This window comes from Crinia signifera, chromosome 7 (assembly GCF_055691185.1).
Source record: "Crinia signifera chromosome 7, ASM5569118v1, whole genome shotgun sequence".
Taxonomy (NCBI): domain Eukaryota; kingdom Metazoa; phylum Chordata; class Amphibia; order Anura; family Myobatrachidae; genus Crinia; species Crinia signifera.
This window is the reverse complement of record NC_139223.1, coordinates 130,440,362-130,564,616: the sequence shown is the minus strand read 5'-3', so window position 1 is coordinate 130,564,616 and position 124,255 is coordinate 130,440,362. Positions and strand designations below refer to the sequence as shown.

At 45.9% G+C, this 124,255-nt stretch overlaps 1 protein-coding gene across 1 annotated transcript; it reads right to left on the bottom strand.

The window, feature by feature from the left end:
- Positions 1–6,729: 6,729 nt before the first annotated feature.
- On the bottom strand, positions 6,730–100,816 carry ACMSD (aminocarboxymuconate semialdehyde decarboxylase). The gene is made up of 10 exons (XM_083153817.1): positions 100,662–100,816; positions 78,331–78,375; positions 73,214–73,310; positions 69,588–69,637; positions 67,024–67,260; positions 59,759–59,852; positions 46,324–46,419; positions 40,807–40,979; positions 10,020–10,118; positions 6,730–8,663 (listed from the first exon to the last, which is right to left on the bottom strand). Exons 1-10 carry the CDS (start codon positions 100,716–100,718, stop codon positions 8,601–8,603), a joined length of 1,011 nt encoding a protein of 336 aa, XP_083009943.1. The 5' UTR covers positions 100,719–100,816; the 3' UTR covers positions 6,730–8,600.
- Between the last annotated feature and the right edge of the window lie 23,439 nt (positions 100,817–124,255).

Sequence of the window (124,255 nt, the reverse complement as noted above, 5' to 3'; positions counted from 1 at the left end):
AAACACAGTAGATAATTGAATATTGAATACGTTGGGTTTGCCCCCTTATATATCTCAGGGTCTCTTCCTGTGGGGCTACCGGTCTCTGTACTACTACTACAATTAGCCTGTAGCCCCTCCCCTTGAATATCTCCCCAATAGGCCCTCTCATCCGAGCCGGGCAGTGCGATGTGTAGGCATAGACTACAATGGGCTATCGCCATCTCAGAATGGCGGTAGCCCAGGGGTGCGAAGCCGGACTGCCCGATGTTGGTACATCGGGCAGCTTCGCATCCCCCATAGAAACCTATGGGGATGCGGCCGGCGGCGCTGAAAGGGGGATCGCAGCAGGGATCGGAGATTCCTGCAGCGGTTCCCCGATGATACATTTAGTAGAGTACTAGAGTAGAAGATACCATGTCTCTGGTACATGTACAGCTGCTAGCCAGGGAGTACACGGAGGGTGTCAGAAGGAGAAGAGGAGCTTACAGCGGGATGCGGCTCCTTAAAGCGTTCTGTATATTGCACATTTTAGAGAAATGTAATGACATAATCTCCAAGCGCCAGGCCCGCGGTGATCCCCGCCGGGACCACTGATCGCCGTGCTGGGGACAGCCCAGCACCAAGGTAAGCTGCTGGGCTGCCCCCAGCCCCCGTGCACCCCTCCAGCCATAGACCTGGAGGTGAATGGATGCCTCACACCGGCATCCATTCACCTCCTCCGCTGCTGTCTGCTGAATATAGCAGACAGCAGCGCAGGCTGTCTGTGCCCCCCTGTCCAACCTGCGGATGCTGCGGTCCCCCATTGATGTAAATGGGAGCCGGGTCAGATGACCCAGTGTACCCATTTACACCGACTGCCCTCTACCCAGGTCATAGTCATGTTCTACCATGGTCAGGACCTGGGGAAACAGTCATTTGGTCGACTGAACTAGGTCGACATTAGGTCGACATGCTGAAAGGTCGACATGGTTTTAGGTCGACGTGGTTTTAGGTCGACATGGAACAAGGTCGACGTGGTTAGTAGTAGTAGTACGTTTATTTATAAAAAACAAATGACAAGGTAACATACAGGGTGTGTTGAAAAAGTCGGCGTGGTTACAGGTCGACGTGGTTTTACGTCGACATGAAACAAGGTCTACATGGTTATAGGTCAACATGAGGAAGGTCGACAGGTCATAAGGTCGACATGGGGATTTTCACTGTTTTTTGAGCCGACATGTGCCGACAGGCGGTATTTCATGCCCTACCATCCACTAGGGCATGAGTGAGATTATAATAGTGTGGCAAGCGAAGTGAGCCACTGTGCCCGAAGCATTATGAGCGATGCGAGGGTCCGATTTCACTTCCAACTGTGTTGACATTCGGGTCAAAAAACAGCGAAAACCCCATGTCGACCTTATGACCTTTCGACCTTCCTCATGTCACCCTAACGTCCATGTCGACCTAAAACCACGTCGACCGTTCCATGTCGACCTCTTCCCATGTCGACCTTTCTGCATGTCGACCTAGTGACTGTCTGACCAACGCTTGTCTGACGAACAATCCAGTTCCCAGGACCTGGGTAGAAGTCCCGTGTAAAGGAACACGGCGTGTCCCATTTACACTGCCGCTGACCGGAGTCTGACCCGCTGAAGACCCGGGGTTTTGCGGCGGTGTAAAAGGGGTATTAATTTTGCTCGTTGCCAAGGGGGATTAAATTTGTTCATTGCCAAGGGGGACTAAATTTGCTCATTCCCAAGCCCCCCCCCCCCCCCCCCCTCCAAATGAAAGTTAAAAGAAGGCCCCCTTCCCCTCCAAATTAAAGTTAAAAGTACTACACAGCCCAGCAAACTCAGATCTAGTAAAAAAAAACATGTGCACTGCCTAACTAAAGTCTGTGTGTCTGTGAGAATGTGTGTTCATACTTCTACACACCTTTCTGTGATACTGTACTAGTAGAAGATGGTGAAGCAATCTTGCAATGCCTCTGCTGAGTCTGCTGTTGGGCTCCTTCAGGGCTTCAAAAAGAATCTAGATCTGCACATGACACAGCAGCAGCAACAGCACAAGCAGGCTTGTTTTTCTATTCACTCAGTCTCCAATTAGAAGAAAATATCTCAGCTGCCAAAGGTGGCAGTGCTGAGCTCAAGCAATGCATTGTATTGTATGCAATGTAAAACGTAACTGATCCGGATCACCATTTTGGGATCGGCGGATCCCTCGTTCTTTGGGAGGAACCGTTCAAATGAACCGGATCGTTCACGAACGACCCATCTCTACCAAGTTCCCAACATGACCCATCCATTACATTCCGGGACACAATGTTCTGCTCCTGGACTTTCCTCTTAATGTATGATTGCCATCACCTGTTTTAAACAGGTAAATTGATAAGAAAGGTATTTCACCACAGGTGATGGTAAACATACATTAAGAGGAAAGTCAAGGAACAGAGCACCCTGTCCCTCCAGGAGTTGTTGGGAGGTACAGATGGAGCGCCTCTCATTCAGCACCGTGGATCGCCAAAATGTCCCCGGTGGCAATTGCCGGCAGAGAGGTGCTACACCTGACTGAGGCGCAGGAGCGTCTAACACGCACGCACGCCCCAGCTTTTCGGTGATGGGGAATGGAAAAACCTGCCCGTCTCTGCCTCAGGGAGACGGGCAGGGTTAGGGGAGGGGGGTGTGGAGGAGATAGACGAGGATGTGTCGGGGACCGACAGGAAGCTCCATCGGAAGGGGACGTGCAAGCGTCTAATGTGTGCGTGTCCCTTTCTGACTGGTTGGGGATCCGACCACAAGACCCCCAGTAGATGAGGCAGGCTCCATCTGTATGTAATCGCATACCTCCCAACCTTGATCTTTATCAAGGTCTTGATAAAGCTGACATTGTGTTTTGTGAAATGCATTGGTGCTACCAGTATTTCCCTGCTTTGAGGACTAGACCGGGTAGACCCACCTGCTCATTCATCCGAACTGGAGTGCTGCCATCTTGGAAGTCACCTGCCATTTCTTCTTTGGATCAATACCGCACAATCGTTGAGACTTTCTGGATTTGGTCTCAATTTGCCAAAAACCACCAGGATAACATCTCCAGTGGCATCCAAGAACTATTAATTGCCCTAAAGCATGGGTCTTCAACCTGTGGCCCTCCAGATGTTGTGAAACTACATGTTCCAACATGCATTGCCACATTTTTTCCTATGAGAGCATGCCAAAACTGTCAGGGCATGATGGGACATGTAGTTCTACAGCATCTGGAGGGCCACAGGTTGAAGACATGTGCCCTAAAGTATTTCAAACAAGGGACCCACGCCTGGTTCAGTGCAGGTTGCTATACCTATGAGGTCTAAATTCCTCAATTTTCCATATTATATGTGTTTTTAAATGTATTTTTATTGTGCCATTAAAATTGCTATATTATTGGAGCCGTGGAATCTCACTCCAATGGGCTTCTTCAGCGATAGACTATTTGGGCATTCACCTCCCTAAAAAAAGTCTGACTTTTATAAACTCAACATTGCAACAGCTATGCAGGACACGCAAAGAGAGCTTGATGGATGGAAACATCTGAAGCTTTCTTATCTAGGTCGAGCTCATTTGATCAAAATGGTAACCTTTCCCAGATTATTATACCAGCTTCAGGCCATTCCCCTTCTTTAGACGCAGAGAGAACTAAAAGCATTGAATGGTTACTTTACGAAATTTATTTGGGGCCCTAAACGACCCAGAATTGGATTATACAAACTCCAACAGCCTTACATTAACGGAGATATTAACTTTCCGAACCTTTTATATTATAATCATGCTTCTGTTCTACGATTTTTGATAGATTGGATCTGTGGTGAGGATGTATATGCAAATACTTCTGTGGAGAAAGAATTTTTAGTAAATTGTAGTCTAACCGCCTTCCTGCATATTCCGGAGGCTGATATAAAAGATACGGAGCGTGCTAATCCACTGTTGTGGTCCACTAGACATCTTTGGCATATCCTCCGCCACAGGACTAACATTAATGCCTACAATTCTATATTTCTTCCCTTCTTGGAAAATCCTGGTTTTCAGGGAGGTTTGGCTTCACAGCCATTCCAACAGTTGAGAAGGGAGGGCCTGAGGAGAGTGAGGGACCTCTTAGATATGAATTCAAAGATTGCCATTATCATTCACTCAAGCATCTCAGAGCTTTCCTACTTTAGGCCGGTTCCCTATCGCGTATATTCAGGCCAAGCACTATGCTGTTTCTGTGATCCGGGGGTTCACGGAAAGGGATTGGCATAATGATTTTGACAATATGCTATTGCAAAAACAAATGGAGAAAAAGGCTATTTCTATCCATTACTTGTTTTTAAGGCCCACACTTAATCATGAACAACAACGAACGGGCATGAGTGCATGGATTAAGACTATGCCTTCTTTTACACATGATAAAATATTACGCTCTTTACAGACATCTAGGAAGCTAATGCCGGCTATGCAGTATCAGGAGATGTTTTTGAATATATGTCACAAGGCCTACTTCTCCCCCAAACGTCAATACCTAGCAGGAATGATAGACTCAGCCACATGCCCAAGATGTCATGCAGCAGTGACAGACCTCTATCACTATTTCTTTGGTTGCCCTTTGATTAAAGCATTTTGGTTAAAGGTCAGAACATTTAGTTCCAATCATTTAGTGAATTACGTCCTATTGGGGACACTTGAGCTATATTTGGCATGCTTCCGGAAGGGCAAAGGGTGAATAGAGGCTGTAAAAAACAGCTTTTCATAATTAGCGCTGTGGCCAGAAAATCCATATTGCAGGCATGGATAGATGCGAATCCCCTGACTTTACAACAAGGAGAAATTGCTCCCATGTTTTCGCAATGGAGTGGGTGGAGTGCTTACTGGAGAGGGAGAGACGCTCAGAACAATTCTTCAGTGTTTGGGAGGGTTATATTTCTTTACTGTCTCTATCATTGAGAATAAAAATACATAATTTGCTGAGGAATACCCAGTGGTATTCACTACGGGAACTGTCTGGTGATCCACCTGTGAATATTGTTGATTAGCTATGTTCATTGTTGTTTCCTACTGGACAATATTTATCAATCTTAATTTCTCCTTCCTTACCTGCAAAGATTGACCGGATCTCAAATGGATTGCAAATGTATTGACATTACAGTTCATATATGTTGAATTTTACTTATTACTCAAATGTACATTGTATATGTCTTTTGTACAATGGTTTTTAATAAAATTTATTTAAAAAAAATTGCTATATTATTGATTAATTTGATATAGTAATTTTGTACTTAGCGCTTCTCATCACCTTTTTCTTGTTTTCTATTCAGGGAGCTGACCACTCCCTTTCAGCAGAAGCTTCTTGGGGGGACAACAGACGACTAGCGCTTCCATATTAACCTAGTGTTCATTCCTTGCTTTCCAATATTTATCATGAACCTGATTTAAAGTTGAGCACTAATTAGAGAATTTCCAAACTGAGTGATTATTGAACTACTGCACAGGCTGAAATAGCAATTGAAAATGTATATGGATGGGAAATGTAATCTCATAGTTTGACAGGAAGCTGAAGTTTATTGGTGATAACCTGACATTTTCCCAGGCGTTGAGGAGGGTCTGTGACACCACTTCCAGCCTGTCTCAGTCGCAGATTAGTGGAAGCCTCAGACTTACTTTCATTTGTACAGATGGCAAAAACTGTTCCAGGGTCCGTGAATTGCATATGGATTTGCGAGTGAATGTCCATTCGTGACCCATACGCAATTCCCCTGCAATTTAGAAAGTGACATCTTCTCTTTCTGTCTGGATGGCGGGTTTCTCCTCGCAGTCTACTGCAAATTTGCAAATTCTCACATTAGGGGTCAAGTCTTAATCAGGCCCTATGTTCGGTAATTATCTACCATATGTTTGAGTCTTTCCTACCTGTGCCTATCATCTCACTTGACATTTTATTGATGGATGTATCTTTTTGACATGCTTCAGATTTAATAAAACCATTCTGAACAAAATATATATTAAGCTCCATCATTGTCTTGTTTTTCAGTTTGGTTGACCAATGATCAATAGCGTTACTGAAGATGTCAAAGAAATGTATCTGGCAAATGCCAGAAGGGCCAATGTCCTGATGGGCCGGTCCAGCCACGCAGAGAGAGAGAGAGAATGAGGCTGGTTCAAAACACTGCTGGGCTCACACAGACAGGGGCTTGCTGAGCCTCTCTGCCTCCCAGAATTCTGCTTAGCCATCCAACATACAATGACACTGGGGTATGCAGCCCAGGTCCCCGTAACACGTGGCACCACTGTCAACCGTAACCATAGCCCTTTTTCATGCACACTGCAATGTCAGTCTCAGTATGTCCCGGATCATGGGTGTCTATCTATCGATCTACCCATATATATAGCTAACTACTTCTCACCCAAATGAGGAAAAGTACCGCCACTGACCACTAGAGGCCACTCCATGGACCAAATTACTCCTTTTTGTGCTAAAAGATGTCATAACAGAAAGTGAAAGCAATTTTTGCAGGGACACTGATCTGTTTCTCATTTGCTGGATATGGAGAGAGGGAGCTGTGAAGACAGAGATTGGCGGTAGGAGCAGATTGGGGTTGGGGGGGGGGGGTTTGGGGTGGGAGAGTTTGTAGGCTAAAATCTATCATAGTTTAAAGTGAGAGTACATTGCAGGAGTCATACTTTTGACAGGCTATTACTTAGTATGATAATCATTTAGCATTTGTCATTCTATTATGTGCCAAAACCAATAGGTAAATAATGTTATTAAACAGGTGTTTATTTAAACAACATTGCTGAAATTAGAATGGGCCATTTAAGCTTTTTAGGACAAAATTAGTTGATAGAGGACTAAGGGCCAGATTTACTAAGCCTTAGAAAGTGATAAAATAGAAAGTGATAAACCACCAAACAATCAGCTCTGACCTGTTATTTTCCAAACACAGCCTGTAGCATGAGAGTAAGAAGCTGATTGGCTGGTATTTTATAAATCTCCATTTTATCACTTTTGATGGTTAGTAAAATCTCACCCTAAACATTTAGGGACACACTCACACATTAGGTGGTAGTTGGTAAATATTTGCTGTTGTAAAATGATATATATTACTATAAAGTCCAGAAACAATGATTTACATAAACAACATAAAGCCCTCTGTAGTGGAGAAACCTGGGCACATTACATAACAGACACACTTTGTCATGCACAGGGTGGTGTCATTGTAGACACATTCAACTTACAATAGTGCACCTGATTGAGTCTCATATATTGGTGAGGTTCATGTAGTTATTATTTACAAATGCGCAAAAATGTCTGCAAACCCTTCAGCGCATGCATTACACAGACCTGCTCGCTGGGCTGCGAGAGTTCAGAGCCCAGTGAGCAGGTAAACGCCACCCTGCCAAGCTCCCCCAGCTCCTGTGCACGGCATGTGTTCATAGCCATGCACAGGGGGAATCAGGGGCCCTGCCTCCAATGGCCAGGGAACACCTGCATTTCGAGCACTACCACTTGTGTATGCCCCTTTAGATTTGGGGGAGTTATTTTGTTTCTGTGCAGTGTAAATATTGACTGCTTTATTCTTACACTGCACTTTAGATTTCAGTTTGAACACACCACACCCAAATCTAACTCTCTTCACATGTTACATTTGGTCTGAAATTGAATAAGGCCCTATATTCTTACTATAATGTGTGTCGCATCTGTTCTGCATCATGGCTCTCCCTAGTGATATCCATCCTGCATTTACCGATGATGGACAACATTGCTAACGACCTTCGGGAGCGCACACTAATGATATAGTGCATACACTCAAGACGATATGCACAAAAATATAATAGTCATTATTATGCACATGGTTTACTATATCGTCTAGTGTGTAGTGTGTACAAGCTTGATGACCTGTATTTATAGCTGCGTTAAGAAGTACAGTATAACAGACAGAATTAAAGCTAGTAGGTACAGTCTGTGTTTTTAAACCAGTGTTTCCCAAACTGTGTGCCTGGGATGCTGCAAGGCTAGGTTGATGCTCCTGGACCATTTGAAATTATTATGATTAAAGTGATATGCAAAACCAGCGCTAGTGGCAGCCAATCGTAAATCATGTGAACATCAGGAGCACAACCTTGTACATTATCACCTAACTGAACCCAATGATGACAGGTATGCAGGCAGTTTACTTAAACTTGGAAAAAAAGTGTCAATAAAAAAAAATAACATTATCCGAGGGGTGCTGTGTTATCTTAGGTAAAAAAAATACTGAACATCTAGAGCACCATGATTTAAGAAAGTTTGGACCATAGCTTTCAACAATTCAGAGAAATTCATCTCAAGTTAACCACTAATGTTACTATTGTTCATCTAAGTTTCACTACTATTGTTCATATACGTTTCACACACACAAACACAAACACACAGTGCGTTTTACAAACAAGTGTGTACATTATTAATACCTGGGAGGAATAATTAAGCACGGAGCCCCTCAGGCTTATCCCAGCAGTATCCTAAATTCACACCCATTTATACATACCAGCAAGGCACACATTTAATAAACAAACAGTATTTAAAATATACTGTATATGGAAGTAGGGGAGAACTACTGTATAGGATATAAATGTATTTATGAAATTCTGCCATCATTCAAAGTTTCTTCTATCAAGTCCAAGAAAATCCAAAGCATTTACAGCCAGTAGCTTGTCCTGTAAAATATAATATTGTTTTACAACTGTGATTTAACAGTACTTTCTATATATGTTAAATTGAAGGCATTAAGAGCAAACTTAAGCTGGGTACACACTATGGGGTATATTCAATGCGGGGGGCGAGCCACTGGTGGCGAGCTATACGGCGAGCATCATTGATAGCTTGTGGTCAGTATTCAACTCACCCCAGTGGCGTAACTATAGCACCGCAGCTCCCACCACCGGGGGGGGGGGGGGGGGGGATGGGGCGCTGTGCATGTGGGGGCGCCGGGGGCTGCGGTGCTATAGTTACACCCCCCCAATCCCCCGCAGACTTACCTATCTCACTGGTCCCGGCGGCTCCGTTCTTCTGCTGAGGACCACCACAAAATGGCCGCCCCTATATAGCACACAGTTCTCTGAGACCAGCGCGATAGGTAAGGCTGCAGGGGATTGGGGGGGGGGGGGTTTGCATGGGCGGCGGGGGATTGGGGGTGCTTGGCGGGGCAGCGGCGGCGGGGGGGGGGGGCCCTAATGGCGGGGGGGGGGGGGGGGGCGCCAAAACTTAGTTACGCCACTGACTCACCCCCTTCACTCACCGTTTCCACCTCGCTGGTTCTTTTCAGATGTGCCCGTCAAAATGGCGAGGCTCGCTGCATCTGCCGTGAACCTCACCGTTTAAGGGAATACTTGCTGTCTCCTGACGGCAAAGATTTCCCCGGAACATAGAATACAATGAGTGGGCGGCGAGGGGGCTGGATGGCGAGGATGGCTTCTCCTCACCAGAAAAAAAAGGCATCCTCACCGTACAAACCCCCCTTGCCGCCGTTCGCCGAGGGCATTGAATCATTATTAACAGTTTCTTATATAGTGCGCACACATATTCTGCAGCGCTTTACAGAGAATATTTGAACATTCACATCAGTCCCTGCCCCAGTGGAGATTACAATCTATATTCCCTACCACATGTACACGCAAACATTCTTCTAGGGTTAACTTTTGTTGTTGGAACCAATTAGCCTACCAGTATATTTTTGGATTGTGTGAAGAAACCAGAGTACCCGGAGTAAACCCATGCAAGCATGACGAGAATATACAAACTCCACACAGTTAGGGCCATAGTGGGAATTGAACCCATGTTCTCAGTGCTGTGAGGCAGTAATGCTAACCATTACACCATCCATACTGCCCTTGTATATGTTCTCTGTGTTGGCATTTGCATCTGCTAGTCTTTCAGTCTAAAGATATATATTCCATGTGCATGATGAACTGTTTCCTTAATGATATACACTACTACTTCTACTACTACTACTACTACTACTACTAATAATAATAAAATAATAATAATAATAAAATAATAATATTAAATCATACTTTTAGTTTTTCGTCAAAATCTTCCATTGATTCAATAAGATGTCCAGGGGTGTGCTCTCCGAGTGGGAAGGGGTAATCAGTCCCCAAAAGCACTTTGTCCTGAGAATTAAAAAAAAAAAAAAAAAAATTTTTCAGGCAACCTACAGTACAGCCTTTGCCGGTTAACTGTAATGTTGGTCGCACAGTACACGCTGCAATAGTAGGACCAATCCCTCACTGCTGATAATGAAGCTTGTGGCCTGAGCTAACTGTGATGACTGGAATGAAAAGTCCTTATACAGCATGATGTCATACGCAGTTATAGGGGGTGTGGTATAACACACCGACAGTCAGGATTCTGACAGTCATTAACCCAACGTCGGAATCACGACTGCACAGCGGGGGGAGCTCAACGAAGCCCCTTGCAGGTTGGCTGCGCTTGCCACGCTGCGGGCACAGTGGTTTGCTGCGCTTGCCACCTATTTTATTCTCCCTCTGTGGGGGTCGTGGACCCCAACGAGGGAGCAGTCTGGATTCCGACGTCGGGGTAATGACTGTCAGAATCCCGACTGTCGGTGAGTCATCCGGCACCCGTTATAGGCATAGTTGCCTACCCTCCTGCATTCTGCAGGAGACTCCCTGAAATAGCAGCACTCTCCTTCGTGTCACCTAGCCCACATTACACTGTTATATTTTTTTTGGGGAAAAAAGGGAATGAGCAGGGCCGGCGCAACCACTAGGCAGGTCTAGGCATTTGCCTAGGGCGCCGGCCACTGGAGGGCGGCAGTTCGCCCCTCGCCCCCCGTGCAAAGGGGGTCCCTGCCGGCTTCTGACAGAAGCCTGCAGTTGTGTCCTTGCCACGCGGGTACCTCCTGCGGCGCTGAGTATAAAGCTTAAGCTGGCGGCGGTGGGGGGTCCCTTCAGTGAATAAGAAATGAAGAAATCACTAGCGCTATGCGGCGGCGCGGGAAGCGCTTCTGTTTTGAAAACACTGGCCGCACGGCGCACGCTGATTGGCTGAGATTCGGTGCCGATTTCTTATTCACTAAAGGAACCAGCTTTATCCTCAGCGCCGCAGGAGGTACCCGCGTGGCAAGGACACCACTGCAGGGCTGGCTCCTGTCAGACGCCAGCCTGGACCCCCCTGCCCGCTCCCCAGACGGCGCACCAGGTACCCCGGCACCGGGGCGCCCCCACCGCGACTCGCCTGGGGCGCTCCGGTGCCTTGCACCGGCCCTGGGAATGAGCGATAGATACCTTTACATTGAGTCATCAGCACCATTTCCAAGCACTTTACCAAGTATAGTAGCTCTTACTAACTGCTTTGGGGCTCATCTACATTTGTATATAAGTAATTTTACAAGATTCCTCTCAGATGTAGCAGTACACACCCACGCTTCTAGGTGCCACGTTCTCTTTTCCTAATCTCTCTATATATGGAATTAGACACACCCTTTAGGGGGAGCATGACACGCCCCCTCAATGGGGCGCTGTGCAAAAGTCTACTACCAACTATAATCCCCCTGAAACTAGTTTTCAAAAGTAGGCAAGTATTGTTATAGGGGAGCGAGCATCACTCCTATTAGTCTACATGTCTGTGTTTGTAAGAGCAGTTGATATGATATCTTGGCATTGAAAATCCTGACAGTCAGGATGCCAACAGTGGCGTTCCAACAGTCAAAAACCAGGGTAAGTAATTTAGGGTCTGATTGAGATGTTAGTATAGGTCCAAATTCAGCCCTGTCTTCAATGGTGGGAGTCTGCGCAATAATTCAAATGTGCAAACCCCCTTAGCAAGCACCTTCAGCAAATTTTTAATTAGCCATGGCACACACAGCCTGAGTGATAGGCAGGGGGCGTTGGCTTAAGTCCACCCATCGTTTTATGGGCATGCCAACAATAATGGTGGGCACACCTATAGAAAACTGCACAGACCCCAGCGAACGCAGACGTGCCCCTGCGTGCCTGAGGCAGGTGGATGACGTCACATGACGTCAGTGCCCGCCCTCAATTTGCGGGAAAGTGTCCATCTGAAAAGGAAGTCTGGGCTTAATTTTCATAACGAACAGAGGAAAAATCATTGTGTGTGGGCGCATGTGAGCAGATGTGTAAGCGTACAGCATACCGAGCGGATCTGGCTGGTGGGGGGGGGGGGGGGGGGTGTTCATCTGGTCGGTGTTTACCTGCTTGCTAGGCAGCAAATATATGCAGCCTAGTGAGCAGGTCTGAATTACCCCTTTAATCCTATCCCAATCCCTAACCCATCTATCACGCTGCCTAACTCTGGACCCAAATCAGACCTGCTCGCTCATCTGTGAACGCTGGCCCCCTGCCATCCAAGCCCATAAGCAGAGTACACATCCTTTTGCTAGCACCATCATAGGATTTCTTGTCCTCTGGCCGGTGTTTGCAGCCGCCGAGTGACTCCCGCTTGTATGGACGCGAAATTGGAGGGGGCGCCAACGTCATGTGCCTGCCTCGAGCAAGCAGGGGAATGCCTGCGTTCGGGTGGCCTGCCCAACATTTCTAAGGGTTCGCTCACAGATTTTGTAGGCACACCCATGAAATGCTAGGGGTCCACCCCGGAATGCCCCCTGCCTGTCAGACAGGTTGCGAGCAGTCTGAGATAGTTAGGAATTGGATGAAACGCGTTGGTCATGGCCATATGACACTAACAGATTCTGGACAACCAGCAGACACCCGTGTTTGCTGTGTATAGACACCCGGCGCGGAGGAGAGCCACTTCCAACATCTGTTCCATCTGTGTTTCGGCCGTGCCTGCTATAATATCATCAGGCTGATTCAGGTTCACTGTACCCTGTGACCTAACCATGTGAACTTCTAGCCTTCATAGTCTTCTGTCGACTTTATCAATATTGACAAAGTGAATGTCGACATCATGGCCTCACACCCCTGATGTCTGTTCTGGGTAGTGCCAGTCTTAGTTGGCACCAGCAAATCCAGATTATTACTGTGAAACGGGACATATAGTTATTGCGGAGAGTCTATAAAATTATGACAACAATTGAACATAAATGATCAACCCTGACTGCAACTGACAAAAGTTGAGGCAAACATTGTTGACAGTAAGCCTTGGACTAGAATAAAAGCCCTTGTTCCATCCAAACATGCGAGACACCGTACAAAGCCGAAGCCTTGAAAGGTTCTGTAACATACTTCCCATCTATACGGCTGATTATGTAGTAGAATAAAATAATCACAGATATGGCAGCAGCCTTGGCACAATGATTTATCTATTCAGGGCATGTGCCCGTAGGAGGGAGATATTCTGGGACACTTCTGCTGAGGATACAGCATCTAAGTTATTGTTACCACTGAAGTTCTCTACACTAAAACAATCATGACTCCGGTTAATAAGATAATTAGTAAAATATTATTATTTTAAATTTTTTTGGCAAACTAGTTTTTATTGGTTATTAAAGCATCAATGAGTATACAAGAATGTAACAGTGGTTACACCATATCGTACAAATCTGAGATAATACTTATTTTCTTTGGTGCAGCAACCAAACACAAGTATAGTAGGAAATGCAGTTAGAGTTTAATGAGTAAGGAGAGGGAGAACATAGAGGACAACGAGGGGAGTATTTGAATGGTGAGGGAGAAGGGAGGGGGGGAGGGGGGTCCGTCATCGTAGTACTAGTGTGTCAAGTTCTGTGTCATATAGGATTTGTAGAGTGGAGATTCTTTGAAGGTGAGCCATGTCGGCCAGGTAGTGGTGAACTTCGAGGGTGATGTCTGCAGAGTATAAGTGAGGTCTTCCATGCTCATATAGAAGTCTACTCTCTGTATCCAACGGGATATAGGCAGTTGCGTGGGCGTCCTCCAAATGCAGGGGATAGTGGCCCTTGCTGCATTTACCCAGGTGCCGCAATAATGAGTTTTTATATTGAGAAAGTGGCATGTCCATCAAGCTGAGGAGCCAAAATTCGGGAGTTTTTGGGACTGGGTACCCAGTAAGGTCCCGGGTGATTTTGTGAACATTCTGCAAAAAAACAGTCAGCACACTGCATTGCCAACATATATCAGGGGGGGTGCCTGGTGATTGTTTGTATCTCCAGCATAAGGCCGAAACAGATGGAAACATTCTGTGCACTTGTTCAGGGCAGCGATACAATCTTGATATTATTTTGTATTGGGTTTCTAAGACCTGGATGAAGGGTGAACTGGAAAAAAGTGTATCGAAATATGCAAGATCACTGGTCCTCTGTAAGTTCATGCTGTAGATCTCTATGCCAGTCGTTGATAAAAATGGGGGCCGGTAGGGGAAGACTGGCCAAACAGAGTTGGTATAAATGTGAAATTAGGTGTCTGGGTATTGAATCAGTGAGGCATACCTTTTTAAAGGGGGTGGGTGTCCATCCTATGCACCATAGGATGGACACCCACCCCCTTTGAAAAGGTATGCCGTGTGGGCACGAGGAGGTAATGAGGTTTCTTATTTGTAAGTATGCGCAAAAGCAGCTGCAGGGTAGGTCATTATTCTGAATCAGTTCAGTAACGGATCGGAGTACTGTGGGACCATATGCAAATCCAGGGGGTGGGCCGGGGGTGCACAGGACTGCCCATTTTGAAGCTGAGGGATGGGGTTTTCCAATGAGCCCAGCCGCGTGTTTCTAGCCCCCTGGAAACCGGAGATACTGCCAGGCAAAGCTGGAACATTTTCCCTATAGGATAACATGGAACCTGCTAATTCCGGCCCCCCACCCAGTTCAACGGCTGCCAGTTCCCCCTTAGGCATCACTGAAGCTCGAGGTTGATCTCAGTCGAACCCAAATCGCTGTGCCTTCAATCTGATACCAGGCTGGATCCATATGGGTTAAATGGGGCCAGGGATATTGAGGTTAAAACGTTTTTTTCATTTCTTAAATGTAATTTCATGACTGTTCATGTTCTTTGAGGGCAGATTTCTCTGGAACCAAACAGCCCAGTTTCACGGGACCAAAATCATTCGAAGCAAACTCAATAGTTCTTCAATATGATACTGGTCTCATGTAAATGGGTCAGTTGGTTCCGAAGATATAGCTGGTTGGTTAAATGGGGGTAGGGAGAGGGGAGTGGTTGTCTCTCCCCCTCACACCAGAAAATGCAGGGACTATGCTGGTGTATAAGGGGTCAGCCTGGGAATGTCCCTGCATGATCCTGGGACCATATTCCCTGGTAAATCCCTGCATTTTCTGTTGTGAAAGGGGTATTATTTCAAACAGTCGTGACCTGCAGTTCTCTGAATACAGCCCCCTGCTCTCTGCCCAGCTGTCAATGACTGTCACCCCTGCAGCTTCTGCTCCAATTCTTCTCCCCGCTTTCACCTCAGCCCGCCCCCCCCTTTAATCATGTGGTGCCGGCGCCCGGCGTGCTCGCCCGATGTCACGCACAACAACAGCGCGCACAATATTTCAAATGTCCTATCGGCTAGAGGGGACAACAGGAGGGGAGTGGGAGCGTGCTCGGCACTGCGCTCTGCTCCTCTCCCCATAGAAGCAAGCAGCAGCACCGCTCTCCATCTCTCCCTGCAGCAGCAGTGAAAGCTCATATAAAAATTTACAGTAAGTGCCACTTTTGGGGGCATTGCTTAAGGGACGCTACAAGTGGCAGTATGTGGGGGCATTATGCATAATGTGTGGCATAATGTGTAAGGGGCATTACGATGTGCAGCATCATGTGTAAGGGGCATTATGTGTGCAGCATCATGTGTAAGGGGCATTATGTGTGCAGCATCATGTGTAAGGGACATAGGGCCTTATTCTGATCGGAGCGGCCAAACGTGCGTACGTTCACAATTACCGCACGCTAGCCGTACGCGGCCGTTGGGGTTAAGTCCACCCACAAATCAGCCGCTTGCGTACGGGCAGAAATAACGTAGAAGGGGAGTGGTGTACAAATGAGCGTACGGCAACGTACGCGGACGGGCCAGCCCTTGCACTCCGACAACAGGCGTACAACTGAACGTATGGTGCCGTCTACGGCCGTCTTTCCTCCGTCTCCCCACCGCCTTCTTGCGGCGATCTGAGCGTACGCCAGCTTGCACGGACGGGTCCCTATTGTTTTCAATGGAAAACTCAGCTTATGTCACCGCTCGTGAGAGTGAGCGTACGTCCGTGCACGCTGGCATACCCTTCACATATATGGACCTGCAAATCTTGCCTCTCAACTACTAATCTGACAATTGATTAATTAATCTATTTGTTATTCACTTATTGTTTTCTATTAACTCAATTGTCTACCTTAATAAAGACCTAATAAAACTACATTTTAAACCACATTACATGTATATTTGTTATGTTCTAATGTGGCATTTTAATCACTATCTATGTGTCCCCATATTGCTGTTACTTTTAAATCAAGTTATGTTGGTGTTTCTGTATATGTACTAAATTATGTCCATAATTAGTTTGTCCAAAATGTGTAACATGTATACCTACCCTGATGTTATGTGTGATGTTTTAATCGAAAAACATTAAACATTCATGCATTTTCACTATGTGTTATTTTACTCAAAAACACACACATTTACACATCAATCATTACCCCTCACCTCAAATTACTAATATAACTTACATTACACATCTGTATGTACCTACCCTTACAAGCCCTCTAACATATTTATTATTAAAAACACAGGCAATTTATAACTGAATCGAAACTTTTATTTCTAACAAACATAATAAGGGGGGGGGGGGGGTAAAAATAAATTAAATGAGGGCCTCCAGTTGGCCAAAAAGAATACATAAATAGAGGAGGGTCAGGAACATTTCCCTCATAATTCTGGCGACCTCCTCCTGGTGCTGTTCAGTGTCTGTAGTGAAGGGATAAAAAAAAAAAATTAATATATAACATACACAAATGTTTGTTGTATTTGTACATAATAAAAAGTTCAGAGTTATGTGTGAAGGCCACATACATTTAGAAACTACATTGAAGATGGGTCTGCTGTAAACACAGTACTACAAAATAATATGTTAACACGCACATACTGTACATAGTAAATAACATTAATTAATTAATAACATTAATTCAATTACTCCTTCATCAATGAATGTATGCTGTATCCCAATTGGTACTTTGTTTTTGGGGGACTGTCCTCTAACCTCACAATTAGCCTGTGCTATTTAAGGGTTATGACATTGTTGTGGCTTAAGCACTCCTTACTATTTTAAATTTAGGACATTGCTGTACAAATTATAGGCCTACAGCTATGTTTGTAAAGCATGCATCCGCATGGCCTCACACACTATTACCAAAACAATCTCTACATTTAAGTTGCACCAGTGGCAGATTAAGCCTTTGGGGGGCCCGGGGTACTTTAGAGCGGGGGGCCCCCTTGCACTTGTCATTACTGGCCGCACACTGCATGGGCGAATATTATACTGTCAAAACATAGAGTAAAGGCAGAATAAACTTGGTCAATGGTTACCTGCAGGGGATATATATATATATATATATATATATATATATATATATATATATATAGACAGGGGGTTGGCGGCACTCGGAATAATAATAGACACCATATATATATATATACACACACCACATGAAAAGCCTGTGTTTGTCCCTCTGCCCCTTACTCTGGAGGAGACCTCACAGTCCTAGTGCTGCCTCTGATTAAAAACCCTCCTATGACTAAGCTGCTGCTGCTGTTCTCCATGGACCTGAGAAGTATGTAATGAGCTCCACCAATCAGAGCTCAGCACAAACTTCTCAGCCTCTGTCCTCTGGTGCAAAGTGTCATGGGACTTAGTCAACTCTCAGAAATGCACTGCACACTTGTGCAATCAGTGTGCCTTGCCTCCCGATGCTCAGCACCATAAATCATTGTCACATTGGCAGATAGGTGAAGCTGCAGCACTACCCCACCCATGCACAAAACATTTAGCTAAAAAAAAAAAAAAAAACTTAAACATTGTCTTTTTAAAAAAAAAATGACAACCACAGGGGGCCCCTAGCTAGAGGGGGTCCCAGGGGCACTGACCCCTTGCGCCTCCATTATAATCTGGCCCTGTGTTGCACATCATGCTGGGAACTGGAGTTACCCAACACCTGGAGCCACATAACTACCACACCACTAATGTCGGATATCTCATTGGATGTACTGTTATGTCAATTATTCAAGGGGTGAGGCATGGCCACACTCAAAAAAGCCACCAAGGGGACCCTTGTTCCTGGAGAAGGACAGGACACACCTCATGGTCGCCCTGCAGTGATATGTTGCAACTAATGTTGATGTTGGATACACATATGTGGTTGTTGTGATTGTTTATGTGTAGAAATGTGTAGGTCAACATTAGACACATTATTTACTTACGGCTACTTGAGCCATCCTGGGCGCCGCTGGTTGGCTGTGGAGTGGTTGGGGAAGGCAGGAGCAAGGAGGATGGTCCTGGTGTTTGGCCCGAGGTACTGGGTGTTACTGGGGAGTGGAGAGGTTTGGGGGTGGGTGGTGGAGAGGTGTAGGGGGGTTGGAAATGGGGTGGGGAGGGGGGGGGGGGGTGGGGGTTGTGGAGGGGGTGGGGGTTGTGGAGGGGGGGGGGGGGGTTGTGGAGGGGGTGGGGGTTGTGGAGGGGGTGGGGATTGTGGAGGGGGTGGGGGATGGGGAAATTGTGTGGGTGAAAACTGCACCCTGGGTCTCCTCTTCTTCCTCCTCCTCTTCTTCCTCCTCCTCTTCTTCCTCCTCCTCCTCTTCCTCCTCCTCCTCTTCCTCCTCCTCTTTCTTCTTCTTCTCCTCCTCCTCCTCTTCCTCCTCCTCCTCTTCCTCTTCCTCTTCTTCCTCCTCCTCTTCCTCCTCCTCCTCGGCTGCCTGGTCCCGGGCTGCCTGGTCCCGGGCTGCCTGCTCCCGGGCTTCAATGCGTGCCCTTGCCCGTGCTGAAATGTTCATGTTGATGGCATAGAAATCGAAGATTGGGTTTCATAAAAAAGGGGGAAAGAAAAATTCACATTAGTCATGCTCATAACCTTCAAAATTATCATTGCTGTGAAATTTCAGACATTTATCATGCAAACTATTTGATATCCTACACCCAAAAACTGATCAACTACTTAAACCCCCCCTTTACACCCCCATATACACCCCCTATACACCCATATACACCCCCATATACACCCATATACACCCCCATATACACCCATATACACCCCCTATACACCCCCATATACACCCATATACACCCCCATATACACCCATATACACCCCCATATACACCCATATACACCCCCTATACACCCCCATATACACCCATATACACCCCCATATACACCCCCTATACACCCCCATATACACCCATATACACCCCCATATACACCCCCATATACACCCATATACACCCCCATATACACCCCCATATACACCCATATACACCCCCATATACACCCATATACACCCCCATATACACCCACATACTCAGGGACACATTTATAAAAAGTACAGAAAACATTTGCTAAATAACGCAGGCATACTAGTAAATAAAAACTTACATCGGGCAATATGGCGGCGAAGTGTGCTGAGCAACACTGGCTGCCGCCGGCGCAGGTCGGACCAGCGCCGCTCTACTTGCCCCAGGCTCCTGCGGACGCCGGTCGTCGAGTATATTAGGCGGCGGGCTGCAGTATACGCCCGCCGCTTGTCCATGTTGCTGACATATGGGCCCCTGGGCCCCAGGTGACGGTCCATTACATCAACCAGGGCCAACAGCTCCTGGGTCGTAAACGGCCTAGCCCTGGTAGTAGTCATAGTGCCAATGGCGCAGTTAATAATTGCAGGTACATATATCACTTTTGGTGCTTGCTGATTGGTGTAAAAAATTGTTTGTTTGGTATTAACTTTATTAATCCTTCTTACATTAACAAACTGGATGCGAATAGAAACTTACGCGGACCGTTCCGATATACACACCACAACCAACAGCATGCATTCAATGAAGAGAGAAGTACTGTATTTACAGTGTGCGGAAAATAATACACGCACCCCGTCTACTCCTAACTACGCTGCTTAAAGGGGGCTCAATACACCGATTGCCATGAAGAGAAGTACTGTATATATAGTATGCGGAAATTAATACACGCAACCGTCTACTTATAACTACGCTGCTTAAAGGGGGCACGATACAGCGATATGCATGGGGAGGAGTACTGTATATACAGTAGGCGGAAAATAATACACGCAACCCTCTACTTAGAACTACGCTGCCTAAAGGGCCACAATGCAACATGTTGCTGTATGACAATTTCATACACATTACATATGTAAGGAAAGCATTATAACGTGATGTTTTGAAATGTGACTCACAAAGCATACACGAACTCCAACAGATACCAGCTGACAACACTCATCATTGGAATGACAGGTGCACACATTTCACGATGTAGCCCACAATGCTCCACAACCTGTGTATATACATATACAGGTGATTGATCAGGTGCATTGAGACCTGCGTAATTTAAGCGGGACTTATCGGCGGGAAATATCGGCGTAAATTTGCATCTACCTTGCGGGGAAAAATATACGCCCCCTTGTTCGTGGCGGGAGATTAACATATAAATATTCAGTCAGATGCAGCCCACAATTGCTGCAAACATGTCTGACTCTGACGATTCAGCAGCAGAGGACGCTCTGCAGAGAGCACAAGCCGAATCCCTGCTTCAAGCATTACAGAAGAGGGAAGAGGAGCGGAGAAGGAGGGCCCAAGAGAGGAGTCGCCTGCAAGATCAAGCGGGCCCCTCAGTAACAGGCCCTGGTGAACCTCCACCAGCTCCACAAGGGCCAAGCAACCAGCCAGAACAAGAGGTTGCATCTCTCCAAACAGGTGTGACCCAGCAGGTGCATGGTGAGAGAGCTGGGGCCACCAGAAAATGTGCTGCAACATCTAGGGTGATGACTGAGCAGGATACCACCACCAGAAGGAGAAACCCTGCATTTGTAGAGGCCGAAATGCGAATTCTCGTGCCCAGGGCACGCGAATGGATTGAATTGGCAACCAGGAAGCCAGGTGCCAGTGCAAGGAGAAACCTTTGGGACAAGATCACAGAGGAAGTGAACCAGGTGGCACCAGTGGTCAGAACTTGGGACGCGGTGAAGAAAAGGTTAGTGTGTTTGTGAGGGCAATTTTTCAGCAGTCTCCAGCAGGAACTGAGGCCCTTATTCTAGTTCACTCTTTCTGGCCAAATATTTCTTAGATGGACAAAACCATGTGCACTGCAGGTGAGGCAGGTGTTACTTGTGCAGAGATAATCAGATTTGGGTGGGGTTTTACACCTGCCTCACCTGCAGTGCACATGGTTTTGTCCATCAAAGAATTATTTGGCCACACATGGCAAAAAAACATAAGATCACCCACACTAGGAAATGTCACGTAGCTAGGGGTACCACCTAGTCCCTTTAATTCCGGACACATATTAATTACACAGGTTCTGTGGCTGGCTGACTTCAAGACTCCACTTCACCTAATTTTAAACTGCCACAGAACCTGTGTAAGTAACATGTGTCCGGAATTAAAGGGACTAGGTGGTAACCCTACACGTAGCACAGTGGTGCACATATCTCATGGTGATATTTGTATTTTTAAACTTGTAGGTGGACTGACTTCAAAAGTGCCCTGAAGAGGAAGATGACTGACCGGTACAACCACAGCATGTCCACCGGGAGCGGTCCTATGCCTGACCATTTGGAGTTTACCCCCCTGGAGCTGGACTCCTGTGACGTGATCGATGTGGGGGAGATCAGGGGGATCTCCAATATGGACAGTGAGCTCCCGGTGGAGGTCTTTGCTGCTGCTTTTGATGGTAAGTCACAGTAATGCATTGTATTTAGAAAGATATTTTTTATTGCGTATGTGATGGTGACATTGTTTTCAATTCTTATCCTAGCAGAAGCAGAAAGTCAGGATGTACCGGCAGCATCGGCCTCTGCAGAGCCACAGGTGGAGCAGGTGGTCCAGCCTCCACCAAGACGTCGCCCCCAGCCCCAGCCTCAGGAGACATTGAGTGAGAGCCTGTTGGTGACGCTGGAGAGGATCGAGCAGCAAGGGGTGGATGCTGCGATCCGTCAGCAGCAGGTGGGGGATTTTCTGGCGGAGTGGAAGGCCACAAACCAGCTGCAGGTTGAGGCGTTGAACCGCATTAATGAAACTCTGGCGGCTGGCATGCTAAGCATTGGCCAACACCTCAGCCGCCAGAATGAACTTATTGCGGAGCAGCTGTCCACCGCCAGGTCCCTAAGGGACAATCCCCCATCTGCTGCCCCACCCCAAGCTGCTCCCCAACCTTCCACCTCGGCTGACCCTCCTGTGGCGACTAGGGGAAGACGCCGAAAGCCAGCTGACCCAAAGGCCCCTGTCCCCAAGGCCCCATCTAAAAGGGGCAAAAAAGGGCCCAAATGAGACCTGGTTCACTTCCTCTGTGGTTGGAGGCCAAAGGTTTAAATTGCACTGGACATCCGCTTCCTGAGTTGCCCATCGATCCATTTGCGTGCCATGGGCATGAAAGTTCGTATTTTGACCTCTACAAATGCAGGATATTTTTTTTGGTGGTGTGTATCTTGCTTAGTATTCACCCTGGTTGTTGCAGTACGTATTCTGGTGTCCCCATTTCTTTCACCATTGCATTTGCAGGGTAACACATGTTTGGAGATATGCAACCTCTTGTTCTGGCTGTTTTATTATTTGTGTGTCTATTTTATTTGTTTTTTTTATTTCTCACATTAAAGTGTCAAGCTGTGATGCTGAACAGCAAATAAATTTATTTTACAAATTAAATCAAAATTGTGGTATGTGTCATTTCTTGTGTGAAACAAATACTAGATTTATGTGTACTTACTGACCAGGGTATTTTTGAACATTTGTTGAAGTGTGGTGGAAGTTTCCCATGTGTAACCCTCTCCATGGCCATTCCCATGTTCCTATCCAACCTTTCCCTGCTAATTAGTTTGTGTCAGCACATGTGCAGAGCAACTTAATAGGTGAGAAAGCAGTTTGTGTGCAGGTGAGGTAGCTCCTACAGTAGTAGGTAAAAGCAGGTCCAGAACAATGCTTTCCTCATGGAGTGGGTGAGGCAGACAAACAAGGGTGAAAAGGTACATTTGTGTAGGAATTCATATGTGTCCTCCCTAAAAAAAGATGTGTGAATGGGCCAAACATGATAAATTAGCTTGTGAACAAACATGCATAACTTTTAAAATATATATGATTTGACAGTGTCATAAGCAGATGTAGGAATCCTTTGTTAAAGAGATGAGAGTGCAATAATGTGATTGGTGGCATCTTACATCCAGAGTGTAGTGAAATCCAAATCATAGCAGATGAGATAGTGGTACAGGTCATAATTTGGGGTACTATACAAAGATTGTGTGGAAAATAGTGGTCATGGGCTTCAAACATTGCAGAAACATCGTTTGTAGGTGTTAGATGTGGTTTATGTTAGTGTATCCTAAATACAAAACCTATGTTAGTATTAGAGTGAAGCCGTTGACACATGTCGACTTGTGTAGATTGAGTGTGCTACTGCGTAAAGTCTATGAAAGCAGGTAGTGAATGTGTCTGTTTATCAAACACCTACCTTAGCGTATAAAAAGATTCTTACCTTAAATTAAACAAACCTTTAAATGTGGAGAAGTATAGAAACATAAGCTTCCAATGTGTTTGCGTGCTGCATGTGTGGCTTGCAGGCAGTGAAATCATGGTTTGTAGTTAATAGACTGCAGCATTGCTTAATACATTCAGGTGTATGTGTTTGAGTAGTAATCAGCGTTAATTAGCCAACTCAGACGCACGCTGGCAAGCGGTATCTGTAGGGGTGGTTTTAGCTGGCGGTTGGCGGCCGCCTGTTTGGCGTCCGAAACGAACGGTGCCTTAGTCGATCGTGCGGTAGTAGCACCGCTCATTTTGGGTGCACACCCCCGTATACGCCCATATTTAAGCCCATTTTCCCTCATTATTTCGGCCGCTCCCATCAACACGCCCCTATGCCGCCCCATTACCCGTACGCTCGCGTACAGGTTTTTTCGCACGTTGAGAGCCCGGCCGTAAGCGTTGTGGAGTGTTCGCGCCGGCGCATTAGCGTATCTGCACATGCGCAGATCGTAAAAAACCCCGGGACGTACGCGTACGGCCCGGACGCTCCAAGCAGAATAAGGCCCATTATGTGTGTACTATGGTGCGCGGCACCATGTGTAATGGGTACTATGGTGTGCGGCATCATGTGTAATGGGTACTATGGTGTGCGGCATCATGTGTAATGGGTACTATGGTGCCATCAAGCAAGAACCCCCTAGCAATGAGCACGTAGGTAAGCAGCACTTATGTGGCAAATATGTAATGGGCATTACGGTTTGTTATATAGTATGTAATGGGCATCATGATGTGTGGCACAATGTGTAATGGGCATTATGGTGTGTGGCCTTATGTGTAATTGACATTACGGCGTGTGGCTTGATGTGTAATGGGTATTACGGAGTTTGCTAAAATGTGTAATGGGCATTACTATGTATGGTCTAAAGTGTAATACCACACCCCTTTTTGTGATGCCAGGCCTCATTCCCATAAGGCCACAACTTCTTTACGCCGCGCAAAGGTCCCCCTACTATTATGTCTAGATCTGGGACCCTCCATTAGCATAATTCTAGATTCGCCTATGTGTGGGGCAATCTAGAGATGCCGGCCTTGGCCCAAATAGAGAGGGATGTTATGGACAGTGAGTTGTGGTATTACAGTAAGTCTGGGTGATTTTGTAAAGGCATGGGGAGAGAGTATTTTGGGCTGAAGGTTGATGTATGTCTATACCTTTTCCAGCAACTCAGAGTTGGGTCTAAGGTTGGGTGTTTAAGACGTGGGATATTTAGGAGCCATGGGAGTATATGTGAGTGGGTATTGGTGGTAGCACCGGCTATCTGTGGCCACTGTTTATCAGCGGGGTGACGTGTCATTTCAACAATTCTTGCAAGGTAACTTGCATGGTAGTAGCTGATGAAGTGTGGGAGTTGTAAACCCCCTCTTCTGGTCATCTAATTAGGATTGATTTAGCCAGTCTATGGACCTTATTCTGGTTCAGGCGGCCAAACGTACGTACATTCCGTATCAGCGTACATTTCCCGTACGCGGACGGTGAGCGAAAGTCCACCCACAAAACATCCGCATACGGAGGGCCACAAACACCGACAAAGGGGAATGGCATACACTTGAGCGTACGCCACCGTACACGGACGGATCTCCTCCTAGACACCGATAACTGGCGTACAACAGAGCGTACGCCACCGTATACGGACGGCTTTCGTCCGTTTTCACACCGACATCTTACGGCTATCTGAGCGTTAGCCACCTTGTACGGACGGGTCTCGCCTGTTTTCAATGGAAAACTCAGCGTGTGTCACCGTTCGTGAGAGTTAGCGTACGTCCGTGCACGCTGGCATACCCTTCACTTATATGGCCCTCATAATCTAGCCTTTCAACTATGATTAAGACAATTAAATGATATATTGTAATTTTTATTCAATTATTGTTTTCTATTACCTCAATTGTCTACCTTTATGAACACCCTAATAAAAATACATTTTAACCCTCCTTACATGTATATTTATTATGTTCTAATGTTGCATTTTATTCACTATCTATTGGGCGGTATTCAATGAGGCTGATTCGCCAGGTTTTTATGGCGATTTTGTGCTGTAAGGCGAATTTCTGACTAAAACGGTGAATCACCCTATTCAATGACCAGATGGCGAATACATTTCAAGGTTTTTTTCGCCATGATTCACCGAGTAGCAATCGCTATCTTTTTATGGTGAAGTGGAATGTGAACTTTTAAAATAAAGTGTTTTGTTTTTTACAATTGGTGTCAAAAAATCTGGAATTTTATTCTGAGGAGGGGCATGCTATTTTTATTCATGTGCTGTAAGCACATGAATATATATTTAATAAAAAAAAAATATATATATATATATTTTTTTTTACACAGAGCAGCCAGCAGGGGGCCGGAGCCGAGCCGCTCATTAGATATTCATATATTCACTTCACTCGATTATTACATATTCATGATCGGGTGTAGTGAATATACGCGGTCCCCTGCTGGCACCCACGGGGGGCAGCCTGTGCTGCCTGGCACCCGGGGAGCCCACCTCCCCCCCACAAACGTTCTGGGGCAGGCAGGGAGACTTCCATCTCCCTGCCTGCCACCGTCCTCAGGCTCCCTGCGGCGTTCGCCGCAGGAGCTCAAATTCGCCGGTCAGGGGCAGCGAGCCCCTGACTCGTTGGCTCAGGAACGCAGCGACCAGTGGCGAATGTGCAGCGAATCCTAAACAGGATTCGCTGCACATCGCCAAAATCCACATTGAATACCACCCTATGGGTGACGTTCTATGGGATGCGCTAAATGCGCATGTTTTATTCGCGCACCACATCGCCGCAAATCGCACTTTTACAAATCGCACTTTTCAGTCAAAATGCGCATATTTAATGTGATGCGCATTGGAGGCTGAAAAGTGCGAAGAGGGGCGATTTGCGGCGAAGTGGTGCGCTGTATTTAGTCCTGAAAATGTGCAATTTTCATGTCTGAAAATCGCACATTTGCAGGACAGCGCAAAGTTTAAAAAAAAAAACGAGCGCGGGGTCCCTGAGCCGGTGCTGGTGACATAAAATCAGGGTCCCCGATAAATAGGGGTCCCCTTGATTTCATGAAACCAGCACCAGGCTCAAGGTCCGGCGCTGGTTCCCAAAATACGGGGGACAAAGTGACTAGGGGTCCCCCGTATTTTAAGAACCAGCACCGGACACAACCAGCCAGCAGGGTAATGCCACAGCCGGGGGAAACTTATTATATAAGCTCCCGTGGCCAAAGCATTAACCCCCTGGCTGGTCAGCATGGGCAGGGGTCCTGGGGAAGTGGGGACCCCCCCAATGAAGGGGTCCCCCCCTCCAGGACTTACCAGCCCATGCTGATAGTCCGGGGCTGTCCCCGATGCCCCTGGGCGGTGGGCATCGGGCTGATGGCTTGTGTAAAAAAAAGAAGTACAACTATTATTTTATACTGGCGAACTATGAGTCCCAGCAAGCCTACCCCGCATGCTGGGACTTGGAGAACCACAAGTCCCAGCATGCGGGGCATTAAAGGGCCTGCTGGCACTTGTAGTTCTGCAGTACAAAAAATAGTTAACAAAATCACACTGACACACTGTAAAATAAAAGTTTAATACTTACAAAACACACACACACTGATACTTACCTACCTTGAGCCCGTAGGTCGGTCCCTGGATCCTGGGTCCGTCCTCCGGGGCTCCAGGGCAGAAGAGTCCGGTTCCGGGGCCTTGGTCCTGGTTCCGGGGCTGGTCCTGGGGTTCCGGGGCTCCTGGGCTGCAGAATCCGGGGTCCGGGATCCGAGGTAGTCCCCAGGGGTACCTAAGGAACCAAATCCAACTCACCTGGTCCCCGGCGACGACCTCGGAATCCTCTCCGGTGACAGCGCTGCTCCCATCTGGTAGCCGGCTCGCAGGACTTTGACAGGCGCAGAGATGTTTCCTCCTCGGCGTCTCTGCACAGAATGATTTCTTGGCCAATCAGGAGCCGAGAAAGTCGGCTCCTGATTGGCCAGAAATCATTCTAACTAGAGACGCCGAGGAGGAAACATCTCTGCTCTAGATGCGCTGAGATGTTACTTCCTCTGCGTCTGTATTCAGAATGATTTCTGGCCAATCAGGAGCCGACTTTCTCGGCTCCTGATTGGCCAAGAAATCATTCTGTGCAGAGACGCCGAGGAGGAAACATCTCTGCGCCTGTCAAAGTCCTGCGAGCCGGGTACCAGATGGGAGCAGCGCTGTCACCGGAGAGGATTCCGAGGTCGTCGCCGGGGACCAGGTGAGTTGGATTTGCTTCCTTAGGTACCCCTGGGGACTACCTCGGATCCCGGACCCCGGATTCTGCAGCCAAGGAGCCCCGGAACCCCAGGACCGGCCCCGGAACCAGGACCAAGGCCCCGGAACCAGACTCTTCTGCCCTGGAGCCCCGGAGCCCGAACCCAGGGACCGACCTACGGGCTCAAGGTAGGTAAGTATCAGTGTGTGTGTGTTTTGTGTGTATTAAACTTTTATTTTACAGTGTGTCAGTGTGTTTTTGTTAACTATTTTTTGTACTGCTGAACTACAAGTGCCAGCGGGCCCTTTAATGCCCCGCATGCTGGGACTTGTGGTTCTCCAAGTCCCAGCATGCGGGGTAGGCTTGCTGGGACTCATAGTTCGCCAGTATAACACAATAGTTTTAATTCTTTTTTTTACACAAGCCATCAGCCCGATGCCCACCGCCCAGGGGCATCGGGGACAGCCCCGGACTATCAGCATGGGCTGGTAAGTCCTGGAGGGGGGGACCCCTTCATTTGGGGGGGTCCCAATTTCCCCAGGACCCCTGCCCATGCTGACCAGCCAGGGGGTTAATGCTTTGGCCGCGGGAGCTTATATAATAAGTTTCCCCCGGCTGTGGCATTACCCTGCTGGCTGGTTGTGTCCGGTGCTGGTTCTTAAAATACGGGGGACCCCTAGTCACTTTGTCCCCCGTATTTTGGGAACCAGCGCCGGACCTTGAGCCTGGTGCTGGTTTCATGAAATCAAGGGGACCCCTATTTGTCGGGGACCCTGATTTTATGTCACCAGCACCGGCTCAGTAAGCCTGGGGCTGGTTATGCTCTGGCGGGGGACCCCGCGCTCGTTTTTTTTTGGTTACTTTGCGCTGTCCTGCAAACGTGCGATTTTCAGACATGAAAATCGCACATTTTCAGGACTAAAGACAGCGCACCACTTCGCCGAAAATCGCCCCTCTTCGCACTTTTCAGCCTCCAATGCGCATCACATTAAATATGCGCATTTTGACTGAAAAGTGCGAATTGAAAAAAGGCGAGTTGCGGCGATGTGGTGAGCGAAAAAAACATGCGCATTTAGCGCAAAGCATAGAATGTCACCCTATGTGTTTGAGTAATAATCAGCGTTAATTAGCAGACCCAGGCGTCCGCTCTCATGCGTTATCTGTAGGGGTGGTATGGAGGTGGCGATGGCGGCCGCCTGTTTTGTGTCCGAAATGCACGGTGCTTTCGCCGATCGAGCGGTAGTAGCACCGTACATTTTTTGTGCACACTCCCGTGTACGCCCATGTTTACGCCCAGTTTCCCTCATTATATCGGCCGCTCCCCTCAACACGCCCGTACTCTTGCGGACAGGTTTTTTCGCACGGAAAGACCCGTCTGTGAGCGTTGTGGAGTCGTCGCACCTGCGCATTGCGGAAGGTACGCATGCGCAGATCAAAAAAAAATCCAGGAACATACGCTTATGGCCCAGCGCCCGAACCAGAATAACCCCCTATGTCCCTTCATACCCCATATAAATCGGCCTACTGCAGCTTGAAGCTCCCTGAAGAAGGCTGCCGGTATGGCAATGGGCAGAGCCTGCAGGAGGTACAGGACCTTCGGTAGTACATTCATTTTAACAGTATTATCTCTGCCCAACCAGGACAGATTAAGGGTTGACCACTTGATAAGATCAGTCTTAAGTTTAAGTCTATAAAGGTCTGCTATGTCGCGTGTCAGAAGAACCCCTAGGTACTTAAAGTGTGTAGGGTGCCAGGTGAATGTAAAGGATCCATGAATCCCTTCTATGACATGAGGCGGGGTGGATATGTTTAACGCAATAGATTTTGTGTAATTAATTTTGAAGTTTAAAAGGGTGCTGAATTTAGTGAATTCGGACATAAGCGCTGGGAGAGAGGTGACAGGGTCTGAGATAGTGCCAACAGATCGTCGGCGTACAAAGCTAGTTTGTAGTTGTGAGCCCCTACTTTTATGCCATGGATATTTTGGTTGGCTCTAATTGCTCTGACCAGGGCATCCATGCAAAGCACAAAAATGAGTGGGAAAGAGGGCAGCCTTGTCTTCAGTGGCGTAACTACTGAATGTACGCCCCCCCGCCGCAAATTTTTCGACCCATACTGCAGACAGTTTTTAAGGATGCTCGAGGAGGCCGCTTCCTCCTCTAGCATCTTCAAAAACTGTCTGCAGTATGGGGGCAGTCATTTTCTAAGTGTCCCTTTTCATTATAGCAGCAGGAGCCGGCACCGGGAGAGACGGGACCGTGACCGCAGACCAGCGGTGTAGCTAGGCGCCACGGTGCCCGGAGCAAGGGCATGTTTTGTGCCCCCCCCCCCCGTAGGTTCTCGCATGGCCACCACCACCCTAGTGTGAGGGGTCCGCTACATCCTCCCACACTACGGCACACTGACACACACACATATACTGGGGGGCACACTAACACATACAAATGTTGTACAGAGACGGTAGACCAGGGGGCACACTTATACACACATGTTGTACAGGCAACCTTTACACAGTCATACATGCATGTGCTCCCTGCACACCGCACATGTCGGCCGCACATCCTCACTCCCAGTCCCTGCATGTTGCCATAGTGATGAAACATATGTTTTGTTAGTTTCATCACTATAGTGATACCCGGGGGCTGGGTGACGTGAGGATGTGGTGATGCCATGACATTGTGTGGCTGACATGTGCGGTGTGCAGGAAGCACTTGCATGTATGTCTATGTAAAGGTAGGATGTTTTGTACTACTGAATAGTGCTTTCTATGGCTGTGTTTATAATATATATATATATATATATATATATATATATATATATATATATATATATATTAGATCTATTTACAGTATATAGATCTATATATATATATATAGAGCTATATATATATATATATATATATATATATATATATATATATATATATAGATATGTATATATTCTATATTATACTGTTAGCACAGATGCCTGTTCAAGACACTATGGGCAGTATTCAATGAGAATACTGACGACGTGCAGCGAATCCTGTTTAGGATTCGCTGCACATTCGCCACTGCTCGCTGCGTTCCGGAGCCTCGCCGGCTCCAGTATTCAACGAGTCAGGGGCTCACTGCACCTTACTGGCGAATTTTAACTCCTGCGGCGATGCCGCAGGGAGCCCGAGGACGGCGGCAGGCAGGGAGATGGAAGTCTCCCTGCCTGCCCCAGAACGTTTGTGGGGGAGAGGTGGGCTCCCCGGGTGCCAGGCAGCACAGGCTGCCCCCCGGGGGTGCCAGCAGGGGACCGGGTATATTCACTACACCCGATCATACATATGTAATGATCGGGTGCAGTGAATATATGAATATCTAATGAGCGGCTCGGCTCCGGCCCCCTGCTGGCTGCTCTGTGTAAAAAAAAAAATATATATATATATATATATATATTTTTTAAATTAAATATATATTTATGTGCTTACAGCACATGAATACAAATAGCATGGCCCTCCTCAGAATAAAATTCCTGATTTTTTTACACCAAATGTAAAAAACAAAACACTTTATTTTAAAAGTTCACATTCCACTTCACCATAAAAAGATAGCGATTGCTACTCGGTGAATCATGGCGAAAAAAACCTTGAAATGTATTCGCCATCTGGTCATTGAATAGGGTGATTCACCGTTTTAGTCAAAAATTCACCTTACAGCACAAAATCGCCATAAAAACATGGCGAATCAGCCTCATTGAATACTGCCCTATATGTTATTTAAAAAAAAAACGCTTACTTTTTGCTGGGGCAGCAGGGTAGGGAGGTAACTGACACAGACTTCATGGAGTCAGACTCCTCAAGTCCCTCAATGGTCCATGGGAGGAGGAGCTGCTGCTTCTGGACATGCTCAGCAGCAATCCTCAGGGACCAGCAGCCATCTTTAACAGTGGCAGTCATTTCGGGCAGTCTCTCCCCGCCCGCCCACACACTGGCTGGGTATGTTAAATATGGCACAGCGTGTGTCATCCCCCGAAGCCGCAGCGACGCTCTCAGCAGCAAGCGGCCACACAATCAGAGCCGCTCTGAGCTGCCAGCTATCCCTCTGCACTTGGGAGGCTATGGGCAGCAGTACACTCCTCTCTCTCTTTCTCCCTGCTGCCGCCGCCAGCACAGAGCAGCAGCAGGTCCACTTCTGCCGCTGCTTTCCCCTAGTTACAGGCTTACTGCACACAGGGAGGGCAGGGATGCCATTGTGGTGCACGGCTCCGGCGCCATATGATTTATCTGCGCCTGGAGCTTGTGCTCCACCGGCTTCGCCCCCCCTACGCCTCTGCCGCAGACAGATGTGGCAGGCCAGGTACCGGCAGACAGCAGTGGGTAACTATAGCCCCGCAGACCCCCCGGTGCCCACACTTTCTCTGCGCCTCCCCGCCACCTCGGGGGCAGCAGAGCTATAGTTACGCTACTGCTTGTCTTGGTAGAAGGTAGTCAAATATTATTAATCAATTTCCTTATCTCTTCTGGAGTACGATGCCCAGTGAAGTTTAGATTACTTTAATTTGGGTTATATATATTGTATATCTTTCGGGACAATCCTATGGCCATCTGGGCAGGCTGGACATCTCAACTCTGCTGTTCTTGCTCCCGGCTGACAGTGGCTGTCCCACAATAGGATTTACAGCCTTTATGTCATTGCTGTGCCATTGCTTGTCATATTTTATATGACGGGCAGCACAGCAGCAGCAGAAATCCTGTACAACCTATTGCTGATCATACAGTTCCTGCTGCTTCCTTCAGTGTGAAATAAGGTCATGTCAGCGTAATTCACAGCAGACAGCATGGTGGAGGAGAGAAGTAGAGTGAAAACGGTAAAGGTAATCAAATTATGACAGCTTGTTAAAGGATAGGTTGGGGATTGGATTGCTGGAGACACACAAGGTGGAGCGGGAGGGTTGATTGCTGAAGACACCCAAGGGAGAGAGAATTGATTGTTGGAGACACACATGGGGGGATAATTGTTTGCTGGAGACCCCAGGGCCACCACTAGGCAGCTTTAGGCATTTGCCTAGGGCGCCGGACACTGGAGGGCGGAAATTCGGAGCAGCCAGGTCCGTCCGCCCCCCCCCCCAGATGGAGGTGAGCGGAGGTGAACTCCTCCCCGCTACTGTATATGATGCTGCAGGGGGGTCTGTCAGAGGGGTCCCAGTGGTGCTATCCGGCGGGGTGGGTTATATGCAGCAGGGGGGGTCTGCGCGGTCTGAGGGGTGCCTGCGGCGCCCCCAGCAACTTACAGAGCCCCGTCGGGTGCCGTTGTCCAGGACCAGAAGAGAGGGAGCCGCCCGGAGAGAGAGAGCCAGGAGAGAGGGATCCGCCCGTTGTACCGCCCAGCCGGAGTGAAGTGCTGCCCGCTGCCGTCCAACATCATCCGCCGGGCGGTGGCGCGGAAAGCACTTCTGGGTTTGAAAACACTGTCTGCACGCTGATTGGCTGAGATTCAGCCAATCAGCGTGTGGCCAGTGTTTTCAAAATCAGAAGCGCTTCCCGCGCCGCCGCCCGGCGGTTGATGATGGATGGAAGCGGGCAGTAATTCACTCCGGCTGGGCGGTACAACGGGTGGATCCCTCTCTCCTGGCCAGACGATGGCACCCGACGGGGCTCTGTAAGTTGCTGGGGAGGTACCCCTCAGACCGTGCGGACACCTCCCCCATGTAGCGGGTGGGCACTGGGGTGCCCCCATCCCCCCTCGCCTGGGGCGCTCCGGTGCCTTGCACTGGCCCTGGGAGACCCACAAACAGGAGGGATTTGATGGCTCTGTCATGCAAAAGGGAGAGATGTTTGGAGGCACACCAAGGGGTGAGACTTGATGGCTGGAGACACAAGAAGTGTGAAAGACTTGATAGCTGGAGACAAGGGGGAGACTTGAAGAGACACAAGTGGAAGATATTTTAAGGCTGAAGACACACAAGGGAAGGCATCCCAAAAAAAAACACGCCCTGTCCACCCCACACCGGCCGCCCGCAGGTTTACTTACATGGGTGGGCAGCTGGGAGTGGGGCAGAGAGGAGCACTGCGGGGTGCCTGGTGCCTCCGGACGGGTGGCTGCAGCATCAGCTGGGTGGGAGGTGAGGCCAGCAGTGGAGCTGTTATAGTGCGGCCGGGAGCGGTGATATGACGGTGCGGCCTGCGCAGCCTGACAGTCAGAGATTACACTGCGCAGACTGCACGCCGGGGTCAGGAACAGCCGGCAGCGTTTTAACGGGTGCCAGGCATTAGACTGCACATTGGCCCTTTTTCAGATCTGATCGCAGTACAAATTTGTTCTCAAAATGGGAAAAAGCATGTGCACTGCAGGTGGGGTAGATGTAACATGTGCAGAGAGAGTTAAATATGGGTGGGGTGTGTTGAAACTGAAATCTAAATTGCAGTGTAAAAATAATGCTGCCAGTATTTACCTTACAAACAAACAAAATAACTCACACAAATCTCTGCACATGTTACATCTGCCCCACCTGCAGTACATATGGTGTTGCCCATTTTGAGAACAAATTTGTACTACGATCAGATCTCCCGAGACTGAAATCCAGGACATTTTGGGGCCAAATTCCCAGGATTGGCCACCCTACACAAGGGGGAGAAATTTGCTGGCTGAAAACATGCAAGGGGTAGAGATTTGATAGATGGAGATATAATGGGGTAAATTTACTAAAATAGGAATTCTATTGAAGGGGATGTACCCATGGATTCGGCATGAAAAGCCGGCGGTCGGGATCCCGGCGTTCAAAATCCCGACGCTGGAATCCCGACGCCGAAATCCCGACAAGGGGGGGACGTGGATCGCCCCACCTTGCGGGCCCGCTGCGCTCGCCACGCAGTGGGCCCGGTGCCTCGCTACGCTCGGCACACTAATTTATTCTCCCTTCGAGAGTGTCGTGGACACCCACGGGGGGGGGGAGAGAAAGTGTCAGGATTCCGGCATTCGGGATTCCGGCGTCGGGATTTTGAACGCCGGGATCCCGACCGCCGGGATTTAAACTGCATCCCGTACCCATAGCAATCAATCAGATTATATCTATTCTATTATATAGAATTCCCATGTTAATAAACTTACCCCAAGGTGCAGAGAGCCTTGAGAACTGGAAACACCCACAGGGGAGACTTGCTGAGTGCAGACACACAAGGGGGAGAGATTTGATGATGGAGACTAGTGGCGTAAGTTCATCTATGTCGCCCGGAGGCAAGATAAAAGTTGGTGCCCCCGATAGATAGATAGATAGATAGATAGATAGATAGATAGATAGAGGGAGAATGATAAAAAGGGGGAGCAAGGGAGGGAGAGAGAGAGATAGGGAATCATGGAGAAAGAGAGAAACAAGAGTGTCAGAGAGAAAGAAAGAATGCCAGGGGGAGAGGGGTGCATCAGGGAATGTAAGGAAATTAGAGGGGAGAGCAAGAGAGTGTCAGGGATAGAGAGAAGGGGGTTAGATGATTTAAGGGTAAGAGAGAGAGGGGTCAGGTACAAAGAGAGCGGCAGTGAGAGGGGAGGTCAGGTAGAGAGAGGGGGGTTACGCGAGAGAGAGGGGGAGAGTGGGGTCAGGCAGAGCGAGCGATGGGGTGAGAGGGGGGTTAGGCAGAGAGTGAGAAAGGGGGGGTCAGGCAAAGAGAGATGGATAACAGTGGGGCATGGCAGAGAGGGATTGGGTGGGAGGGGGTTTAGGCAGAGAGAGAGAGTGTTGTCAAGCAAAGAGAGATGGGTGTGCATGGGGTCAGGCAGAGAGAGGGATAGGGTGAAAGGGAGGTCAGGCAAAGGTACCTTCCATGTACTTGGGCTTGTTGAGCTACTGCTCCCCGTGATTCTCCTGACGGTGGTGCATGTTTCTGGGTTCAGCCTGCAGGGCCTCGATCAGTCCTGCACACTGCATGCAGGCTTAGATTTGGGCTGTGGTAGCGGCCTCGGCATGGCCTGCGCAGCAGCTGCAGCCTGGCCCTTTTCCGTAGGTGGTGACGGATGAGCTGCTGGAGAGCGGAGGGGAGCCGGCAGTAGGGATATTTGCGCACTTTGGATGCCTGTCACAGTGTGGCTGCTTCTCCCTGGGGGCCCTCAATGGCTGCTGGTGACACCCGGCTGCTGATACCCGGCCGCTGACACTTGCTGCGCGGGGATGGATCTGGCCACTCCGGGCTGCCGGAGCTCAGGGACGGATCTATAGTTTTTGTAGAGTCTCCTGCCCAGCTCAGCTTCTCGTCACTGTGTTGTCTGGCTCTCCACTTGATCAGGCTGCTGTCAGTGAGTACAGCAGCAGCCAATCAAGTGGCAGGTAGGGGGGCACCACTGCATACAAAAGGGTACTACCCGGCAGCACCTCTAAAATGATCGGAACATCAGGGGCAATGGAGCCAGTGTCCCCCTTTAAGCCTGGTGCTCGGCGGCAGATGAGTCCATTGCCTCCAGGAGTTCCGCCACTGGTGGAGACTCTGACATCCTCAACCTCACCAGTTAACCATTGTCACAAAATATGCTCATTCGGTAACTCCATGCCTTTGGCACATTCACAGGGTCCTACGCTTGGGGGAGGGGTTGGTACCAATCAGAATCTTGCCTAGGGCATCAAATTGGTCAGTGCAATCTCTGCTGTAAATACAGCTAAACGACAACTATTATAGATGACTGACCTGATTCCCAGGTTTGGTGATCTGCTCAACCTGATTCCCAGGTTTGGTGATCTGGGCGAGCAGCAGTATTGCAGAGGACATTACAAACAATCTGTGCTAAACAGTTAGGACTTTTAGGAGATTATTTATCACCCTGAGAAAAGCATTATTAATGTAAAGTATCACCACTGTCACTGGCAGCATTCCCTGCTGGAGAAAAGATTCACTGGGTGTTGTAGGCAAAAGCTTATTTAACAAGAATCTTCTAACTATAACTAATGTATAAAGTGTTCTCAGTGGCGGAACTATAAATTTTGCTCCCCCCTGCCAAAAAGTTTGTGGCGCCCCCCACCCCACCCCTACTGCATATATGGGAAACTATATATATATATATATATATATATATATATATATATATATATATATATAAATATATATACATACACACATATACACACACACACACACACACATACATACACATACATACATATAGACTGTGAGTTTTATGGAATATATATATATATATCTGGAATGGAAGATGGGAGGAAGCGCTTCATAGTGCAAGTATTGCTTTTTATTCAAAGGTAACAATCACTTTGTAAAATTCAATTAAAATGTGCAACTCGTACCCTGTTCTACATCAGCGTGGGCTAGAACTACCATGTGGTTTTATTGTATATTACCGCATCCACCGCCAATCTCTCCTCAGTGCGATCGGGTTAGGGCTGCCACGTCCTGTGTCTAGCTGACACGCTGGGATTGCTGGCGCATTTTTCCCCTCTCCGCTCTCCTAGCTGGTGGCCGGCAAACAGTTTGCGTTTGATAGGACACGCCCAGACGCGTTTCGTCGATTACAGTGGTCAAAGTGGAAATTGTGAAGTGGGGGGCACCTTTGGTGCGCGCGCTCCGGAGAAAAGGGCATGACCACGTAAAATGGGCATGGTCATGCAAACAGGGGGGTTCCTTAAGTGTTTAAGTGTAATGTACCACAACATAAACAAGGAATGTTGCATAATTCCCACAGAATTAACCAAAATTCACATTATTATTAGTGACAGTGGGCGTGGAGAAAGGGAGTGCGATGACAGAGGGTGTGAAGACAGGGGGGTGAGAGGAAGTGGGGCGAAGTGACAGGTAGAGAGAGGGGGGTGAGGTGACAGGGGGCATGGTGAGCTAAGGTGATATGGGATAAGATGACAGGGGGTGAAATGAGAGGTGGTGCAGTAACATTGTTCTCACCAGAAATCGGTCCTGGGCCACTGATGCTGTAGAGAAGGGTCTTTATGCCGGCAGCTGCTGGATCCCTGCTCCCTGTGGTTAGGGTTATAGGGTGCGTGTGGTTAGGATTATAGGGTGTGTGTGGTTAGGGTTATAGGCAGTGTTCCCTCTAAGCTGTGCGCATGTGCGCTCGTACACAACTCGCCGAGCCCACGCACAGACATTATAACTGAGCGCACAAAGGTAAAATCTTGTTTAGTGTGCCAGGAGTTTAATAAGGTTGAAAATCACTGCTATAGCCTATATGTGTGGTGTGTGAAGTCTGTAAACATTCACATTGTTTTATTAACTCAACAGAACTCGAAACCTAGGCCTTTATACGTTATGTGACGCGCAAAACTTTTAATTTCCTTCCAAAGTTGCACAGCCAATATCTTTTGCCGCACACAGCCTTCGTAAAATTAGAGGGAACACTGGTTATACGGTGCGTGGGTGTGTGGTTTGGTTTATAGGCTGTGTGTGTGTGTCTGGGGGGGAAGGGGTCCCGTCCTGATGATGACCCTGCAGGTTTTAGCCAAACTTATTTTTTTTTTTAGTCCACCCAACTTCTGTCCAACTGATGTCACAGAAGTGGGTGAGCAGTGTCTGCCTGGTTTGAACATATTTAAAAAAATAAAAAAATGTCTGTTTATTTCAGTAAACTGGAGCCTTTCTTCCAAACAATTGTCTTTTTTTGGGGTTAACTACAGTTCCAAACATGGTTGGCCTTCCTAGGAAAGTTTGTTCTTGTAGATCCATGAATAAAAGCTTGACATGGTACCTGTATTGATTTTTTTTATTTTTTTATTTATTGTTAACGTGGTAAGTGACAGTGTAATGTTTTATTGATTTTACACACACAGATGTACATGTAGGCTATACATTGGTCGGTTGTGGGTGATACATGCTACATTGGTGGGCAGGGGGTGCATGCTACAAATATTGGTGTTAGCGGCCTATGAATCATGCATGCATGCTAAAATATTGGCGAGGAGAACAAACTGTTAACACATTGGTGGTCAGGGGGAAAAAAACGTATTAAATCATCGGTGGCCAATGGCCGGAGCTCACCCTACAACTGTGTGGAGCACCGGCGTCAGTGCTTGGCTGTGCTGCTGCTCAGGGGCTGGCAACTTTTAGCCTAGGGGGCAAGTCCAGAGCACCGGCCCATACCCCCCCAACTCTCTGTAAGACGGAAGGCGTGCTCAAAAATTAGGCGTGTGGCCTATCATAAGGGGGCGTGGCCTGTATAAGGGGGAGTGGCCATGATTGTATTGTGTACCTGCAGATTGCACATTGTGGTGCTAATTACACATTATGCCGTACACCTTGATGCCCATTACACCCCATACTGTAATGGCAATTACCCAATGCTCCCCACACTGTAATAACTCAGCAGCTAAATGCACAGCGGTGGAGAGGGGATGGCGATGCAGGCTCACCTGGACCCGGCTGGAGGCTGCAGAGGTAAAGTAGTTGGACACTGCTGGGTAGTGTCTGCCTACTTATCGGACAGTTGTGGGGACAGTTTCCCCACACATCAGGACAATCAGCTGGAAAAATTAAACAGGTATGTTAGAGCAGCAGGAGTCAGGAGGGGGCTGAGTGGATTAGAACTGGCTGATAGCACACAATGTGCAAATGAGTCAGAGGTAGGGAAGAAGAGTTAAAATAGTGGCAGCTACAGCATATAAAACCCGTGGCCACTGCATCAGATGATATGGGCTGGAAGCTGGTTGGGAGACAATGGAGGAGAGGTTGGAGCCCAGCAGCAACTGACTTCATTGTTTCCAGCAGTTGCGCCAATGGTAAAAAGCATTGGAGAAGGATAAAATGACACTGCAGAATGGCAATTAAATAAATAAATAAATCAGTCATTTGGAGGTAAAAAAATGGGTGTGGATCGTATTGTCGACCCGACTTAGGTCGACAGTCATTAGTCGGACACTGTTGGGTCGACAGGCAGCAAGGAGTCGACATGGACACAGTTGGATGTCAACCGTAGTGACAATGATACAATATATGTTTAAACATCATAGGCGGTATGCTCTAAAGTAAAAATGCGGTAATACCCCCATTTTTTGTATGCAGTAAGACCCACACCGCCGTAGAGGGGGGAGGGGGTGTATCTCCAGCAAAAGCTGACTATACCCCATAGAAGCCTATGGGCTTCTCTTCGCACCCCCGCACCCTGTGCCGTTCCCCCCAGACTCCTGCTGTTCTGCCCGGAACAATGACCTTCTCCTCCCTAGCACGTCCTGGTGCAGGAAGGAGGAGGCGGAGCACTTCAGTCCCTGCAACCGTCTGAGCAGCAGGCTTAAGGGCACACAGGGAGGGGTAGAGCTGTGGGGACACGCTTACCCCCTGCCGTCTGCTTCGTAAGGGCAGCTCTTATAGCAAGAGCTGCCCTTTGCGTTACTAATTGCATATGTGATTAGTATCGATGCGGTAAGAGGCGGATGGGGGTGGAAAGAGGCGGCGGATGTAAGAGCATCCCGCCCAATGGCATTGTGAGGCTGAGGGAGCTCTGCGTGGGATACATGGTCTCCAGATCTACTGCACAGGTCATTTTGAACAGATTATTTATTAAGAAAAAAGATGTTAATCTGTTTATTCTGGAAATACTTAGAATTCTTCAACTCTAATATTACTTATATGCCTTTCATATCACAATACCAAGTCAGACCCGGGATCTGGATCCTGGCTCCGACCCGGCACCGACCTGGGTGCGATGCTTTCGCAATTTCGAATTTTGCAGCCTTGCGAGTCCACCAAACGCTGCACGCACGGCTGCTCGCCCCTCCCCCCCACCCTCAAACGCTGCAATCCCGGGCAACTGACATCCACCGATATTAGCTGCCTGCCCTCCCGCACCTGCGTCATCGCCGAATTTACATGGGGACATCCACCATTTTAATGGGAATTCTCATGAAAAGCTGGGCGTGACCGCACGCTGCCCCATGCTGTATGCGAGCGGCCGGCAATTAATCACTTCCCTTTGCAAACACGCAGGGGAGTGAATCAACCAGAATAGGGGCCTTTATCAGAAGACACAGTATATGCCATGGGTTCAGCAGCTTACCTGTCCAATTACGTCTACAAGAAGCTTTAAGGCTCGGGGATCATGAACCAGGGAATCGGTGTAGAATAAACCCAGGTATTTTTGTGGTGGCTCTGCATTGTCAACAGCACAGAGATCAGGACGCACATTAAAACCATGATTAATGCGACCGACTGTGAAAGGGAAGGCTCCTCCTGCAAAATACAAACAAATCAGTTATCCACACTATGGTATATGTGAGAAATATATCAGAACATTTTTATTATGTATCTCTTCTCATCATATTCCTAATGAGTTATCAGGGTTTTTACCGCATTTCTGTATGCTCTAAACCCCCCCCCCTGCGGTGTCAGCGCTGGCGATACCCTATGGGCTTCTTACCGCATTGCTGTGTGAGGGATCCATCATGGATCCCTCCCTGCGTTTCATGGGCATCCCCATGCAATGGCTGGGCGTTCCCATGGTATTTTGCCTGTGCGTGGGGTGCCGGGAGCGGGCAGCTGACGTTGCCAGAGAGTGACTTAGATGTGCAAATGCCTTAGAAATCATTTGATGGTCAGCAACTATCAAAGGATTTCATCTACGCATGCAAGCTGCGAATAGATGTTTATGCAAAACACTCATTTGCATGCGTGCAGGCGACATCGACAGGTGGGCGTTCATGCGGGAAGTTTTTAGTTGACTCGCAAAGCTTTTGTATAGGGTTACCACCTCATCCCCTTAATTCCGGACACATATTAATTACACAGTTTCTGTGGCTAATTAAAACCAGATGAAATGGAGTCTTGAAGTCAGCCAGCCACAGAACCTGTGTAATTAATATGTGTCCAAAATAAAAGGGATGAGGTGGTACCCAGGGCCGGTGCAAGGGTTCTTGACATCCTAGGCGTAAATATGCCTACTGCGCCCCCACCCCCATGATATATACGCATGTCTATTTCATTATTTAAAGTTTGTCTTACTTTTTGCTGTGGTGCCCACTGGCCTCTACCAGGACCTTACTGCAATACTGTAAGGAGGCCAGATTGCTCTGTCCTGTCACAGCGATGCGGCTACAGATCTGTGGATCAGCGCTGAATACCATCAGCAAGCATAGCAGCAGTGGTGGCCGCACCTGTGTGTCTCCCACAGCCAGCAGTGTACCTACAGAGCATGGCTGCGGGTGACCGTGTCTGCGAATGGGCGAGCGTGTCTGCGGGCGGGCAGGCAAGCGTGTCTGCGGGTGGGCAGGCAGGCGAGCGTGTCTGCGGGTGGGCAGGCAGACGTGTCTGCGGGCGGGCAGGCAGGCGAGTGTGACGGCGGGCAGCTGAGTGTGACGGCGGGCGGGCTTCCCACAGGCGCGGCCACCACTGCTGCTATGCTTGCTGATGGTATTCAGCTCTAATCCACAGATCTGCAGTGCTGTGACAGGACAGCACAGTTATGAACTGGCCAGCCAGTCTGACTTGCATGCTTTTAAGCTCAACCGAGCTATCGGGGACGGGGAGTAATAAAACTAAAATTAATCTGCAGCGTGCGCTGCCGCCCTCTAGTGGCCGGCGCCCTAGGCAATTGCCTAAGGCTGCCTAGTGGTGGCGCCGGCCCTGCTCATCCGTACATGACTGTCTGTAAATACCCAGTTTGTTTAATTATTATCTGCTAAGTAAAGCACAACAGAATATACTGTTGATAAATAAATAAAGCTGCAAATTTCACAGGTTTGCGAGTTTACCAGAATGACCTCCCTAATATGTTTTGTCCTAGAATACAAAGGAGGTGGAAATGTAAATGCAAGGATGTAGGAAACACCCATTTATTCGTAAGAACACCAGGTAATATCACTGAAAGGAAAGGGTGTTTCCTACTGAGGACCTGACTAATAAGGCTGATGTAATTAGCCTGCAGCTGGGACTGAGATTCTTATTTAAAGGTAGGCTATTAGCAGGCAGTCTCTGTATCACTATTGGATCAAAGAAGATGCTAATTGGGAGCACTGGCTATAAAATAAACGAACAGCTGATATCAAACACCCAAAGCCCAGCACATACAATGCTAAGTGGATCTACAGTGAAAAAGGCCTGGTCTTATGTATGTATGTACGGAAATGATTATTATTATTTATTATCAGTTTCTTATATCCGCACACATATTCTGCAGCGCTTTACAAATAATATTTGAACATTCACATCAGTCCCTGCCCCAGTGGAGCTTAAAATCTGTATTCCCTACCACATGTACATGCACACACATTCACTCTTGAGTTATTTTTTTGTTGTTGTTAGAAGCCAATGAACCTACCAGTAAACCCACGCAAGCACGGTGAGAATATACAAACTCTGCACAGTTGGTGGGAATCAAACCCATGACCTCAGTGCTGTGCTAACCATTGCACCACCCGTGCTACCCAAATTTAAAAAAAAGGGGATTTTCTCTTAGCCGCTGGGTTCTGCAAGTCAATTACAGGACTAAAAATGGGACAATGTGATTTCTATAGTTGCGTTTTTTTTTTCATACCCCTCCAGAGCAAGTTTGACTATTCCAAAAATCATTAATTGTAGAAAAAACACCACTGGGACCCAGGATTTACTTAAATTTTTTTTTAAATAATTTCTTTAAACCTACTGCAATTCTAGATAAAACCAGTGGCTACATAGTCTATTATTTTCTGAAATAAGCGATCAACAGTGTTTGAGATCATTCAATCTACAGTAAAAATGCTATGTATAAATGGAAACCGATCATGACAAGTGCTGATTTCAGTAGGCTTCCCAACAAATTCTGTCAACACTGTAAATGTTACGATTCATGAGTCTGCACATGGAACGAGTATGGCTTTCATGGATAGGTAGGCAGGAGAAAGCCTACATTACCTCTTCTTTATACCAGAGTAATCTAGGGGGAAATGTGAGGCCATCTGTCAGACAACAGAAGCTTGGCTATATTGGATCATTCAGCTGGACAATGATCCTGAGCACACCAGTGCATCTTCAAAGGAAAACAATTAAGATTCTGGAATGGCCTGTGTTGGGGCCTGAGAAGATGCTGTGTGCAAAGAATAGCCCTCAAACATCAATGAACTAAAACACTGTTGTAAGGCAGAGTGGACCTAAAGTTACATGTGTCTATCTATCTATCTATCTATCTATCTATCTATCTATCTATCCCTTTCTCCCCACAGCCTAACCCTAAATTCCCTCTAGTGCCTAAACCTAACCTCCCTTCCCTGGTCTGACCCTAACCCACAGTGTACTTACATACATCATCCTGGCAGTCGGAATTCCGGCACTGGCATAGTTACCATGCATAATACTATACAGTATATCACCAATGTATCAATTATCAGTGCTTACGAGTGAAAGTACTGAGATATCTTAATTTTAACATGAATGATGGGTTAGTGCTTAAATGAGCAGGAGCAAGTTATAAACTCCTAGGAAGAGTGAGATTGGGGAAGCTGCACATTAGGGGGCTTTAGAGTTAACAGGCTTAGCAGTGTAGCCAATTGGGTTGATGGGGGTGTGTTTTAGGGCAGAGTTGGAGACATTGTTGTTTAGGGTCTGTATCTTATTCCCTGGATTCCCCACCCACCCTCCCTCATTCAGATCGTAAGACATTATTTCTCTTTTCTTTCGCCTGTTGGGATTTGTTCCTCCCCGTGGCAGGAAAGATCATCAGTCCAAAGGCTACTGCACAGCTTTATGGAGGGGCGCTCTATGTCCAATACACTGATCTAGTATGACCCACCCTGCTCGGGGTCAGGGGCACTCATGGTGTTTTGGGGAAAGAGTTGGGGCCCTCATAGTTTATTGCCATGGCCAATTGGATTAATTAAAGGCATGTCTTGAACATGAAATAAGCTTCATGCTATAATGTCACTGGATAGACTGGTCATTCTTTCTTTCTGCCACCATACTTATTTCAGTTGTAAAATAAATAAGGTTGACCTATTTTATGGGCATTTCAGTTGTTTGTGTTATTATTTTTAGATAATTTAAATGATTCATTAGATAAGAAGAGTTCAATTGTGGAGTAAAGGCCCATACACACCAAACAATATTGGTCACAATATCGTTCAGAAAGGGATTCTGTACGATATTGTGAACAATATCGTCCAGTCTGTACACTGTGCATCTTTAACGATGGGCGCTCCTGCGCACCATTAACAACCCCCTCCCTCATCCAAGCATGTTCAGATGAGGGAGAACATTGACAACAATAGCCATGCTGCAGATGCCGCGGTCGCCCATGTGCAGCATCGGCAAGTGTATATGTACTTGCCGATGATGGTCCCCCTGGCCGGGTCCCGCCACCGCCAATATCGGTGTATGGGGCTTTACACACATTCGCACATATACTGCTAGAAATGTTTGACTCCTTCATGGCCAACAGGATTATGCGAATAGTGAAAAGAGATTCTGTAAGACCAATGTGTCCTGTTTATTTGTCACAATATGCAGTGTGAATGCAGGCATTCGCCTGGCACCTCCAGCTGGCCATCAACAAAGTGTACAAGAAGATTTGTCGGTACTTATGTAGTATCTGGGCGTCCGATTTAGAAATCGGATCGGATCGCATCGCATCGCATCGCATGCGACCAAATCGTATGCGATGCGATGGTCAAGATTTTTCCATAGGATTCAATGTTAAAATGGTCTGAGTCCATTTTAACATAGAATTCAATGGGAAAAAGGGGTCCTTTTCCTTTCCCCACTATCCAAGTGGGCATGGAGTTGGATATAAACCTGTGGCGAGCGTAGCGAGCCACCGAGCCCGAAGCGTGGCGAGCGTAGCGAGCCCCGCGAGGGGACACAGAATACTTTTTAAGAAATATGCGTCCCCTCGCGGGGCTCGCTTCGCTTGCCACGCTTCGGGCTCGGTGGCTCGCTGCGCTCGCCACGCTATATAAAATCAACTCTATGCCCACTTGGATAGTGGGGAAATGAACAGGACCTTCTTAACATTGAATCCTATGCAAAATCGCATTGCATCGCATCGCATCGCATCTGATTGTATGCCTTAAGGTAAGGCATACAATCACAAAATCGGACGCCCAGATACTACATAAGTACCGATTTGTCTCACTAACATCTAAAAATCCTGTCTTTCATTGAGCACAGCAGGACGCCTCATCCTTTGTCTGCTTCCTTGCTGAAAGATAGTCTACGATTAATTGGCCATCACATACAAATAAAAAGCAGAACTATATCTTCCCTTTTAAATCACTAAAATTCAAGGGAGCACCTGAACATTATTTCATATTAATACTATAAATAACACTTGTTTATATTACACAAACAAATTCTGAAGTACTTTAGGATATAAAATATTTTCCAGATACCATGCTGGAAAATCCCCTTCCCCTGAATGTTTAGAACATCCATGATGTTGTGGCCCAGAAGTACAGTGCACGATGTCAAGACTTTGTGACATCTCATCACAGCTAACCATCCTCTTTACTTTTCTAGAGGCTCTTTGACTCCTAGATACATTACTGGAAGTAAGATAGTAAAAACGTGTTATTTCACCAGACAGCTTGTTAGCAATGAATGAATACCCTACCTCCATGGGCAAAGCATACTTTCAGTTTTGGGAACTTTTCGAATATGCCACCCATAATCATACAGCATATGGCCGTAGTTGTCTCTGCTGGCATTCCTGCAAGAGAGTGACAGCATAGGGTTAGATATCTATACATATAAAAAACTGGCTACTCTTTACTTAGAAGGGCGCCCATGATCTCCATCGCGGCCGTCGTGGGTAAAAAAATCGCGGTGATCGCGGGCATCGCGGGCAGTACATTAACGGCCGCGACGCGATGCCCGCGATCACCGCGATTTCCCATAGGGTTCAATGTTAAATTTAGTGGTGCCCGCGATTTTACATTCAATGCTTCAATGGCCGCGATTTGGCCATAGGAATCAATGTTAAATGGGCTACAGAGCCCAAATAGGCACAATTAACACTGAAATGTCCCCCCAAATTTGCCACGCCAACCCGAAGCGTGGCGAGCGCAGCGAGCCCGTGAGGGGCGGCGGTACGCGTCCTCCGACCTTTTCATGCCCTACTATCCACGTCGGCGTGGAGTTGAGAATAGAATAGTGTGGCGAGCGCAGCGAGCCACCGAGCCCGAAGCATGGCGAGCGCAGCGGATACCTTCACAGGTAAACGCGTCCCTTCGCGGGCTTCACAGGTGTCCACGTCGCCACGGACACCTGTGAAGCCCGTGAGGGGACGCGTATAACTGTGAAGGTATCCGCGTCCCCTCGCGGGGCTCGCTGCGCTCGCCACGCTTCGGGCCTCGGTGGCTGGCTGCGCTCGCCACACTATTCTATTCTCAACTCCACGCCGACGTGGATAGTAGGGCATGAAAAGGTCGGAGGACGCGTACCGCCGCCCCTCGCGGGCTCGCTGCGCTCGCCACGCTTCGGGTTGGCGTGGATCGTGGGGTGGCGTTACAAATTTGGGGGGACATTTAAGTGTTAATTGTGCCTATTTGGGCTCTGTAGCCCATTTAACATTGATTCCTATGGCCAAATCGCGGCCATTGAAGCATTGAATGTAAAATCGCGGCCAGCACTAAATTTAACATTGAACCCTATGGGAAATCGCGGTGATCGCGGGCATCGCGTCGCGGCCGTTAATGTACTGCCCGCGATGCCCGCGATCACCGCGATGGGCGCCCTTCTAAGTAAAGAGTACCAAAAACTGTAAGGGTTGTGTAATTAACAATCAATAATAGTAATATACTAAATTTTTGTCTGTTCGTTCTGGTATCTTGTGAAAACTACTAAATTAATTTCTGTTGTGTTTTCAGTATAACTTAGGGGGTTATTCTAGTTCATTCTTTCTGACAAAATCCTTCTTAGATGGACAAAACCATGTACACTGCAGGGGGGGCAGATGTAACATGTGCAGAGAGAATTAGATTTGGGTGGGGGTTTTTCTTCAAAGTGAGATCTATATTGCAGTGTAAAATCATGCAGTCAGTATTTTCCCTGCACAGGAACAAAAAAACTCACCGAAATCTAATTCTCTCTGCACAAGTTACATCTGCCCCCCCTGCAGTGCACATGGTTTTGTCCATCTAAGAAGGATTTTGTCAGAAAGAATGAACTAGAATAAACCCCTTAGTGACCTAGAAAGAAGTGGAGGTATATATTATGTTGGTGTGACGTCAAGGAGAACCGCATTAGTTCTTCTGAGCAATAACAGACATCCCTGTGATCGAAGCCGCAGGCAAATGCTAGTACAATATAATTGAAAAGGTTGTTAATAAACATTGGTCCATCATAGCGAAGGAAGCTTTTTTGTGCCCCTTCAAAGCCAAATGTATTCAAAAAGTAATGCACACAATGTAAAAAATAAGTTATTAGAAAGTGCTCTAGAACCAGAGGTGGGAGAAGAATCCTGGCTTTATGCAGATGTCGATTCCATGCTTAATTGTTTTGCTGGTATATGATAGCAGATGGGAGAATGCGTGAGAAGGGGAATACCAATCAATACTTACTCTGATTACATAAAGTTCTTGCCACTATATGGAGGTCTTTTTACTTGGGGCTTGCAAGACGAGAATATGGGCCCCATGGCAGGGAATTGCTGGGACAGTGACCTTTCAACACTACGTCAATTGGGGAATTTGACATGAAGTACAATATCATGTTGAGGATTATATGAAGGAGTATTAGGCTTATGAGCCTGTCCTAGGAGTAATGGGTAGGTTGCAGCAATAGTTTCATAAATAATCATAACGCACAAAGCCATTTCTGAAGTCAGAGAACGATTGGTTCACAACTTCTTACAGCCCACACACACACTACAGCGATTTGGGTAGATTCCACCTGTTTCTGGTGGATCGGGCCAAGAAATCATCCCAAATCGGATGCCTTTGATGTCCCCTCCAGTCAGATGCGCGGTCTCATGCGCATCGGACCTGAGTCAGAGATTAGAACCTCCTCCCGACAGCATGGAATAGAGGTCGCATGCGAAAGAACCACATTTATCACATGCGATCCGGCCGCCCGGTAATGTCCCGGGCAGCTTGTGTGGCTGGCCATACAGTAAAGTGTAAAATGTATGGCCACCTTTAGAATGTACAGATCTGTTTTATTTTCCAATGCTGCTATTCAGAAAAAGAAAACGAATCCTGCCTATAGTACAGAGGAAATATTCCTGAACAGCATTAACTCGCTGTAAGCTTGGAGTAAATTGGAGAAGTACAGTGAATCAAGAGCGACAACAGCACATTCAGAGGAATCGTCCAAGATTGGAGGCGTAACTCTGGGAGGCAATGGAGTCATCTGCCGCTGGGTTTCTGCTTCCAAGGGGGCACCTCTCTTTCCCTGCAAGTTTGAATCAGTTAATTGAAACCCATTGATATCGCTTCTGTAGCTGCCTCCCCCCTCCTAGCAGGACCATAGATGTCACAATCTTTATTCTAAACATAATTTTTGCCAAATGTCACACCCTGTATTAGAACCCATGACCCGTCCACTAGAAGCAGATATTTAACATACATACATACACACATGTATACAAATATATATATATATATATATATATATATATATATATATACTATAATCTTTAGACTATAATCGTTATATCGACGATATTTTAATCTTTTGGCGGGGGGCACCCCAAGACATGGTAGCATTGATTGAGTCTCATAACCTAGGAGATAGTCCAATCAAATTTACCTTTTCTTACAGCAGAGAAGTGATACATTTTTTGGATGTTTGCATAACTATTAAAGGAGGTGAAATCTCCACCAGTCTATATTCTAAACCCACAGATAAAAATAATCTGTTGGCCTTTAATAGCTGTCATCCTAGACCTACCATTAGGAGCCTCCCTTACTCCCAGTTACTGAGGGTTAGGAGGATAGTGTCTGATCCCATAATGACCAACATCCAAATGGATGAGATGATAGGCCGGTTCTCAGAACGGGGTTATCCACTTGCAGAATTACAAGCAACTAAGGAGAGGGTGCTGTCCACTAGTCGCAGTGACTTACTGCATCCCAAACAAGAGGGACCTGATGTTGAAAAGCGTCTACCATGGGTAACCACATATACCCATCATAGTCCTGAAACAGTCAAAATAGTGCGTCAACACTGGCCATTGCTCCAGGCTGATACACAATTGGGACTTAAAGAGACATCCCTGCTACCTAGCTTTAAACGGTCTAAGAATATTAGAGATATTCTAGTGAAATCTGATGCTTCACCTAAAAATGTAAAGAAACCATCTACCAGACTGGGCTGTATACGATGTACTTGCACTACGTGCAGTTTTATGATTCCAGGAGCCTCGTTTAACCATCCTCAAACGGGGAGACCGATACCCATCCCACATCTGTTGACTTGCAATACCACATACACGGTATACCAAATTATTTGTCCCTGCGGTCTTTCCTATATAGAGAAAACCGAGAGACCCTTTAAGGAAAGAATGACAGCACACCGATCATCGATACGCATTGCATTGAACAAAGGGTCAAGTGACCAGCCGGTCCCCCGCCATTTTATTGAGGCGAAACATAATCTATCTTCTCTAAAATATAGAATGATAGACCACATTCCGGCCTCACTTCGAGGTGGGAATAGGGGTCTATCACTGTTAAAGTGTGAGGCACGCTGGATAGCCAGATTGGGTACGGTATCCCCACGGGGACTTAACGAATATTCAGGTATTAATGTCCTTTTATAAACAAATGATCAAGTTATTTTTCTTCAAAAAAAACTTTTTTATTATACAATAATTAAACATTTAATGACTTGACGGCAGGTAGCCATAGGGTTAAACAGTATCTTTCTATTTTTGTTTTTTATTAGGTTTTAGGTTCTTTTTATGTATAGTCTTATATGTATCTTTTTTCTTCTTTATATTCACATCTATCCGTTGAGGTTGTAGATATCACCAATATCACGACTTGTTCATCACACTTCTTTGGATGATATTTTTATGTCTGTATTTTTTCACATATATATATGTCTCCTTTTTGTTTTTTTTTCACATCTAAATAATTGTCAGATATTCCGTGGTGGATAGAGATATTTTTTCTGACATCTTTTGATATGCTTTAAAAATAATATGTACTTTTGCTATATATTATTTATTTACTATTTTTTTTCTTGATATATTGTTTTGTCACTGATTGCTTGTATGACACCTTCAGGTGAGATCCCATGTCAATCTGTCTGCCGTATTGAGGCGGGGGAAGGGGTGGAGTCTCACCTGCACGTTGCTGCGCCAGTGGGTGGCCCCACTGACGCCGGATACACCTGTTTACTATAAATATGGTTTGAGTCACTTGTGTGTTAAGCCTGAAGAAAATACCCACGTATTGAAACGTTGCTTGATAATAAAGTCTTTTTGCACCGATTGTATGGTCTGGAGTGCCGCGTCATTTCGAAGTCTATATATATATATATATATATATATATATATATATATATATATATATATATATAAAGACTTGCAAAAGGTGATCCGGAACTCCAATAGCCTTATATGCAAAAGCGGGTGCCACAGCCAAACGAAACTATACTTCACAGATGGGACCAAAGGTTCCCCATGCCTGGCACTCCCCAGCAGCTCAATAAAGAGACCTACAGACGGTCTAATCGACCATAGATTAGACCGTCTGTAGGTCTCTTTATTGAGCTGCTGGGGAGTGCCAGGCATGGGGAACCTTTGGTCCCATCTGTGAAGTATATATATATATATATATATATATATATATATATATATATATATGGTGGTGTGTGTGGGAGTGTGGAGGGACACACACACACACACACACACCAATATTTATCTTGTTTCTGGGCAACTGGGACGAATTTATGCCACTGTCCAAGATATTACCTTCAGAACTGAATTCATCAATAGTGGTAATATTATTCTTAGCAAAGAAACAGGAGCATGGTGATGAGATATAAATAGCCATCAGGAAATCCAGGAAAAAGTGAGGTTTTTGCACATGTAAACTGAGAAGGTGAAGTGATCATATAGTGGGGCAGATGTATTAAGCCTGGAGAAGAGATAAACTGGAGATAAGGTAAAAGGAAATAAAGCACCAGCCAATCAACTCCCAACTGTCATTTTAAAACACAGTTCATTGGCTAGTGCATCCTTTCACTTTATCTCCACTTTATCTCCAATTTATCTCTTATCCAGGCTTAATACACCTGATTTCCCCTGCAGCTCCCCGGGAGGGGGACACACGATTAGACACTTTATGTGCCAAGTTTTGCATGCGATGTATCCTTTGCAACTCCCAGGGAGCTGCAAGGTGGAGGGAGCAGGGGAGCGGCGGACATCGCGGTGGCGGGCGGGGGACACTGCTAGTAGGGCAGAGGCAGCGGGAAGGGGACGCTGTGGGGGACAGTGACACAGAGGCTGCAGTAACGGAGAGCCGGGCAGGGGGAGCCAGGAGCTGTGAGTACTGAAAAAAAAGCGCATACAATGAATGAGCAGCCTGTGATTGGCTGACCAATTTCTGACTGGCTGAGAGAGCGCTCAGCCAATCACAGGCTGCCCATTCATTGTATGGGCTTTTTTCCCCAGTGCTGACAGCTCCCGGCTCCCCCTTCCCGGCTCTCCGTTACTGCCGCCTCTGTGTCCCCCGCAGTGTCCGCTGCCTCTGCCCTACTAGCAACATCCCCCGCCAGCCGCCTCGCAACGTCCCACGCCCCCCTGCTCCCTCCACCTGCCCGGAGCACAGCTCCCTGCTCCAGCTCGCCAGCCACCTCACAAAGTCCCCTGCCTGGCTGCACATAAGATTTAGCAAATCTTATGTGAAGCCGGTCTGACCTCCCGACTCCGATCCGATGCGCATGGGACTGCGCATCGGGTTGTACTGGGTGTCTAAACATGCGATTTGGCCCGATTTCACTGCCCGATCCATCTGAATGGGGTGAAATCGGGACCAAATTGCATAGTGTATGGGGGCCTTTACACTATAGTTGGCCATACTCTAGGCGATATACATACAATTTAAAATATGCAAATTGCATGCAGCAGGTCCGATAAATGGTCCCGCGCGCACCATGCCCTCGATTGATGGTCCATGTCCAATTCAAATTATTTATGGGCAGTGTAATAGGCAAAAAGTGGATAAACAGAAGTGAATCCTGTCCTTTTCCACATAACTTATCCCAAGGATTACATATAAACACAATTTTTACATAACTTAATATCTTTTTTTATGAGTTTGTCAATGAGAAACTTTTGGCCAAAGGGGTGCTGTGAAAAAATCCTGATACTCTGTTGTACCCTGATTATTAAAAAAAAAAAATTGGGAACCACTGCCCTAGTGTAAAGGGGCCATAATAGTTCAGGAGAAATATACTTATACTAAGATGAGCAAAATATCTGGTACCTCTCAGAAATAACATAATACAGGAGCTCCCTCTAATGGCAAAGAGAGAGAATTACCCAGCATTGTGATATGGAGACACTACAGAGATACTGTACAATAGATGGAATGGACTTTTCTTCCAAACGATATTGTATGTGCAAAATGACGATCACAAGGAACGGCCTGAAACCAGGATCAGTAGTGATTAGAGAGTCTTATATGTACAGGATGTCCCAGAGCAGAGACTTTATTGAGCAATAGGCACCAAGTGACACAAAATGAGTCCTTTACAGGTAGGCAAGGATGGGCCAAGTCTCCACGAATCAGGGATAAATGGCCAGGCAAGGCTGCTCTGACACTTCTCAATGCAGCTCTGGCAGTTGACCACGGTAAAGCAGGGCCGTAACTAGGGGGGGGGGGGGGGCTGAGGGTTCATGTGCACCAGGCGCTGGAGGGGGGCGCAATACTGTCACTGACCGTGCAGGGTACAAAAACGGTCACAGATTTTTTTTACTCATCTCCGCCGGGTTCCTCCTCCTTGTGATGCTGTGCGGGTGACGTCATCACGCATGCACCGCCCACACGTACATCATAATAGGAGGCCAAGCGCAGACTGTGTGGAGGAGCAGCGGCAGCCCCTGGGCAGAGAGCCGGGAATACAGCGCGTGCCGCAGGACTAGCCAGCGCGCCATCAGGCCTCTCCCCCTCACCACTCCCCAGCCACATTCGAGCAGGGCGCATTGATTGACTGCGCAGAGACTGTCTGAAGGGGCAGCCCTGGCTGAGCCAGCAAGTGACAGCGGGTGCCAAAAGTTATTTCTCTAAAAACTAAGGTAATATACACAGACAGCTGCACAGTATTGGGGACCTGGGGGAGAAATTGGGGGTCCGGGTTATATTCTGAAATGAAATATATATTTATAAATTATCCCTCAGTCATTGACTCTCTCTAAAGCTAAATTATTATTAACCAACTGCTGACTGAGTCAATCCTCAGTCAGCAACTGGTTAATAATTTACCTTCAGAGAGAGTCAATGACTGAGGGATAATTTATAAATATATATTTCATTTCAGAATACAGTGTATATGTAATAATATGAGCATATAAGTGTGGGGCATATGTATAATGGGCAGGGGCGGATCCAGGATAAAATGACAGGGGGGGCACCATGACAAAAGAGGGTTTAGGTGGGGGAGGGGCGGTGTTAGTGGTGCCAGTGTATATGCTAAGAGAGTGGCAGAGAGAGGGTGGGAATGGGATTAAAAATAGGCCCTGGCATTTAAAGTGCGCAGGCCCACCATGGCGACAAAAGTGAAGGATGCAGTTGTGCGCGTGCCGAAGGCGCGCTCTGGAAAAAGGGGGTGTGGTCGCTCAACAGGGGGCGTGTCCTTGAGTGTAGTGTACAACTTTACACATTATACAACAAAATACTAGACCCCATTATACTTGCAATATACATGATGCCAAATGGAATGAGCCAAAATTCACATAATGCCAAATGAATTGAGCCAAAATTCACATAATGCCACACGGATTGAGCCAAAATTCACATAATGCCACATGGATTGAGCCAGAATTCACATAATGCCACACAGATTAAGCCAAAATTCACAATACGCTTCATAAACAGGGACATTGTCCACCAAAGGCGCGCATTAAACATTTACACCATAATGTCCATTACACGTTAAGTTACACGCCATTATGTCCATTATGTATTATGCCAAACACTATAACGCCTATTAAAAATTCCATGCTGATTGCCAGAGGTTCCATGCTCGTTGCCATGTGGGATTACATGCTCATTGCCAAGGGGGAATACATGCTTGCGGTAAATGGGGGACAGCCGCCGCCAGGCAGAAGTGATAGCCACTGAAAGTGGCAGAGCCTGGCTGTATTCAGAGCACTGCAGGTCCCTGCTATTTGAAATAAAACCCCTTTCACACCATAAAATGCATTCCCAGGATGGCCCCTTTTACACCAGCCTAGTCCCTGCATTTTCTGGTGTGAGGGGGAGAGAAAACCACCCCTCCCCCCCTTTAACCAGTTATCTCATTTAACCGGCAATATCTTCGGAACCAACTGACCCATTTACATGAGACAAGTAGCATTTTGAAGAACTTTTGAGTGGGCTTTGAATGATTTTGGTCCAGTTAAACTGAAACGTTTGGTTCCAGAGTAATCTGCCCTCAAAGAACATGAACAGCCATGAAATTACATTTCAAAAATAAAAAAAATCGGTTTACATGCAATATCTCTGGAACCGATTGACTGATATGGACCAGCCTGGTATCATATTGAAGGGCCCAGTGATTTGGTATTGAATAAGATCAACCACAAGCTTCTGTGATGGGGGAGCTGGCAGCCATTGGAACCCGGTGGGGGTCGGAATTGACGGGTCCCATATTATCCTATGGGCAAAAAACATTACAACTTTGCCAGGCGATATCTCCGGTACCCGGGGGGCTAGAGACACGGGGCTGGGCTTGTTGGAAAGCCCTGGTCCTCAGCTACAAATTAAATGACAGGGGGGCACGTGCCCGGGTGCCCCCCCTAAATCTGCCACTGATAATGGGCAACATGTGTGTGGCATAAGTTTAATGGAGCATCACGGTGTGTGTCATATGTATAATGGGCATCACAGTGGGCATCATATGTATAATGGGCATCACGGTGTGTGGCATATGTATAATGGAGCATCACGTTGTGGGGCATATGTATAATGGACATCATGTGTGTGGCATATGTATAATGAGCATCCAGGTGTGTGGCATATGTATAGTGAGCATCCAGGTGTGGGGCATATGTATAATGGAGCATCACGGTGCGGATCATATTTATAATGGGCATTACAGTATGCGGCATAGGTATAATGGGCATCACGGACTGCACTTTTGTGGTCATCTGTATCTGGCACTGCACTATTGGGGGCATATGTGTATCACACCTCCATTTTCCATGGCCGCACCCCATGTGGCTACAGCTCTTAGAGAGCTGACCATGCCCTCATAGCGGAAAAAATTGGGGATGTAGCCTCGCAGGAGTTCCACGGTAGTAGGTGAACCCTCTAATTTTGGGCGCGTGTCTCATCTCCTCTGCCTCCAGTGTTGGGAGGTATGTTTGTGACATATTGGACATTGCAGTGTGTGGCATATTGTGTATCATTCAGGATCAGTGTTCTATCCAGTGGCAGCAGCAATTACTATTGCTTATAATGTGTACTGGGGGGGCATAACGGTGTGTGGTATAATGTGTACTGGGCATTACGGTTTGTGGTGTAATGTGCTCTGGGCATTACGGTGTGTGCTGGAATGTGTACTGGGCATAACGGTGTGTGCTGGAATGTGTACTGGGCATTACGGTGTGTGCTATAATGTGAATTGATACTACTATGTGACCACACCACTTCTCCCCCCCCCCCTGCCCCCCCCAAAAAAAACATGCGCGCCAATGCCTTGGGCGCGTACTGTCCCTGGGGCATCAGGTATTCTGCAGGGTCCATGATTTTAAAGAAAATTCACTTCTGAGTTGGGTGAACTCTGGAACAGACCATAGGGTGGAAGATCTTATATATTATTATAAAATCTGTACCCAATATGAAACGAGTACTGTGTAGTAGAAGGGGCTTCTTTGTTGAGCATAAGCCATCGACTCCCATTAGCTGTTCACAGAAGGCCCCTAGTTATGGGCGTTCCTATAATGCAGGGGTGTCAAACTCAAATTCATCGGGGGCCGCATCAGCAGTTTGGTCACCCTCAAAGAGCCGGTTGTATCTGTAGGACTATGTGTCCACTCTTTATTATCATAAATTATTGTCACTGCATTCAATTATTGTATACTCAGCAGTAGCATTTCCCTCCTGCTATTGCTGTGAACTGCAGTGCATTAGGGCACATGCTGCCTGCACAGGGGGGGTCTTAGGGCATATGTCCTGCTTATTATCATGGGACACAGCAATTAATGATGGGCTGCAATGTGCCAGTGCACACACACACACATAGGCAGAGAGTTTGACACTTACCCGCTCTGATGCGTCCACTCCAGTCTGAGCTGCTCCACCACCAAGGACACAGCTGCGCTCTCACACAGGCGCATTTTCCCCTCCCTCGAGTGGCGCTCCTCGCACCATCTATCCAGGAGTGGGGGGGCAGCGTGCTCCCGGTCACTGTGCAGTGCACACTCAGCAGTAAGTAACCTGGAGCGCACAGCAGCAGCAGCAGCACCATTCACCACGACGGACCTGCTCTTTCCTCTCTCTGGCTCCTATACAGCAGGTGGGAGCGGAGGATGGGTTGACGACCGGCGGGACTGCGCTAGAGGGCAGACGTTTCTGGCTTGTAGGCTGCCGCGCATGCACTGAAGAGGCGGCTTTCTTGTTTAAAAAAAAAAAAACAAGAATAAAAAGGTGAAGGCTGGCGGCGGCTGCTCGGGCCACATGAAGAGGTCTGGCGGGCCAGATTTGACCCGCGGGCCTTGTGTTTGACACCCCTGCTATAATGGGTGCAATGTGCACGGAGCACATGGGCCCCTGAGCCCACAGTGGCAGACCCGGAACACACTGCTCTCATATTTTAATACTCACTTCCCTGGAGACCCGTACCTGGAGCTGAGATTGTGGCATAAATTGCCTACAAAATGGCCACTGCGCATGCGTACTACTGAATTTAGTCTCTGGAACATGGTGGGCACCATGTTTCCAGGGACTTGTGCATACAAAGTAGACTTGACAGTACAGCGGAGAGGAAGGGGCCCAGCTAGATTCTGCACCTCTCCTCTGTTAAAGCGCCCCTGCCCCTAGGTGTTGCCTAGCAATAGCAGTGGAATTTGGATATCCTAAAAGATAGGAGACTTCTAATGCTGGGCACACACTGGCTGATATATCAGCCATTCTATCGAACAGCCAATATATCATGCTAAATGCCCACCCAGTTTTGATGTCAGGCATAACACTTCAGGCCAATGATTGGTAAGAGTGTTTGCCCTTACCAATCATCAAATAGGTCAGCAGATGAGCCTATCTATTTAGGAGAAGGTCAGCCCCTCAGTAGATAGCTCTGAAGAGCAGTAGAATACTGGACTGATTTAATCATTTGTAGCAACCACAGACGTTGTAGATGCATGCCGTGCATCTTGGGAGATGTAGTCTCATTGTAGGACTCACTTCCGGTTACAGGGGTCTGGCGGGCAGTCGGTGTTTGCCAGAGACTGAATGAAGATGCACTTACTTCAAGTTGCACAGGTGTCTCTGAGCTGATTGATACACACATCTACAGACGTGGTTCATATAACCACATTAGTAGGAGCTGCAGATAGAGCTCAGACATGGGGCAACTGCCATCTTTGGTTACAAAACACAATCCTCTGAGGTGTTCTCAACATCAGGTCTCATGTACCACCAACAAGTTAGGTTTTCTGGATTTATTTACTCATTCATGAGTGAGTTTTTCTGTTTTACTGGATAAGTAGTTATCCCACCTGCTTCCACAGACAGAAATCCTCAAACCATGAATTTTTGGAAAACTTGAGGGTTGTGCTTCAGAACCACGCCTTAGATGAAGATATTACAAGTCATCTATTTATGTGGATGTTCAAAGGGGAAGATAAAGATAGGGACACAGTTGTAAACAGTCTGGGTGAAGTGAGGAATTTTGAAGATAAAGGAAACCAGTTTCCTTTATCAACTTTAACAACTTTAGTTGTTTGTAGGAAGAAGGGATGATACAGAAAGTGAGAGGGGTATGGTCAAAGGGCCGACAGAACTCATGTCAATAGTCATTAGGTTGACCACTATAGGTTGACAGTCACTAGGTCGACATATAAAATATGTCGACATGGATTAGGTTGACATAGTCATTAGGTTGATATGAGCTTTAGGTTGATACAAGTATTGGGGAGAAGGTAGACTATTAATTGGCAGTTGAAGATTGCATTTGGAAAGAGTCAGAGAGCACTTGTGAATAAGTGAAGACTGGGAAGGAAAATGCTAACTGACAATATTATGGTCTGTAAGAGGAAGCTGGGAAGTCAGAGAAGTCGCAGCTGAGTGTAAACACGAGAACAAGAGAGTGAACACTGAAGTGAAAAGTAAAAGAGACAAAGGGCCAGATGTATCAAGCTTCAGCAAGTGATAAAATGGATAGTGATAAACAACCAGCCAATAAGCTCCTATGTCATTTTTCAAACCCAGTCTGTGATGTGGCAGTTAGGAGCAGATTAACTGGTTTTTTATCACTCTGTTTTATCACTTTTGTGAAACTTGATACATCTGGCCCAAAAAAAGAAGGATAAAAGTTTAGAGGGAGCTGCATCTGTGAGATGGTCAATATGGATGTTTTATATAGCCCCAAGGATAAGGAACTATAGGTCACAGAGGAGAAAGTGGAGAAGCAAGGTGGCAAATGTATCTAGGGAGTGGGGCCATTGCGATGTTAGATTACTATCACTCAGAGGTGTTCATGGTAGAATCCGTAGGTAAAATAGACCTCAAAGAAGAGAAGGGTCAGATCTTTTGTCTTTGAATCACAACAATCCCTTGTATCTCACCCAACAAAATGTTGTGCCATTCGTCATCTTTCTTCTAATAGAAATCATTCCCTTCCACAATCCATGTGATAAACGAATAATTACTAACCTACCAGCCAGGGCAGCCAGTATTTTGACATCCTTCTGTCCATGGTCATGTCCCAGGGGTGCACAAAAATAGCGCAATTTAATTCCTCTGCTGCCTGAAAAGGGGTTATAGACATGTATTACAGATTTTAGGCAACAATGGAGTATCTTTTTTACTATATATATGGCAGTTATTCATAGAAAGAACAGATTCCTACCTGTTAATATGATTTCCTCTACTCCACCATGGCAGCTACCAATGGGTTAAGTCCTGCAGGGTAGTAATCTGGAAAGGAAACAGAAAGAACACTCGCCCCTATATAAGCTCCTCCCTCAGAGGACTCAGTGTCTTGTTATACAGCTTATCATACATATATACATACGCATAAAAGAGGGAAGGGATAAATGCTGCCATGGTGGAGTAGAGGAAAGCATATTAACAGGTAGGAATCTGTTCTTTCCTCTACCTCCCCATGGCAGCTACCAATGGGTTATACCCCAGCAGTCAGAATGGGAGGGATACATAAGTATATTAGATACAGGTTACCTCACCTTGTTTCTTGAATGAAATTAAACTAATATATATATTTATATATCATTCTTTTTTTACACCACAGCACTCAATACTTTTCTGCCAAATTTTGCATCGGCTGATGAAGCTACATCTACCCTATAGTAAATGTGTGCACAGATGACCAGCATGCGGCCTTGCAGAGTTCTTCCACCGATGCGGTCTCTTTTTCTGCCCAGGAGGCAGATACCGCTCTTGTCGAGTGGGCTTTGAGCCCTATCAGAGGCTGTTGACCTCTTAACTTATATGCCTCTATTATGCAAGTTTTTATCCATCTGGAAATGGTCATTTTACTGGCTCCCTGGCCCTTATTTTTTCCTTCTGTTAGTATGAAAAGTCTCTTGGAACTCCTAAACTCCGAAGTTCTATCTACGTATATTCTCAGTGCTCTCACCACGTCCAGTCTATGCAGCCTCTCCTCTTTACTGTTAGTTGGATTCATGCAAAATGAAGGTAACGCAATTTCTTGGTTTATGTGAAAAGCCGAAACCACTTTAGGCAGAAATTGAGGATTGGTCCTTAACACCACTTTGTCTTTGAAGAAGTTCATAAATGGTTGCTCCGCCCACAGCGCCTGAAGCTCCGATACTCTCCTGGCTGATGTAATCGCCACTAGAAACACTGTTTTAACGGTTATCCATTTTAACGATACCTCTTCTAATGGTTCAAAGGGAGATTCTACTAGCGCATTAAGCACTAGGTTAAGATCCCAGGGAGACAGTGGAGAATGAAAACTCGGTCTAATTCTTTTGGCCGCTGTATATACTTGTCCTCTGCTAACTTGATATCCAGCATGGCTGAGAGTGCTGAGATTTGGACCTTGATAGAGCTAGTGGATAAGTTCCTATCTAACCCTGTCTGAAGGGTGTCTAGAACGGTAGCCGTCTGCGATACCACCTTCCCTGTTGTTTTGCAGAAGTTCACATACTTCTTCCATACTTGATGGTATGTCCTCGAAGTAGATCTCTTCCTAGCTCTCAGTAATGTTTTTATCACTTTACTCGAGAATCCTCTGTCTCTTAGGGTACGGGTTTCAGCAGCCATGCCGTCAACTTCCAGTCTGGTGGCTGCGCCCGCCACAGATTGTTCTGACCTATTAGATTGTTCTGGTTGGGTATCGTCCATGGTTCGTCTATAGACGAACCATGGTCTCCTCGGCCAGTATGGAATTACTGCAATGACCGTGGCTTTCTCTTTTTGCACCTTTCTGAGTAGCCTGGCTATAATCGGGAATGGTGGGAACACGTAAACCAGCTCTGCGTCCCACACTGCTATCAACACGTCTGATTGTTCCGCCTCGGGCTCCCAATGTCTGGAGAAGAATCTCTCGACCTTGGCATTCTTTGATGTGGCCATCAGGTCTATCTGGGGCTTGCCCCACATGCTCACCAAGGTTTGGAATGTCTCTGGTGACAATTCCCACTCCCCTGGTCTTATCTGATGTCTGCTGAGGCTGTCGGCTTGCAGATTTTGGCTTCCTGCTACAAACACTGCCGACAGACTGTTTACCCCATGCTCTGCCCATCTGATAATTTTCGCTACTTCTGACATCAGAGCCCGACTCCTTGTCCCCCCTTGTTTGTTCACGTATGCCACCACCGTCTGATTGTCGGACCTCACTACAACATCTTTTCCTCTCAGGCAGTCCTGTAGGTGGACACATGACATCAGAACCACTCTCATCTCTCTGACGTTGGAGTGACTTCTGCTCATCTTCTGATCCCAAACTCCTTGGGCTATGGGATGCCCACATATCGCCCCCCAGCCAGTTTGACTGGCATCGGTCGTTATCACGACCTGACTGGACGCTAGGAATTCCCCCCCCCCCCCCTTCCAGTCTCCCTTCTTGGGCCCACCATTCGAGGTCCTGATGCGCCCCTTTTGATAATCTGATGGTCTGATTTTTGTTTTTCCCGTCTCCATTCCATTGGGTCAGGAAACAATTTTGCAGTGTCCTCATGTGGAATCTTCCCCAGGGTACTGCATCCAAGGCTATGACCATCGTGCATGTTCCCGAGGATGTTACCCTCTTGCCTTTCAGGTTGAGAACCTCCTTTCTCAATTTTACCTGTCTTTCTTCTGTTAGTTTTATCTTCATTGTCCTGGTGTCTATGACCACCCCTAGATATTTTACCGAGTATGCTGGTACCAGATGGCTCTTTGCCACGTTTATAATCCATCCATGTTCTTCCAAGTACTCTTTTACCCTTCTTGTGTGATCTGTTGCCTCTGACCTTGTTCTTGCCATAACAAGCAGATCGTCTAAGTATGGCCATAGGGTGATCCCTTGCATCCTGAGGTTGGCAACTAACACTATAAGCACCTTTGTAAAAGTGCGAGGGGAGGTGGACAGGCCGAAAGGCAGGGCGACAAACTGATAGGTGACATCTTTTATTTTGAACCTCAAAAACTTGAGGTGACCTGGAAATATAGGTATGTGCAGGTACGCATCTTGCAAGTCTATTGTTGACAGGAATGCATTTTGTTTGATATCGGGAAGGATTGATCTGAGTGATTCCATCTTGAATTTCTTTGTCTGGACGAAAGAGTTCAGCCGCCTTAAATCCAGAATTGTCCGGAATCCTCCGGATGCCTTTTCCACTACAAAGAACCTTGAAAACCATCCTTCGCCTTCTTGTTCTTTGGGTACCTTGACTACTACTTTCTGGGTAATCATTTTCTCCAGACTGGCAAATAGTGCTGTTCTTTTCGCGAGGTTTTGTGGAATAGGGGAATCTATCTTCCATGCGCCTGGGTGCTTTATGAACTCGATCTTGTATCCAGTCGTTAATATTTCCATTACCCACTTGTTTTTGACAGACCGGGACCAGACATGCCTGTACTCTAGCAGCTTGCCTCCGACTGTCTGCTTGGCATCATTGGTAGTTTTGTTTAGAGAAGAATCTCCCCTCTCTGCCCCTTTGGCCACGAAAAAAACTCCGGTTGGCTGACCACGACCTTCTGAAACTTCTACCTGGTCTGTACGTTCTGGCTTCTTTGAACTCAGATGATGGGAAACAGAAAGATCTATTAAATGCACCTCTCTTCATCTTATCTTGAGGTAACCAGACCGATTCCCCCCCCCCCCCGATATCTTTGTGATGAGGTCGTCCAGCTTGCTTCCGAAAAGGTATTGCCCTTGAAAGGGTAATGAGATCAGTTTTTGCTTAGATTGTGTATCGGATGCCTATGGTTTTAGCCATAAGGCCCGTCTGGCCACTGTTGTGGTTGCATTTGTTCTGGCCGCTAACTTGACAACATCTAAAGAAGCATTACATAAGAATTCGATTGCAATCTGTATGTTCTGCATGAGTTTAATCAGCTCTGATCTCTTTATCCCGTCTAGGGTGTCTGACTCTAAGTCCTGACACCAGGACCTTAATACACGAGCAGTAACTGCCATTGCTGTGGATGCTTTGATAGTGGCCCCTGAGGTTACATGTTGTTTCTTAAGGCTGACCTCTATCTTCCTCTCCATTGCATCCTTAAAGATGTTGGTGTCCTCCAGGGGCAAGGTAGTTTTCTTGGAAATTCGTGCTATTGCCGCATCCACTCTTGGGCTTTCTTCCCAATTACGTACTTGATCTGCCTCGAAGGGGTACATTTTCGAAACCCTGAGTGGGACAGCCACTTTTTTATCCGGGTGTTTCCACTCTTCCTCCACAACCTCCTTAAGAGTTTTTGAAAGAGGAAACACCTTTGCCCTTTTTTTCTTATCTCGAAAAAGGAGATCTTGAAGCTTCTCTTCCTCTTTAGACTCCTCTATATTCAGAGACTTATGTATGAGCTACAATAAGTTCTCAAGTAACACCGGATTAAACTCCGTCTCACTTTTATCCAGAGTGACTTCACCTTCCTCTGCTTCTGCTTCTTTCACAGAAGGTCCTTCCTCAGAATCTGCATCATCATCCGATATTACTGGTCTGCTCCTTTTAGCTGATGTTTTATTCATATCATCTTTGGTAACAAATGTGTCTGCCAGTGCGACTTTCAGCATAGCTACCAACTCTGACATATGTTGGGTCCCGCCCTGCTGAAGGACCTTACATTGATCACACATAGTCCCCACACATTTGTCTGATAGGGCCTTATCACACATAGTGCACTTAGCAGCATGGTGTTTCTTATGCTTGACTTTAGAATCCGGTTTATCTTTACTGGAATCAGACCTAGGTAAAACCAATATCACTGTCACTGTTGCATATTCTAACATTTACACAAACCACTCCTTATTGCCTGGCTTACCCCGATTTCTTTTGCTGCTTTTTCTCTTCCTCCATTATGGCTGCTAGTTGCTTTAACAGCTTTCAGCTATAAGCAATGATGACATGATATTACCCACAGCACATAATACATGCTCCGTCAGTATTACTGTAAGGAGTCTTACCCTGTCTGCTGAGCTCGTTCTTCCAATACCTGGGAGTCTCCACACGAACCCCTTGTTTGAAGTGCGGCACTGATCACAGCTTGCACCCGGCAAACACTGCCTAGTGCTCCCTTTATGTGCACGCTACTTCCTGATTCTGCCGCATCTATCTGCCGTGCCCCTTCTGACGCGTGTCTGTGACACGCTCCGTCGCGCCTCTGACTCATTCTGTTCTCGCGCCTTTTGATGACACGTGCCGCTGACTTTCCGAGTACCTTCTCGCCCGGAGGGCGCCGGCTTCCTTCTTGCCTCGGCTCCTTGCTTCGTATTGCTCAGCAGACCTCAGGTACCCCTTACTGCTCTAGGCAGCGGAGACCCGCTCTCATTTTTTCCCGGCCTCAACCCCATCTACTCTGGGTAGTGGAGGGGGCAGCAGCGTCAGGGTTAGCCATGCTCCTACTACCCTGGAAAGGAAAAAAAAGACACTGAGGCCTCTGAGGGAGGAGCTTATATAGGGGCGAGTGTTCTTTCGGTTTCCTTTCCAGATTACTACCCTGCAGGACTTAACCCATTGGTAGCTGCCATGGGGAGATAGAGGAAAACCAGATCAATCATGACTCCCGCGGGTTTAAAGAAGGTAACGCATTGCCCTTTCTTCAACAGGAATTATTAGGAATACATTTTATGGTTAGTTGCTGTATCACTTCATAATGGACAGGACTGTAGCCATAGGATGACTGGTGGTGGGGATGCCGGTGTTCAGAATAACAACGCTGACATCCCGATGGAGAGAAACCAGACAGTGACAGGGGTCAGTTAAGTATTTTAATAATAATAATTTAAAGTTAGCACATTGCTCGGCTTTTGAGCTAAGCCTTTGACGGCACATGGGTAAACAGATGACTTATTCGAACGCTGTGTAACAGCAAAGTTTCTGGATGAGAGGGAAGAAACTTGCAAAAACATTTTGGGATAGCCCAAAGTGAGTATTCCCCCAATCCCTTTTAACTCACATAGGACCCAATCCTGGTTGTCTCTGTAAGCTGCGAACATCACAGCTTACCGAGCACATGAGACGCTGCCCTGCTGAATCCACGGCAAATCCCCTCGTTAACATGCAAGGGGATGTGTAACGAAGACACATGCCCTCGCATGCCGCCGCTGTATGAGAAATCATTCGATGGTCGACCATGGAATGATTTCTTCTAGCGCTGGGACAAAGACAGACAACGTCCCGCCCATGTATCCATGGGAACGCCCAGGATTTTCATGTGGATGCCCATAAAATGCTGGGCGTTCCCATAGGCGATTCCCATCTTCGCCGCCAGCCGTCCCTCCCTCCACACTGCGAATGGCCCAGCGAGTGTGTAACGTGCCACGTTCGCTTGCTGTCGGGGTGTGCACTTGCGCAGAAATGCGCATCAGCAAACCTGGACCATCGGGGCAGGAGCCGAATTCGGATCACTACGTGTGTTCCAGGATCGGCTCCCTAGTGTTTTTTTTTGTTTTTTTCAAATATAGGGGGTTATTCTGATTGATTTGCAAGGCTGCAAATTCACAGCCTTGAAGTCCACCAAACCCCGCATTGTGAATGGTTGGCTGGCGCCACCCATCGCTTGCACAATTTGCACACAGGGCATGCGAATGGATGTTATACAGTAACATCCATTCGCAGGCCAGGGTGAACCTCCCACATCTTTTGATGTGGAAGGTGCATGGACATGTGAGGTTGCTCTGAGCAACCTTACATATGCCTGCGTGTTCAGGGAGAAGTGGGCAGGTAGCTGACATCCAGTGATATCAGCTGCCCACCCCTCGCCTGTCCGTCATGCCTGCATTAGCATGAGAATGCCCTGCGTTCTCATGGGAATGCCCATAAAACGCTGGGTGTTCCCATATGCTTATGGGGCTGTCCGGCGCCCCATGCTCCTCTCTGCCCCACACCTGCTGTGTTGGGTGCGTGCACTCGGCGAACAGAATGTTCGCCATGGGTGCACACACCCTGCATATACACATGCGCACAAAATAAAACATCGTTCCCCGTGCGAACACAGGCAAAACTGCGAACGGACCAGAATAAGGCCCATAGTCTTATTATTTAGTAGCCACACTTCCTATACTGTATTGTTACGTAAAACAATTTATTGTTACTAATATTATTCAGACATGGAAGGTAAATACGGTGACGCGTACTGTTTCTGAATGCCTGTCAACTACTTGGCGCTCTCGTTTTGTTTTCCAGTGCTTACGAGGTGAATGAAGATATGTGAGCAGCTAAAAAAGCAAAGGACCATGTTATGTGACCCAATAACCGCGTTAATCCTTGTCAGGTAACACTGACTGTACTTACTGCGTAAAATGGATAGAGTTCGGGTGAGTTGAGGTCCCACTGGTTAATATGAGTGCCAATCTGTACCCCTGGGAATCCAAGTTCTTTCACACAGCGTTTCATCTCTTGCACTGCCAGCTCTGGACACTGCATGGGGAGTGTTCCCAGACCAACAAATCTCTTGGGATACCGACTCACCAAGGCTGCTAGGTCATCATTGAGGAAGCTGGAAAGGTCCAACGTGTCTTGGGGCTTGGCCTGGTTATAGAAATTACAGACGTTACTAGTAATTAAGATGCCTTTGCACAAGCATTATATGATGGCTAGCCAAATCTACCAAATAAACAAATAATACTAAACAGTGCTAAACTGTTAACAATGAGCATAAGATAAGAATGGTATAATGAATTATACTGACTTGCCTATACCTTTACCTAACTCTTAATTGCCTAGAAATAACTCACACAGACATCTTATTCTACAAATAACGACATGGACAACAACTACATAAGTTTATAATGGTCATATATATTTATTGAAAATAGTATGACCCTTATTTGTCTAAGGGATGGCAAAGAAAACACTTGAGACCAGCCCCAGTCAAGGGTGTTAATCGTGGCAGCGACTGAAATGCCCCAATCTAATAAACACCCCCTATCGTAAGGTACAGCTCACACTGTGACGGACACACCACCCCTTCTATGGCATGGCGAGGACACTTCCAACATCCCCCTGCTGAGTCGGGACTCACCAGCCGTCCTGGCAAAGGGGGGGGGGGGGGGCAATACTGCCTACCACTCAGTACCTGAGCTTTTCCTGGGCAATCTGACCTTCTTCAATAACTTTATTTAAACAATTATTAAATTCACAGGCTCTTAAATACACTTGAGCCTATGCAGCCCTCGTTCTATCTAATATTAGGAATACGTACAGATGACTGGCGATGAAATTAATATGAGTCGATGGGTGGTCCTGGTTAAGACAAGTTTCGGGGTGGTTTGCAGCGGCTGCTTGACATCACACACAGTCGCTGTGAGCCAGAAAATGGCGGCCCAGTACTTGCGTTCACAGCTATACTGCACAGGCAGGGGGCTACCATAGTTATGCATGTGTGTCATATTTCTGTGAAGTGCTTGCATTTCTGCAATGTGATTGGGCGGCCCTCAGCATGTCAGAGACAGCAGTTGTAGTTTTGCATTTTTTTCTGAAACTACAACCGAAGCTGAAACTTGGTGATGTTTGGACGGGACAGTTGTCTGAATATGCATAAAGCTTTGTCAGATGCATGTTTGAGAACTGCAGACAGAGGAGACAAGATTGGATCTCATGAGTCCAAAAGTAGTAAAAAATGGAGATGATTTGGTGGAGTTGTGGTAATGGTTGTTATGGGCAAACTCGTCCAAGGCAATCGTTCTGACCAGTCATCTTTAGAGAAGGACACAAAAAGAGGCAAGAAGGTTTCCAAATCTTGATTAATGCACTCTGTTTGGACATTAGTTTGGGATGATAGGAGGAGGAAAATTCTTTAGTTGACTTTACTAAGCAAGGAGAGTGCCAAAACTTCACTACAAATTCCACAACCATGGAGACAAAATATTAATTTTACAGTTCAGCTAGTACTGGTTATTTCAGTGGAACAAAATGATCCATTTTATAAAATAAGGTCTAGATTTGTTTGTGTTCCCAGACTGGAGTCTAAAGCTGGCCATATACTACTGTGATGTATCACAGCAGTGTATGGTCCTCCTATGCGGTCCTTTCACATGTGATGTATTGCATGTGACCCCATTCCTTGCTGCCGGGAGGGGGGTCCGAGTCAGAGGTCCAACCTCTGGTTCCCACCCTATGCGCATGGGACCACTCATCGGATCAAATACATCCAATTTGGGACAATTTCTCTGCCCAATCCAGGGTCAAATTGTCCCAAATCAGACTAGTGTATCCCTATAAGGGTGGAGCTGGATTGGAGTCTTCAGACATTTGGGTGGTTATGAAGTTTCGGAGCATGGAAGAATCAGTTAAAGAGGCTGTCTCTAGGGATTTGTAGTAAGAATAGAAGTAACCAGATACTGGGGTCTGCTATGGCTAGAGATACTAGGGATAACTTGGCTGGAACTTTGGCATATGCTCAAGCATTATCATGCAACCTTGATATATTCCACCCTAAAGGGGACTGACCGACAGTCGGGATTCCGACAATCATTGCACTGATGTCGGAATCCCAACTGTTAAAACCCAGAGAGTTGGGATCCTGACGGACAGTGGCTATTCTCCCTCATGTGAGAATAGTATAGGTGGCGAGTGGAGCGAGCCACTGTGCCCGCAAGGGGCTTCGTTGTGCTCGCCCCGCTGTCTGAGTCCCGCCAGCCGGGATTCCGACGTCGGGCTAATGACTGTCGGAATCCCGACTGTCGGTGTGTTATACCACACCCAAAGGGTCTATGTTGTAAGGCAATTATGGGGGAAAAGTATATAAAAAAGTCATCCCCCCCCCAAAAAAAAGAGGAACAAAACAAACAAACAAATGTTACGTCTAAAGACAAAAGATTAATTCTGGAATATTTTGTAGTAATGTAAGAACTTACCCAGTAACTGAACATTACAGGAACAGTAGAAAGAACTTGTACGGTTACACCTGGACAGGAGAAAATACGTATCTTTATATCCATAAAACAGGAAATGTGTTGTTAACATAAAAATGCATTTCTTCAATTGCAATGTCAGACTCATGATCATTATATTTTTACAGTTGCCATTTATTATTAAAGAGCAACAATTCTTTAAATACTTCAGGAGGTGTGTGTGCAAAAACAGACCCACCTTACACACACAACAAAACAGCACCTGACTGGGGTGTGTGGGTGTATCATTAGATAGACATTGTCTAGATAGACAGTCAATAGGTCGACTTCAAAAGGTCGACATGCAATAGGTTGACAGGGTTAAAAGATAGACAGGGTCTTAAGGTCAACATTGGAAAGGTCAACGTGATCAAAAGGTTGACATGAAAAGGTCGGCATGAGTTTTTCTAATATTTGGTTGTCAATGTTGGGATGCGGTCATTTGGTCTACTGCATTATGGTCGACAGTCATTAGGTCGAATCCATTAGGTCGACATGCTAAAAGGTCGACATGACTCTAGGTCGACATGGGAAAAGGTCGACATGATTCTAGTTTGAAAGGTCATTAGTTCGACAGGTCATTAGTTCGACAAGGTCATTAGTTCGACATTGTCTATGTCGACATTCACAAGGTCGACATGGAGTTTTTCACTGTTTTTTGAGCCAACATGTGCCGACAGGCGGTATTTCATGCCCTACCATCCACTAGGGCGTGGTGGGAGAATAAAATAGTGTGCCGAGCGTAGCGAGGCACCGTGCCCGACGCATTGCGAGCGCAGCGAGCGATGCGAGGGGATGCAGTGCACTTTAAACTGTGTCCATGTCGACTGTGTTGACATTCAGGTAAAAAAACAGTGAAAAACCCCATGTCGACCTTGTGAATGTCGACATAGACAATGTCGAACTAATGACCTTGTCGAACTAATGACCTGTCGAACTAATGACCTTTCGACCTAGAATCATGTTGACCTTTTCCCATGTCGACCTAGAATCATGTCGACCTTTTAGCATGTCGACCTAATGGATTCGACCTAATGACTTTCTACCATAATGCAATAGACCAAATGATCCCAACCCGTCAATGTTAACAACGGATTATATGGACCCCAATTGGTGTAACACATACCCTCACATGGCTTGCTTTGCTCACCAAGCTCATAGGAGTAGCTAGATGACATGGTACACAGAACAAGGATATGTTTTGTCACCCTCCTCCCCAGCCTCTCATACATTATGCAACACAAACTGGATTGCCCATTTCACATTATGCCACACACCATAATTCCCTTTCCACATTGAAACACACTGTAATGCCTATTACAAGCTATGCCACACACTGCAATGCCTGTTGTATATTATGCCACACACCATAATGCCCATTCCACATTATAATACACACCGCAATGCCCATTATACATTATGCTACACACCCTAATGCCCATTACACATTATGCCATGCAACATAATTCCCATTGTGCCCACACCATAATGCTTAATTGCCTCTTACACACATAATGCCCCCTGAAGTGCTGCTTACCTACATGCTCATTGCCAGGGGGTTACTTGCTCATTGCCTGGGGATTACTTGCTCAATACCAGGGGTTTCTTGCTCATCACTATGGGTTTTATGCTTCTTATCAGGGGTTATATGCTTGTTGTCAGGGGGTTACCTACTATTGCCTGGGGGGATACATGCTCATTGCTAGGGGGATTACATGTTCATTGCTAGGGGGGTTACATGCTTGTTGCCAGGAGTTACATGGTCGTTGCTAGGGGGTTACATGCTCTTAGCCAGCATGGGTTACATGCTCGTAGCCAGGGGTTGCAGGGCCACAGCATGCTGTGCTCCCAAAATCTGCACTTCCGAGTAGCACTGGGTGCACTGCACTCTCCTGACAGATGCAAGAGGTGCAGGGGCACCTCTAGCTGTCTCCTTTAAGGTGTTGCCCATTTTTGGAGAGGCGTAGGGTCGGTCTGCATTTGGATGGAGACTCTGCACACCTGCAGTGCTGCATCCCCAGACAGCGTCTCCTGGGACAGCGGAGGAGGGAGGAAATGGGGCTGGTTATGCATACTCTTTCCTCCTCTACTACTGGAGCTTAAGCTCCTCCAGGTCCACCCTCTCTACACCTCTGGCTGTGCTTTGGGCTCAGTGCCTCACTATGCACACTATTATTATTGAAACTTATAGATGAGCTGCAATATTTATTGTTATTGGCTATTGTTATCAGCATTGCATAACTGTAGTAAAAGGTGAACTAGGATTGGATGAGGGTATCATACATTGGGCCAGATGTAAACCACCAACCAATCAGCTGCTAACTGTTATGTTACAGTCCGTGTTTGAAAAATATCAGGTAGGAGCTTATTGGCTGGTGGTTTATCACTCTCCATATTTTAATTTTCAAGGTGGTACTTGTTTCCTAGCACGGCGCCTATCGCATACCATACTTAGTGGTGTGCGATGCGATGCACTACTCATATTAATTTAACAGGAGTGCTTGTACAATGAAATATCGCATAGCATTGTATGCCAGCAAATGGCATGCGATACGATGCAATGCGATTTTTAATTGTACAAGCACCCTAATGGGTGCTTTCAATGTTAAATGCACCCCCATTGGCAACGCCACCTACACTATCAACGCCAACCCGAAGCGTGGCGAGTGCAGTGAGCCCGCGAGGGGCAGCGGTACGCGTCTTCCATCCTTTTCATACCCCCACTATCCACATCGGCGTGGAGTTGATTTTAGATAGTGTGGCGAGCGTAGCGAGCCACCGATCCCAGGGGCCGCAGAATACATGTAAGGTAATCTGTGTCGGCTCGCCACACTTCCGGGCTAGGTGGCTCGCTGCGCTTGCCACACTATCTAAAATCAACTCCACGCCGACGTGGATAGTGGGGTATGAAAAGGTCGGAGGACACGAACAGCCGCCGCTCGCCATGCTTCGGGTTGGCATTGATAGTTGGGGTGGCGTTGCCAATGGGGGTGCATTTACCATTGAAAGCACCCATCAGGGTGCTTGTACAATTAAAAATCGAATCGCATCGCATCGCATGCATCGCATGCTGCTATATTGCATGCAATGCGATGCAATTGTATAAGATGTACTGTGATCAAAATATTGGGCGCTGTGCTAGGAAACAAGTACCTTCAAGGCTTAGTACATCTCGCCCATTGGCTCACATCCATTGTGGGCAGGTATTTCACACAGGTCCGGGTCATGGTGCAAATCACTGCAAATATTGCAATGCAGACAGGTGTTTTTATTCTCTTTCTTTGGGAAGTGCAGAATACTTAACTAGCTGGAAAGAGTCATGTTGGAGTCTCTGGTTCATTTATTCAGTCCAGGTAAATGCATTTGAGAATAAATACAGAACCAACAGAATATTATGGGCCAGATGTATCAAGCTTCAAAAAGTGATAAAAAGCCCGCCAAATTTTCAAACCCAGCCTGTAGCATAGCAGGTAGGAGCTGATTGGCTGGCTGTTTATCACTCTCCACTTTATCACTTTTTGAAGCTTGATACATCTGGCCCCCTGTCTGAAGGTTGACGGGTATAAAACGCCCTGCTTCAGTTTACTTACCTGACTGATCCATTTCTTTTAATCTGACTTCAGGATCCCAGCAGTTGGACTGAATGACACGAAAAACATTTCCATCTTTCATCATTTTTGCCTGTCCCTGGGAAAAGGGAAATGTATGTGTATATAATATATATAAAAGCCTTATAGCATACCTCCCAACTGTCCCGCTTTTCGCAGGAACACCCCAGTGTCCCGCGGCTGGGGGGAGCACACACACTGTTGGGAGTCCCCCCCCCTTCCCCCTTGAATAAACGCTGTGCACATGCACACAGCATCTATTCCTCACAGAGCTGCTGGGCATGCCCCCATAACAGCTAAAACAGGGTGTGGCATAGTAGTAGTATCAGGAGTACAGACCATGCCCCTTCCTGATAAACCACACCCCCAAATTTTGCACTCTCCCTCAAATGTTGAGGGTAATTTATAGATAGGTAAATATTAATAGAACACAATGGGGGTTATTCTAGTTCATTCTTTCTGACAAAATCCTTCTTAGATGGACAAAACCATGTGCACTGCGGGTGGGGCAGATGTAACTTGTGCAGAGAGAATTAGATTTGGGTGGGGTTTTTCTTCAAAGTGAGATCTATATTGCAGTGTAAAATCATGCAGTCAGTATTTTCCCTGCACAGAAACAAAAAAACTCACCCAAATCTAATTCTCTCTGCACATGTTACATCTGCCCCCCTGCAGTGCACATGGTTTTGTCCATCTAAGAAGGATTTTGTCAGAAAGAATGAACTAGAATAAACCCCAATGTTCTGTTATTCCAGACCATGAGTATATACAGTATATCACTGATATTGATATAGTATTGATGGATGGATTTTCCCTCCTATGAAAGAAGTTAAGAATTCCTTCAGGTTAAAAGTGGTTTCTGCCTTATGTGAGACTTAGCAAGGAGTTGATAAAAAATACATTTTCAAAATCAAAAGCTCAAATCAAAAGCTGAGAGAAATGTTTTAACACTGCCCAATCAAAGCATACCAGAGACCTATATATAGTATTCCCTCTGACCCAGTTTTACTGAGATCTACCATTAGAGTACATTACCTGTCCTGTGTATGACAGGAAAGACACCTCTGCTATTCTAATATATGCACTTGACTTATAAACCTTATACCTTAGATCAAAGAGACATTGGGCCGTTAATAAGACATAATATAAAAAAAATATATAAAAGTAAGTGAAAATATTTAATTGCTAAATTAGATGTGAGGAGATGTGGTATCTGGTATGATGTTCATGTCGACATAGACACAAAAATGTGGAAAACACTTGTCGATTTCTTGGATGTCGAACATGTCCATGTCGAGATTAAGCTTGTGTCGAACTTCTGCCAATGTCGAACTATGTTTTGTCAACCATTTTAAGGTGTCGACCTAGTCACTATCGACCAAATGAATGTTGACCTAGACATTGTCGACCCCCTATACCGTAACCCCTGACACAGTTTCGGAGCCAGAAATACAGTCATACAAGTCTTTGGGGGCAACTCAGCAACTCCTGGGGATGCTCCATATTCTCGCAAAGTAAGGGGAACAAGGTCGGACCATGGTTTCCGCAATGCCATAGATCAGGGATGGGGGACCTTCGGCCCTCCAGCTGTTGTTGAACTGCACATCCCAGCATGCACTGCAACAATTTTGCTATTTGGCCATACTAAAACTGTTGCAGGGCATGCTGGAATGTGTAGTTCAACAACAGCTGGAGGGCCGAAGATTCCCCATCCCTGCCATTAATTGTTATTTTATGCTGGAGTTTTTGCATCCAAGCTTTGTGTTCTTCAAGGCAGCTCCCTGATCTTTCTATGCTTTGTCCCAGACAAAAAAGGGGGGATGCACTGGGTGGTTGCAAGGTATAGGGAGGGAATTTTTTTTTTGTGATCTCTTTCAGGCAACCCCCTAAATAGATTTATTAGAAAATTAGATTTCCAAAGTTTCTGCTTGTGTCAGATAATGTTAAGACCTGCCTCATCAACCCTAAAGTTATGAAAGTTATAAAAATAACCATTTTTGCTTAAAGAAAAATTGATTTAGCTTTTTTTTAATGACAATTTAGACAAAATAAGTCAAAATAAATATGGCATTAAAACCACAGATGATGAGGTTCCGGACGAATTCATTGGCAGGATAAAAAAAGCTGAAAACAATGTGGTAGCAGCTCAATTTTGTTTGGATAAAAAGGTAGACTTATTTCACCTCAAACATTGAACTTTTTCAAGAGATTCAATATCTCAACAGAGTGTATTTATATTGATCCAGATGTTTGGTTTGATAATGAAGATTTCTTGAAGGGGCAGAAAATAGTCAAGGGTTTCAAGGAGCCCATACACGCTCCGATCCCAGCAGTGCAATGTGTGCTTTGAGGTGCGCGCTCCCGCGGCACCTCATTGCACAGTACAAAAAGTATGTGCTGCACAGGATTCAGTATTGAATCCCGGCGGTCGGGATCCCGGCATTCAGAATCCCGACGCCGGAATCCCGACAGCCCAAATGCCGACAAGGGGGGGACGTGGATCGCCCCCCCTTGCGGGCTCGCTGCGCTCGCCACGCAGCGGGCCCGGTGCCTCGCTACGCTCGGCACGCTATTTTATTCTCCCTCCAGGGGTGTCGTGGACACCCACGGAGGGAGAATGTGTCGGCATTTCGGCGGTCGGGATTCCGGCGTCGGGATTCTGAACGCCGGGATCCCGACCGCCGGGATCTTAACTGCATCCCGCTGCACATACTTTTTGTACTTGCTTTTCATCACATCGCATTGCATGCACAAGGCATGCAGAAGGCATGCAAAAGGCATGCAATGCGATGTGATGAATGCTATTTTAGCCCAGAACACACTCCGGGATCGGAGCGTGTATGGGCTCCTTTAGAGTTGTAAATGACACTGCAGAAAGAGGTGTAAAACTAAAGTAAGATTTGAATACAAGTATTACAAAAAAATGAAGAACAATAGCAATACCTGTTGTAAGTATTCACTGAATGTCGAAAGCTCTATCCTGACCCCTCAAATGCTACCCTCTACCTAAACTGGCTAGGGCAAAATTTTGGAAACAAATCCCTCTTTTATGTGGTGCCACTTGTACTTTCTGAAGATTGTCGTTGTAGTAATTAGGTTGACCATAATGATTAAAATAAAGAGTTGGTTCTTATATTTTGTTCCTTCTACTTCTTCCTCTTCATGACGCCTAGTTTTCACTCACATCTTGGATTGGTTTATTTTTAAAATCACCTTATTGGTACTGCTTTGATATTAACTGAAACAAAGATGGTACAAAAAAAACCTTAAAAACCAAAGATTATCATGTTTAGTTGTTTTGATACATTCCCGAAAAAGTTGATTTTAATGGTTTGGAATCCTCCTGGTTCTGGAAAATGCTAAATATCTTAAATTCTATAAACTTTACTAAAGTAATGGTGGAACATGGAAGCCAGGAACAAGAAAGAATATGATGAAATGCAGGTTCTTAGGACAAACGGTAGTGATTTTATGGCAAAAATAAATTCGTATTTTTCATAACTTTAGGTATGTCTTAACATTATCAGATGAGGCAGGTATTAACATCAGATCAAGCTGAAACTTTGACAATCTCATTTTATACCAACTGGCAACTTATTTGGGGTCCCCCAAAAGAAATATGAACATTGATTTCTTGGGACCACCCTATTCTGCAATCATTACTGTTAACATAATATATATGTATAATTTTTTATATTTAAATATCATATAAGAGGTTGTTAGCACATGTTTGCCCTAAGATCTGAACCTGGTGACCAACGATGAGATCACCTCTGTTGAATAGTTTTTCGTATATCCCTTGTCCAGGAGGTATACGTTCCCTAGGTCGACAAGGGGAAGGTCAACATGCATGAAGGTCGACATGACTGAATGTCAGCATGGGGTTAGGTCGACAAGGTCATTAGGTCAACATGGGGGAGATCCACAGTCAAATGGTCGACATGGAGTTTTTCTTATTTTTTTTTTGAGCCGACATGTGCCAACAGGCGGTATTTCATGCCCTACCATCCACTAGGGCGTGATGGGATAATAAAATAGTGTGCCGAGCGTAGTTTGGCACCATGGGGATTATTCTGATTCACTCGGAAAGGCACAATCACTCTCTAATGGACAAAACCATGTGCACTGCTGGTGGGGCTGATGTAACATGTGCAGAGAGAGTTAGATTTGGGTGTTTTATTGTTTCTATGCAGGATAAATACTGGCATTATTTTTACACTGTAATATAGATATCAGCTTGAAGTACACCCCCCACCCAAATCTAACTGTCTCTGCACATGTTACTTTAGCCCAACCTGCAGCGCATATGGGGCCTTATTCTAGTTCACTCTTAGTGACAAAATCCTTCTTAGATGGACAAATCCATGTGCACTGCAGGTGGGGCAGATGTTACTTGTGCAGAGAGAATTAGATTTGGGTGAGTTCTTTTGTTTCTGTGCAGGGAAAATACTGGCTGCTTTATTTTTACACTGCAATATTGATCTGACTTTGAAGTAAAACCCCACCCAAATCTAATTCTCTCTGCAAAAGTAACATCTGCCCCACCTGCAGTGCACATGGATTTGTCCATCTAAGAAGGATTTTGTCCGAAAGAGCGAACTAGAATACGGCCCATGGTTTTGTCCATTAGAGAGTGATTGTGTGAATCAGAATAACCCCCATGCCCGAAGCATTGGGAGCAGACACAGTGCACTTTTTTAGTGTCCGTGTCGACTGTGACGACATTCAGGTAAAAAAAGGTGAAAAACCCCATGTTGACCTTTTCCAAATGCTTGTGTCGATCTAATGACCCTGTCGACCTAACCCAATATCGACCTTCAGTCATGTCGACCTTTGGTGGTCAACTTAATGACTGTCGACCATCCTATTACCTATCCTCTGGTCCATACCCCCAATGAGAAAAGTTGAGGTATGCCATGTGCAGAGCTACAAATGTAAACTGAGGGCAGTCGTTACAAGGCACAGCACAGACAGTAAAATAGTGATGCACTTGCTTAAAACAGAACACAATGACCAAATGTATCCCACTTATGGCATCAGAGGAATTTCGAATTTCCCGACCTCTGTCAGAGATGCTGTACATCATCAGTTATACAAACCTTGCAGACATGATGCATCTGGATCCAGCCATCATATCCATATTTCTGAGGAAAGAAGACAAAATTTAGTTAATGTAAGTTATTAACAATTGTAGTGCTATTCTTGCTTTAGTCAGACATATACAGTACATTATGTTACAGGGCTAAAGCTAATGGAAAAGCTAATCATCTAAGGGCCAGATGTATCAAGCCTTGATAGTGATACAATGGAGTGTAATAAACTACCAGCCACCAGCAACCATCAGCTCCTAACTGCCATATTACAGGTTCGGTTTGAAAATTGGCAATCTCTTATATATTTGGCTACATCTGTCACTCTATGGGCGGTATTCAATGAGCCTGATTCGCCAGGTTTTTATGGCGAATTTGTGCTGTTTGGCGAATTTCTGACTAAAACGGTGAATCACCCTATTCAATGACCACATGGCGAATACATTTCAAGGTTTTTTTCACCATGATTCACCGAGTAGCAATCGCTATCTTTTTATGGTGAAGTGGAATGTGAACTTTTAAAATAAAGTGTTTTGTTTTTTACATTTGGTGTAAAAAAATCAGGAATTTTATTCTGAGGAGGGGCATGCTATTTTTATTCATGTGCTGTAAGCACATGAATATATATTTAATTTTAAAACAATTTTTTTTTTTTTTTTTTACACAGCAGCCAGCAGGGGGCGCCGGAGCCGAGCCGCTCATTACATATTCATATATTCACTGCACCCGATCGTTACGATCGTGTGTAGTGAATATACGCTCCCCTGCTGGCACCCTGGGGGGCAGCCTGTGCTGCCTGGCACCCGGGGAGCCCACCTACCCCCCACAAAGTTCTGGGGCAGGCAGAGAGACTACCATCTCTCTGCCTGGCACCGTCCTCAGGCTCCCTGCGGCAATCGCCGCAGGAGCTCATATTCGCCAGTCAGGGGCAGCGAGCCCCTGACACGTTGAATACCGGAGCCCGCCGGCTCCGGAACGTGGCGAATGTGCAGCGAATCCTAAAAAGGATTCGCTGCACCTCGCAGGTATTCTAATTGAATACCGCCCAAAGTGTGTCTGAAGCTGTAACGCTGGGTGGAGCCACTGACTCACATGACTGACTCACATGACAGAGAACCAGCCCAGTGAGCCCACAGACACCCTCTGCCTCTCCATGGGGGTTTATTCTAGTTCATTCTTTCTGACAAAATCCTTCTTAGATGGACAAAACCATGTGCACTGCAGGTGGGGCAGATGTAACTTGTGCAGAGAGAATTAGATTTGGGTGAGTTATTTTGTTTCTGTTCAGGGAAAATACTGACTGCATGATTTTACACTGCAATATAGATCTCACTTTGAAGAAAAACCCCACCCAAATCTAATTCTCTCTGCACAAGTAACATCTGCCCCACCCGCAGTGCACATGGTTTTGTCCATCTAAGAAGGATTTTGTCAGAAAGAATGAACTAGAATAACCCCCCCTGTTACACAGCAAAGACACAGCTACTCACCAGACACACCAGGTGAGCGCCCCACACCTCCATACCTCCCAACATGACCCTCTCCAGGAGGGACAGAATGCTCTATTTGTGGACTTCCATCTTAATATATGATTGTCATCACCTGTTTTAAACAGGGTAATTGATAAGAAAGGTGTTTAAGCACAGGTGATGGTAATCCATAAATTAAGAAGAAAGTCCAGAAACAGAGCAATGTGTCCCTCCTGGAGAGGGTCATGTTGGGAGGTATGCACCTCTCTCCCCCCCCCCCCCCCCATTCACGGCAACCCCACAATTAAATGGCACATGTAAAACACTGACATGGTTATGGTCGACAATGAAAAAGGTTGACATGAGTTTTTGAAGATTTATTTTTCACTTTTTCAATGTTTTCATATTCATTCTCATGTGTCGACATGGACACCAATGAAGTGCCACACTTATGTCAACATTTACATGTGTTGACCTTTCTATGTTGATTTTTCTTGTGTCGATTCGCGGCACCCCCCCCGGCGACCCCCCTCCCGCGATTCGCAGCACACCCCCCGCAATTCGCAGCGACTCCCGCGATTTGCGGCCCCAGCCCGTGACACTCCGCGACCCCCCCTCCCACGATTTGCGCCAACCCCCCGGGCCCCCCCTCCCGCGGTTCGCGGTACCCCCACCCCCCGCGACCCCCCCTACCGCGTTTCCCCCCCTGACCCCTCCTCCTGTCATTGCGGCAAACCCCCCGCCCCCGCGACTCACCCTCCCACAATTCACTGCAACCCCCCGCGTCCCCCCCTCCCACGATTCGCGGCACCCACACCCCCCCGCGACCCTCCCTCCCGCAATTCACGGCATCCACCCACAACCCCTCCTCCCGTGATTCGCGGACACACCTCACCTCCTAGCCTCCCCCCCACCCCCGCTCGCGATTCACGGCAACCCCAGGATTAAATGGCACATGCAAAACACTGACACGGCTATGGTCGACAATGAAAAAGGTTGACTTGAGTTTTTGAAGATTTATTTTTCTTTTTTGAATGTTTTCATATTCATTCTCATGTGTTGACATGGACACCAATGAAGTGCCACACTTATGTCAACATTTACATGTGTTGACCTTTCTGTGTTGATTTTTTCTTGTAGCAATTTTTGTGCACGTCAACCTACATCATCAACCAATTTTTTGTATAATATATAACACCTGTTCTATTTTACTGTAGGTGTTTTAAGTCAGATCTTTTACTGCTACTATTACTGTTTATGTAAATGCTTCTGAATGACAGCAACATCCTACCATCCTTCTACAAGAATATATAACCAACTAGGTGATTCATCGCGCCCCTTGCCCCCCTCTCCCGCAATTCACGGACCCCCCGCACATCCCCCCTCCCATGATTCACGCCCCCTCCCACGAGTCAAGTCACCCCCCCGCACACCCCCCCTCCCGCAATTCGCAACCCCCCCTCCCGCAATTCACGCCCCCTCCCACGCTTTGCAGACCCCCGCCCTCTCCCACGATTCGCGGACACCTGCGCCCCCTCCCTCCCTTGATTCACGGCACCCCCCGCGCCCCTCCCACAATTCACGGCACCCCTAAGCCCCTCTTTAGTCCCCCGTATACTCACACACCCCTATCACTACCCAGCTTCCTGCTCTCCTGAACCGTAACTTCCATCTCTGGGGAGTCGCTGACGCTGTTTTGCCCACATGCCCCTATCATGCCTCATAGCCCAGCCTCCTGCTCTCATGGACACTAACTCCCACCCAGTAGGAGGAGACACTGACTCAGGGCCACCATCCTGTACTCCTGTACTGCCACACTGGACCCTCACCCACTGGCCGAAGCTGCACAGAATCTCCCACCCTCCTCTTTAGTCCCCCTTATGCCCACACACCCCTATCCCTACCCAGCCTCCTGTTTTCCTGTGTTGTGACCTCCGCCAGTGGGGAGCCACTGACTCAAAAACACCCTACTATACTATTGCGCACACACACACACACACACACACACCCCTAAACAACATGCACACACAGCCCCCCCCCCACACCCACAAATGTCACTGTACCATCCACACTATCAATGTACATCTTACTCTGTAACCGCTTTTTAATTAAACAAAACAATACACACCCCCTTCCACATCATATGCTCTCTATTTAATACATTTCACCTATAACTCAAGTTGCAATACAGGCATCTGTCATACAATTCTAACTATCTTTCTCATTTACAAATGTTCACAAATTAAGGGGGCGCAGCCCCTTACGACGGTGTGAAGAGCGCCCGTAGGGCGCGATGAATCACCTAGTAAGTAAATAATTGGCTTGTTGTTTATCACTCTGTATTTTATTACTTTACAAGGCTTAGTACATCTTGCCCTGAGAGAGGTAATGGTGCTGACGACAAAGTCATAAAACAACTTTGTTTTAATTCTAGTGTGAAACGAGTATCTTAAAAAGGAATTGACTATGCTGCAGTATGGTCACATAGCTATGAAGTGACTCAGGAGCACAGGCAAATATACAGTTGTAATAAAAGGTGGCTAAAGTTATGTAATTTAATATGTATGGATACACTCAGGTGCTGGAATGGTGGGGAGCAAGGGGGCATCTTCATTCCTCCACAAACATTGAGAGGCACCAATCAATGTAATGAGTTATGGGATACAGTGTGGCTGCCATCTAGGGTAGTCCAGGATGGAGATAATCCACCTCCTCCCTCCCCACAGATCCTGTCCACCCACCTCCATGGTCCTCCTCCTGCACCTGCTCCTACAGTGTTTGGCTAGTTACTGTGCAATGGCTCCTTCTCTGGGACCAGCCCTCTGTCCTTGTCATTTCACACTACATAGGGTCTCCTCCCCTCTACCCCCCCCCCCCAGCTCCCCCTTTATTATCTCTCCCCTTGGACTCAAACTCTCGTACATCGGGCCAGCAACCCTCTCCCCTAATGGCACTCCCAAACCCCACCACCCTGAGGCACCTCCTGAACCCCCTCTCGCATGTGCAGTAGGTGCACAACATAAAGTAAAGCAGTTGCCAATGCAATTTACACATTGCAGGAACGAATAGAGGCTATAAGAAATGTCTAAAACTCAATAAACAATAAATTAGTCCCTTATTTTTATTCTAATACACTATAATCTAAATTCCCCATAGTGACCTAAATACTGTTTTAACATAAATATGTGTATTCATGAGTATAGATAGCGATACAGTAGAAAGATATATATACAGTATATATATATATATATATATATATATATATAATATATATATATAGAGAGAGATAGGTTATCTATATCTATCTACAGCAGGGGTCAGGGAACTTTTTAACCTTTTACCCCAAAATACATTTAGATATACCAACGTTACCTCCTTGATTTGAAAGGAAGGAAATCATATAATTGTACCTCCAGAAATTGATGATATATCCTGCTAATACGGTACACATCCTGGCAACCATTGATGATGATGATGATGATGATGATTACCAGTTATGGCTGTGTGTGGTATAGCCATTAATAATGTAACTATTGTAAATAAGGCAACTATTAGTGTCAGTATTACAAGATGATATAGCGACAGTCTGTGCAATGTTTTTCCCTAGACTATAGATGGGTATACCATGACAGGAGCCTATAACCAAGCAAAGGTGTGTGCGGTGGCACAGACTGCACACTGCCGAGATAGTGCAGGAACTAGTCAACTCTACTAGTCAACTCTACTGAAGAAGCGGGCGGACTTGGAGGTGGGGGCCTGGGGCATCGCACAGGGAATCATGTTCTACACAAGGGCCTGACTGCACTGCTTCAGGTCCTTGTACACTACAGTACGGTAGTACACACAGCCAGGCGTGCATATAGAATCTATAAATAGATTCTATATGCAAGGAAATTAAATTCCTAAGGGGAATGGACGGTCGTGGTGCGAAGACACAGCCGGACATGCATATAGATTCATATGCATGCCCGGCTGTGTTTCGGCAGCGCAACCATCCATTACCCCCAGGAATTAATTTTTTACCCCATTTGGGGTAATTTACTCCTTTTCCCTGACCACTGATCTACAGTATCTCTGTCATCAGGTAGGTGGTGGGGGAGGTAAGTCTAGCTGCCTTTGAGGGCATGGCATTCAGTGATTTAGGGGCGATACACAGTTTATTGCATATTTATCACCAATATCTCCCCTACATATTGGTGCCGAAGAAAACTAGATTTTCCAAACACACCCGCTACAATTACTGACACTGCATATGATGCTTTCACCATTGAAAGAATGGTGGAGGATTATTTCATCATTGACAGTAATTTATTTATTCATAAAAAAGTCACATTCCTACATAATCACCGGCCAGTTACTTTATAAAACAGTTACAATACAGCTATTTACACCGGTATATGGCAGACCGGGCACCCCCTGGACTGATAGAGCAGAGCACAGACAGGATGCCCTCATCTGTCACGGATCCCTCTCAGCATGCTCCGTGGTCGGCATTGTCACTCTGCACATGCGCAAAGGGAGGCCCGGGGCTCAGACCCGTAAGTAGAAACACCGGAGGCGCTTCGCAAAGGACAGCTCTTATCGGAAGAGCTTTCCTTTACGTTAATAATCGCATATGTTAGAACATATGTGATTATTAAGAATGCAGTAATGCTGGCAAAGTGGGAGGGCGGATGTTAGTGCATATCCCCCTACATCTGTTAACAATATATACACCAAGGCAATAATAATTAAATTATAACTATTTTGTAATCATACAAAGAGCAAAGTATGTGGAAGCCTCCCTCTAGAAATCTTAAGATTGTCAGTGGAGACTGTTGCCATGCAGGGCAAAGTTATATCTATAAATTACCAAGAAACAGCTGAAAATGTCTATCCCATTAGTAACCATTGAGGTAGCAACTTCCCAAAGGGCCAGCTAAGTAAGCTTAAAATAAATTGTTCCTTAGAGGCTTCTTTTGTTGCACAAGCCCCTGGTATGAAGGAAGTCATCAAAGAGAGAGGATACCCCAAAGGTTAGTCCAAGAGTCTTACTTACAAATTAAAAATTTAGAGATTCATTATTAAAATGAGAACTGTTCTTTATGTCCCCATTCAATAGCATCAGAAAAGATGAGAGAGGCTGATTCAGGAAAACTTTTCCACAACAATTGGTACTAAAACTGGGTACTTGCCTTTAATAAGTTTGCCAGTTGATCACATTATTTTTTAAATTATATGAATAACTAACAATAATAATAATAATAATAATAATAATAATAATAATAAACTTTATGATGTTGAAAGGTGCTCGGTACCAGAATCATTTTTGATAACGGATTATACCGTATTTCAGAATATTTTGATATTTCAATGATGTATCCTTAGGTATCTTGCATTAATTGTGTAGTACAAACACATCAAACACATGAAATTCACACAAATATATTTTATTTGTTCATAAAGCAAGGTTCTAAAACATGAAACAAAGTTTGTGTCATATCAGGCACTGACTTTGAATGCCAAGCAATCATTTTCTTGCACATAGTTAGTGCCAGTTACATATCATGTCCCCAGTAGTGCCAGTTACATATCATATCCCCAGTATTGCCAGTTACATATCATGTCTCAGTAGTGCCAGTTACATATCATGTCCCCAGTAGTGCCAGTTACATATCATGTCCCCAGTAGAGCCAGTTACATATCATGTCCCCAGTAGTGCCAGTTACATATCATATCCCCAGTAGTGCCAGTTACATATCATGTCCCCAGTAGTGCCAGTTACATATCATGTCCCCAGTAGTGCATTTATAGATGTCCCCAGTAGTGCCAGTTACATATCATGTCCCCAATAGTGCATTTATAGATGTCCCCAGTATTGCCAGTTACATATCATGTCTCAGTAGTGCCAGTTACATATCATGTCCCCAGTAGTGCCAGTTACATATCATGTCCCCAGTAGAGCCAGTTACATATCATGTCCCCAGTAGTGCCAGTTACATATCATATCCCCAGTAGTGCCAGTTACATATCATGTCCCCAGTAGTGCCAGTTACATATCATGTCCCCAGTAGTGCATTTATAGATGTCCCCAGTAGTGCCAGTTACATATCATGTCTCAGTAGTGCCAGTTACATATCATGTCCCCAGTAGTGCCAGTTACATATCATATCCCCAGTATTGCCAGTTACATATCATGTCTCAGTAGTGCCAGTTACATATCATGTCCCCAGTAGTGCCAGTTACATATCATGTCCCCAGTAGAGCCAGTTACATATCATGTCCCCAGTAGTGCCAGTTACATATCATATCCCCAGTAGTGCCAGTTACATATCATGTCCCCAGTAGTGCCAGTTACATATCATGTCCCCAGTAGTGCATTTATAGATGTCCCCAGTAGTGCCAGTTACATATCATGTCCCCAATAGTGCATTTATAGATGTCCCCAGTATTGCCAGTTACATATCATGTCTCAGTAGTGCCAGTTACATATCATGTCCCCAGTAGTGCCAGTTACATATCATGTCCCCAGTAGAGCCAGTTACATATCATGTCCCCAGTAGTGCCAGTTACATATCATATCCCCAGTAGTGCCAGTTACATATCATGTGTAAACCCTTTTTATTTCTTCTGATAGGTCTCCAACGGGTGATGTAGTATAACTTTCAGTTGTTTCTTCCAAATATTCACAGGAGCGTAGTTCAACAATATTTATTTATAACAACTGGTAATAAGAGAAGATTAACAATAATATATTGGCGTGCAAGCCAAACAACAATAGCCACAAAAGTTTTATTATACCGGAACGTGACCTGGTTTCCCAGGTATGCTGCTCTCCCTCGTTGTTCCGTCTGTAGACCACAATCACGCTTACCTTTGTGGCTCAATAACAGATAAACATAACATGAATTAAAATGCACAATCGATTCTATGGTATGATAGGCCTTTCATAGAATTGTTGACCCGGGTGTAATGTTGGATTATTGCGCAATAATGTCTATATTATTTTGTAAAAATACTAAACTTTACTTTTCTTTCTTTACCGGTTTCCTAACAGTTTTATCCTACAATGCAATCTAACTCTAGGTAAGTATAAGTCCTCTACAATGGCATTCTCTATGAATTCACTATGTTTCAAACAGGCAATCTCCAAGTACTTTCTACACGAACTGTATAGTAACTGTTTTGTACCTCTATATTTTAGTTCTTTTGATGAGGTTGATACAATTATTGTATCAGTCCTGTAGTGAGTCTGTTCTGTCTCTAGTCACAGTACAGAATGCTATGCACTCTTTGCTCCCTGTCGCTGCAGTTGATGATTTTAACAGAAGCTCCTAGTCTAAATATTCTTTTTTTCTATTGGTTTAAGAGATCCTACGGCTATACTGTTTTCTTGTGGGCTTCCCCTGGCCTCTGAGCCGGGTTTCACCCTCCTTCCAGTTGTTTTTAGCCAGGACGTTTATTCAAGTTTACAGAGCCTGTCGGTATCTTCAATCTATGCACTGACTAATGGGCATCCCCTGACCCACCGGATCGGGTTTCGCCCTCTATGCGGCTAGATGCAGGCTGCAGACAGATAACGGCTACCTAAACTGAGGGGTTAAGATAATTCCTTTGGGAGGCCTCCCCTGACCGAGTAGGTCGGGTTTCGCCTTGTCCCTGTTGATACTATGCTGATGACAGTGCCCGCTGCGTGCAATTATGGATGTAAGGGTTAACGGGGGGTAGGATTCACACTCACCACCTCTTCTGACAATTCAGCACCGCCTTCCCCGTCGGGAACTGCCTCCTCGCACTCTCCGCGTCGTTACAGACCAGCCCCTCGGCTTAGTAGCAATGCCGGGGCTCCGCCTCAGATACTGCGTCACGGTCAGCCGCGGCCCGCCTCCCGATGTTCAGCTGCCGCCTCCTTACAGACTCACTGGGCCGGAACTCCGCCTTCGACCCTGCGTCATCACCAGCCGTGGCCCGCCTCCCGATATCTCCGGCTACCGCCTCCGTGCCGGATTACTGATCGGGCTGCTCCGTCGGGGTAGCCTATCGCTGTCGGTCACCGGAGTACCAGCTGTCTCCTCCCTAGAACCGGGTGAGTCCTTCAGCGCTTCCTCAGAAACTGCTTTTCAGCCTGGCCGCTGCGTAGCTCTGCCAGTCTCAGCTTTTTCTCCAAACTGCGCAACAGCCGTTACACCCTCCGTCCTCTTATAAGTTTCTGCTCGTGCCCCTCCATACCCGCTCTCCTCTCGAGCCGTGCAACTTTATTTAGTTTTTTACACCAGCCGGTCCGTTTGAGGGGTAGAACCAACCTCCCCTGCAGTTGGAGGCCTTGGACCCGGCGGTCGTTACACAGGGGCATGGGATTTCTGGTCAGACCAGTCCACTTCCCTCTGAGAGGGGTTTCAGTCCTGTACTCCTAACAGTTCCCATTGCCTTCTGTGAAGGCACATATTTATACATACATGTCTTTTATAACCCCCATGGGGTAATCGGTTACCTTATCAACACAACTCTACTTTAAACATAACATACTTATTTTTGACAACATGACCGCATACACTTTGCAGGTATTACACATGTCCCCGCTAAAGCTTGCTGGTCCTCCAGCACCCAATAACTATTAAACACAATATCGATGGGGTAAAACCCCCTTGGTGGTCCTAGTGGACCTTCTTAACTTAACAGTGTCGTCGGCTGTTCTATCCTCCGGCCCCCCAGTCGGGCTAGCTCTAGGCCCGGGAGACAGGACAGCCGACTCAAGCAGGGGAGCATCAGTTTCTCCTCCCACCTTCACATGAACAGTTTTTATCCCCGCATTTGGGTTCACATCAGGGGAAGTTACTAACAGGTTCCCATGAATAGGCCAAAACATTTTTAACATCTCATTAAAGAATTGTTGACTGGTAACGTCCTCAATGGGATTTGGGCTCTCACTTATTTTCGTGGAGACCCTAAGTATTTCGATATCCGCCTGGTAGCATTTTTTTAGTTGATTTCGGTGAACGTTAATGGCTGCAGTTTCACCTAGTTTGGCCACTCGATACACATCTATATCCATCTTGGCATTGTCCATAATTCTGTACGGAACCTCTTCCCAAAACGGATCCAGTTTGCTGCGTCGCCGGTTATTTCTTTTCCAAACTAGTTCACCTACGCCTAGAGGTGCGGCCTTAGCCGTCTCGTTGTACTGTTCTGTCTGTCGGCGCTGAGCTTGTTTGGACGTTTGGTCAACAATCTTATAGGCGGCCTGGAGTCGCTTCTGATGCTCTCGCACCCAATCACTCTGTAGCAGTTCCTCAGAACTATGCTCAAGGGAGACATCCAACCTGAGGTCGACAGGCAACTTCCCCTCTCTTCCAAATAGCAAGTAATATGGTGTGAAGCCTGTGGTGCTGTGTTCAGTGTTATTATAAATAAAGGTTATTTCTGGTAGCAAAGTCGGCCAGTTTCTCCGTTCTGGATCGGGTATGGCTCTCAAGATACTAATTAACGACCTGTTCATTCTCTCACACGTGCCATTCCCCTGGGGATGATAAGCTGTAGTGTGTATTTTTTTACATCCATAAAGATGACACAACTCATGAAAAAGTCGGGATTCGAAAGCTGGTCCCTGGTCAGTCAGAATCTTCTGCGGATAGCCATAGGGCCGCACAAAGGCCCTCCACACAATCTCCGCGGTGGTGCTAGCTGATAAGTTTTTTACCGGAAGGGCCACAGCAAACTTTGAAAAGTGGTCAATGATAGTTATGGCGTATTGGTAGCCGCCCAAACTGGGTTCCAGCTTCACATGATCAATTGAAACTATTTCTAATGGTTGGTGACTGATGATGGAATGCAAAGGAGCTTTCTGTCTCCCAGAAGGAGGTCTCTTGACAGCACAAGTAGAGCAACACCGACACCACTCTTCTATATCCGAGGTCATGTTAATCCAGTAAAACCGCCGCCGGATCATAGTTTCCATTTTACCAGTGCTGAAATGCCCTGAGCAATCGTGATACGCCTGGAGGATTTCATCTCTCTGTTGTCTGGGGATGATAATTTGGGTTAGGGGCATGTGAGTTTTCGGGTGGACTGTGGACCTTATGAGGAGGCCTTTCTTACAACGTATTTTATCTCGCTGGCCCCACAATTTTATCAGCTCGGGGTCAGCTTGCTGTCGTTTCTCCTTACTCCAACTCTGTTTAGAAGAGAGCAGTGTCTTTAATTCCCTTAATACGGTGCTTTCATTCTGAAGTTGGACCCACCGGGATTCATGGTCGGCTTCACCGACTGTTATCGCATTTGTCATGAACATCTGTTGCTGTGGAGAGTCTGAGTCGGCCTGGCGGTTAAGGAGTGTGTAAAAGGCAGGCATTTCCAGTTCCTCCCATACGTCTGACTCCTCTTCCTCTACATGGTCCTTCTGAGAAAGTCGGGATAACGCATCAGCATTCTTGTTAATTTTCCCACTGCGATATTTTATGGTGAAGTCGTAGTTGGCCAATCTGGAGCACCATCGCTGTTCTAGAGCACCCAACTGGGCAGTGGCCAAATGGGCGACCGGGTTGTTGTCTGTGTAGGCTACAAAGGAGTTGGAAAATAAATAGTTCTTGAATTTTTCTGTAACGGCCCACACTAGTGCCAGGAGTTCGAGTTTGAAAGCACTGTAATTGGCATCATTCCTTTCTGTTTTCTTAAGGCTTCGGCTGGCGAAGGCAATGACGCGCTCCTGTCCATGCTGTCGTTGGGACAGAACAGCTCCCAACCCCAAATAACTAGCGTCCGTATGCAATATGAAAGGCTGGCTGAAGTCAGGATAAGCCAGCACAGGCGTCTCGGTCATCCTTTCCTTTAAGGTATCAAATGCACTTTGTTGGCGCTCGGTCCATTGAATCGGCTGATGCTTGCTGGTATGTTTTTTATCAACTCCACGCAGTAATTCATGGATGGGGTTTACTACCTGTGCAAAGTTCTGGACGAATCTGCGGTAATACCCCACAAATCCCAGGAAGCTACGTACCTCCCTAATGTTGGTGGGTACAGGCCAGTCTTTAATCACTTCGATTTTCTCGGGATCAGGAACCACGCCGGCAGCACTAACTACATGGCCCAAGTACTTTACACTTTCTTTTAACAGATGGCATTTGGAAGGCTTGACTTTTAACCCATATTCGGTCAGACGTTTAAACACTTCATTTAAGTGGGTTAGGTGCTCGTGATAGGTCTCTGAGAAAATGATAATATCGTCCAGATACAAGAGTACCATATCGAAATTTTTGTAACCCAGACAGTGCTCCATGGCTCGTTGGAATGTCCCGGGGGCATTGCATAACCCGAATGGCATGCGATCGAACTCGTAGAGTCCCATGGGTGTAGTGGAAGCCGTTTTCTCCCTGTCCTCCTCTGCCATCTGAATCTGCCAATATCCTGACGTGAGATCGAGTGTCGAAAAGTAGGTGGCCGCCTTTAGGGCTGTAAGCGACTCTTCAATGCGTGGTAGTGGATACGCGTCTTTATGCGTGACCTGATTCAGTTTGCGGTAGTCTACGCAAAAACGCAAAGTCCCATCTTTTTTTTTTACAATCACGATCGGCGCGGCCCACGGGCTATGGCTCTCATGTACCACCCCTGAGGCTTTCATCTCTTCTAGTAATTTCCGAACAGGTTGGTAAAGAGCCGGGGCTATGGGCCGATACCTCTCCTTGATGGGAGGCGCACTTCCGGTTGGAATGTAATGTCGGACGTTCTCCACTTTTCCAAAGTCTGCTGCGTGCTTACTGAAAGTATCCGCATTGTCCTGTACAAGTCTTAGTATGCCTTCTTTCAATTCAACGGGAGTGTGTTCCTCTCCGATGTGGAGTTCTTCCCACCATCTCGACCCTTCAGCGGCGGGGCCCCCTTCCGTCGGCATCATATTTAAAGTTACTGCATCGTAAATGTCCTGGAAAGTGACGTAGGATAATGCAGCTAAGGTGTAATTGCGATGCAACCTCACAACATAATTGTGAGGGTTTAAGATCCGGACCGGGACTCGGCCGTTATGCACCGTCACCAGCGCCCGTGCGATAATGATATCGGTCCTGCTGGGCATAAGACAAGGCTCCACAATAGCGTCGTATGATGTACCCGCGGGGCCGCATCGCGCTTTGCCCCACACGACAGTCTCAGAATTTGGTTGGAGGAAAATGGCTTTGTGATCTGTCGTTTTAATCCTCCCAACTCCTCCTTCTGTGCTTAGAAAGCACTGTTGTGCTTGGAGAGTCCGAATAACTCTTTGTAGAGGAGATTTCTGTTCCGGAGGCAGGTGTCGGACCTCAAATGTCAAAGCCTCAATTAGTGCTTCCGGACAACATGCCAAAATGTTCATGCCAATTATGATGGCGGGGACAGTGGGGTCATCTACGTCGGTAATAATAAAACCCTGGTTGGACAAGAGGGCCGGACCTACTTTAAAGTCAAATTCGCAGTATCCAATACAGTTAATGTCAAGGCCGTTACCGGCTAGTAATCGCATCCATGTAGGAGGAGGAGGTGACGGGTTCTGCAGGCCCCAGAAGTGTTGGTACGTATTATTCTGGATGGTGGACACTTGGGACCCGGTATCTAAAGTTGCCACAAAGTTCACTCCGCCAATCTGGACTGGTATGATGGGGCATGGTCCCACATATTTCTCACACCAGCCATCGGGTTGCTGACCTATTGGGGTAACGACCCCCGAGGGTCGGTCCCTGCCCCCGGGGTCTTCATGTTTAAAGACTCCTCCTCTCGACAAAACCTTTCTACATGTCCCGCACGGCCACATCGCCTACAAATGGGTCGCCCCTGGGAATCAAACTGGTCAGAGGCCCTTCTTCCCGGTCCTTGTGTGCGACTTTGCCATTCGTTTCTAGATCTGCGAGGCCCGGAGTGCCAGCCACCGTCCCGTCTCCCCGAGGACCCTTGATCCACCAACCACTGAATGTCCCTTCTCATGTTGGCCATCTCCGTGGAGAGGTCTTCTATCTGACGTTTTAGTACACCTTGTGAATCAGGAGCGGACGCCTGGGCATGTTGGGTGGCAGTGGGTGTGTTCCGGGAGGTTCCCGAAGGTTCCCCTTCCTCGTTTGCACTCGATTCTTGATAGCCTGGTAGTTCTGGAAACAACACCTCTGCATTTGGTACTGTTCCAAACAATTTAATAGCGGCCTCTTTGAAGTCCAAAAACGAGACTCCTGTTTTCTGTAACCGTAATAGTTTCAGCTGTGACTTGATATTACTACAATAGACTTCCTCTATGAGTCGGCTGATCAGGGTGTTATCCACATCAGCAATCTCTGTGCTACTTATAGCTTTAATATCTTGATATGCTTCCAAGAGACTCAAGGCAAAGTCTCTCAACGTCTCCGTGGCCTTCTGTTTCCTCGAATAGAATCTAGATTTTAACTCGGACAGGGTAGTAACATCGAAAGTAGTGCCTAACCTTTTAAAGATATGCTCTACGGTTTCTTTTTCTGTATCTGGCCAGGATAACACTTCTCTTAGTGCCGATCCCTTCAACTGGCCAACCAGAATCTCTATTTGCTGTGGTACCGTCAACGGGTATATTTTAAACGTAGACCGCATTTTCTTCTGGAAATCCGTAAAAGTGGTGGTCTCTCTCCTTGGATACTCCCCCGAGAACGTCGGTAACCAGGGCGTGCCAAAGTAATATGGCATTGTAATGGCATTTCCTCCAATTGTAACATTCTGACCAGGTGTCGGGTTGGACAAGGAGCTAACCAACACGGGTTGTTCTGGAACCGAGGAGCTAACCAACACGGGTTGTTCTGGTTGTTCCTGACTCCCTGATGCCTTTCCTCTCTCTGCTTCTTCATCCGCCATCTTTTTTTTTTTTTTTCTCCCGGTCGGATCCTGTTCGTGTGACGCCAATTTTTATGTAAACCCTTTTTATTTCTTCTGATAGGTCTCCAACGGGTGATGTAGTATAACTTTCAGTTGTTTCTTCCAAATATTCACAGGAGCGTAGTTCAACAATATTTATTTATAACAACTGGTAATAAGAGAAGATTAACAATAATATATTGGCGTGCAAGCCAAACAACAATAGCCACAAAAGTTTTATTATACCGGAACGTGACCTGGTTTCCCAGGTATGCTGCTCTCCCTCGTTGTTCCGTCTGTAGACCACAATCACGCTTACCTTTGTGGCTCAATAACAGATAAACATAACATGAATTAAAATGCACAATTGATTCTATGGTATGATAGGCCTTTCATAGAATTGTTGACCCGGGTGTAATGTTGGATTATTGCGCAATAATGTCTATATTATTTTGTAAAAATACTAAACTTTACTTTTCTTTCTTTACAGGTTTCCTAACAGCTTTATCCTACAATGCAATCTAACTCTAGGTAAGTATAAGTCCTCTACAATGGCATTCTCTATGAATTCACTATGTTTCAAACAGGCAATCTCCAAGTACTTTCTACACGAACTGTATAGTAACTGTTTTGTACCTCTATATTTTAGTTCTTTTGATGAGGTTGATACAATTATGCTGCTTTCAGACCGCATAACTGGCTTTGACCCTGTATTTGGAAACGTTTCCAAAAACGGGTCTGCCAGATAAAACCCCTTTCACACCGCAGCACTTAAACGGTATATTACCGTTTAAGTGCCGATTTTTTGACACTGGCAGACCCGTTTTTGGAAACTTTCCAAATACAGGGTCAAAGCCAGTGCAGCCTTCAGCCCTCCCCTCCGTGCAGCTCCCCCCCTCGCGTGTCGACCGAGAGCATGTCGACGCCCCCCCGCGCATGTCGACGCCCCCCCACCCCACCCCGCGTGTCGGCGCCCCCCCCCCCGTGTCGACTTACCCCGTGCCGGTACCTCCGTTGTGGACTGCAGCTCAGTATGCTCGGAAAGCACTTATGAAAAAAGTGTCTTCCAGAAAATGGCTGCCCCATAGGAAACCCTGTTTAAAAAAACTGTCTTCCGTATGGGGGCAGCCATTTTCTGAAAGACTTTTTTCATAAGTGCTTTCCGAGCATACTGAGCTGCAGTGCCGGGAACCACAACGGAGATACCGGCACGGGGTAAGTCGACACGGGGGGGGGGGCGCCGACACGCGCGGGGGGGTCGACACGCGGGGGGCCGTCGACACGCGCGGGGGGGCGTCGACACACGCGCGGGGGGGGGCTCCAGTGCTGTGAATACTTAATGAGCGCTCATTAAGTATTCACTGTGCTGAATTTAGGACCCAGCTCATTGGCTGGGTCCTAAATACCGTTTCTGAGCCGATTTTTGCGCTAAAATACCGGTTCAGAAACGGGTAGGACCCTGCATTTTAACCGGTTAGAAAAAACGGCATTTTCTAACCGGTTAAGTGGGACTGGACCTTTCAGACCGCACACATTACCGTTTTAAAACGGTAAAAAAACGGCAATTTACCGTTTTAAAAGTGCGGTCTGAAAGGGGCATGATTGTATCAGTCCTGTAGTGAGTCTGTTCTGTCTCTAGTCACAGTACAGAATGCTATGCACTCTTTGCTCCCTGTCGCTGCAGTTGATGATTTTAACAGAAGCTCCTAGTCAAAATATTCTTTTTTTCTATTGGTTTAAGAGATCCTACGGCTATACTGTTTTCTTGTGGGCTTCCCCTGGCCTCTGAGCCGGGTTTCACCCTCCTTCCAGTTGTTTTTAGCCAGGACGTTTATTCAAGTTTACAGAGCCTGTCGGTATCTTCAATCTATGCACTGACTAATGGGCATCCCCTGACCCACCGGATCGGGTTTCGCCCTCTATGCGGCTAGATGCAGGCTGCAGACAGATAACGACTACCTAAACTGAGGGGTTAAGATAATTCCTTTGGGAGGCCTCCCCTGACCGAGTAGGTCGGGTTTCGCCTTGTCCCTGTTGATACTATGCTGATGACAGTGCCCGCTGCGTGCAATTATGGATGTAAGGGTTAACGGGGGGTAGGATTCACACTCCCCACCTCTTCTGACAATTCAGCACCGCCTTCCCCGTCGGGAACTGCCTCCTCGCACTCTCCGCGTCGTTACAGACCAGACCCTCGGCTTAGTAGCAATGCCGGGGCTCCGCCTCAGATACTGCATCACGGTCAGCCGCGGCCCGCCTCCCGATGTTCAGCTGCCGCCTCCTTACAGACTCACTGGGCCGGAACTCCGCCTTCGACCCTGCGTCATCACCAGCCGTGGCCCGCCTCCCGATATCTCCGGCTACCGCCTCCGTGCCGGATTACTGATCGGGCTGCTCCGTCGGGGTAGCCTATCGCTGTCGGTCACCGGAGTACCAGCTGTCTCCTCCCTAGAACCGGGTAAGTCCTTCAGCGCTTCCTCAGAAACTGCTTTTCAGCCTGGCCGCTGCGTAGCTCTGCCAGTCTCAGCTTTTTCTCCAAACTGCGCAACAGCCGTTACACCCTCCGTCCTCTTATAAGTTTCTGCTCGTGCCCCTCCATACCCGCTCTCCTCTCGAGCCGTGCAACTTTATTTAGTTTTTTACACCAGCCGGTCCGTTTGAGGGGTAGAACCAACCTCCCCTGCAGTTGGAGGCCTTGGACCCGGCGGTCGTTACACAGGGGCATGGGATTTCTGGTCAGACCAGTCCACTTCCCTCTGAGAGGGGTTTCAGTCCTGTACTCCTAACAGTTCCCATTGCCTTCTGTGAAGGCACATATTTATACATACATGTCTTTTATAACCCCCATGGGGTAATCGGTTACCTTATCAACACAACTCTACTTTAAACATAACATACTTATTTTTGACAACATGACCGCATACACTTTGCAGGTATTACACATGTCCCCAGTAGTGCCAGTTACATATCATGTCCCCAGTAGTGCATTTATAGATGTCCCCAGTATTGCCAGTTACATATCATGTCCCCAGTAGTGCCAGTTACATATCATGTCCCCAGTAGTGCTGTTACAGATGTCCCCAGTAGTGCCAGTTACATATCATGTCCCCAGTAGTGCTGTTACAAATGTCTCTAGTAGGTTTTTAGCAAGACCATTTATTTTTTTTCACTTTCTGGAATGTATGGTTTTTAGAATGGATAACGGATATTTGGATAAGGGATACTCAACCTGAATTAATTTATGGTAGTAATCATTTGTTGGCATTGTTCATATCTGTAAATGCAATCATAATACTTGGAGAATTTATGTGAATCCTTTAAACAAAAAATCAATCTGATTTTTTAGTATAAATTATTGCCTCTTTAAATTAGTTTTTTTTAAATGATGACCTTGATATCTAATGCCATCTTCAGATGGTGTAAGTGGTTTAGGGGCATTTTCTAAGTGATCTCACTAGATCACTTAGAAAATGCCCCTACATCGCTCTATTTGCAGGGGCCATAACGATAGTGATGCGTGGCCCTGTCCCTTGCTATCGCCCGGCAATTAATATTCAGCATGCTGGATAAATCTGTAATCTCCGGTCAGGGCCAGTGTTCTCATGGGGAACACTGGCCCTGACAGATTGCTCAGCACACACATCGCTCAGAACACTCTTTCCTTGTGTAGGCCCCATAAAGCTGGACAAACATCTACATATTTATGGTCACATCTCTCTGGTTGGAACAAAAACCTGGTAATATCTGACAATCAGTTTTCCAGCATTTTGAATCAAGTCACTGTAGTCACCAACTGCCACCCCAAACACAGCCAAACGTCGCCAGTCGGACTCAATGGCAGTTGGTGTGGCTCCTCTACTTGAATATTGGGCTGCACTGCAGCCACATCTGTACAACAGCCACTGGTTGGGAGTTGTATATCCGCACAAAAAAAATATTTTCTGAATGTTGATAAATGCAGCAATAAGAAATAGTTAGCGGGGGCAAATTTTCATTTATTGAAAATTACTTGTCCTAGTTCTAAAATACTCAAATATATCTACATTATCCAAGCATTATAAAAACAGCTTAAACAAGATTTCCGGTATCTTTGAAGTGTCTCTACAACATTAGGTTAAGGTAGAAAATAAGAACATGGTGCTAGTTATATATCACTGCTTGTAAATGAACAAGATAGCCGCAGTGTGATAAGGGAGCTGGGACTGGGAGTGTTCTGTGCTCCTGCTGAGTCACTTTCACTTGACAGTTCACAGGTAGTAGCAGTGAAAGTTTGTACCTATTATCAGATCAGTTATACTGTGCGTGTGTGTGCATGTGTGTGCGTGTGCGTGCGCATTTGTGACCTTATAACAGCTTTTAGCATATAGGTTTGTGTAGTTCTGTATATACTTGTTTGACATTTGTTTCCAAAGTAAAGGATGACAAGCTGGCATATACTGTGATTTGGGATAATACTAGAAAAATCTAATTTTTTTTAAGAATTAAACCCATCAAAAACAATGATGACCTGCTCGCGCGACCACGAATGCGCAGTGGCCAGATGCCGTCCCGCTTGAGTGAAATCCCGTCATACAAATTAATGTGTTTGCAGTGCAAAAGATGTGTGCGGCTGCTAATCTATTTGTAGCTGTGCAAAAATGTTCAAAGCCATTCGTAGCCAGAAACTTACTGCGATAAATACAGGCATATCCGGCCTGTTGCTGACGTCTCACACACCCTTCCCTAAAACACTTGGGCACACCTGAGTTCTCCCTGTCACCCCCAGCATTTTTCACATGCCTAGTGTTTTTCTTGGCACTTCCATGAACTGGCCGGTTACGACCCCCAGGCGCCTCTTTCCTGTCAGTCCAGGGCCGGAGCCACCACTAGGCAGCTTTAGGCAGCTGCCTAGGGCGCTGGCCACTGGAGGGCGGCACTGCAGGCTGCCAGTGAATGGCTCCCCTACTATTCGCTCAGCTCAGAGCAGAGATACTGTGGCAGCTGCTTAGTATTAGTATCAGCCAGGTCAGCAGCATTACGTGCTGCTGAAATGCTGGCTCCCGTTCTGTACTGTGCTTTGCGCAGTACGCTCACGCTGCCACTTTGCTGCTTTCTTTCCTCTGTGCCCTCACATCCTGCCCTCCGCGAGTCACACCGTGACCGCACAAGTTACCCGCCCCCTCTCCTCCGGGCTTCCTCCTCCAGTCTTCTCCTGCCACCGCTGCTGCTTTGATGCTGCTTTCCTCTCTGCCCGCAAACCTCCTCCCACCTCCGCGAGTCATACATTACCCACCCCTTCCCCTCCAGGCTCCCTTCTCCGTCCTGTCTCCTGCCGCTGCTGCCGCCGAGGAGCAGCAGCAGCGGCCCTGAGCAGGGCCAGCAAGTAACTGTGAGCCCGCCAGTACAAGTCTGCAGCAGACGCCGTATTTACAGTGTACTGTAGTCGCCTTCAGCCTCACTGCTGTCCCTCCCTGCTATGGTGAGTCCGGAATGAGTATGTGCACCCACTGTGAAATCATGTGTCTAGTTCAGAGCAAATGTGTAGATGTAGATCTGTACATGTACAGATAGTGTAGCATGGCCCAATATTTTTGTTGCAGGCCCTGCCCACACATGTCTCCCACCCTCAGAATCCCCTTCCCCAGCATGTTCCCGCAATATGCCCATGCACATGTTTGGCTGTGTGGGGAAGGGGGGGGGGGGAGGTTGGTGTGACAGTTTGCCTAGGGTGCCTACAATGCTTGCACCGGCCCTGTGTCAGTCACCTTGCAAATGGGCAGTGATCAAAGAAAAAAAGTACAGTATCAGGGTTTCATCGCAAGATGTCTGCTTGATGATGTTGCTGTTGTCCCTTACCTGCCTGAGTGGGACGTGCGAGGTCAGACATTACTTGATTACGCCCTTACCAGTAAAATAAATATATACAATTTTACAATTTATTACAGCTTTTTTATTAAGCTAATACATACACACAGACATATATATATATATATATATATATATATATATATATATCCACAACATGGCGGCACTCAGAAATAGTTAGAGACAACAAGCGTCATGCCGCTTGTTGTCTCTAACTATTTCTGAGTGCCGCCGTGTTGTGGATATATTCGACTGGATTATGCAAACTGCAGATGCAGCTGTTGGAAGGCACCAGAGCAGTGAGTGCCAAAGCTTATCTGAATTTTATATATATATATACATATACCTATATATATATATATATATATATATATATATATATATATATAGGTATATATATATATATATATGGGTATAGGGTTGTTTCCATGCGGTTCACAAGAATCCGAATTTGTAAATGTCATACATTTGTATTTTAAATAAATGTTATTGAATTATTATTCTGTCAATTTGCTTGAAACCTGAGCACAAAATAAGGTGGTGGGAATTTCTACAGCACCCTCTTTATCTCTTCTTATATATATATATATATATATATATATATATATATATATATATATATATATATATATATATATATATATATATATATATGGCAAGGGGGTCCTGGCACTCGTCTTTAAGCGTGCAGATACTTGGGGTGCCTTTCAATTTCCAAGGAAACATGTAACAAACAGGTAGCTGATGGCACTGCCAAGAATGGATAATGACTGCACGGCAGCAGCAACAGATGAACAAAAGAATCAACACAGGCTTGTGTGTCAACGTTTCAGGCAAAACCCTTTATCAAGACATTATCCAATCTTGGGAGTGCCATCAGCTACCTGTTTGTTATATGTGTAGTCATGGTTTAGACATGTTTACAAATGTAAAAAAGTATTTTTTTTTTAAAAGCACATTATATGTAACCCTATAACTGATAATATTGCCCTGAACTACAGAGATATTACATCAGTGAGTTCGGCCAGATGAGATAACTTAGCCCCAGTAAAGCCATAAACATTCTGTGCAGAATTAATTTCATGTTGCTGAGAATAGTATTTATAGTATTTATCATAAATGTATCTGTATTGTAGTCTAAATGCTTCACCTGCTGCCACACTAAACACATGAAATTGCCTTTGCTATAGCAGATATAATGATTATTATTGTTACCTGTTTGAGGTCAGGCCATTCTTTGGGAAGAATATGACAGTGAATATCTATTTTCATTGTGTGAGGATCGCAGATACTGTATCTCAAGTAATCTCCCAACTCCAGCAGCGTTGTTGTACATTTGTACAGCCTGACACTTTGTAGCAGCGAGGCTTACACTCCCCTCAGAGATAGCCAATGGGCAATGGATCAAACAGAGCACATAACTGTCCAGGGCCAAGTTCAAAGTGCAAACTATTGCTGAGTTCTAGTAAAAACCTTATGTATTAATGTAGGATTGTCAGATTCCTTTATCAGCAGTGAAAGTTCTCTTTACTATATGATTTACTAACCATTCTGATACAATCTATCGCAATTATTACAGGCATGGATCAGTAGGTCGACAGTCATTAGGTCGACCACAAAAGATCGACAGTGAAAAGGTGTCGACATGTACTAAGTTGGCATTGACAAAAGGTCAACATAAGCAATATGTTGACATGGGAATGATCGACAGGAAAATATTGGCATTCGTTTTTCATTTTTTTTGGTGTCTATGTTGACATCTGTCAACATGGACCCCCAGTTAATGTAATGCGTACCCTCACATGTCTATCTTCTCTCGCCACACTTTACTGTTTCCTATTGTAGTCCACATGGGTTGTAATGTATGAAAACGTTTTCATGTGTCAACCATTGTTATGTCAACCTATTGCTTTTTGTCAATGTCAACTGTTGACATTTTTACCATGCTGACCTTTTGCCTGTCGACTTAACAACCGGCACCACATGATTACTACCACTCCTAGAAGATCATTTTAAGATGAGATACTCTAAACTTTAAAGTCCCAATAGAATCCGCACCTTTTGGTGGGAGCCGGTGCCTAAAATGACTTTATGGACCACTTGATTTTTGTACATTGTACAACTGTGGCCACAACGGATAATCTGGCATCCTTGGTTCCAGCAATGTGCTGGATTACCTGATCTTCACGATTATCAGTAGTATCCCCGCATCGCAACTGCCCCGCAAATGGTCCACCCCTTGTAGCCTTACTCCCCCATGCACCGTCTCACCCCTGCTACTCCTTCCCACAATCCATCTATATCAGCAACAATGGGTATGTAATGAAATAATGTACTGCTCGGATAGACGGAGGAGAAGAAACGTGCGGCGTTTCCACCAGCTGCAGCACGCCAATATCCGCTTCAACATCCCCGCTCCTTGGTTCAGAGGTAGGGAAAGGTAGCTCAGCACACGCCACGGACTTTTAACCCCTTCCCGACATTGCCTTTTATGGTAATTTTTTTTTTCCTCCTCCGTTCAAATAAGCGTAACTTTTTTAATTTTCCGGCTATATAGACACGAGGGCTTTTTTTTTGCGGGACAAGTTGTACTTTTTAATGGTACCATTTACTATACTGTATAATATTCTGGGGAATCAGGAAATAATTCAATGTGGGGTAAAAAGAAAAAAAAACGCAATTCCACAATTTTGCGCTGGTTACGTTTTTTTTGGAGTTCATAGTTCGTTTAAAATGATGGGTTATCTTTATTCTATGGGTCGTTACGATTCCGGTGATACCAAACTTATATAGTTTTCGTTACATTTTACCACTAAAAAAAAAATAGAAAATGTTACGGTTTTTCGAATTTGCGTCGCGTCGCCATGTTCTGCGGCTTATAACTTTTTTATTTTTCCACCTATGGACCTGGGTGAGGGCTCATTTTTTGCGGGCTGAAGTGTACTTTTTAATTAATACCATTATGGGATATGGGCGACTTTCTGATCTCTTTTAGCTATTTTATTTTGGGTAGGCGATGCGACCAAAAAACGTAGTTTTGGCGTTGGGGATTATTTTCCGTTTACGCCTTTAACCGTGCGGGATAACTAATGTTATATTTTAATAGATCGGACTTTTAGGAACGCGGCGATACCAAATATGTTTATTTTTTTATTTTTTATTTATTTTTATTTGGGAAATGGGGAAAGGGGGGTGATTTGAACTTTTAATATTTTTTAATTTTTTTTTTAATTTTTAAACTTTATTTTTTTTTTTTTTTTACTTTTACTACAAGGCCCCCTAGTGTACTTGACCACTAGGGGGCGCGATCGCCTGTACTAGGTTCAGCCATAGAGCTCTATGGCTGAACGTAGTGATTTTATGCACTTCCTATTACATCCTGCCTCAGGCAGGATATGATAGGTATGCAGACACGGCCAGCACAGGGGTCTACATTAGACCCCTGGCTACCATGGCAACTGATCGGCACCCTCCGATCTCGCTGCGGGGGGCCCCGATCGGCGCCGGAGGGGGGCGCCCCCCCTCCGATCAGCTATTTAAGCACTGCGGTCGCTTTGCCCGCGGTGCTTAAAGGGTTAAACGGCCACGATCGGCGAACTCGCCGCTCGTGGCCGTGAGAGCAGGGACCTGGCTGTAATATACAGCCATTACCTGCTCTCTTTCAAGCCAGCTCACTCCGTGAGCTGGCTTGATTCCCCCTCAACCGACATATGACGTAAATGTACGTCATATGTCGGGAAGGGGTTAAATATGCTCAAAAGAGCTGTAAACGCAATTTCACTAAATGGTTTTTTTTTTCAGGTGTTTTCCAAAACCTTTTTCTCTATCCTTTTCTTATTGTATTGTATCCTATTATATTAGCGCTCATTCTTTCAATTTTATTCTATTTGTAACAAAAATATTGAGCTGCTTTCCCATTTCAGCACGGTGACAAAACTTCCCCTTTTTATGTAATGAAATAAGTCAAAATTATAGATACACAAGTCAGAGCTTTTTACGGTTACAGTAATACAATATGCCTAAATACATATACACAATAAATGAGGGAGGGGTGATTCAGGTTAATTCCCAAAGCACATTTGGGGCCTGATTCTAGTCCATTCTAGCCCTGGTGTATTTGCACTGGGGGACGATGTTTGCGCTCTGCATGTGCAGGGCTGTTGTGTGGATGCCTTCAGCAACGTTCGCGGTCTCCGAGTCGTTCGCACGGGGGTTGGGCGGTATGGAGGTGGGCAGGGGGCATTCACAAGGGAATGCTGGGCGTCCCTATGCGAACGCAGGTGGGCAGCTGCCTGCCAGGGGTGGCCCCTTTCTTGGACACGCCACCGCAAATATAGGTACATATATTTGCATACAGGGGAAAATTAATTTAATGGTCAACGACCATCAAAGGATTTTGCCCCGTATGCTCCCCTGCGAATGAGACTAAACTTTCTCCATCAATTAAGGAAGCTTAAACTGCTGCAGGAGCTTCTCAGCCTCTCCTACATGGCGATCATCCAATCAGTTCTCTGTTCCTCAATCATTGTCTGGTTCGGCTCGGCCTCAGCTCACAACTGACGCAGACTACAACGCATCGTGAAAACAGCAGAGAAAATCATAGGCACAAACCTCCCTGCAGTTTAGGACATCTATTATGCCAGGGTGCTGAAAAGAGCAGGCAAGATCATTGAGGATGAGTCCCACCCTGCACATATCCTGTTCATGAGGCTAGGGAGGCTACCATCTTTCAGACGGTACAGTTTAAGGCTTACAAGGACACCTGAACACAGAAATAGTTTCTTCCCCCAGGCAGCCATCCTAGTCAATTCCTCACTAGCAAAACCCGCACCCATCCCGATCATATAGTCAAGTATCTGTAATTGCCCCTTCCCTCTGTCGTGTAAAGTATGTTGTGTTCTGTTTTTTTTTCCTATGGTCCGATATTGGAATTGTATTGTATTGCAATGTCACAGTAAGTGGTAGTTATTGGAAACAAATTCCTGTATATTATGCATTTTTGTATTTATACACCTGGCAAAAAACTGATTCTGAATGGATGTTTATGCATAGCATCCATTCGCAAAGTGGCAGGGTTTTAGGACTCAGAGGGGATCCCAGACAAGAGGTTACTGGGAAGGACAGGTCACGATCCCAACCCTAACTCTGTTAATCCCTACAGAGGTTATAGGCACCTGCAGAGCTAAGGCTTCACCTGTAATAGCCACATTCAAAGGGGTAAATTAGGTTCATCCAACCCCGGTGCCACCAGCACTTTGCAAGGCAACAAGGTGCCCAACACCTCCAGAGCAGACAAGAGGGAAATTAACTAAAACCCATAGAAATGGGAAACAAAATGTGACATGGCCATCCTCCACGGGAAGGGCTCCTCCAGCAGACCAACGTACAAATTAACCTGAAGTGTCCGCTGCGTAGATAAATTACAAAAAGATAGTGAGGTGGAAAATAGGGGTACAATCTTCCACCGAACTACCGTGAATGCAACAATGCAAGAAGATGTTATACATAGAAATAATACTTCCCAGCCGGGATTATATGTCCCGGTTGACCTCATTAATGTAACAATGCATGAAGGTTTTAATCATATACAAAACAACCCATGTGGAGCTGGATGACACAAACATAAGTAAGAGACCATATAACTCAACACAGATATATGCTAGCAATGGAGAGCAGAAAAACTGCCGGAGATGGAACAAGCACTTATCTCTGTCCTTGCAGGATCAAGGAACAAGCAGAGAACTCCAAGGCCACCAAACACAGGCTGGATCATTTTCTCTGTTTATCAATATGGTAAACAGTACGGTTGGCTGTAGGAACCTGCTGTGTGGTCTGAGCTGTGCCCTATGTTGGATTACTGGAATATATGTTTACCTCCTGATGAAGGTCCCAAGTGGACGGAAATGTTGAGTATCACAAAACTATTTTTCTTACAATTTTAATCATTTTTGAATACCCAGCTAATTTTAAATTGCATTTAAAAAAACTGGAGAGTGCGTCCATTTTTTCTATATACATGGACTCTACCAAGTTCTGGATCGGCACTCACCTTTCCTAGTTTTGGGGTGCCCTATGGCTTGTGACCACATTGTTTAAACAGAAATTGTAGGGGCTCTGCACTACCAGTTAATTTAGTGAGTGCAGAGCCCCTACAATATATATATATATATATATATATATATATATATATATATATATATATATATATATATATATATATATATAGGAAATGGCAAAGGGGGGGGGGGGCACACAGTGCGCTCAATGGGAGTAACGGAAAGAGCTGCAACCCTGAAAGGATCCCCTGTTAGATGGGACCCGGTTAGAGAAATGGAGAAATGTGGGGTTTTCAGGGTGCGCTAAAGACCTTATATAATTGAACTGTACAATTCAAATGACAGTAAAAAACAATTTATTAAAAGGTTGCTCACAGGAGCGTAGCAGTATATAGACAAGGTCCGATTACAGATACTGTGAACCGATGGTATAACAACAACCTGTACACTTAAATAGTGGATGGATGTCCATAAACGTCAGTTAAGCCCAACGCGTTTCGTCGTTCACACGACTTCCTCAGGGGCATGGTACAATACGATTGTCAAACAAATCAATGGTTGAACTCTAGGATACTCCTAGGAAGCGCAATATTTTGGCTGTAGAGACTTGAAGGATATACAGATATAGGCGTGGTGTCCACTAGCCGTAATGTATACGGGTATGTGAATAAAGATTCTCGATGTGTAAAAAGGTATTCAGTCTTCCAGTCGATGTAGAGTGTACTGCTAGGCTCCACAAGATATAAAGATATAGGGTGCGGTTGGTACAGTCCACCACCTTATTATACAATTCAAGGGTAGACAGGGCCGGTGCTAGGGTGTCCGGCGCCCTCCTGCAAACCATACATTTTGTGCCCTTTCACATTGCCATTGCAACAAGCTGCAGCCCAATTGTGGGAGTGTATGCAACATGCGATCCTATGGAGGATCTCGGGTGCATGTACATGTATGCATAGAAACATAGAATTTGACGGCAGATAAGAACCACTTGGCCCATCTAGTCTGCCCCTTTTTTAAACATGTTACCTCAAACCATATTTGATCCTTATTTTTTTGTAAGGATATCAATATGCCTATCCCAAGCATGTTTAAATTGTACTACTGTATTTGCCTCTACCACCTCTGATGGGAGGCTATTCCACTTATCTACTACTCTTTCTGTGAAGTAATTCATCCTCAAATTTCCCCTGAATCTTCCTCCCTCTAGTTTCAATGCATGTCCTCGTGTTCTGCTGCTCCTCTTCCTGTGAAGAATGTCTCCCACCTGTACCTTGATATATTTGAAAGTTTCTATCATGTCCCCCCTTTCCCTTCTCTACTCTAAAGTATACATATTAAGATCTTTTAGTCTTTCCTGGTACGTTTTGTGATGTAGGCCATGCACCATTTTAGTTGCCCTTCTTTGTACAGTCTCTAATGCAGTGATTTTCAACCTTTTTCAGGTCGCGGCACACCAGACAAGACTTCAAAATTGCCAAGGCACACCAACATTTTTTAATCAGATATTCCAGATATTTTGCATACCATAATGCCAGTTACATGTTATATCACACACATTAATGGCCATTACAAGTTATGCCACACATCGTGATGCCAATTACAAGCTATGCCATAAACCGCAATGGCCATTACACATTATGCCAGGACTCAACAAATTTCTTGCAAACGAGGGATAATATGGACAGTGCGCGCCGAAGGCACGCGGCAAATTTTTTAACATAATGCCAACACACCGCACACCCATTATATAGTATACCACATGCCATAATGGCCATTACATGTTATGCCACACACCGTAATGCCCATTGCACATTTTAGAGAACTTTGTAATTCCGATTACACATAAGCCCACACATGATGCCCATGACATACTATGTAACACTCCGCAATGCCCATGACATACTATATAACACACCGCAATGCCCATGACATACTATATAACACACCATACCCATTTGACACATAAGTGCCACTTACCTACATGCTCAATGCCAGGGGCTTCATGCTCGATGCCAAGGTGGACTGAATTTGCTCGTTGCCAAGGGGGACAGAACTGTGCAGTGGCCCACTCCTGGCTCCCGTCCGCTATTTGCAATTCAATGCACCGCCAGTAGTGTGCAGCAGGGAGGGAGGGTGGGAGCAGTAGGGTGGGAGGGTATCTGCAGTGGGGTGGGAGGGTGGCTGGGAGGGTATCTGCAGTGGGGTGGGAGGGTGGCTGGGAGGGTATCTGCAGTGGGGTGGGAGGGTGGCTGGGAGGGTATCTGCAGTGGGGTGGGAGGGTGGCTGGGAGGGTATCTGCAGTGGGGTGGGAGGGTGGCTGGGAGGGTATCTGCAGTGGGGTGGGAGGGTGGCTGGGAGGGTATCTGCAGTGGGGTGGGAGGGTGGCTGGGAGGGTATCTGCAGTGGGGTGGAAGGGTGGCTGGGAGGGTATCTGCAGTGGGGTGGGAGGGTGGCTGGGTGAGTGCAGGAGGGTGGGAGAGTGGGTGGGAGTACACCATACTAAGTTAGCCAGCCGATGGTTAGCCGGCCCGCTCACCTCACTCCCCCCCACCTCCTCCTCCCAGTGTGCGTCCGTGTGCAAACCCCCCTCCTGCCTGTGCTTACACGCCGACGACCCCTCCCCCCTGTCAGTGTGCGTCCAGTGTGCCGCTCACGGCTCCCCCGCTATGTACGGGAGAGAGACGTGCTGTGCTGATATGTAATATTCATATCTCCCGCTGCTGGACCACTAGCCAATGGGCGCTCGCGGTCCAGCAGCCACCAGTTGATTGGCTGCTAGACCGCAAGCGCCCATTGGCTAGTGGTCCAGCGGGATATATGATTATTGCATAGCAGCACAGCACGTCTCTCGAGTCCCGGACAGTGCACAGCGGGGGAGCCGTGAGCGGGCGGGCAGTGCGCACATGGACGCACACTGACAGGGGGGGCGGATGATGCCGAGCCGCTTGCCCGTCCCCCCTGTCAAAGTGAAACTCCGCTGGTGTGTTGCCGTGACCCGAGGCATGGCGGCACACCTGTCAGCTGGCCGCGGCACACTAGTGTGCCGCTGCACACCGGTTGAAAATCACTGCTCTAATGTATTTATATCCTTCTGGAGATATGGCCTCCAGAACTGAACACAATACTCTAGATGAGGTCGTACCAATGACCTATACAGTGGCATTATTACTTCTTTCTTTCTACTGCTGATACCTCTCCCTATGCAACCAAGCATCTGACTTGCCTTCTTCATCGCTTTGTTACATTGCCTACCTGCCTTTAAGTCCCCTGAAATAGTGACACCTAGATCCCTCTCTTCCTCAGTAGTTTCCATTATAGTGCCATTTATACTATATTTAGTCTTTGGATTTTTGCAACCCAAGTGCATGATTTTGCATTTTTTGCCATTAAACTGTAGTTGCCATGCTCTTGACCATTCCTCTAATCTACCTAGATCATCAATCATTTGTTTTACCTCTCCTGGTGTGTCTACCCTGTTGCATACCTTTGTGTCATCTGCAAAAAGGCACATTTTACCCTCAATTCCATTTGCAATATCACCAATAAAGATATTAAAAAGCACTGGTCCAAGTACAGATCCCTGGGGTACTCCACTTGTAACCTTTCCCTCCTTTGACTGTACTCCGTTTACTACAACTCTCTGTTTTCTGTCCTGCAACCATGCTCTTATCCATTCAACTATCTTAGAATCCAATCCCAAGCTTTCAAGTTTATTTAACAGTCTGCGATGTGGGACAGTGTCAAAAGCCTTACTAAAGTCTAGATAAGCTACATCTACAGCCCCACCTTGATCTATTACTTTAGTCACCCAGTCAAAAAAGTCAATAAGATTTGTTTGACATGATCTTCCCCCAGTAAACCCATGCTGTTTTGGATCCTGTAAATTGCTGGTTTTGAGATATTCTACAACTCTTTCTTTTAAAAGTGTTTCCATCAATTTCCCTACTACTGATGTAAGGCTCACTGGTCGATAGTTGCTTACCTCTTCTTTGCTTCCACTTTTGTGCAGTGGGACTACATTCGCTTGTTTAGTTTCATGGCGGCACTTCCCAGCAGATCGCATGCTAATTGTATGCAAATCGCATGCACTATTTGCTTACAATTTGTATACAATTCGATCTGCGATACAATTTAACACACCCCCTATCCACGCCAGCCTGAATCATGGCGAGCGCAGTGTGCCCTGCGAGGGGATGTGGTACGCATACTCCCGACCTGTTCACTATCCACATCGGCGTGGAGTTGATTTTATAAAGTGTGGCGAGCGCATTGAGCCACCGAGTCCGAGCCTCGCATGGGTCCCCTTAAACGAGCCCGAGGCGTGGCGAGGGGCCACGGAATACAAGTCAAGTAATCCATGTCCCCTCACGGGACTCACTGTGCTCGCCACGCTTCGGGCTGACGTGGATAGTGGGGGTCTGCGGATCAAATCATATGCAAATCATGTGCAAATCAAGTGTGATATTTGCATACAATTTGCATTTAATTTTCATGCGATTTGCATACGATGCGTTCTGCTGGGAAGTGCCGCCGTGAAACTAAACAAGTACCGCCACCATTCAGCGAAAGGATATTGGTGAATAATCTAATAGATGCATCCAGCCTGTTAGGTAGCTTAGCCACGCCCCATTCCTTTAGCTTATTCGATGCATAAACAATTATAAGGGTATTGCAGGACAAGTGCTTCCAAGTGTAAAATACAGTTTTTATTTTACAATTTTTTATCTTCACGTCTTACAAATTCATCAGAAAATATATTTCCATGAGTCAGTTGAATTCACATAAGCTGAAGATTTCACATTTTGAAAGGAAATGGTATCCTCTGCATCCCAAGGATAGAGCTGTGAAAATCCTCATATAATTAGAACAAGGTGACAGGTTGGGAGTAGTTATTGATCGGTGCTCCTGTGTCCGGATGGGGTTTGGTAAGAAAGATATTATGAGTTATCTAATAACTGTCTCAAAAGTGTTACTGACAACATAGTCACCCTTTATGGTAGTCCTCATGGACCCCCAACAGTGCACGTTTTCCAGGTCTCCTTACAGAATCACAGGTGAAATACTGAACTCCATCTGTGATCTTTTAAAATGTGCCAGTCATTAATGAGTGCACCTGTGCACCTGCCAGGTGACCTGGAAAACGTGCACGGTTGGGGGTCCTTGAGGACCGAGGTTGAGAACCACTGCTCTACAGCAATCTTAACTTTTAACTATTTGAAGTGCTGTTGTGGAAAGCTATTTGTTGAATTCGCAGAGAAATGTTTCTTTATTCATCAATAACAGAGGTAATGTGGGATGTGGGATTGGGCCACTTAAAACGATCCACAGAGTAGAAGGCCATCTACAATTCCTGTAGGCTCATGGCCCCGAGCCTTTGGTCAGGCCACGTATTAGGGGATCAGAAGTTAGGTGTGCACTGTATAGGTGCAAGGCAACACCTTAACATTACTTTCTTTTGTTTATGGCTGACTAGAACTACATCTTGCAGGGCACTGGATAGAGAAAAAGAAATGTATTAGATCAAGTGGATGTTTTGAATTTGAATAAAGAATCCAATATCATGCTGATATATAGGATCTGACATACAGTAAGAGCAGGATGTGCGCTGTGAGACCCTGGAGCTGGAGTAAGCAAATGGCACAAGCCCGAAGCAGCCAGCCTGTAAGATCAAATAATGAGCCGTGCTTTGCCCCTGCCTCACTCAGAAACTGCTGGTAGGCCGATTCTAGATAATGGGATAAATTGTATTTTGGTGTGATCAGCATTTATTGTTATGTATTCGGATGATTCATTGTTTAAAAACAGGGAATAAATGGAGTAAAATAAGTGAATAAAATAAAGGTAAGATAAAGAAAGTTGAGGCATGGGAGGGTGAAACTAACAAATTTTTCGTTTATTTACAAAAAAGTTTGAATCTGATTTACTTGCAAAGGAGAATAGATCTTTACGTTTGCCACAACCTGTGCTGTGATTAGTGGGAGCAGGATTAATGCATCTTCAGTGAATGGCTGTATATGAATACAGAAATATATGGCACTCACACTATCTTTTCATCCAAGAAATGATTAGTCAAACAACATGTTTTGGGGCTTTAAACTGTCTAAAGAAAGGGAATAAAGCTGAAACGTTGCAAACCATGTTGTTTAACTAATCCTTTCTTGATGAAAAGTGAGTGCCGTATATTTCTGTTGGATTATACATTTGTATGGATACAGGCACCGCGGCAGCTGTGTTATATGAAGGAGAGTGCCTGCTAGTTATTGGACATATATCCTGTATAGCAATCCTCATCAGCACTGAATAGTCCAAAGACAGTTCTTGTGAACCATGGAATCATGGAACTGCACTCTCATAAAGATAATTCACCAAAGGTTGTTGTGGAGGGAACGGATCTGTGTTCCCGGGTGCCGAAAGTGATGCAGTATCGTGGCAGTCTCCATGGCAACAAGACCCGACTGTATAGAAAATATATAATTAAAATTACAGTATGTGGGGATCCCTAATATGTGGGACCCCACGGCCTGCCTCCCCCATCGCCCCTCCCTTAACCGGGCCCTGAAGATACTGTAGGTTAATGGTCAAGTAGATGGTCAATGTAAATGTGGCCCTTAGATTATTGGACATAGTGTGACCCTCACTCTAAAGGTGGCCATAAACTGCTGCAAATTCTCTCTTGAGGTCCCGGGTGGCAGATGTGATTTATCCCATGCCACCCCGTCCCCAACATAAGTGCATTGGGGCCTTAAGGGTTTGGAATCAGATTTTTTATTTTTTTTTATAAAAAACGGTGTCCTTTATTTCTCCACTGCTTGATTCAGGGCAGTGAATGTGTTAATGATGATGATAGAGGAACAAATAGTATCCTTGGCTAAGGTTATGCAAATCTCATGCACTGGCTCCTTGTTTGTGCAGTGAAGGTAGTAAGGAAATATTTTTTAATAAGGTCATATGTAATATTATGTCATTTCTAAAGGTTACGAGTAATTAAAATATATCAAAGCCAGATGATATATTAACAATATTATTAAAGAAATATAAAACAATTGAAAAACTTGTGTTCCTCAAAGTATATTCAGTCTGTTGTTACAGGCAGACATGAATACAAATGATATAAGGATACATTTACCACCTAAGACTGTAAAATCATCATTACAGCCCTTAGTGATAACAGTATCCAGCATGATTCATATTTGCATATTTTTTTCCCCAGCCCTATTGCCACCTTTTCTGTACTAAAACATAACATATATCCAGGATCACCATTATGTTCATTTATAATACGTCTATTAAAAAATGGATATTATTTTATGTTTGCCTGGCAGCATAAAAAAATAATAATAAAAGCCAGAATCATTTTTGTAGATATTCATGGTTTATCATAGAATTGGGCCCTGGACCTCTGAGGCCATGATGGATGAGGTGGGACAGAACAAAGAAGGGTATTCTTAGTGATTCGCTCGGATGAACCAGATCCCACCTTATTATTTATTTACAGTTTCTTATATATTCCATTGTGCTTTAGAATTTGAGCGATTAAACAAACTCGGTAGAAATAAACCGACATAAACATCCATTCGCAGCCTTTGGGGGTAACACCCACATCATCCGATGGTCGTCGACCATCGGATGATGTGGAACGTGCACACAGATGTAAGATTTCTCAGAGCAACCTCAGACATGACCGCTAGGCTCCGCCCCCTTCCTCTGCAAATCCCATCGGTAGCATGCGAGTCGATGTGTTTCAAGCACATCCCCTCGCATGCAGTTGAACAGAAGATAAATCATTTCTCTCCCCTTGCTTAATAAAATTCAGTGTAAAGTGACATCATGTGACATCATCCGCCCGTCCGAGCAGGCATCGACCCGCCTGCATTCCCAGGGGAACGGCCAGCATTTTCATAGTGACACTCAGAAAACACTGGACATTTCCCTGCTCCTGCTCCCGCCCCCTGCCCGCCCCCGGCCCTCCCATTTTGCACAGAGTGTTGGCATATGCGCATATTGGCGCATGCGCATACCCCTCAACATAGAAAATGGGTCCGAATTCGGACCTATATGAACGGCTCTGAATCAGCCCCTAAGTCCATACTGGCTGTGGAACAGCACAATGGGATGTGAGTCAGTTTAGGATGAAATAACAGAGATATACTGTACTGCAGTACATGTAGAACACAATATTATCTTATGTACTATATCCCAACGCAGATGTGTACACAGCCCTCTAGGGGGAGACAGATATCAACTTTTGAGGCAGACAAGAAATTCTGTAGAAGATAAAATGTTTGACTATTTTTAATTTTATACAATAATGAATATTTAGTATTGATTCAGAAACCCTCTTTCCAAAACTGCAATTTGCACCCTTGGCTGAATACACACATTCCAGAATAAATACTTGAAATATGAAATGTTATTGTTGCTTAGTCATCCTGGCACATAACCTAGCTGGCTGAGCTCATATAAATGTTCAATCTGGGCAATACCTTGGGTTGAACAGACTCAGTAGTTGACCACTGGTGTGCAGTCATTAGATCTACAATGTCTAGGTCAACAGTCAAAAGGTCGACAACTATTGGTAGACAGTCAAAAGGTCGACATGGTCATGGGACATGGGAGCTGACACTACGGTGCTGTGGGAGAATATAATTTGTAGCTGAAACATGGCGAGCCATGCCAGGGACGCGGTACACTTTGTCCATACAAACTATGTCGACCTAGAAACCCCCAAAAATTAAAAACTCATGTCAACCTTTGCAGCTTCACTCCATTTTTTTAACTAGCTCAATGCTGGACACTGGATACATTTATGAAACTTTAATGTGTGTGTCTCTCTGTTCAAGCATGCAGTGATTACTGCCATTCTGACCCTAACTCTCTTTCCAACTACTGTCCTATCTCTCAGCTCCCATGCCTCTCCAAGCTCCTCGAGAAACTTGTCTACTCTTCCCTCACACACTTTCTAAAGTCTCGAACCCTATTAGACCTACTTCAGTCAGGCTTTCATTCCCAACACTCCACTGAGACAGCACTGACTAAAGTGGTGAATGATCTGGTAGATGTATAAAGGCCATTACTCACTATTTATTCTTCTAGATCTTTCTGCGTGTTTGACAGTGTTGATCACACTCTTCTCATACACACACTGCACTCCCTAGGTCTTAATAATACAGCCCTTTCCTGGTTTTCATGTTACCGATCTGATCGCTCTTTCAGTGTTTGCTTCTCTGTCTCTACATCCTCTTCACTACCTCTGTCAGTTGGAGTTCCACAAGGCTCAGTCTTCGGCCCTCTGTTTTTTTTCAATCTATACCTCATCTGTTGGCAAACTAATCAGCTCTTTCGGGTATCAGTATCACTTGTATGCGGATGATACTCAAATCTATCTATCAACCCCAGAGTTGTCACCAGTGGCCTTGGGCCTAGTCTATGAATGCATCTCTGCCATCTCATCCTGGATGTCTTCTCACCACCTTAAACTCAATATTTCCAAAACGGAATTACTTATATTCCCACCAGCCAATAATAGTTACCATTCTGATATCTCCATAACTGTTGACAACTTGACAATCTACCCTACCCCACAAGCTCGTAACCTAGGGGTCATCCTCAACTCTGAACTGTCCTTTGTAACCCACATTCAATCTGTCTCCAAATCATGTTAAATGCATCTAAAAAAACGGTACTTATGTAATATCTGGGCTCCCGTTTTTCTTATGAGACCGTGTCCCCTCGCGGGGCTCGCCACGCTTCGGGCACGGTGGCTCGCTGCGCTCGCCACACTATATAAAATCAACTCCATGCGTAGTTGGATAGTAGGGGTATGAAAAAATGGGGTGCATTTAACATGGGAGCCCAGATAATACATAAGTACCAAAAAAACATATCCAAAATACAACCCTACATAAGACACTACTAAATCTCTTATCATGCACTCATTATATTCCATATTGATTATTGCAATAGTCTCCTAAATGGTCTTCCCAAGAACAGACTCTCGCCACTGCAATCCATTTTAGATGCTGCTGCTAGGCTGATCTTCTCTTTACTTGTCACAAAATATCTCCCATCTCGACTACTCTGCTCTGCACAAGTCCTGCGTCACTCTTCTGTACGGATCACTAGCTCATTCACTATTACATGACTTTCATCGGGCTGTTCCCACCCTATAGAATGCCCTTCCATGCCCAATAAGACTCTCTACTAGCCTCCAAACTTTCAAGCGTTCCCTGAAAACGCCCCTCTTCAGACAAGCCTATCATATTTAAGTTCCTCATGCATAACCCTCTGAGGCACTTATGTAATAAATAGCTTTTCTTCTGGACTTGCAACTTGGTGGGACTGCTATGCTACAGTATTACTGGTGCCTGTCTTTGTGCTTTCTTCCTATGTCCCTATATAGATTGTAAGCTTGCAGCAGGGCCCTCTTACCTCCAAGTCTGCCTGTTGGTACCCAGTTTGTTTTATCCCTGTCTACAGTTATAAAGCACAATAGAATCTGCTGTGCTATATAAGAAACTGTAAATAAATAAATGAATGAATACTTTAATTCTCAACAAACAGGACACAGTTATTTCTAAATTTGTATGCAAAGCCAACATTTTTCTTTTGAGCCGACATGTGCCGACAGGCCCACTAGGGCATGGAGTGAAAATAGAATAGTGTGGCAAGCATAGCAAGACAACATGCCAGAAGCATAGCGAGCGCAGCGAGACGTGCGAGAGGACATGGTGCACCAATAAGGTGTCTATGTTGACTGTGTCGATATTTGGGACAAAAAAAAACGTGAAAACCCATGTTGATCTTTTTACTGTCGACCTTCCAAATGTCAACTTAATGCAGTGGTTCCCAACCTGGGGTACTAATACCCCTGGGGGTACTCTGCAGACCAGTTGGGGGTACTTGAAAAAAATATTGGTAATGGTGGACGATGAAAGGGTCTTTTGATGGCTAAAGAAGACCCATTGCCATGGAGACAAACCATGTTGTGTCATATGCCTGACTAGCAATCCACTGGGAGCTTCTAATGCTGCCCTCAGACATCAGCAGTCATCTGCCCAGCACTGACAAAGGTGGAGGAAGCAGCGGCATTAATCCTACCGTTGTAAGCGGGAATACTGGAGCTAATACGCAAGCAGTGTCTAGACACCAGAAGGGCATGATTCCTTGCTGTATACTACTCCTCCGCTCCTCCTTAATATAAGGACATGCATAAGGATCCGCATACCGCTTAGTACTGTCCATATTTCAAAATCAGAGGAGGGGGTACTTATCAATGAAAAGCCTAATCAAGGGGTACGGGAGAGAAAAAAGGTTGGGAACCACTGACTTAATGCATGTGTCGACCTTTTGATCCTACCAACTTAGGCATGATTAGGCACACTGCCATTGCTTTTACCATTTGCTGCTATCCCGGATACCATTTGGGTCACCAGAAAGTGCTTTTTATATAAAAAAAACGGGAGAAAAACAGCCCCCCGGCAACTTCCCAGCTCCACCCAGGCACGGTATCAACTTCTGGAGGAAGATCGGCCATAGAAAGTGGACATCAACATTGCTTCAGATATTCCATTGGGACGGGAGGCACGCCACCCCCATGACTTAATTGGAGTAAGCACTAACATCTCATACACATCTAAGCTTTTGGGCCCATAAAGCAGGACGGAGCTATCCATCACTACTAAGGTGACGTTACCCACAATCAATTACACCGGAAGCAGCCATTTTTAATTGTACAATAAGCATATTGGTCTCTTTTTATAGAGTATTTTATCAATTTTGTTGCTGTTTAAATAAAATGTACACCTTTTTCATTAAATATACCTCCTGTCATCAATACAGCGCAACCTACACTTTGATTGTTTCTTTTTCCATATAGGGGCTGACACCCCCTTTTTTTTTGGTTGCTGCAAGGCAGAACAGCACATACAGGCGCCCCATCAGGAGCATCTGCACCTGACCCCCCTCTTTTTCTATGTTGACCTATTGTCTGTGGTGACCTAAGGTCTGTTGACCTTCAGTGGTTGATCCAATGAATGTCAACCTTAGTTTGGTCAACCTAGTTACCCATACCCCCTGACACCATCTGTCAAGCATGGGGGAAGTAATATCATAGTCTGGGACTACTTTGATGCTGATAAAGTGGGAGATTTGTACAAGGTAAAAAGGTATTTTGTATAAGGAAGGCTATCACTCCATTTTGCATTATAATGCCATACCCTACTGGCCAATTTCTTCCAACAGGAAGTCGCACCCGGATTGGGGCTGGGCCCAAAATCCCGGATGTGACCCGGGTTGTAGGTATAAAAGAGATATAGGGGGAAATTTACTACAGGAAATTTGTAAAAAATAGGTGTATTTGTATCCAGAAATACACTTATTTTTGACATTTACTATCCCGAAAATATGGCAATTCGTATTCGTATTGATGTGCTATCAATACGAATACGAATTGCCGTATTTTCGGGATAGTAAATGTCAAATATAAGTGTATTTCTGGATACAAATACACCTATTTTTTACAAATTTCCTTTAGTAAATTTCCCCTATTATGCTGATGAGACTGAGACAAAGGGCATCTAAACAAAAGTCGTACTTTTAATACTTTTCAAAATGAAGGACAATATTAGTATTGAACAAGATATACATTCCGTGGCATCCAAGAGGAGTAAACTTGAACTCCTGGGACTACTTTGATGCTGATAAAGTGGGAGATTTGTACAAGGTAAAAAGGTATTTTGTATAAGGAAGGCTATCACTCCATTTTGCATTACAATGCCATACCCTACTGGCCAATTTCTTCCAACAGGAAGTCGCACCCGGATTGGGGCTGGGCCCAAAATCCCGGATGTGACCCGGGTTGTAGGTATAAAAGAGATATTATGCTGATGAGACTGAGACAAAGGGCATCTAAACAAAAGTTGTACTTTTAATACTTTTCAAAATGAAGGACAATATTAGTATTGAAAAAGATATACATTCCGTGGCATCCAAGAGGAGTAAACTTGAAATTAAATTAATACTGTAAGGGTTATTTAGAAATCTACAATAGACTTTGAAAACACTATGAAACTATATGATCCATAAATATTGTTTTCGGGGACAATGAGAAATGAAGAAACTTAAACATGTTTGAAGCTTCAGATACAGTAACTGCAAAACGCATAGCGTACAAGGCAGAGCACCAACGTCAAAGATTCTTTGATGAAACAGATGTGCAGATGAAAGCCAGGCAATCGCAGTGAGGGATCATTTTCATATTAACACTTACTTTGGATGCTCTGGTTGCTACAATTTATATGTGATATGATGCAGACACCATGGGTGAAATTTACTAAGAATACAAATAGGACTCAGTCGTATTTGTATTCTTAATACGACAGAATACTACTGGCATCGGTCATATTTTGTCTAAAATACAAATGGTACAGATTTACTAATCTGTCGTATTTACAGATTCATATTTTTCCGATGGCGTAGGTAGTCGTATTCTGCCTTATTCATATTCGTATGTAGCGGCCGTATATATGACTGATAAATTAAAGACAAATGCGAGTCGGCAGCCTGCATGGATCAGTCAGATCTGTGCAGGCTGCAGTGTAAAAAACAACAACAACAACAAAAAAAAACAGCGTGCCCTCCCCCCCCCGGCCGTAACCAGCCTCGGGCTTAAAGAGTAGGGCTTTCTTGTATTCTTAAAGAGTAGGGGTTTATAACCCCCAAACATGTAGGGGTTTCTTGTATTTTTTAAAACCAGCACTAGGCTCAAGGCCTGATGCTGGTTCACAAAATATGGGGAAAGAGTAGGGGTCCCCCATATTTTGTGAACCAGCACCGGGTCAATCCAGCCAGCAGAGTAATGCCACTACCAGCGGCGTAGCTAGGATTTTTGCGCCCCCCCACCCGCCGTTATAGGAGGCGCCGCCCCCCCTAGTTCTTCCAACCGCCCACGTAGAGTTAAACACCCCATTCCCCCCCCTTACCCCTCTGCCGCCGCATTCCCGCAGCGCAGATCTCCTCCAGGCTCTGGACCGTCTCCTCCTGACGTACAGTGCTAATGAAATAATACCATCACAAAATGGCTGCCCCCTAATAGCAGACAGATTTTAAGGATGCTAGAGGAGGCTGCCGCCTCCTCTAGCATCCCTACAAAAACTGTCTGCTGTTAGGGGGCAGCCATATTCTGAGGGGCAGTTTTCAATAGCACTGTACATCAGGAGGAGACTGTCCGGAGCCTGAAGGAGATCTGCGCTGCGGGAATGCGGCGGCGGCACGAGGAGGGGTAAGGGGGGTTATTAACTGTACGAGGGCGGGTGGATGGGAGGGCGAGGGGAAGGGGAGGGGGCCGCGCTGTCTGCCCACATGTCCCGGCCAGCCACACACAGCGTAACATAGCCCCGCAGCGGAGACCGGCGCCCAAAGTTACTCAGCGCCTCCCCGCCATGGCGGGGCTATAGTTACGCCACTGGCCACTACCAAGGGACACTTATTATATAAGGTCCCACAGATAAAGCAGTAACCCCTACGGACCAGTCAGCCTAGACAGGGGCACTACATTATCAGTTTGAAGCATAAACCCCACCCAAATCTAACTCTCTCTGCACACGGTAGATCTGCCCCCTTGTAGTGCACAGTCCATTAAAGTGAGAATTTGCTTTTGCAAGTGAACCAGAATCAGGGCTAAGGGTGTGAATGATAGAACTTATTGTACATGATGAATGGTGATTCAGACAATCAGATCTCACACACTGAAGGATATGACGAACAATCTAACTAGGGTCTAGTAATATGCAGCTTTTTGTGACTTACACATAGCCAAAATTAAGCTGCATGTACAGATGACGAACCAGAAGCGCACATCATTCATGCATACACCCTGCCAATATTTTGAACGATATTGTTCAGAAGGACCAAAATGTGGTTCCGTTAGATAGAGCTACAGTGTCTAGATAGACCAGGGGTCAGGGAACATTTTTACCATTTACCCCAAAATATATTTAGATATGCCGACGTTACCCCCTTGATTTCAAAGGAAGGAAATTGTATACTTATAATACATACTGGACCCACAGAAATTGATGATATATCCTGGTAGTACAGTACACAGCCTGGCAGCCGATGATGATGATTACCATGTATGTATGTAAAACATTTGTACCACACACAGCCATACATGGTAATCCTCCTCATCATCAATGGCTGCCAGGCAGTGTGTTTTATAGCCACTGATAATGTGACGTCCAGGCAACTATCAGGGCGGGATGTACTAAAGGGAAAATTCGGTAAAACGGGGGTTTTACAGCATTTTTCTATGTACCATCACCCGTCCGTCCTGTCGCTGCCGGGCAGGGTATCGCCACCTCTGGGTGGCGATACCCTATAGAAGCCTATGGGCTTCTATTGCCGCCCGCTTCCCGCCATCCACGCGACTTCCCCTCCCGTCCTCCATCAATCTCCTCCCCCAGCAGGTGTCACAGCCGGGAGGACATCCGGCTGCAGGGGGAGGAGGAGACGCTGGGGACACTCACAGCCACCGGGATGTGACGGAGACCCCCGCACACCACATTACAGGTATCGCGGGGGTCTCCGTCACCGCACCCTAATGCTAGCTGCATATGTTAGTACATATGCGGCAGCATCGCAGCGGCTGGGCGGCGAGGGACGGCGATGTATAATAGTACATCCCGCCCTCAGTGTCAGTATTACAAGATGATATAGTGACATTCTGTGGAAATTTTTTCCCCTAGACTAGAGATGGGTATACCTTGGCAGGAGCCTATAATCAGGCAAAGAAACTCGGTGCCGCAGCAGCAGTACAGACTGCGTGCTGCCAAGATGGCGCAGCAACTAGTCGACTCTACTGAAGAAGTGGGTGGACTTAGAGGCTGGCAGGGCCGGGCATGCATATAGAATGTATAGATTCTATATGTAATGAAATTAAATTCCTGGCGGTAATGGACTGTCACGATACCAAGACACAGCTGGGCATGCCTATAGATTCATATGCATGCCCGGCTGTGTCTAGGCAGTGTGACCGTCCATTACCCCCAGGAATTTAATTTGCACCCCATTTGGGGTAATTTACCCCAGTTCCCTGAAATAGACAGTCAATAGGTCTACCCCAAAAGGTCAGCATGCAATAGGTCGACAGGGTCAAAAGTTTAATAAGAGTTTTTCATGATTTTTTTTTAAACCTGCTTGTTCTAATTTCACCATCCATGTTGGCATGGAGGGAGAACATAAAAGTGTGCCAAGCGTAGTGAGGCACTGAGCCTGAAGCATGGCGAGTGCAGCGAGCCATAAGAGGGTATGCTTTACACTAATTGGGGGTCCATGTTGACAGCTGTCGACATTGATACCACAACTGTGAAAACCTTATGTCTGCCTTTTCATGTCTACGTTTTTCAAGTTGACATTTGACCCTGTCGATGTTTTGACCCTGTCGACCTTTCCTTTGTTGACCTTTTGACCATGTCGACCTTTTGACCCTGTCAAACTATTGGCTGACTATCTAGACACCGTCTATCTAATAATCCCCTCCCCCCAAAAAAATTAATGATATTGTACAAAATATTGCCTAGTGTGTATGCACCTTTAGGATCTGATTGGCTGGAGCACCATTTATCATTCATAACAAGCTTTATCGCTCATTGATAAATGAGAACCCTATATCTGAATGTGTAAGCCTGCCATTACATCTATGTTCTGGATAATAAGTCATCACTGACTCAAACAATGAACACGGGACACCGGCTGTCGTGTTATTCTTTTGGCAAGGGTTCTGGAGTGCCGCCTTATACAATAAGATTGCTAGTTAGACAAACAGAGGGAAACCCAGCCTAAAGGATTTTGTTTTCTGCTAACACATATTTGTGAGCACAAATATGGGGCTGACTGCCAGCCTATATTCTGCTTTCTGAAATTAGTTTTACCCAAACTTCCAGCGGCTCTGCAGTTTTTACTGTGCTGGCCTTTCAGTGACCTTTCCTGGCAACCCAAATAATTAATCCTCTGGGGCAAACGTCACTGAAACGAAGGTTGCTGGTTCCCCAATTCCTGACATTACTTTAGTGATTAGCTGCAAGAACATCACTTCTTACATGTTACAAAGAACAGGATTGTTACTGCTATTTCACCTCTTATAAGCAGGTGCATGAAGCATTGATCATGGAAAAGTATAACACTGAAACAGTTTCAAATGAGAATTTTCCATCACCTTTAAATGAAGTTCCTTGCTACAGAATGCAATAGCAGTCAGCTTCAAGGGAACAGTGACTGTTACTATATATGACTGCGCAGCGTTTTACGGGCAATTTACTAATCTTATGTGCTAATTATAGGAATAAATTGTACCCATCCAAAAGTGTAACGATTGCATTTTAAACAGATATACCCAAAAAAGCATTAAACAATGTTATAATGTACGGCAGGCGGTTTTGTGGGTGACAGTTAAAGAAGAGCTGAAATTACACTATTTTGTAAACCAATGTGTTCCAGCAATAGAGATAAATTTAACAAGCTTTTGTGTTCTCAGGATTAGGCTGTAACATGACACGGAATTAAATAGAGATACTATCAAATAAGCTCAAAGTCTGTGCTGCTTTTCAGTCAGAATGGCTGTTTATTAAATCTTAAAGAAAAATACTGTTGATGCATTTTATTTGTAAATACATGTTTACTAAAAGATTGGCAAAAACACAATGAAATGTTTCATACAATCTTCCCCAAATGGCAGATTTGTGAGGTCCTGTGTTTAAAAGATGCCTACCAACACAGGTGATGGATGGCCAGTTCTCTACTGCTCACACTATGGGTCATTTTGAATCAAATCGCTAATTGTAGATGTATAACAGACACAATTTAAAGGGAACAACCCAGCTATCTGCATACTTGTCCTAAGAAATTGGGAGGTATAACCCCCCCTGTTACCAGGGTAAGTGAAGCCACATGCATTATAGTCAGGGGTCTCATGCAACAATTAAGGTGTGTTTGCAAGCATAGGTGTGCGCAGCCTATTTTCTTAGGTGGTGCAACACTGGAGGGGCGTGTGCATAACCACCTGCTAGTCGCGTCTATTACCGCCTACTGGTTGCGTCTATTACTGCCTACTTGGTGTGTCTATTACCATCTACTTAACGTGTCTATCAACATCTTCTGGGTGTGTCTATCACTGCCATCTGGGCGTCAATGCAAACTAAATAGGTGACTTATTTATGTATATGAGCTTCAGAATTAATTAGTTACTCCACACTAGAAATAGGGACAGTGAGCGCCTGAGGCGCTCTGCAAAAATTTACACTGTAATACACATAATGCCACACACTGTTATAGCTATTTCACATAATGCCACATACAGTAATTTCCATTAAACATAATGCCACACACCATAATGCCCATTAAATATAATTTCACACACCCTAACACTCATTACACATGATGCCACACACCGCAATGCACTTTACACATAATGCCACCCACCATAATGCCCATTACAAATTATACTACACAATATAATGCCTATTACACATTCTACTACACAGCGTAATGCCTATTACACATTCTACTACACAGCGTAATGCCTATTACACATTCTACTACACAGCGTAATGCCTATTACATATTCTACTACACAATTATTTGAGGTGTTTGTACCAATCGCACCGGACTGCGTTAATCAGGATGAGTGAGAGCAAGGACCCCCTATCTGTCATGTACACCTATCTGGTATAGGTATGGTGGGGGTGTGCTACCACAGGA

Excerpts from the sequence above, each read along its gene's own strand:
- ACMSD (XM_083153817.1), bottom strand. The coding sequence starts at position 100,718 with ATGAAAATAGATATTCACTGTCATATTCTTCCCAAAGAATGGCCTGAC. Across the intron at positions 78,376-100,661 it reads AATGGCCTGACCTCAAACAG|AAATATGGATATGATGGCTG; the intron begins GTAACAATAATA and ends TTCTTTCCTCAG. Across the intron at positions 59,853-67,023 it reads AACTCTATCCATTTTACGCA|GCAGCAGAGGAATTAAATTG; the intron begins GTAAGTACAGTC and ends ACCCCTTTTCAG.